Consider the following 108945-nt stretch of genomic DNA (forward strand, 5'->3'; position numbering starts at 1 on the left):
CTGCTATGCTCTGGCTTAGGTAAGCAGCACTCATCCTCCTTGCTGGTTAGTGTGCTGAAAGCTCCTCCTTGTGTTTCAATCTATTTTAACTGTTGCTACAGGCTGAGACACCCCCTTCCCCCACACATACCACCTGGGAAGTGCAGTGCTGTGCTCTCAGTGAATGCAAGTCTGACCTGTAGGATAGGTTTCAACCAAGCCATTTCTAACAAATGAATAGAAAGAAGAGGGAATGAAACGTTTTATTTTGTGATTGCTTTTCAACAACAGTAAACACAGAACTTTTGAAAACCAGCTATCAACCGTTTCTGTCATTGCTCCTTTCTAAGCCACTCTCTGGGGAAAAAGGCAGGAATGGTCTTTTTCCTCTGTCCATTTCTTATTTTTCTGCTTCATGTGCTCCCTCCTCTTGTTTCAGTCTGCAATGTGCGAGAGAGACACAGCGACTCCTCCCAGGCATCTGACGTTGGTGGCATGAATGGAAAACCAAAGATAAGGACAAACCAGGAAAACCCAACTCGCCGTTGTAATTGACTGTTTGTTGCTTTTTACAGATCCAGACTAACACAGCTACCCCTCTGATACTGTTTGGGCTGTGCTCAACACATGTTGCTGAGAAGCTACTACGCGTGTCCTCTCCCTAAAACTGGGTTCTGGCTGTGGGGAGGGGAACGGCTTTCCAGACAACGTTAAACTTAAAAGCTTGACTTTCAACTAGAGGATTCTCGCTTTTCCATACAGTGACCCTCACATGCAGTCATTCATCACCATTCCTATTCAGATGGAGCCAGAATCCTTTGTAAAAAACAGTGCAAGGATTTATGGGCCTCCCTCGCATCGCAAGACCAGTTGCAACAGCCCAGAGGCAAGGAATAAGGGAGATGACTCAGGGCGCTACCCCCTCTACCTGTAAAAAAGACATTTGCAGGGAACCTCATGGGGAATGGGATCAATACGTGCAGGTTGAGAACTTTTATTCTGGAGCAAACCTCAGCTCCCAACATGGGATGATAGTGGAACCACTCTGGCAGGAATCCTGAGGGTGGCGCCAGCCACCCAGTGGGGGTTTTACTTAAAAGATGGCTCCTTAAGGGGCGACTCCCATGTGATTGTCAAAGGCAACAGAGATGCCTCACAGTCACTGCACTGCAGGTGGCTCACAACAGCATTAGCTTCAGCAGCACTTTGGACTGAGTCCCCTGCACAGGCACAAGAACAGAGACAGTGTCTGGGGCATTAGCTGGCTGAGACAATGCAGTGTGAAAAAGTCAGGCAGGCTAAAGCAGCTAATTTTAGAGACAAGTAGCCGCTTAATTAGGCATATACTCTATTTCCCAACCCCCAACAATAGCAACTTTGGGCTAAATGACCCTTCTGGTTGAGAAGAGCTAGTTGTAATTGCAAGCAGTGCCCAACAACTCTGCTTCTAGCCCATGGTGGGTAGGGGAGATGCTTGACAATGCCACAAGACATACCTGCCCTTTTAATAAGGACTAACAATAATACCTAGTCCTTGCATAATGGTGGTCGTTTTCAAAATGCTTTCTAAGCATCCAGTTATCTTCATGTCACCCCTGTGAGGAAAGAAAAATGAGTAGCAGCACCAGTTAACAGATGGAAAAACTGAGGCAGACAGAGAAGTTAAGTGAATCACTCGGCGTAGGGAGGAGTCAAAAATGGGGCCATGACCAAATGTTCCTAGTACCCAGTCCTATACTCACTCCTCAAGCTGTCTCTGATGGACAAATATCATCCCACCAGGACACCATTCCAAGCACAGGTAGCAAGGGGCTAGGTATCATTAATCCCTTTTCTGCACAATTAGGATTTTTTTCATCACATGATGCCCATGGCCAATTCTCGGCATGAGGCTCTTGGCATTTGCAACAAGTGGAGATGTACTGAATACATTCTTACTCTCATTCAGTCTTAGCTGGAAGGGAAGATGGCATGAGCAACAGATTAAATATCACCCCTAGCCCAACTGCTGCGCCTTGCTTAGCAATGTGATTTACCAAGGATGTGTGTCTTGCAAAAGGATACACCATGTCCTGTGGGCTTAGACAGGTCCTGGTCCTGGCTGGGAGACTCTCCAGCAAGGTCTGAATGGTCCCTTCCTGGGCTGGCTCCATCTCACAACTCCCACTCTGAAGCTGAATACCAAAGGAAAGGGATGATTTCCAGACCAAAGGGCAACTAACTGGTTTGTTCCTTCACATCTCCATCCCTTACTTCCCCCACTCCCCCCTCCATAGCAATGAACCCCACGCTCTTCTTATTATAAAGGGTGAAATTCAATAGGCAGAGGGGCTCATAAACAATACAATCTGGGCACTGCTTGAAACGTTTTGCTTTCCTGTTCCACAGTACCTCCCTGACTGCACCAGACACAAACAGCCAAGCTGATCATCTGTGGGATCCTCCCTAACCCATTATCTTCTACCTCACAGAACCCGAAGCGTTTCCCAAGTCTCATAGCAAAAACAGAAGAGATTGTTTGCAGGTTCCCCTTCTTCTAACCTCTTCTCACATGTCCCCAACTCCCTTTTCCTCCTGGGCCTTGTCAGCACTCTTACCTGAAGTAGAAAGAGGCGCAGGGCGTGGGATGTGGCACCAGGAAGCTCTGCTAACTTGGCTTTTGCTGCCTCTTGGAGTATCTGGCTAATTTCACTTTGAGAAATAATATCGCTGCTCCGATATCTCACAAACTTGACCAACAGGAAAAAGGGGCATTTAATAACAGAAGTCACACTAATTCCAGCAGTGACTCATCTACAGCTACACAAGGAAGCTTCACTTCACCAAAGGTGAGATTTTAAACCAGTTTAGTCAAACAAATGCAAAAAACTGTGCAAACACTCTACTTAAGGTTTAAATCAGGCTTATTTCAGTTTAGCTTTAGTCAATTAAGAATCAGTTGAAGCCTAACCAAAATAAACCATCCTTAAACTGAAATAAGAGTATCCACACAGGGGTTTTCACTGGTTTGACTAAATCCGTTGAAACTGAAGTTAAACCAGTGCAACTTTCTTGTGCAGGCAAGACCTCAGGTAGGGAAGGGCAGAGTCTTAGATCAGCTGCCATCGTCTTTCTTTCAACAATATCTTCACACATATTTGACATGTGAGACCAGTGCTTCAACAATGCAGTAAAGCAAAGAAAACCACATATTCTCTTTTCTCTCCCCGCCCCCACGTATGATGGGAATGTTACACAGAGGAAGAACAGGGTGTATCCACCTAAAGGGCAAAATGTGTAGGGGACTTCCCTTCTGCACTTCAAGATTCTTAGTTTGTTGTCCAATTATGGGCCAAGAATACAGTTACAGAATGAAAGCAATGGAAGTGTGCATGTTGGGAGGTAAACTTATGATGTATCGTCCAATAATGTACACACTTGCATTGTACTAATACACAATAGATTTGCAGAACTGTCTCACCAAAGTCATCAGCCTGAGAATTTCTGGACGAAGGAAGGAGTTCTCGCCACCATCCAGTAGCGTGAAGAGCAAGAATCGATTCCAGGGCTGTGAGACGACATGGAGTGCTGGAGAAGCAAGAAGAGAAATCCATCACAGGTGATTTTAAAAACTGCAGTGGCAGGGTGCTCTTAGATAAGAGTGTTCCTTCATGTCAAATCCTTCTGTTCTTCCTGCGAGACATCAAGCCACAGGAGACAAACGTGGTATTTGTTTTATATCCTTTCATCAGGAGAGGGTTTATTGGCTAGGAGACCAAAGGGTTAGCCTCTTCTTTAACCACTGCTTTCTGGTTTGGGGCCTCACACCAGCACTTTAGCTCATTTTTAATTCAGACACGACAGTGAAGTACTGGGTGTGGAGGCTGCAGCATCCGATGAGCCAATCATCTGACACAGTAAGCCCAGTTGCCTTCTCCCCATCTCTGGCATTTGTGCAAGTGATGGTTAAACAGATCTCCAGGGGCAGTTTTCAGAAAGAGTAGGGGGCTATTCCTAGCCAAGAACTACAAGGGATATCCAGGTTCTCCTCTCACTGTGACAGATACTATCATCACCTACATATGACCGTGTGTTAATAGTGTACACCCATAAAGAATTACACCCCACTATATTTTCATGGAGAAATCCTTACCCCTTCCCCTCTGCTCTGTGACTTATACTAGCCTTGTCTGCCCACTTCACCCACAGCCATCTTCATGCCTTCTTCCACACTGCCTCTACTTCTGGAAGTCTCTCCCCAGCCTCATCCAAAAGGCCACTACCTTCTCCTCTTCAAATTCTTCTGCAAGGCCTATTTCTTTTGTGATACTCAAAGTGATTAGGCCAACTAATTAAGGATAGGATATGGGGCAGTCAGCTAGATTTGAAGGGGATTTAGTAATGAAAACAAGAGCTCAGTGTGTACATTTAGGCCTTTACTCCTGGGGGAAATCTGCACATCTGTGGATGCATAGAATTCATCTGTCTTGCATAATTTTGTATTTTCCCGCATAAAAAACATTTTGCCTGCAGTGCTACAATTCCACCTTTTGCCCATCAGAGGTCGCTGTGGCACCAGACTAGCCAGCTGCGTTCACGCCAGCTGTACTAGCGCCACAGTGGCCTCGGGTGGGCAAAGAGCAGAACTGGAGCACTTCTTAGGCAAAATATATTTTATGTGGGAAAATATAAAATTCTATGTCCAGTTCTGCATAATTCCCCCACGAGTAAAAGTTCATCACAGCACCCTGCCTGCAGAGCCAGGTTAGGACAGAGTGGGGCACACAGGGCTGCTGGGGGGCGGTCACAGACTGGGGTTCAGAATGGCTAGTGGGCAGGACAAACTGGAGCATGGGCTCAGGAGCTAGTGGGGTGACAGCGTGGAGCCTGGGGACGAGGTTGTGGGGCTGCTGAGACCCATGGGGATGAGGGGTGCGGGGACAGGGGCAGAAGCGCCTGACTGAGTAGGAGAGCTCTGGGGTCAGCCAGGGTCTGAATGGAGGAGGCTTCCCGACACCGTAACAATCCCCACCCCCAAAGAAAAACCTCCCACCCACACCCAACACCCTCCTGGTTCATTCCTAGGCTCCTTCTCTCTCCCTCAGCTCCTCTATTACCCCGACTCCCCCAAGCCTTTGCACTGCTTATGACAGGTGCAGGAAATACAGTTCTGTATTGCAGTTTAAATGAATGGCACAAAGTTCTGTCTTAATATGCCTTGTAAGGAATCTATCTGTCAAAAAAAAAATTGCCAGAATGTTTTTCTTTTTGGTCTATATTGTTACAGACACACTTGCTGAGAGATATTTTAAAATAAATTACCAAAATAATTGTAACTGGCATGATTATGCTGTGTTATTTTGACAAACAAAATATGCAGATTTTTGCAGAACTTTCAAATATTGTGTGCAGAATTTGTATTTTTTTGGCACAGAATTCCCCCAGGAAAGTTTGCAAAGGTTTAATAAAACTAGTTTAGTTAAATTGACTAAAAGCCCTGTGGACACTCCCATTTCAGTTTAAGTGGCTTATTTTAGTTTTGCTTAAGCACCTTCCTAATCTATTTAAGCTAAATAAGCCTGGTTCAGATCAAAAGGAGTATCCACATAGCCTTCTGTACCAGTTTTAGCTAAATCAGTTTAAAATCAAACTGCTGCAACTGGGTGCGTAAACAAGCTCAGAGTGTACAGAAAAACTGAATCTATTTGGTTGTCTCCCCACCTTTTGTAGGTCATTCACCTTCTTAGGTTGTAAGCTCTTACCCAGGTAGGGAGCATATCTTCCAGTGTATTTCTATAGCAGCCAGCACAATGGGACCCCAATCCTGACCTGGGGTTCTGGGAACTACGGCCATAAAAACAGATCCATACTGTTTTCCCCTTTCTTAGAATTCCAAACTAGGATACTCCAAACTCCACAGTTAGTGATATTAGACTGTTGCTGAAATGCTGAAACAGCATGTGACCTGTTTAATATTGAATCAGTGGGAATCTCCTCCTAATCTGCTCTCTCTTTTATTCGATGGGGACTTTATCAAAGACACACTTGGGCTACTGAGTGGCATTCATCTGTAACATCACATTTTCATTTACTAATTTCCTCCCTGCCAACAATGTCCCTTTTGTTTGGTGCCCATTCATTTTTTGGTGTTCTCTCTCTGGGTATGTTTACACAGCCCACAGAAGCAGAACTAAATCACAGAACTATAAATTAATGGTAGCTTAGGTATAAGTGATCATGAATTAATCACATTTATAATGGGAAAGCAGAATTAAGTCCAGACCAGTAATATATATACTTGGTGCTTTAATAGGGCCAATTTCACAAAGCACTTGCGAGCCAAACCAGCTGGGAGGAAGAATTTAATAAGAAAAATTTGAATGATAATTGGGAATCATTTAAGAACACCTTACTAGAGATGCCTACAAAGCCACAATCGAGGAAGAAGCCAGTGCTGGTTAAAAATGAACCTGAAAATGAAGTGAAAGCAGCTATAAAATATATCCAGTGTTATATATATATATATATATATATATATATATATATATATAACAAATGGAAAAAAGGGGAACTTGATAGCAATGAATATAAGTCAGAAGTTAGGAACTGTAGAAAACTGATACGGGAAACAAAGGGACGCAAGGAGAAATCTGTAGCCACCAGAGAGAAGGTCAATAAGAAAGAGTTTTTTAACTATATTAGCAACAAAAAGAATCCTGACAATGGTATTGGTCTATTACTAGATATAACTGGTGGAATTATCACTAATAATGAAGAAAAGGCAGATGTCTTCAATAAATATATCTGTTCTGTATTTGGGGCAAAAAACAGATGAAATAGTCTCATCATTAGATAATAACAATCCATTCCACTAGTATCTCTGGAGGATGTCAAACAGAAACTACTAAAGTTGGACATTTTTAAATCGTCAGCTCTAGATAACCAGCATATAAAAGTTTTAAAAGAGCTGGCTGAGAAGTTCATTGGACCATTAATACTGATTTTTCAGTAAGTCTTGGAGTATGGGGAAGTTCCAGAAGACTAGAAGGGTAAACAGAATAACAGGATAATCATATGCCTGTAAGCCACATTGATCTCAGGCAAGATAAGGGAACAGCTGATATGGGACTTGATTAATAAAGAATTAAGGGAGGGTAATGTAATTAATGCAAAGCAACTTTTTTTTTTTTGATGAGGTTATAAGTTTGGTTGATAAAGACAATAGTGTCGACATATTATCCTTAGACTTCTTTAAGACATTTGACTTGGTACCACACAGCATTTTGATTAAAAAACTAGAACAATATAAAATTAACATGACCCAACTAAACAGATTATAAATGGGCTGACAAGTCTCAAAATGTAACTGTAAATGGGGAATCGTCATCAAGTAGATGTGTTTCCAGCAGAGTTCTGCAGGGATGTTTTCTTGGCCCTAGCCTATTTAGTATTTTTATCAATGACCTGGAAGAAAACATAAACTCATCCCTGATAAAGTTTGCAGATGACACAAAAATTGAGGGAGTGATAAATAATGAAGAGGACAGGTCACTGATCCAGAGTGATCTGGATTGCTTTGTAAACTGAGTGCAAGCAAACAATTTTAATATGGCTAAATGTAAACTAGGTACAAAAAATTTAGGTTATATCAACATGATGGGGGACTCTATCTGGAGAAGCAGTGACTCTGAAAAAGATTTAGGGGTTGTGGTGGTTAATCACCTAAATGTCAGTTCCCAGTGATTCTGTGGCCAAAAGGGCCAATGTGATTCTTGGACACACTAACAGGTGAATCTTGAGTTGGAGTAGAGAGGGTATTTTACCTCTATTTGGCACTGGTGTGACTGCTGCTAGAATACTATGTCCAGTTCTGGTGCCCACCATTCAAGAAGGATGTTGATAAATTGGAGAGAGTTCAGAGAAAAGACAAGAGAATGATTAAAGGATTAGAAGACATACCTTATAGCAATAGACTCAAGGAGGTCAATCTATTTCGCTTAACAAAGAGAAGGTTAAGGGGTGAAGTGATCATAGTCTGCAACTATCTACGTGGGGGAACAAATAATTAATAATGGGCTCTTCAATCTAGCAGAGAAATGTGTAACATGATCCAATGGCTAGAAGTTGAAGCTAGACAAATTCAGACTGGAAATTAGGTGTAGATTTTTAACAGGGAAGGTAATTAACCATTGGAACAATTTAACAAGGGTCATGGTCGATTCTCCATCATTGATCATTTGTAAATCAAGATTGGTATTTTTCAAAAATATCTGCTCTAAGAATGTCCCCAAAATAATTCCATGGCTTGGGTTATACAGGAGGTCAGACTAGATGATCACAAAGGTCCCTTTTGCCTTTGAAATCTATGAATGGATCTAAGCAAGCCTCCCAGCCAAGAGTTAGTGCTCTAAAAATAGCTGTGTAGCCCGCTTTGAAGTTTCAGCTCAAAGTGGAGCTTGGGCTCTGACACCTAGGGATGGCAGTGGGCTTCAGATCCTGAGCTCCAGCCTGAAGCCTAGTGTCTACAAAATTATTTTAGTGCTGTAGTGAGAGCCCCGCAAGCCGGAGTCTGTAGATCTAGCAGTGACCCTAAGAGCCCTTAATGCCCACTGACACAGGGTACATTGTCTCTCATCACCCCAGCCAACTCGCTGTATCCAACACTGTCATCATGATATTGTGTAAGGCATCACATGAAAGCTAATAACATGCTGGTTATTAATATCACTGTAAAATGCATGTTTTAATGTTATATGTGAAGTTATGAATTCTCTCTAACATGATTACGACCAGACAGTCAACCCTAGGGAAAGGTAATAAACAGGTGTGTCCTAGACAAAGGAATGTGGGTTTACCTCAATTTAGATATTAACAATAAACAAAGCTATGAAGTTAAACCAATGGGGGTTATCCTGATTGTGAACTCTAGAGACAGAGAATTAAGATGGCTCCTGCATCCCACAGAAAAACAGGAGACTGAATCACCAAGAGGCCTTCCTGACTTGTAAGAGAAACACAGTCCCCTTGGGGCTATAGCAAACAGAGAGAGATTCCATATCCTTCTCCTCAGGAGACAAAGGAACCAAGCAATTTGATCACTGTAATGGATCCTGCCAGAAAAAGCTGGAAAGACAACTCGGGGGGGGGGGGGGGGGGGGGGGGGGGGGGGGGGGGGGGGGGGGGGGGGGGGGGGGGGGGGGGGGGGAGACTATCTTGAACAAAGACTGTATCTTGCTAGATTAAGTTTTAGTCTTTTAGAGGCCTGTTTTCACTTTTATTTGCTTGTAACCATTTGTATCTTTATCCTTTTTACTTGGTATCACTTAACCATCACTTTTGTTTAATAAACTTGTTTTACCTTTACCATAAACCCATTCAGTGCTGTGGTTGAAGAGAGGCTGTGTTTACCCCAGTTAAATTAAAATGTAATGTACTGACTATTTAACAGAGCAGCAAATGTAATATCCTCGGTGAATGTACGGTGATAGGTGCTGTGCATTGCAGAGAAATGCCACTTTGAGGAGCTGGGTGGCTGGAGTTCACTGATAGTTACCTGCAAGCAGGGCCAGCTCCAGGCACCAGCTCAGCAACAGGGCTGCCCAGAGGGGGGGGTAAGTGGGGCAATTTGCCCCAGGCCTCCACAAGAATATAGTATTCTATAGTATTGCAACTTTTTTTTTATGTAAGGGGCCCCCGAAATTGCTTTGCCCCAGGCCCCCTGAATCCTCTGGGCGGCCCTGCTCAGCAACCAGGTGCTTGGGGCGGCCAAGGGGAAGGGGTGGCACATTGGGCTCTTCCATGGCAATTCGGCAGCAGGTCCCTCAGTCCCTCTCGGAGGGAAGGACCGGCCACCGAAGACGAAAGTGGTGCAGTGAAGCAGGCGCCAATCGCAATTGCGGCTTTTTTTTTTTTCCCCGCCGCTTGGGGCGGCAAAAATCCTGGAGCCGGCCTGGCCTGTGAGGCATGGTTTGGGCTGGGAGAGCCTTGAGGAGTTTGCTGGTCAGGAAGACAGACTGGTGGGGCAGGGAGCTGACATAATCTAACCTCCAGCAAAGCTCACTTTTGTTGAGGTAGAGAGGTAACGCAGTGACTCACAGCTCTGGGTATCCCTAGCAATGTGTTACACCAAGGCCTGAGATTTGCTGCCATGGGCTCCTCCTTGCTGGGTAGACGTACCCTCTGTGACTGATTCATTGACTGATTCAAATGGGTCATAGAGCAGGGAACTCTTCTGTGTCAAGACTGAAGACAGAGCCCACTGCCCTGTATCAAGAGGCTGAAACTAAGGGAAACCGTCTATTCCACTGGCTCAGCTGTAAGAAATCTACACGTCAGCAGAGCACACTGTGACGTGGGCTTCTTGAGTTCAAATTCTGCATTGAACTCTTGGTCTCTGGGAATCCCACCATTTCCATATCCCATTTCCCTGTGCCCTAACCTGGGACCAAAGTCCAACTGGCAACCTACAGGTAAAAGGTTCCATATCCATTCTCGGGCCCCTCGGTCACCTAGTTGTTCTGGTCTCAAAGAGTGGAACAAATGACCAGCAGGTGAAAGGTTCTGAATCCCATTCCCACGATATCTAGTCTTTTCAATCATAGCAGACATGAAGATGGGGAACATGATTTTTGTTCTTCTGAAAACCAACCATGGGATGGGTTCGTGACCACAGCAAGGGCTCAGTTCTGCAGGGGCCTAGGTGTTCTGGCCTCAGTCCAACAGAGCACTGAAGCACATGATTAACTTTAGGCACACAAATAGTTCCTTTGATTTTAATGGGACTGTAGCCACAGGCTTGACGTCAGATGTGCTTGTTGGATCAGGGCCAGAAGACTCAGTAGGATTGAGACCCAAATGAGCAAGGACTGGGCAGGTTTACCGATGCCCTGGTTCCTCCTATGCAGGTACTCCACCAAGACTTCCAGGCAGGTAACAACAGTCTGAGACAGCAATAGGTCTTTCTGAAAACACAGAGAAAAGAATGAGGGCGATGGTTGTTGAGAGAGGAAAGTTCAAGAGACAGGAGGTGCAAAAGGTGCAGCTTAGGCAAATCACACTTTTCATCGTCCCCAGGGCATGCAATATACAATGCACTTACAAAGCCAGCTCTGCACTCAGTTCACCATAAAGACGTATGAGGCCAGAACTTAGTTCAGAAATTATAAGACTGAGCAGCAGTGTCCCAAGGGAAATGGTGAAAGCATGCTGGATTGGGCAAAGTCCTGGAGGATGAACTGTATATAACAGCCCTGCACTGGCTGTGGTGGGAGAATATAGTCTAATGCTTCCTGACAGATCAAATTTCTGTCATTCTGTAAGGGGTGAAGAAGGGGAAAAATTCCCTTGGGCCATGTTATTTGAGGCGTTTTTCCTCAGACTAATCCGTGTTTATTTAGGTCTGTAAATATACCTGGACCAGAAGGTTCTGCAGACTGACAACAAGCGAGAGCACCTGCCACGTGGCCAGTGGATACAGGGAGGCATCGTCCTCTGACAATGATGGCTCCATCCTGCTTTGGGCTGTGGGCTGGACTACGAGCACCAGCAGGGAGGAAGAGAAGTTCTGTCTGAGGATGGCTCGCAGGAACTGAAGGATACTGACTGCACACACAACTGCTTGTTATTACAACACAGCATTTCCCTCCCCCATCCCAACCCCATGAAACCAAAACCATTCAACACCAAGGAACCCAACCCTGCATATGAATGCCCAGAGCAAAGCCTGACAGAAGGAAAAGTTGGGTAGATTTATTTTCAGGACCTACTAAAGAGAGACTGCACTGGCTAGTGTCTGCAGGCATGAATGCCACTAAACTAAGTCCCCACACACCCGGCCCTGCAGCACCACCTGACGTGTTATTCCAACTCTTGCTCAGTTTCAAGCCCTGTTACGTAACTCTATGGTAGTTTTAAGAAATTAAAAAATATCCACCAGGGATGAATGCCACCAAATTCATTTTACCTTTGCCCCAAGTACCCCAAATCTGTAGTGGACAAACATGGGTGGCACGTGAACCGTCGGCTGGAGGAGGCTAGCCCCCAGCACTGCCCCTTTGACCTGATGCCCTGCTCCTTCTGCACCCCCTCCCCCATGAGAGCCCAGCTCCCCCCCAACTGCAGCCACCAGCTCCTGCCCCAAGTTAGTGCCCTCAGGACCAGAGTGCCTGGACGGTGGGCAGTGCGGCCCCAGTTCCCCCAGAGCACCAGGAGGGCAGGCAGCACAGCTACTGCACAGAGGGAGCCACAGAGCAGGACGCAGGAGGAAGGGACCTGGGGTGGAGCGTGGGCAGGGCCACGCCTGGCTGTTTGGGGAGGCACAGCCTCCCCCAGCCTAAGATACCTGCCACCCATGTGGACAAAAATAAATGCACCAAAGGTGCCAAGCTCCCACCTGCACGTTCACCTCCAGCACATCGGTCACTCTTATTTGTGTTCTTTTTGCCTCCCAATAGTCTCAGCTTCTCTCCTGATATTCTTCCTATCTACTTTAAACAGTCTTGGAACTAGGCAAGTGCTATTTATTGTTCCCAGGCAGCAGGAGCATGACCCTAGACAGCCTCTGCATACCTAAGAGCAGTGCAGGCTTCTTCCTTCTGAAGATAACTGCATTCAGGACCTTTTCTACATCCAGGGAGATCATCTGGTGAACCTAGGAGAATAAAACACCGGGGGAAAGAAGAATGAATAAATGTCTGTCTCTGGTGTTGAATTAACAGGTTATCAGGTGGAAGACTGTCCCCTTAAATGCTCTTAATTCTCAAAGATTCCAAGGCCAGAAGGGACCATTTTGTTCATCTAGCCCGACCTCCTGTATAACACAGGCCATAGAACTTCCCCAAAATAATTCCTACAGCAGATCTTTTAGAAAAACACCCAGTCTTGATTTAAAAATCACCAGTGATGGAGAATCCACCACAGCCCTTGGTAAGAGGTTCCAATGGTTAATTACAATCACTGTTAAAAATGTATGCCTCTTTTCCAGTCTTAATTTGTCTGTCTTCAACTTCCAGTCACTGGATCATATAAGACCATTCCCTGATAGACTGAAGAATCCATTATCACTCTGTAGTGCAGACCAGGCCTTAGTGAACCAACTGATGGGATTCCTAGGCCTCTGCCAGGCTGGGAGAGCAGGAGACCAGAACTAGGAATCCCCTGCACAGAACAGTGCAGTAACTGCGAAGGCCAGCAGAGTCCAGGCCCATATGAATCGTTTCTGCCTGTGAACAGGGATTTTATTTTAGCAAGATGACTGTTCCCTCACAGCTCGGGTTCTGGCTTGACAGCAGTTCTAACCTCAGAGTTGTAACGATGCTGATGAGCTAAGAGGGAAGCAGTCAGCAGCCAAGCAGAGCAGAGAAGTGCCTCTTCGGATGGAGATAAAGCAGGTCCAGAGCGACAGGGCCACATCCAAGTGAGCTCCAAAACCTTCTGGAGCAACTCCAACAAAGGCACACTAGAGAGCAGTACAGCCACCACTGCGCAGGGGAAAAGGGTACAACAGGCTTCAAGAGTCTGCTGGAATGGCATAGAAGGGATTAGCATGTATGTGACAAAAGTGATTTAAGCAAGCCACTACAATCAAGAGGCAACCAAAGCACCCCACAGGGCACAGCACCTCAGACCAGTGGTCAGTCTAGACTGGCATTCCACCTTCTGCCACACAGATGTGATCTCTGATACAGCTAATAGAATAAACAGCATTAACATAATCTAGTATGGTGGCCATCTTGAGCTTCCTCTCTCTGCTATTATTGTTTAATTGGCGGTAGAGCCTGGAAGCCCCAGTCAGGCATCAGGGTCCCATTGTGCTAGCTAGCTGTTGTATGAACAAGTAAAACAAGCTAGTCTCCTGCTCCACAGTAGCCAATACCTGAACCCTGAGGCAAAAAACAAAAACCACACCCCAATCCCATAACGCACCTGGCCATCCGCATAATACTGTAAATGGAAGGAAAAAACTCCTTCTTGACTTCCCCTTGGAGGTGATAAGTTGTCACTGATTGCCCTTATTACCTTAGTTAGCCCAGCTACAACCACAATGAGACTAATTCAGTGAAATCATCCAACCCCACATCGTTTGACACAACTCCACTTCACCTCTCTGCTGACTACATGTTGTTGTCTGGTGGAGGCTCCAATATAGGAAGTTCAAGGACGGCTGCAGCAGCTCAACATCTCCTGGTCTGCATTTCCCACAGAGGTTACTGACTAGAAGACAGAACAATATAGATCAGTCCACAGCACCCTCAGAAATATCTGATATAAAGACAATTCTGAGCAGCTTACTACAAGAAAGATGCCATTTAACTGGAGAGAATTCATAGAAGAGCAACAAAATGATGGATGGGCTGGAGGGATTGAGGAAAATTAACAAAACTAACAGAATAATTTGGCTAAACAGAGTACAAATTAATGCAGCACCCCAGGTGTGCAGGGTATGTAACACATACAGACTGACTGGCCCCTGCAACAAAGAGACTGTGCTCTATACTAGACAGAGTGCAGCAAGGGATGACAACAGCAAAACAAAGGGTTGGGGCAGAGATCATGGGAGGATGAGGGGCCCAATAGAGATGGATTGGGAAATAAACTGATTGTTACACGTGTATATTGTTTGTCCATAATATCAAACATTTGGGGATGGTGTCTATCAAGAAGGCCTAGGAGGAGGTCAAGGATTGAAAAGCTAAGCACAGAGCTGCCATATCAGATCAGCACCATGGTCCATCCAGTCCTTTGTTATGTTTCAGAGAAAGACCAGTTCCAGATACTTCAGAGAAAAGTGCAAGAAACACCATGATGAATTGCCTGCCCACTTATTATTTGTGTTGCAGTACAGTCTGGAGGCTCCAACCCCAGTATGCTAGGTTAGTACAAACATAACAAAAAGACAGTCCCCTACTCAGAAAAGCTGACAGTCTAAAAGGAGATGCTTCTTCCTAACCCTGACCTCTTTAGTTAGCTGCTACCTGAGAATCTGTGGATTGGTCACAAGGAAAATAGTGGAAGCACCAAAATGTGGATCTTTCAATGGAATAGTGCCCCCGGCCCCCATGGGCAACGGGCGGCACTATTCCATTGGATAGCACCTGAAGAACGCTGTAAAGAATATCCCTGCATTGGCCATGGTGGGAAATAGGAGAGGAGGGAGCAGATGATCTAGTAACCTCTTTTCCATCTCTAATGTCTGTGATCACTGAGCAGCTTGCATGACACGTCCGTCTGCTGTCCCCACATGCACAGACAGGTGAAAGGGTATGTTCCAGCAGCCCAAAGCACATCTTTGAGGCCTGCCATGAAAAGGCCCATCTGATTTCATTTTCCTACACGTAGCTTCCCCTTCTCTGCCTTGTCTGCAGAGGGAGAACTGGAATAAACTGAGAGAGGAGGAGGGAGATTTTCTGCTCCTTAGGAGTGGAGACAGATACAGAAGTACACAGATGGGTTTCAGAAGGGAAAGAGAGATGTGACATAACTACATAGGCAAAAAGGAGCATCAGAGGTTCAAAATCTTGTCTGAAGGAGTCTGGAGTAATTTTCAGCTGCCTAAAACCTTGGCTATTGCATTTCCCTCCAGCTACATGTGAGAGCTAAGCACAATACCCAGCCTCATTCTCTGGTTCCCTGTGGCTGCTGGAAGCTAGAAGTATCCTCCACTTCAAACCTCATTCCCAGGACTATGAGTAAGGCAGAGACCATCTGCTCAGCCACTGGTGCGGCACACAGGCAGGCAATGCATTGCACATCAGTAACCCACTCCCGCCACCTAAGGGGCACCAATGATGGACTCCATTCTCATCCAGTCCAGTCCCACCCAAAGGGAAAAAACTTTGGCCTTGATGTGAGGTCTCAGGCAACAAAGGTGCTTTTAAGGCAGGAAGCAGAGGAAACACTCTCACAGCTTGATCCTCATGTATAGTACAGACTCTTTACACCACACTCTGGCAATGGATAGGGATCTTTAAGTGACTGTAAATGTGATGTAATTTAATGCCAGGGAAGTGTAATGGGACCTGAGCTCCACTAAGAACCAGGCCCTTAGTCTCAGTACAGAACTGCTGGGTTAGAACAGAATCACATCCCAACAGGAAAAAAATGGATGCAGAGGCTCACCATGGTGAAGTAGCTTGAAGTCTGTGCTGTCCAGCTCTCTCTCAGCCTCATTCCTCAGCTGCACCAAGAAGAGAAGTCTCAGCAACAGAGGCAGGTTCTTGCTACCTAAGAAAGGATATGAAAAGTTGGTCAATGCACTCCATCCTCTGATAGGTACTGCACATTTTGGAGCTGGGGGGTGGAGGAGTTGTAAACTGACTGCCTCCATCTCTGCCATCCAAACCCCCTTGTTCACTCTAAATCAGGGCTGAGCTTCCTTCCCTTCAGCAGCTGGGTCCCACCAACACTGTTCTAAAGAGATGGGATGGGAGTAATACTTCCTCTCCCAGGAGGCCAGAGACCCTTCAGCACAGAACTTGGGTTTCACTTTCATAGTGAGCCATTTAAGGGACTCTCTCACCTACATTTTTACAAAAGGGCCCAAAACCCTCTGAGAAGCTGGAAAGCATTTCTTTCCATTCTGATGCTTTTTATCCCAAGCTGTTACCCATCTTAGGTAATGATGCGGCACCTCACACTCTAATGTATTAATCCTCACAACACCCCTGGGATGTAAGGGAGCGTTAGTATCCCCACTTTGCAGATGGGAACCTGAGGCACGTGGTGACTGAACAACTGGCACAGGGTCACAAAGGATGGCTGGGGCAGAGCAGGGAATTGAAGCTATGTTTCCAGAGCCTCAGGCCTCAGTCTTAACCACAAAGCCATCCTTCCTCCCCTGCCTCCACCTGAGCTTCTCTCTGCCGAGCAGCACACAGGTGAATAGTTACATGTGTGTATGTGTTTGTACGTGTGTCTGAGTGATATATGCAGGATAAATTACCATAGTCTTAGAAAAACTTTTCCCAGTGCTGCTTAGGGGGTTTTCCTTTTGGGAGGGGAGGTTTAACTGCTTTTTTAAAATCCACTTGGAGTTCAGAGAACTTGAGCCCAAAGCCCTCTGGTTGTTTATACAAGTTTTCCAGATACACAGCCCCTTCCTTGATCTGCCACAGACCTTGTCAAAGGAGCCACCTCCAGTGGGAGGAAAGAATTCAAGTCTCCAAGGCTCATTCGGTCATTGGCTTCTCAGATGAGACTATGAATAACTGGGCCACAGCTAGCATAAACCGCAACACAAGCAGGTGCCTGTGATGTTATGAATACAGGAACTGCAATGGTAGATCAGAGCTCCGGTCTATCTCGCCCAGGAGTGGCGCCAGGGTTTTTGGCGCCCTAGGCGCAGGGCCGGCTCTAGCCATTTCACCGCCCCAAGCACGGTGGCACGCCGTGGGGGCCGCTCTGCCGCTCGCTGGTCCTGCGGCTCCGGTGGACCTGCCGCAGGAATGCCTGCGGATGCTCCACCAGAGCCGCGGGACCAGTGGACCTTCCACAGGCACGCCTGCGGGAGGTCCACCAAAGCTGCCTGCCGCCCTCCCGCGCTCCCGGTCGGAGCTGGCCCTGCCTAGGCGGGGGTCCTTCCCGCACCCCCGGTCAGCGGCAATTCTGCGGCGGGGAGGTCCTTCAGCGCTCCCGGTCTTCGGGGCACTTCAGCGGTGGGTCCCGGAGCGAGTGAAGGACCTGCCGCAGAATTGCTGCCAAAGACCCGGAGCACGGAAGGACCCCCCCGCCGCCGAATTGCCGCCAAGGGTGGCAAAATGCCACCCGCCCCAAATCCTGGTGCCCCAGGCGACTGCCTAGGTCACCTAAATGGAAGCGCCGGCCCTGATCTCGCCTCGTACTTTGTCTCTGACAGTGGCCAGCACCAGATGCTTCAGAGGAAGGTGTAAGAACCCCCACAATAGGCAGAGGTGGGGTAATCTGCACCCATGTTGTTGCCTATGCACCAGGAACTATATTGAGCCCCACCAACTCATGCTGCTTAGAGAGCTGAACAGAAAAGAGACAGGAATGACTTTCAGTCACTAGCTACCTGAGGATGTGTCTACATGGGAACATTTACTGGCAGAACTCTACAGCTCTAGTTATACTGACGTAACTTCCCAGGGGCACATTCTTTTACCCCAGAATCAGAATGCCCTTTTTAAGTTTAATTTATACTGTTTTCAAAGTGACATAAGCAAACCAGAAAAGGCACTTGGATTCTGGAATAAAAGTGTGTCCACATAGGAAGTTATATCAGTGTAACTGTAGTGGTAAGGTACTACCAGTAGATTTCTGCATGTAGACAAGCCCTGGTCTACATTTAAATCTTATACCAGCAAAGCTATGTCAGTTAGGGGTGTGAATTTTTTTTTTTTACTAGCATGAGCCCTAATGTTAAGGCTGTGTATTTCAGGGAACTGGTATAACCCATATCTCCAGTAGGAGGGTTTTCTATGTAGGCAAGGCCTAGGTTAGAACCAGTGACTCTGCAATCAAAGGCTTTTTATTCTAGATTTAGCCCCTTGAGCTATCCAGTCCTTTCACAAATTTCAGGGTGTGGGTCTCTAATTACAAGTCGGATTCACCTCGTAAAGTAGTGGACCTGCTCTCCACTAGAAGCTGCTTCAGGATTTGTAGAAACTGACTCCGAAGAAGGTCACAGACAACAACATCCTCGTTTCTTTTCAGGAACGTACTCAAGGTCATCAAAACTTTGTGAGCCACTTCTGTGGTGCTCAAGCAGACCAGGTCCTGAGAGGGAAGAAGTGCAGACATTACCCTTCTCTCCTCATTAAGCAGAAGTCATTGCTGTTCACTATTATTATGCTACACTGGTTCCTTGAGTGACACCCTAGTGATGTGGATGTCCAAACTAAGTTTGGCCATTAAGCAGAGTGTATTGTATTACATAGGTAGGCTCTCCTCTTTGATAGCCAAACACCTTCTTTAAGTGGGCTGTTAGAATTAAAATATTGATATGTGTCTGTCAAGTGCATGGGCATAGGAAGTAATGCAAGCTGAAGGCCAAGAATTTTAAAAACAAGTGCCTGAAGTTAGGAACCCAGATCAGTGGCCTGAGTTTCACAAGGGCTGAGCAGCCCACCACTTTCATGGGGAACTGCTGCTTTGAAAAATCAGGCCACTTATGGTGGGTGCCTAAATACGGATTAATGAACCTAACTTTAGGCACATGTTTTTAAAGTTCTTCACCTAGAACCCTAGCACGTATAGAAGCAACATAATGGATAAAAGTGATCAATTGTATGATACATAAACCAAATATTCCTAGAATCACAGAAATTAGAAATGGAAAAGACATTACATATCATCTAGTCCATCACCCCACCCCCAAGAACAGCCCTTCCTGGAGTCTCATAACTAAATACCCACTAACTCTGGCAAAGATTCAGCACAGCACTTAAGCACGTGCTTTACTTTAAGCATGTGCTTCAGAGTTTGCTGAACAGGAAAGGACTTAAATATGTGCTTAAAGTTAAGCTTATGTTTAAGTGCTTTGGTGAATTGAGACCTATAAAGAAACAGATTCAGAGAGAGGCCACATGAAGGATAGAGAGACTTCCATATGAAGAGAGACTGAAAATATGGGGAGTGTTCAGAGAGGAGTATGAGGAGACACAATGGAAGTATAAAAGCAATGAATGCCGCAGAGAAGGGAAATTGAGCACTCCTATTTACCATAGTTCGTAATACAAGAACAAGGGGACATTCAGTAAAACAGAAAGACAACATATTTAAGAGTGATAAAAGGAAATCCTTCACGCAATTATGCATAATTGCCCTGTAGAATTCACTGCAACAAGATACACTTCTACTCCAATATAACGCTGCCCTCGGGAGCCAAAAAATCTTACTGCGTTATAGGTGAAACCGCATTATATCAAACTTGCTTTGATCCGCTGCAGTATGCAGCCCCTCCCCCCTGGATTGCTGCTTCACTGCATCATATCCAAATTCATGTTATATCAGGTTGCGTTATATTGGGGTAGAGATATAAAGATTTGAATTCTATTAAGCAAGGATTAGATATTTATATGGATAATGAGAACATCCACTGTTACATTACAGGATAAAATATTTCCAAGAGATAGAAACCCTTAGGCTTACATGCATGAGCTGACCACTTATTTCTCAGGGTTAGGAAAAAACTTCCTTTATGAGCAAGTTTTTCCATAATCATCCATTATGGGGTTTCTTGCATCTTCCTGTGAGGTACAAGATACTGATCACCACAAGAAATAGACCAGTGGTCTGACCCAAAAAGTCCTTTGTTCTTAATGCAATACAACACCTTTCTTACAAGTGACTGCTTATATTTGGTCTTGAATTCACTCCAAGGTGGCCTTCATCTGTGCAGGACAGGAATATAATCTAAAGTTGGCAGAATGTCTTCACTGTATGTGTTAAAATTTTTCTTTTTTTACTCAGGAGCTAACGGTCCCAAATCAAGCCACGCACCATCTGTCTTATTTAATCCAGAGTGTTAATAAGAACACCTAAGCAAATAAAACATTTTGGGAAGGATATTCATTTTTGTCTTCCTGTGACAAGTCTTTCCATTTTACAAGAGTTTTAACTTGCCCTAACAGGCGGTGGTTATTTTTCATAAGCTTGCTTTATATCTGATGGAATATTTATGCCAAGACACTGGACTGTTTTACTAGTCCATCTAAATTCAAATTGATCATGCTGTACCCCTGCAGAGAGGTGAATTGCCAATATCTATGATTTACTGTAGTTTACGCTAAAGCCTGAAACAAAGCTAAATTAATTTCTTTCTGTAGGAGTGCCTGGCAAAGGGAAAATGGGAATATAATATCATTCACAAATGATGCAATTTGTTTCTCTTTTACCTGTTTATACCTGTAATATTTAACCTGATTTTAATTTGCTGGATGAAGGGTTTCAAAATTATTGTGAAAGATAATGGGGTAGATAAGTCATCCTGGGGCATCTCTCCTTTTAATTCACAATGATTTGTCAGCTCATCATTCACTTTCAGTGATGCTCTGGAAGTATCAAGTGCCTGAATGCAGTTTAGTATTCTGGAACCTAGTCCCAACTGGTGAAGGATTTCTCTAAGAAATAGACATTCTGTCTGTTGGCCCTTTCAGTAACTGGAGAGAAACAATATTTTGCAACTTCCTAGACTAGGCCAGATGTACCAGCACTCCAGGCCCTGTGTATCCTGCCTTGTGTGTGCCTACTCATAATAAAACCTACCTCATTTCTTAATTATTTTGGGAGGTTGTTTATCCAAGAGTGTGTTATTACTTGATCTAAAAGCTTAGTAGTTTTAGTAACGAAATAGGTCTCTATTCTGAAAAATATGTAGTATCCTTATCAGGTTTGGGAAGAAATAACAACAAGTCACTGACTTCAATGGAGCTACACTGATTTACATCAGCTGAGGATCTGGCTCATTATTCCAACTGCTGGGAGGACCTTGCCTCATTGATCCCAAAGGCTTCTGATTTCAGTTTCGTCAGAGCAGCACAGGGTGCTATTTACAGTCCTGGGAATCCTGGGAGTAGCACAAAGAAACACCTCCCAGTTAATAAATACGCTCCCTCAGTTCTAGTCTTTAGATGCCATTTTTAAAGCTCTTTATTCCTCCCTTTCTTTCCTATCCATCAAGAGCCTATCACAGTCCCCACATTAACAGAGCAGCTTCTTGCAAAGCTACCACAGAAGAGATTAATCAGTTGTGTGCGAGGAGCTCACAGTACATGTGCATTTTTTTGTACCATGTATAAACAAGTGCAGTTATGCAGCACCTTTGTGATGGGGTTCACTACCTATCTGAGTTGCCGAAGGCCCTCCAGGCAGGTTGGGCAGGTTGCCCAGGTACAAAGGCCCACAATCCCATTTCCCATGTCAGGTATGCATGTCTGGTTTGTGACCAGAGCTTAATTTGTGCTGGGGCACAATCCTGGCCCCTCTCCTGTCAGTGGCGTTCTGTGACATTTATAGCTAAGCATGTAATTCTACACTAGCACACAAGGCATGGCCTCGTTCGTATGGTGTGTGCAGAGGGTACTTGACGCAGAGGACACCATGTTGTTCTGCAAAATGGCCTCTTCCACGCAGCATGACCTTGCCAAAGGGTGCCATTTTGTCCTAGGAACAGTATTATCATTATTGCATGAGCCCCAGCTTTCTTTACAAATCAGACACGATCTGTGACTGCATATGCATATGTGAGACTGTTCGCTTAGGCCCTGATTCAAGAAAGCACTTATCCATGTGCTTAAGTGCTCTCCAGAGTCGGGGCCACAGATGGCAAACTGTCCTTGTGAAAGTCACATACCAGCAAAATGAGTACAACACTGGAATTGCCCTTCAGGATGTGAAGCAAGGTGGTAAAGCTGTTTGGATAATCAGGCAAGCCAGAGGAGAGCCCAGAGACAGTATCTTCAGTCTCAATCTGACTGTAGTCTTCCCAGGAAAACCAGAGCTGGAGGATCCGGTGACCAAATCTGCCCATAAGCTCAGAGTAACGCAGGAAGAATTTAAGCAGAAGCGGATGATGAATGTAGACCAAGCTCAGATCTGATGTATTCTCCAAGACTCTCCTTATGGCACACAGTGGACTCTGACAAGAGTGGAGAGAGACGGAGACAGACATATATAACCATTAGATGAAGCTGATGTGATGAAACCTCATTGTGAGAAGTGCAATTTATGCAGCCTATCAATACCAACCAACTACAGTCCTTGTGAAAGCCGCTGAATTACGAAGTCTAAAAAGCCCTTGTAAGCTCTGTTCAGTGCTCTGACCCAGCAAAAAGCCGTACGGAAACGTGAGAAAGCCTGCTGCAGACTGCAGAGGCTGCTGATGCTCTCAGGAGACTGAAGCTATGGAATTTATAACAGCATTCTCGTGCACTCCCAGGACTACCCATCATGCAAACACCTTTCCACATGGACATAACTTTATTCAATACTATCTGTATCCCAAAGCGTTTGTCACTGTTAAATAACCTGAGAGTACACCTGGTGTGAGCTCCCCCAGTCTATTCACTGACCATCACACACAGTCACTTTTCTGGGATGGAGGGGAGAAGGTAAAAAACTTAAAGAAGCTCTGATTGGTGGTGATGAAATCAGCTTTTACCGAGTCTAAGGCTTCGCCTTTGTCTTGACAGACTGCCAGAAGGTAAAGAACAGCTCTGAAGACGTAAGGAGGGGGACAGTCTCCCTGGTCCTGCATTGACAGAAGGAAATTTCTTATGGCTGAGAATAATTCTGCCTCTGGAACAAACCTGCAAATGAGGATGGGAGGGGGGACAGTAATGATGACAGGCTGCACCCTCTGGTATCTGTGTACAGTGCTGCCCTCTCCTCAACCACACCGCTTGGCTCACCTGTCTTCCAGGGCGTAGGCACAGTACAAAAGGAGCAGGAGGCAATATTGGTGGCTACGTAGAGCTTCATCTAAACAGAAGAGATCTGGGGTTTCTGACAGGAGGGTGAGGCTTTCAGGCACACTGTAGTTTAACTGGGGCAGACTCCTCTGCAGGAGCTCAGACATCTCTCGCTCTAGAAACAAAACCAGCATGAGAAGGGCAGGAAGGACTCACGAATACCTGAGCAAAGGCAGAGAGGTCTGGAGCGAGGGGGGCATGGTTCCCCATCCCAAAGTCAGGAGCATAAAATCAGGGAGGGACCTGGCTGATAAATACTGAAGTCCTTCATTTATCCCCAGAGCAGATATAGTACAAGCAACAGCAAAGCATGATTCTCTGGTGTCGATCTGCTATACATGCCTCAACCCAATCTAGTGAGACCATATCTAAAGATGAGAAGGAAGTTCTGCTTTCATGGCCCATGCAGTCCTTGGATCTCTGCTGAGGCCATCAATAGAGATACTAATTAGTGCCAACTGTGAGAGTGGTTTTCGTGGTGTAGAAACCTGCACCCACCCAGAACCTGAGTGAGAGATCGACACACTCATTTCACTTAGGGCTTGAAATTATCAGTGCAACTAAATTGTGGGAAAGCACTTTTATTCCAGGGTCCCCACTGAGAGTTATATCAGTATAACTATCACAGTATCTCTAATATCCTGGCGCTGACATGGCTACAACTATATGCGTATCATGGTATAATTATACCAGCAATGTTATGCCAGTAAATTTCCCATGCAGTCAAGCCACAGAGACTGCTGAAAAAGGGATGGATTTTTACATGGCTCAAAGCTTGGTTTTGAGTATGGAGTAAATATGTTTAGAAAAGCCCAATTTGCCTCCCTAGCAGACAAGCTAAACCAGCTGAAAAACCTTTAAATCAGGGGCAGACTGGGTCCACCCAATCTGAGCCAGATTAAATTGCCTCCTTCATCAAACTTGCCCTGCTGGGAAGAGTCCTCCATCTTCTCTGCAGCTGAATGAAGGCTGAGGCACATGCTGTAGAGGAAGCTGGAACAGGCTTGATTCAAAGCAGGGTTACTTGAAGGGAGAACAAAAAGATATGAGAATGGAGATCTAGGCTGATGCATCCTCTCCAGGCTCAGGATTCTTTGTGTTTATTTGACAAGAGAGCATCAGCCTAAGGGGGAAACAACTAGCTGCACACAGCTTCCCCTGTCAAGACATGACACCCAGAGCTGAGGCTCCAGGAGACTCAGGAGCACCTCAGACATTTTGGGATGAATAGCAAATTTCAGTGAAGAGCTATCAGAGCTGTGGTGTTCCAGGGGTTAACACTGAAGAGTGGCAAAAAATTACCTAAAAGGGTGAGCATAACACAATCCCAGGCATTCCCCTCCCTGGCTGTGAGGACTCCTCATAGAGACCCCTATAGAACAGGACCATCACATTATAGCCCAGTGTCTCATGGGCCGCCTACCCATCTATTCCCAGTCGCAGACCACCTTCCTGCCTAATCACAATCATGAAACATCCCCGTTTTAACTATCACACCTGCTCATGCGGACAAGCGATACTAGGATCACAGCAAATGTATTTTTAACTGATCTTGTAATGAGATGCAGCAGCTGGATGCAAGGAGAGTCAATACCATGCAACTAGCCTGCTTGCTGCAGACCATTAGCAAGTACTCCATAAGTAGAACCCTGCAAATCTGGAGGGGGGATGACACAATCTAAAGGGGAGGACATATGACCGCCCCATATGTCTCCTCTGTCAGTGACTGCTGGCGCCCAGCCCAGGGCCGCTACACTCTCCCAGCCCCATTAGAGTTACCTGGCGGGGGCTCTGTCCTTCTTCCACTCTACTTCCCCACAATGTTTGGCCACTCTCCCTGGCAGCTGGGCCGGGACGGGGAGCAGGAGGGAGCCACTTCTCATGCTGGCTGAGCGAGCCAGAGTCTCTCCTCCTCCCCAGCATGTTTCCAGCTCACTCGACCCCTGTCCCTGACAGCCGGGCCCAGACAGGGAGCACAGGGAGTGGGGAGAGCTGTCACCTAAGCCAGACTCTCTCTCAGGCAGCCGCCACACTGCCAGAGCAGCGACCTAGAGCAGCTGGTGTGAGAAGCAGTTGGTCCCACCTGTTCCGCTCCCCACCTGGGCCTGGCTGCCAGGGACAGGGGCTAAGCGTGCAGGGGGCAACTACAGTGGGAGTAGGGAGCTCCTCTCCTTCCCCACCCCAAGGCGAGCCAAACAGAAATATTGGGGAAGGGAAGCACTGGACCACACACATCCACTTATGTGTCGCCTATGCACGTGGGGCTCTATCCATAAGCTTCCAAGCTCTGCTAGAAATGACCCAGCATAATGTATTTTGTTAGTGTTCTTACCCTCCCCATCCCTTCTAATCACTGCACCAATATTTATACAGATGGTAAGTTCTGTTCCTGAAACGCCACAGCTCCAGTGAGATGGAACCTGCTGTAACATCTCCTCTCCATGGCATCCAGTGTCATCACTCCATAACAGCAGCACCATTCTACTGAATCTGCATAGCATGTTCCTTACTGGGGATCTTTTAAAACAGTTCTGGCAAAATTTGGAGTTCACTTTTCCATTACACCATCAGTTTCTCATCCCACCTCCATCCATCTAATTTTTCCTTTTCAATTACTTTTTAGGTCTTTCAACAAATGAAGGCAAATGGTGTTGGCCCAACTGAGCAGAGCGTATTTCAGATCCATTCGCATTTATTTCTGCTGCAAGAATAGGATATTTCCTCTTTTCTCAAATGGAAACTCTTGGTTTAGTTTCAATATAGAGGACAGTACCTTTGCCCAGTGCAGAATTTGGCCTTCAGCTCCAGTGCCAGTCGGATGAAAGAAGAGGATGCTAGAGAGAAGGCAGAGCAGGAGGGAAGATAAACACATCATGAGATCACAGAATGCAGGATCCCCTGTAACAAACAATCATCCCTGGCTTTTCAAAGCAACAGCTGGCAAACAAGACAGGTCGCCCTAGACAGAATGCATCTGCCAGGCTCATTCTCTTTTAGGTTCCATGGGCAAATTATTTTTCCAGATTTTGGAGAGAAGAAGCATATCTGTGATTCACTACGTCTCCAGGCTCTGAGGGAGAGAAGAGTAAGCACTGCCAGGTGCCCTAGCTCAGGGGGAGAGTGACTTCCTCTTCATCTCTGACCCAGAAGGCGGTAAAGAAGACAGACAATATAGAGGAAATAAAACACTTTGTCTGATCTCCTGTCTCCAACAGTAGCTGATTCTGGAGGCTTTAGAGGAAAAGTACAAAGCTCCCATAACGGAGCTAGCTGAAGTACTATGCTATGGGGTACACTTCTTCCAGCACCCAGCACTTGTTTTTAACCCCGGGTTTTATCCTAGTTAACATAAGCGCAGATGCTAGTCTTACTCAAATAAATGGCTCTGTGTGAAATGTTGCTAAGCTCTTTGCTTCAATCAGACCCAGCAGCAGCAAGTTCCCCAGGTTAATCAGGTTATTCACTGTGTAAAGAAGCACAGTGAATTACAATGTCAGAGTTCAGCATACCCAGCTTCCTAGAGAATTTCTCTTGCATGCTCGGCACAACAGAGAACAGGGTGCTGAGGGTGGATATGAAAACCTCCATCAGAGCTGGGCTGGAAATCCTTTCTGAGTGCTTCTGAGGGGAGAGGAAATGGTGAGCAAGCAAATGCCGTATCTCTTTGTGCACGAGCACTGACTTTCATTTTTCCGGGTGGGTGCTTCACTCCTGCTCCACCCTGAGGCACTGCCCTCCCTCCACACCCCCTCCAGTGCCCTGCCCTTGCTCTACCCCTTCCCCTAAGGCCCCAGCCTCACTCTGCCTCTTCCCACCCCCACTCCACCACCACCTCGAGCACCTCCTGCCAGCCGCCAAACAGCTAATCAGCAGGCTGACCAAACAGCTGTGGTTGGTGGGTGCTGAGCACCCACTAATTTTTTTCCGTGGATGCTCCAGCCCCAGAGCACCCATGGAGTCAGCACGTATGCCTTTGTGGTGAGAAATATGCAAGCGCACACTGAAGGAATCAGTGATCTTTCAGAGAGTCTCACACGGTTACAAAGCCAGGCAAATGTGACTGAAGTCAAACAGCCCTTGTTCCAACAAAACTGCTGACAGCAAGTATCCTGCCTCAGATGGTGGCCTATGCCAGGTGTTTCAGAGGCAGATTTAACAACTTCCCTCTCTGAACAATTGTTCCTAACTGTGGTCTCTACACCAAGGAGAAAAATTCTTCCTGGTTGCAGTTGTTAATAGGCTGATGCCCTGAAGCATAAGACTGATACTGTCATTTTTACTCTACACAGAATAACAGTAAATGGTATTCATGTTCGGCTACTGAGGCCCCAGTTCATCAAAGCAATGGGACTTAAGCACGTGCTTAAGTGCTTTGCTGAATAGAGACGGACATAAGAACTTAAGTGCTTTGCTCATTATGGACCAGTCTGCAAGGAGTGTAGTAATTGATTTGTAAGAAACACAGGACAAAGCTATGTGTGTTTGCTCCTTCTTTTACATTTATGCTTTGCCTTATGGAGCTATGTGCTTCAACAATATCCTGCGGCTGCAAGTTCCACAGGTTAATCAATATACTGCATAAGCCTAGATGACAAAGAACTTGCAAGTTCTGTTGTTTGCCAGGCCAGTGGCAGGCCTTGAGAGAGGAGAATAGGGAGAGTGGTTCATACGTACATCACCTCCAGCAGTGGCAAAATCTGTCATTTATTATATCATTTAGGTAGGGTGCTATTTCAGAGACTTCCTGGTATGGAGACCTCTCTATGAAATGCAGGCAGGGCTCTGAGTTCATACACCCTCCTCTCACACACACTAGACTTCTCTCTTCCGTCTCCCATAAGCCAAATAAACTGAGGATTGCTCAACATGAGACAGAATATGCCACAGCTACACTTGTATGAGGCTGACGCACTGGTTTATCCCTAATTCTCCTCTCCCACACAAATTCTTCTCAACAATCTCCCATAAGCATCCCTACTGCTTGGGTGCCCCTGATGCCTGAGGACAGTGTGAGTTCTAAACTAACCCTACCAGGACTATGGGGATGCAGAGGCTGTCGCAAATCCTCAGCAGAAACTCAGAGAAGCTGCTCAGAGTATTCTCGCTCTCCGAGCCGGGAGCGGTGAAAGCATTCTCCTGAGCCAAGGGGTCGCTTTGACATTCCACAGCTAACCTAGAAACATACACATGGACATCAGAGAATGCACTCTCCTGCTCTCTGCAGAACCTACAGTGTGTTACACTTCTAGAATCTGATGGACCCCAGAGCATGTCACATGCTGTATGTGCACAGATCAGTCAATGAAATGAGCTGTCTCAAATGAAATCTGACAGCCATTTTGAGCCAGTGACACTACACAATAGTATCACAGGAGGAGAAAGAATTAAATGGAATTCCTGCTGCAGGGCAAGGAGATAATATCATCATTTGGTTAAATGTACTTAGTCAGTTTGAAATTTGGCCTGAACACCAGGGCTAATGCCTCAAATCTTATAAAAATGCCATAGGGTATTTAATGATCATGAGGGCCATGAACCCAGTTTTGCACTGCAATACAAGACAGTATTATAGAAGCACAGCACCTCCTAATACCGCACCAAGAGATTGTTTCAGCATAGACTAAAACAAATCTTCCACTAGTTCAAGTTTAGCCACCAAATTTGGGTAGTGACCAGAGGTTGTTATTTTACAACAGCTGTTCAGGGGTCTATATGGAATGAGCTAGTGGGTCTCAGGCAAGTTTCTAATGGGACAGGTGTGCATCACAAAACCATCAGAACTGGTACTGGGTCCCCCTTCTTTTGGCATCTCAGTGAAGCCACCAAGGATTAAATAGGCAGCTGGAGAGTCTTCTCTCTCTTGGGCCTGGTCTACACTATGGGTTTAAACTGATTTTAGTAGCGTTAAACCGATTTAACGCTGCACCCGTCCACACAATGAGGCCCTTTATATCGATATAAAGGGCTCTTAAAACCAGTTTCTGTACTCCTCCCCGACGAGAGGAGTAGCGCTGAAATCGGTATTACCATATCGGATTAGGGTTAGTGTGGCCGCAAATCAACGGTATTGGCCTCCACTGTGACCACTCTGGAAAGCAATCTGAACTCGGATGCACTGGCCAGGTAGACAGGAAAAGCCCCGCGAACTTCTGAATTGCATTTCCTGTTTGCCCAGTATGGAGCTGTGATCAGCACGGCTGGCGATGCAGTCCCAAATTCAAAAAGAGCTCCAGCATGGACTGTACGGGAGATACTGGATCTGATCGCTGTATGCGGAGACAAATCCGTTCTATCAGAGCTCCGTTACAGAAGATGAAATGCCAAAGCATTTGAAAAAAATCTCCAGGCTATGATACAGAGTCCACAGCACAATGCTGTGTGACAAGTGTAACGGAAAGCCAAAGAATCAAGTGGACGCTCATGGAGGGAGGGAGGGGGGACTGAGGACTCCAGCTATCCCACAGTCCCCCGCAGTCTCCGAAAAGTATTTGCATTCTTGGCTGAGCTCCCAATGCCTGTAGGGTCAAACACATTCTTCGGGGTGGTTCAGGGTATAGCTCGTTAATTTAATCCCCGCCCCCATGAAAGAAAAGGGAAAAAAATCGTTTCTTGGCCTTTTTCAATGTCACTGTATGTCTACTGCATGCTGCTGGTAGACGCGGTGCCGCGGCACTGAATAGCAGCATCCTCTCCCTCCCTTCCCCAGTGGCAGACAGTACAATGCAGAAGGACTGGTAGCCATCCTTGTCATCATCCCGTGAGTGCTCCTGACTGGCCTCAGGTGAGGTCGGCCGGGGGCGCCTGGATAAAAATAGGAATGTCTCCCGGTTATTCCAGGCAGATGGTACAGAACGGCTGGTAACCGTCCTCATCATAGCAACTGGGGGCTGAGCTCCATTAGCCCCCCCCTTTCATGTCTAAAGAAACAATTCTGTACTGCCTGGACTATCATAGCAGCGGGATGCTGGACTCCTTTCCCTCCCACTGTTTAATGTCCTGCCTGGACTATCATAGCAGCTGGAGGCTGCCTCCTCCTCATTTTATCTCACTAAAAAGTCAGTGTTTCTGATTCCTGTATTCTTTATTACTTCATCATACAAATGGGGGGACCCTGCAACGGTAGCCCAGGAGGGCTGAGGGAGGAAGGAAGCAACGGGTGGGGTTGTTGCAGGGGCACCCCCTAGAGTGGCATGCAGCTCACCATTTCTGCGGGATCTGACACGGAGCAGCTGTGCTCTCTAGTACACTGGTTCTCCAGTACACTTGCCCCATATTCTAGGCAAGACTGACTCTATTTTTAGATACAACAAAAAGGAGGGAATGACCCGTGGGGTCATTCCCATTTTTGTCTTTGCGCCCCTGGCTGACCTCAGCAAAGGTCAGCCAGGAGCACCCATGACAGCGGCAGACAGTACACAACAACTGATAACCATCATCTCATCGCCAATTTACAATGGCACAGCAGACAGTACAGAACGACTGGTAACTGTCTCTGCTACCTTGCAAAGGCAAACGAATGCTGCTGTGTAGTGCTGCAGTACCGCCTCTGTCAGCGGCATCCAGTACACATACAGTGACAGTGACAAAAGGCAAAACGGGCTCCATGGTTGCCATGCTATGGCGTCTGCCAGGGCAATCCAGGGAAAAGGGCGCGAAATGATTGTCTGCCATTGCTTTCACGGAGGAAGGAATGACTGACGACATTTACCCAGAATCACCCGCGACACTGTTTTTTGCACCATCATGCATTGGGGTCTCAACCCAGAATTCCAATGGGCAGGGGAGACTGTGGGAACTATGGGATAGCTACGGGATAGCTACCCACAGTGCAACGCTCCAGAAATCGACGCTAGCCTCGGTACATGGACGCACACCACCGAATTATTGTGCTTTGTGTGGCCGCGTGCACTTGACTTTATACAATCTGTTTTACAAAACCAGTTTATGTAAAATTGGAACAATCCTGTAGTGTAGACGTACCCTTAGAAGTGAGTTTCTCCAGATCTGGGTAAAGTCACCATGAGAGGGACTCTACTTTGCAACTTCCTCCAGTTTACATGTTATTTGGCTAAACAGGCAACTTGAGTCTCCAGTTTCGAGAGCATTACATTGACCAGTACATTTAATTTTAAAAGATCATCTCTAGCCTCTGGCCGGCAGGTCCAGCAGCTGAATCACAGAGGAATGGAGATCTCCACTGACTGGATACATTCACTCTAGTGGCTTAAAGGATCCCTCTAAGTAGTTCTGTCTGCTCTAGCATCTGGCTAACAGCTGGCAGACTCACCACAGAGCAGCCCTTCCACAAGTTGAGCTGACAGAGCATATACTGTACTTTCACATCACGCTGAAGAGAGACTGTAAGGAATGTTAGCTGGGCACAGGGTGTGTGGGTGGGAGGGGGGAATTCACTCACCAATTGATTAGACAGAGCCAGAACCAACAGAAATCCCCTTATCTCCTCACCTACAAGCATTTCTGAAGCCTTCCACAGTACTGAGCAGGAACTGCCCCTGTCGCAAAACTGCTTTGTTCTGAGTGCTGTGCCCCAGGTGACTCTGAGAGATTGAGGAGAGAAGATCACCCCATTAAAGGACAGAAGCAGGGACATGTCCTCAAGAGCTTGTGTTTATACGTGAAACAAATTAACGCTCGCCCCTAAAAATATCTAACCAACCAGGGGTGGGGTGTGAGACAATACCTATTGTGAAACTCATTTCATCCACAGATGGGTTCCTTTTTGTTCAGTGTTATTACCCATCTGCACTTCCCTCATCGAAATCAGAAACAGAAAAGATCTGTTAGATAATACCTTGCCCACTGGACAATGCAATATATTGCCATGGGTCTGTCTGGTCCCGTTTTAAATGGCTCAGGTAACGAAGATTCTATCACTGCTCTGGGAAGACTATTCAGCTTTAATTTTCTCTTAACTTACCTCTCGGACAACCCTGAACAATTCCTCTTCCTCTTCAGTGTTTACATCATTCAAGTTGCTTGTAGATTGTTATATCCCTCCTTAGACCCCAATCCTGCAGCTGACTGAATTGGCAGACCCCAGTTCCCAGAGTCCCATGACTTCAATGTGGCTTCACGGAAGCACAGGAGTCTGCCTGCATCTCCTCAGTTGTAGGACCAGGGTGCTAGTCATTTGGGTGAGGAAGGATATACATGGCTCTTTTAATCTTTCTTCATAAGTCAAACCCACTAGCCCCTTAATCTTCTGAGTTGTTCTTCTCTGAATTCTCTCCGAAAGGACAACATTTAAGAACCGTTACAGATTGGTGCCTGAGCAATCTGAAAACTGCGTGTCCATGAGCCACTTTCCGATTTGATGCTGAAACAAATTCCACCTTATAATAACCATTTTCTGCTTTCCCTGAGTCCCTGGTTTCTTTTCCACAGCCCAGTTCCCCTCTATTAGTGATTCACTAGTGCATCTGGAGCTAATAGCTCAGGAAAAGCAAATAGACTGACATCTAAGGTCTAACCAAACAGCATGAAACAACTTCATAGTCCCCCATCAGATAAGACAAAAAAAACAGATGCTACATGATTCAGACCATGCAAAATTCTTTTAGAGAAAATTCAGCAGCTACCTGCACAACCCTACATTTCAACCAGGTGCTTCTTCTATTATAGACACGTCTGTGACATAAACCCATGTGCACATAGATCTAAAACAGGGTTCTTAACCTTTGTGCTTGTGTTCAGCCACCTGTTATCGCTTCTCCTCCTCAGATACACCTCTGGATCTTTGCCCAATTCCCCTTCATGAGAAGAGAACCGGATATGCAATCCAAATGATTGCGGGTAGCTCTCTTGGTGAGGGGGGTCACAGCGCATGGAATGTGACCCTCTAAGTTTAAGGCAGAATGAGGAACATCACTGGTAATAAACACGAAAGAGGAAGCATTCTGTGAAGGAGCCTGAACATGGGGAGCTTGAACTCTTTTGGAGCTGAAGGCACATAGAGGGAGGAAACTCAGCCCTGCACCACTTCTTAGTAAACCTCCCCACATTTCCATTGATCTGGCAGAAGCAAGAATGGCCTCCAGAGGGACCAATACCCAGCCTTCCTCAATCAGAGAGGAACTGAGGCCTTTCCAGAGGAGGAAGAATAAAGGGAAACTGCAGGAATCCCTGAGGGCTACCCATCACTCATGGAAAAAGGGGAAAGTGTAAGTGTATGCGGCATCCATATGCCAGTTATATACAAAGGCCATTATCTGCAAGACCTGCTGAGAAGCAGCAGTGGTCCTCCTTGACTTACAGCGGGCCTCCTGTTAATGGGTGGCAGTGATAGGTCAGCACACCGCTTCAGCATAGTCTCAATCAGTTTCTGCAACTCTACATATTGCACTGGGGGGCAGCTCAAGTGGTCCTTCCTGTGGAGACAGGGAGAAAGAACGACAGCAGCTGGGAGTTGGAAGAAACCTCTGAACTTTCCCCACTAAAGACAAAACTCCCAAGAAGGTCACATGTCGTAGCACGGTCAGCATGAAGAAAGACTTGATTGACAGTAGCACACCTTCACCAACTCACTCCTGCCTTCAGTCTGTAACTGGACTGAAAGCAACTGTGATGGATTTGGACAGACAGGAGTAGATCTGAAGAGGCCAATATGGATAAGACAGATGTGTCACATCCAAAATAAATCTCTTCTGAAAGAAACCTATCAGACCCCTTCCTGCTTACCTCAGAATAGCAGCCACAGCTTTCACAGCCTCTACTGCTACCTCCAGCACCGGACATTTTACTGCCTCCACAAGAACACCAATGGCATCTTTACACATGGTCAGATTTGTGAATAACTTGATTTCCACTGGTTGCCTGAGAAGGGGAAACAAAGAGCAAATGAGTAAAGCTTTGTGACTACCCCTGCTTGAAAAGAGAGTATGAAAAATAAGACCATCTCAGTGTTCTGTCCTTATTCCCCAAAAGACGCTAAGTCTTGCAGCTTCAGGCCATGCTACCAGATGTCACGCAGCAAAGTCCTAGCTTTGTACTTAGATAGTGACTCTCCAATGATTTCATGCAGTCTCCAAGCAAAACATTCATGCTGTCTGTGAGTCTGTTATGGCTGGATCCCAGCACCATTCACGACAGGCAAATGTCAAAAGGTTTGGAGAAAAACCTAAGTGTGTGGATGGTTAACTGATTGGATCAGCAAACATTGGTCTGAAAACTTCAGGACAAACAGCCTCTCTACAAGAGAAAGAACTCACCTACCTAGGATTTCACACCATGCTCAACACTCTGGTACCTAGTATCAGAGGGGTAGCTGTGTTGGTCTGGATCTGTAAAAGCAGCAAAGAGTCCTGTGGCACCTTATAGACTAACAGATGTTTTGGAGCATGAGCTTTCGTGGGAGAATATAGATGCACCTGACAAAGTGGGTATTCACTCACAAAAGCTCATGCTCCAAAATGTCTGTTAGTCTATAAGGTGCCACAGGACTCTTTGCTACTCTGGTATCTGAATGCCTACCTGAACAGAGACATTTTTAAATAAAGAAACAAATACCCTGCTTCCAGAGAGGCTGGAAACGCCATGAAAAGAGCTTCTCCTGCAGTATTGTGGCACTTCCTTGTTTGAAACACTAACCCTTGAGAAATGCTTCCCTATTGACTGGGGGCACAAACATCACTGCAGTAGGGCACTTTATGATGTAACTTTGCCTTGGAGGAAAGGTCTAAATGGCAGCATCTCTGTTTGGGTCCCAAACGCTGCCCACTGCTCCTCCTGCGCTGACACTCCTGCAGGTGGAGTGCGCTGAGTACTCCAGACCACCTGACCCTTTCAAAAAGTGACTGGATTCCTAAGGGTGGATTCCTGTGTTCAGCCACCCCTTTGGCCAGTGACTGTGGTGGTGTGGGGGAGAGGAGGTGTTACTGCAATGCAGCAACCCTCAGTTAGACAGCAAGCAGAAGGGGAAAAAACTAGAGGATCATTGATGGGATCCCTTTCCTCAGAACAAAATAGATGAACTGAAAGAAACACTGTACTTCAAAGCATAGCAAACAAGAACACATACTGTACCAAAAATGCCATTAGCTTGGCAAGATATTAGCCTCTCTTCCATTTGCAATGACTAATGCAGAGAAGTGTACTTTGAGAAAGAGCTTTTCTCTTCCCATGTCCCGGTTTCTCTCCTTCTGATGGATCCTGCACTGCCAGCACCATCTTGTGCCAATAGCATCACATTTTTTGTTATTTTTACAGGAATGACTGTAATATTATGTCACAGAAATTCAACTTGGGGAACTGAGCAAAAAAAAAAAAATGGATGAGATACTGGAGTGATGGAGAGGCAAAGAAATAAGGGGGGGAATTAAAGCCAGACACTACGTGACTTCTCCTATTTTGCACAAAAGAAGAGTGAGGGGAAACAAATTCATAATTCAGCCCAGTGTTTCTATGTAAAATTCAATCCAGGTGATGGGTGTTGGACTGAAAGCCCTGGAGGTTGTGCTCTCGGTTTAGGTATAGAGCAGCACAGGCAGTGCCGAGCTGCTCACATACACTGACCCAGTCCCCTGGTTCCCCCGTCCTCTTCCCCACCAATGTGCCTCTGTCCTATCCTGGAGGTGTCCTTCCCAAGGCAGAGAGGACAGTTCACTCAGTCCCTCAGTTCTCTGCTGACAGTGCCAAGGGAGCTACTATGGGGCAGTTGTTTTGGGAAGTGGTGCATGAAATGTGGATGAGTAAGTTTTATCTGAAACTTGCCCTCAGGCCCTTCTTAAGTGAACAGGTGCTCTCCCTTGCCTTCGCAATGTCCTCCAACTCAGTGACGCGTGAGCGAGCAGGAGGTCCCTTACCGTTTCAGTATTTCAGTGAACAGCAAGAGTCCCTGCTTGTGCAGCTCCACATTATTCAGTTGCAGGATCCCTTTCAGGCTCCTCACCACAGATTCGATGCCTGCAGAGGGGCATGCATTCATGAGATGTCATCAGGGAGATTTTAACACACACACCAAAAACCCAAGAAGAGTTATGATGGGGGTGGGAGATGAATTTTCAAAGGGGAGTGGGGGTTGGAGGATCTGCTGACATTGGCAGGGCATAGGCAGTGGCAGCAAAACGTTCCCCATACACTCTGCTCCCTGCCAACGTGCCTCAGCTTCCCTTGTAAAGGTACATCTACATTTGAGCTGGAAGGTATGATTCCAAGCTCACGCAGATGTACCTGCACTAGCTCTGCTTGAGCTAGCACCTAAAAACAGGAGTGTGGCTCTGGTGGCCCAGACGGCTGCTTAGGGTATCTACCCCAAGTACAATCCCACCCACTCTTCTGGGTACACACTCAGGTGGCTACCCCAAGCCACCGCCTGCGCCGGTGCAGACACGCTGCTGTTTTTAGGTGCTGACTTGAGCAGAGCTAGGGTGGGTATGTCTACACAAGTCAGGAATCATGTTCCCAGTTCAAATATAGACATACCCTAATGGTGAATTCAGCTTCTGTCTTCCTATGTCCTTGGCATCTTTGTAGAGACTGCCAGCAAGATGCCAGTTAATGTCAACAGTGCTGGTGGCTTCTGTAATGTGGACAAGTGGCCACCAGGAACTGGACTCAGGCACCATAAACCTATGTCATGGAAGTCTCCAGACAAGCATCGTATTGGAATAATTTTCAGTTACTACTAATCTGGGACCAGTGACCTTGCAGTAAAAGGTTCTGAAACCCCAGCTACATCCTCAGTGTCCATGTGATATTACTCAAGCAATTTTGACAGGTTAGGAAGGACTGGGACCTACCATAGACTGTGTGACACTTGGAAAAGAAAAGCCGCTCCTCAGTTAGGAGCAGCAGGCAGCAATAAACCGACCAGAGGAGAATTTCATTGGTGCAGAAGAGACACTCAAACAGGAATTCTGCAAGCAAAGAAATAAAACCACCCTAGTAAAACAGCATCTCCACCATGCCTGGCACAACTGCCCCTAGGGGGCCAGGGAAAACAACAGAGGCTTTAACTGGGAGCAGTGTTTCTTTCAGATCTTCTTGTTTCCACCCTACTGCCATACTAATTTAACAGTAACACTCAGTAATAGTCCCTAGGGAAGAGGAGACAACCACCCACTCACTACCTCTGGATGGTGTCCAGCAGCACTGATGAGCCCTGAAGGAAAAAGGGATTCCAGCTTTGCTCAGCCAAAGCGAGGATTACTGTGAAATAGGACTCTTAAAGAAAGAGAAGGAGAATGCAGAGGAAAATGGTGGATATATCATCCTCAAATAAAGTGACTAAAGAGCAGCAGGGTCCTGAAGGCAAGTGGGCTGATATCCCTCTGGTACATAGCTAGCAAGCAGCTGAAATACGGCTACAGACTTTAACATGATTTAAGGGATAAAGCCAGCTTTGTCACAGCAGCTGTGACCCTGCCTCTCACACTCTTACACATCCAAAGTAGGGGATGCACAAAACCAAAGTGGTTAATTCCTCTGCGGAGGGGAAATGAAAATTTAACATCTTCCTGGGCTGGCATCCTGGGCCAAAGTCTGAGCTGCATTACATCCTGTGCAACCCCACTGAAGTCAAGGGGATGATATAGGGTTAATTCAGGATAGAAGTTGGCTTGTTTGGGTTCTGCAGTTACGCATGCCATGAGAATGTATAATCTAAGCAGGGTTAGGCCAGGTTAATTCTTGGATGGGAGACTTCAAAGGAAAATACAAATGCTGCAGGAAGTAATTAGTAATTTGGTAAAGGATGGTCTATGCTCTGAATCACTACTGGAGCAATGCCTCCTAGCAGTGCTATGCATTTAGAAATGCTGTCTTTACACCAATTACAGATAATAAGTATCCTCATTGGCACTTTTTGCAAGAGGAGTCTTAAACCTGATGACCTGCCCAAATTCCAATTTAGGACATTACATTCTGTCTATGTAAAACTCCCCCTTAAATTTCAACTAGGAGCTCATTTTTCAATTCTCTTCCTATAATAACGTTGGTGGTTTTTGTTGATGCAGAATGGCTGTTGTGACTACCCCAGAGGTGGATGCATTACATGGATTGATATCAATTACCTATGTTCACAAACTGTACACTGTTAAGATACCCCTGTCATAAACAGATAGCTAAGGGTTAATGTGTCTTTCACCTGAAAAAAAAGTAACCTGAAGCACCTGACCAGAGGACCAATCAGGAAACCAGACTTTTTCAAATCTGGGTGGAGGGAAGTTTGTGTGTGAGTCCTTTGTTCTTGGTCTTCTGCCTGTCCCTCTCAGCTATGAGAAGGATTTTTTCTATTTCCTGCTTTCTAATCTTCTGTTTCCAAGTTGTGAGTACAAAGTTGGTTTGTTGTTTTGTATTTACATGTCTATAGTTGCTGGAGTGCTTTGAATTGTATTCTTTTTGAATAAGGCTGTTTATTCAACATTTCGTTTAAGCAAATGACCCTGTATTTGTCACCTTGATACAGAGAGACCATTTTTATGTATTTTTCTTTCTTTTTATATAAAGCTTTCTTTTTAAGACCTGTTGGAGTTTTTCTTTAGTGGGGAACTCCAGAGAATTGAGTCTGCAACTCACCAGGGAATTGGTGGGAGGAAGAAGTCAGGGAAATCTGTGTGTGTTAGATTTACTAGCCTGACTTTGCATTCCCCCTGGGTGAAGAGGGAAGTGCTTGTGTTTCCAGGCTGGAAACGGGGGAGGGTGGAATCCCTCTGCTTAGATTGACGGAGGTTGCTTCTGTGTATCTCTCCAGGAACACCTGGAGGGGGAAGGGAAAAGGTTTATTTCCCTTTGTTGTGAGACTCAAGGGATTTGGGTCTTGGGGTCCCCAGGGAAGGTTTTTGCGGGGACCAGAGTGCCCCAAAACACTCTAATTTTTTGGGTGGTGGCAGTTTTACCAGGTCCAAGCTGGTAACTAAGTTTGGAGGTTTTCATGCTAACCCCCATATTTTGGACGCTAAGGTCCAAATCTGGGACTAGGTTATGATAACCCCCAGAGGGAAAGACACTGTAAAGCTACAAGGTATTATTGTATTTCTTCACCTGGGATGTCTGCATGAATAAAGGCAGGAGCATATTTGATAGGAGAATGCACAAGCACAGCAGTCATACATTGAACACTTGCCACCTGTAGCATTTCATCTCTGGACAGCAACAGCTGTGTGGAAACAAAAATGAAGAAAAAAATCAAAACCACAGACTTGATTAGGAAAGAATTTCCAGAGCGAGCTTGAAAAAGACCAATTTAAAACAGGCAAAAAGAAATCTCTTTAAGCAACATATAATTCCCTAGTGTAACTTGCTATGGCAAGATAATACCAAGGCAAGTAACTTAGCAAGATTAAGAAAAACATTAAAGACACCTATGACTAAGAATAGCTTTGTAATCACACTAGCCAGGCTAATGCTTACAAGAGCTATGCTGATCCTCATGCTTCAGCATATCAGCTAAACAGAGCTGGGATCAGGAAGAAATTCCACTCACTACTGGTGCACTATTGAACAACTGGTGCATTATGGGGGATTTCCACCTTCCTAGGCTGTATCTGACATTGATCAGTATGGGGGAGGCTACTTGAACCAGTGCAGCAAATAACTGTTCCTATTGATAACTCACCTCACAGTAAGGGATAATTTGACTGGCCACTTGTACGAGGCATGTTGAGAGATGTGGTAACCCCTTCAGCAATTACCTTTTTGAGCACTAGTGGCAGTGGGTTCTCTCCCTCCAACAACTCAGTATTCTCGGAATCTGTCCCTCTTCTTGAATTGCTCATAACAACTGATACAAAATGGTCAGAATTCAGCAGCTCCTTTAGCAAACCTGCAAAGGGAGAGAAAGAACAAGCAGCAAACTGGGAGTGGGAACAATTGGGAGCTTCACAACATCCTGTCCTGAAACATGTCACTGACTCCTTACCCACTGCTGTATTCTTGACAAAACCCTTCTGCTTACATTCAGGGCTTTCTCTGGCCATGCCCCCATGTATCTCCACCGTCCATCAATGCTTTACACACACACCCTCATCCCCAATTCTCCTCTTTGCCATTTCTGATTCTCTCCATTCCCCGTTCCCTCTTCCATCACTGGATCCTTTAATTGCCATTGCACCAGCTTTCTAGCACAACCTGATCCACTCCTTCTGCCTTTCCAATTCCTCACCTCCAAACTCTTTTTAAAGCGCAGCTCAAAACCAGCCACTTCTCTGCCGCTTGCAGCCAGGGACCCAATCACCAGTTTCTCCCCCAGGTACTTACTACTGCCAACCATTCACACCTCTTGCTATCCATTCTCCCAACCTGCTCTCACACCTACCCATTTAATAATCCCATTTCTGTAACTGCTACAAGTTTAAAGAACCTACCACAAGCAGCACATTATAAACATACAGTGCACATTGTTACATGCACTGATGAAAATCATCAACAAGAGATTTTGTAGACAACACTCTAATGTAAGTCCATAAGTGATGTAGCAGGGCTGTTGGAGTGAACTTTTGAAAAGAGACATCTGTTACAAATGGCTGACTGTTGGATGTGAAAAGCAAGCAGACTACTGTTCCCCTTGTACGGTAAAGGGAGAGATCGCTGTTTGGTGTGCATTTGAGCTGTGTGAGTGTAGCCGAAACCATCCTGTGTGCTGCATGACATTACTGCTCTATGCAAAACGATGGTTCTGACTGCATCATCCAGAAGCTTAGAGAAAGCATAGGCACCGACTCCGTGGGTGCTCTGGGGCTGGAACACCCACGGGGAAAAAAATGGTGTGTGTTGAGCACCCACTGGCAGCCCCATCAGGCCCCACCTCCTTCCCCCAGCACCTCCCGCCCATCGGTGGGCCCCGCCAATCAGCTCCTCCCCCCTCCAACCCAGTGCCTCCCGCCCACCGCGATCAGCTGTTTCACAGCATGCAGGAGGCTCTCAGCGGGAAGCGGGAGGAGTGAGGATGCAGCACGCTTGGGGAGGGGGCGGAAAGAGACAGGACAGGGTGTGGGGTGAGGGTGGGCATATTGGAAAGTCAGCGCCTGTGAGAGAAAGCCAATCTCCATTTTTGTTTTTCAGCCTAAGCTACAAGACACTTCATATCTCCAAGTTGCATTTCTCAGAATCAAACCAACTACTTTACAATACCAATCTATCTGATTGTATGTAGAGGTTGGAATCAGTCACTTTAACCTTAGGGGATTACTTGATTTCCAGGCAGATGACACAGTCAAATTGGGACAGGTCAAGCCATGGTGCAAGCTGGAGGCCTTCAGAGACAGTTTCAGCAAGTACCACTGGGGTTCCAGCAACAAGGTGTGACAGAGTGTGTTGCTTCCCTGGTTATACTAGGAGGGTTTGGCAATGGGGCTAGGATGAACAATTGTGCAGTAACAGAAGGGATCAGTAGCTGTGGACAAGTACACTCACTACCTACGGAATAGTCCAACCAGCTGAGAGTTTGCAAGTTCAGAGTTCTGAGGAACAATCCAGAGTCCAGGACACATTAGAATCCCAAACTATCAAAGACAACCCCACATCTTTTGTTTCTCTGAGATGTCTTACCCAAGCAGTTAACCTGCAGTTCCTTTGTCTGTGCATTCCCTAGGGTAGCCAAGAAGAGGTCACACAGCCTCTCTGTGAAGTGCACTGACAGCCTTTCTGAACTAGTGGGGGAAGAGTACAGCTTGCCATAAAGATAGCAGACAGCAGCCTTTACACCCTCGTTGGGGTACATCAAGCCTGCCAGCAGGTGTTCCATTAAGTTACCTAGAGTGGTGAAGAACAATGACAGCTGTTGAGAGAAAACACTGGTAACGACATTTCTAAGTCATCTGGCAGAGGCACATTCCCTGCAAAAGCCTCCAGAAACACTTTACAGACCTGTGCATGCAGGCTAGGAAAAGAGGTTGAGGTTAGGTTGAGATTAGTTAATGCATGTTAATTGACCTTTCCCTCTTTCCCTAATCAAGCCTTATATTAAGAAATGTGGGGCCACCTGCTGTGATTCTCTGAGGAGTGAGTGATGCTGTAAGAATTGTCCAAGGGGGGCTCACAGTTAAACTACATAACAATATACATGCCCACATCCACTCCCCAACCCCTCTACTCAGGGGCTGAGCATTCTCGCACCAGCACTCCTACCTTGGGGAAGGGAGACATGGGGAAGTGCAACCACATGCATGTCTCCCAAGAGGCAAACAGAGCTTCAAATTCCAGTCCACTAAGGCTGGTCTTCAACAGGCCGAACTAGCCAGGAGAGGTAGAGCAGCCTCACGGCTAAGTACTGGACAGGGACTCAAGCGATTTGGGCCCAATGCCTAGTTCTACCACAGATTTGCTTTGTGACCTTGGGAAAGTGACTTAGTGTCTGTATCAGAGTGGTAGCCATGTTAGTCTGTATCCACAAAAACAATGAGGAGTCGGGTGGCACCTTAAAGACTAACAGATTTATTTGGAGCATAAGCTTTCATGGGTGAACACCCACTTTGTCAGACGCATGCCGTGGTATTCACCCACAAAAGCTTATGCTTCAATATGTCTATTAGTCTATAAGGTGTCACAGGACTCTTTGTGGCTTTTAACAGATCCAGACTAACAAGGCTACCCCTTGACACAGATTTATTTGGAAAGATAAGCTTTCGTGGGTAAAAAAACCTGATTTCTTCAGATGCATGGAGTGAAAATTACAGATACAGGCATAAATATTTACCGGCACATGAAGAGAAGGGAGTTGCCTTACAAGTGAAGAACCAGTGTTGACAAGGCCAATTCAGACAGGGTGGATGTGGTCCACTCCCAATAATTGATGAGGAGGTGTCAATACCAAAAGAGGGGAAATTGCTTTTGTAGTGAGCCAGCCACTCCCAGTCCCTATTCAAGCCCAAATTAATGGTGTTAAGTTTGCAAATGAATTGTAGCTCTGCAGTTTCTCTTTGAAGTCTGTTTTTGAAGGGTTTTTTTTGTTGAAGGATGGCTACTTTAAATCTGTTATTGAATGTCCTGAGAGATTGAAGTGTTCTCCTACTGGCTTTTGTATGTTACCATTCCTGATGTCTGCTTTGTGTACATTTATTCTTTTACATAGAGACTGACCAGTTTGGCCAATGTACATGGCAGAGGGGCATTGCTGGCACATGATGGCATATATCACATTAGTAGATGTGCAGGTGAACGAGCCCGATGGTCTGACTGATGTGGTTGGGGTCCTCTGATGGTGTCACTAGAGAAGATATGGGGACAGAGTAGGCAATGGGATTTGTTACAGGGATTAGTTCCTGGCTTAGTGTTTCTGTGGTGTGTAGTTGCTGGTGAGTATTTGCTTCAGGTTGGGGGGGCTGTCTGTAAGCAAGGACTGGCCTGCCTCCCAATGTCTGTGAGAGTGACGGATCGTTTTCCAGAATAGATTGTAGATCGTTGATGATGTGCTAGAGAGGTTCTAGCTGGGGACTGTACGTGATGGCCAATGGTGTTCTGTTATTTTCCTTGTTGGGCCTCTCCTGTAGTAAGTGACTTCTGGGTACCCATCTCGTTCTGTCAGTCTGTTTCCTCACTTCCCCAGGAGGGTATTGTTTTTAAGAATGCTTGATAAAGATATTGTAGGTGTTTGTTTCTGTCTGAGAGATTGGAGCAAATGCAGCTGTATCTTAGGGCTTGACTGTAGACAATGGATCGTGTGATGTGTCCTGGATGGAAGCTGGAGGCATGTAGGTACATATAGCAGTCAGTAGGTTTCCAATATAGGGTGGTGTTTATGTGACCATCACTTATTAGCGCTGTAGCATCTAAGAAGTGGATCTCTTGTGTGGATTGGTCCAGGCTGAGGTTGATGGTAGGGTGGAAATTGTTGAAATCCAGGTGGAATTCTTCAAGGGCCTCCTTCTTGTGGGTCCTTATGATGATGTCATCAATGTAGCACAAGTAGAGGAGAGGTACTAGGGGACGAGAGCTGAGGAAGCGTCACTCTAAGTCAGCCATAAAAAGGTTGACATGCTGTGGGGCCATGCAGGTACCCACACCAGTGTCACTGACTTGAAGGTATAAGTTGTTCCCAAATCTGAAATGGTTGTGGGGGAGAACAAAATCACAAAGCTCAACCACCAAGTGTGCCATGGCCTCATCAGGGATACTGTTCCTGACAGCTTATAGCCCATCCTCATGTGGAATACTGGTGTAAAGCGCTTCTACATCCATGGTGGCCAGAATGGTGTTTTCAGGAAGATCACTGAGAGTGTCTGGCTCACTACAAAAGCAATTTCCCCTCTCTTGGTATTGACACCTCCTCTTCAATTATTGGGAGCGGACCACATCCACCCTGACTGAATTGGCCTTGTCAACACTGGTTCTTCAACTGTAGGGCAACCCCCTTCTCTTCATGTGCCAGTGTATATATGCCTGTATCTGTAATTTTCACTCCATGCATCTGAAGAAGCGGGGTTTTTAGCCACGAAAGCGTATGCCCAAATAAATCTGTTAGTCTTTAAGATGCCACCAGACTGCTCGTTGTTTTAGTGTCTGTCTCATTCTCTCAGGGCCTCTAGATGTTACCATGATATAATGAAGTATGACTCACCGTGTTCAATCACCAATATATCAGCTAAACCCGGGACGGCATCTGCCAGTTTGCCCAGGAGATTAAACATAGACAGGCTCCCTCTCATGGTGGCTGCCTTAGATAACTGGGAAGGGAAGAAAACAAACCACCAATAAGAATGTGGCCCAAAATGGGAAACACACACAAAATGGTGAACTCCCCTCATGGTGCAATGAACCCCTTGAAATGGGAGCTTCTAAGCCAGTGGAACCCCCTTAACTGTTCAGGATAAATCAGCGGAAGATATTTGTTTGTCCAGACAATTGTCCCTAAACACATCCACCAAATCTCCCAGCAATAATCTCCTCCTGGTTTCTGCCCTGCTGCTGCACTCCCCACGGTGATGTGTTGTAGGTGGATGAGGGAGCTGGCTAACCCTCTGCCCATCTCTGCTGTCTGCCAAGCTTCTGTGCTCTGGGGAAGTCTGACATTTTGTGATGAATCTGGCAATGAAGAGAGCACAAGCGAAGGGAGCAGACCTGCCAAGCAGCTCCAGGTCTGAAAAGCTGCCCATATTATTGCCGCAGTAATGGAGGGAAAAGAGAAACCACAGAGGATGCCATGTTGCCATGGTGGAGGGCATATCATGGTAAAAATTCCAGGGCAGATGTCAACATTGCCAAAGTCACAAAGGCAGCAGCAGCATTTAGGACATTCCTCAAGAGCCCATTCACAATAGTGTGTAACTTTCCATATTTTCAAACTTGGGGGACCAAAGAGAGCACGGAAATAATCTTTACTGACCTCTTTCTGGCTTTCATCCAACACACAGTGTACATACTGCTCCAACTTCAGCTCCGCCACAAGTCGCACCAGAACTGAGCAGAAGAAACAGGATCAGTAACAATAACACACACCAGAGTTTACTCAGAACACATCTTCCACAGAGCTTTACCGAGCAGGTAGAGTACCTGTTTAACGCATATGGAGGTTAAACAGCATGGGGCATGGGTCACTTGCTGGAGGATTCTCTGCAGCTTGAGGTCTTCAAACTGCAATTTGGGGACTTCAATAACTCAGACATAGGTTAGGGGTTTGTTATAGAAGTGGATGGGATTGTTACAGAAGTGGATTCTGTGGCCTGCATTGTGCAGGAGGTCAGACTAGATGATCATAATGGTCCCTTCTGACCTTAAAGTCTATGAGGTGCTTATAAAGCAGAGTAACATCTGCATTCCCTTTGCTGTTATTTGATATTCCTCCTGCCCCAGCTTGAACTTTCTGCAGTGAAGTCATCATAAACCCTGCATTAGTGACTGCCATCTGTTTACAAGGAAATTAACTTCCAGTCACCAATTCAGTGTCAGGCTATCAAGTAACAAAGAGATATCAGGCTGAAAAAGAATTAGTTCCTTGTTCAAAGCAAAAATACACTCAATAAGTAGTGCATAGGACAAGTTTCCCACACTTCCTTTCTGAGATTAGATCAGGACACATCTGATGAGCAGATATAATCTGAGGGGCCCTTATCTAGCATTAGGCTCTCTGGGAGCCTGTTACAGACCAGGTTGTAATAGCCCAGTGGACAAGGGGCTCACTTAGGAGACCTGTGTTTGAGCCCTAGCTCTGCTGCTGGATGAGTGCTACCAACCCACTTTTCTCCCTCATTTTCCCCAAATGTAGGATGATGAAACTGACCTCTTTTGTAAAGTGCTTTGAGATCTACCGATGATAAGAGCTAGGTGTTATTTACACTTGTTGTGATTATTCTGCGTATCAAGTCCTATTTCTACAGCTTGGTGTTCCAATTCTACTTTTCCACCTCCTCGGCACCAATTAAGACCTATTATTTTTGGCTCACAGTAACTGCAAGAAAACCTTATTCCATGTGCCCTAGTGACGAGGAGGAGGTGGAATAATGGAAATCAACAGGAAACTAGGTTCACTAGAAGCCATTTGCACATCATTTTTGGCTTTACTAAACAATCAGTGAGTTGCATGAAGACAACTGCTTTCCCAGTAAAAAAAATCTGTATAACCTCAAAACTATTTCTGACATGTTTAGATCACAGGCTTTCCATGGGTATAAGGAACATTCAGACTGACTTAAGAGGTAAAAGTTTTCCAGTAGACAACCAAACAGATAAGAAAGCTATTGTGGGGGTAATACAAGAGGATGGAGTCAGGGTATACTGTTTGATATTATATGAATGGTTGTCGTGGGTTTACCTTGCTCCCATTGTGTATTTTGTTTAGGGCATATGCTTTTATGGCACATACTTTTTTCTGTTTATATTGTTAGGGTATTCAGTGATACATTAACAGTGAAGGGTGGTTAACCCTTTGAACAAATTATCAAAGAACATGGTATATTCTCCATCTCTTCATGATTTCAGATCAAGACTCTGGGCCTTTCTGGAAGATGTGCTTTAGTCAAACACAAGTTATGGCTCAATGCAGAGGTAACAGGATAAAATTGTAAGGCCTTCGTTATGTAGGAGCTAAGAATAGATGATCTAACAGTCCCTTCTGGCTTAAAATCTATGAAAACCTTCAGGTATGAGGCACCAATAAGTTAAACTGTTTTACGGTTTGGGAGTGTGCACATCTCAGAGGATTAGTAATGTGACAAAGACACTTTACCTCTGTGTCACCATGTGAAATCCAGCCCACATTCCTACTGACTGAAAACTGATACCCTCTCTGAAGAGAGCTGGTTACTTTTCAGTTCAGCTCTTAAGATTTTTGTGAGAAAGACACCAGTGTCAGCAGAAATGCCAAAGATTAAATGAGCTGTGGGTATGCTTCCCCCAAAAACAACTCTTAGGAGATTATACCCCTTTCACTGTGCATGCAAAGCACCCTGGCAAGGAGAGGGAACAGCTCTTCTCTTCAATTTGTGAAGTTGCTGAGACTATCAGCATCCAACCAGATACAGTAGATTCCTCTTCCCAACCTGCCAGTGAGACCCAGAACCTCCCTCTCACCTTCAGTGGGTAGATCCAGTGCACTACTGTCTTCTGCTGTATGCAACATCCCTGAAAGATCAACTCACATATAAACCACAATTACATAATATATCCCCCATTTGAGATCATCAGTGTTGGGGCTTGATTTTGAAAGGAATCCTGGGGACTTTTCAGGACTCTTGCATTTTCCCTGTTTATTAGCCCTGCTTCATGTTAGACCAACCTGTCTTTCTGGTCAAGACTGGGAGGACATTGCTCTTTGGGAGCAGGACACAAGGTGCTCCCTGTATCCAATTCACAAGAGGCTGAAGCATACAGCCTAACTTGTAATCTTTTAACTTGCTTGCTGTGTTTTTTGTTTTTAGGGGGTATAGTGAGAGATTTTTTTTTTCTCCTAAAATAATTGTTTTCACCTATCTAAGTACATACACAACCCACATCACCAGCGCATTTGAGTGTCTCTGACTGGTATTATTAAATCCACCTCACAAAAGTCTGTTTCTAGAATACACATAGCACACTATCCAGAATCCCAGGAGTTACAGACTGTCAGATCAGTCTCTTTATGTTCCACCCGCTCCTGCCATGAACAGTTTTGTTCCTGTTCCCTTACAGCAGTGAACACTGCCAAACAGATTATTTAGCCTAAAATTAAACACTACCAGTATTAGAAATTCACATTCCCATTGAGACTATTCCAGAGGTAAACTTAATCTATTGTTACAGAACTGTTTAACATAATCTTTTATTTTCACAACCAGAACATAAGATTTGACCATCATCCCACCTTTTGCTGCACCAGATCAGACTACTAATCCAGTACCCCACCTCCTTCCACATTAGATCAGAGCATTGGTCCACCACAATCCCTTCTTCCTCCCGACCGGGTCTGTTCTACCAACATTTCTAGTTCAGTATTTTGCTTCTGATGGTTCAAAAGGACAAAAACCCTCCACATAAAACAGCTGACCAATTGACCAATACTGAGACACTGGGTCTGGAGAAAGCAGTTTTATTTCCTGCCTCATCCCATCCCCTCTACATCATAGGATCAATTACCTTTATTACAGAATATTGTAGAGTTAGCTTCCTTTCACTTTACAAGTTAAATTCAGACTATTCATGCTCACCATCATGGCCCTTCACAATACCCCAGCCTGCATCTCTTCCCTCGTTTCACTTTTAACCTCCCTTTCTTCTGCCTATGTTCCTCTCAAAACTCCCTCCTTTTTTATCTTTTTCCGATGTTGTATTGATTTAGATGAAATAAACTGGCTAAAGGTGTTAACATAACCCAATCACTGTCCAACACTAAACAGTATTAAACCAGGTGTGGGGTTTGGTATACAGAGACCTCAGCCTGCTTAGTACCTTGGAAACATACCATTATATTTTTTTAAAAAAATTTAAATTAAAGAAAGGAAAACAGTTAAAGAATTTGAAAGGTAAAGTATTAAACAAGGTTTTTATTTTCAACAACTTTTTTGTTGTTTGGGGAATTAGCTGGAGAGAGTTTTTAGAAGGAAAAAAAACCCTTTGGCAGTTTTTAAATGGTTAAGAACTGTCATTTTAGGGACAAGAGAAGAAATTGGTTGAGGGAGGCTTGAGCTGTTGATGTTGCTGTTGTTAACATTTGATTTTGTTTTATTTTAGGTGGTGTTTGGGATATAATTGGAACCAGCAGAGACAGCAATGTCATTTGGGGCTCTTTTTTGGCCTGGTTTGGTCAGGACATTTTTTAGGATATGGATGATAAAAGCCCGGTGCCCCAGTAGATCATCAGGGTGGCAGCCATGATAGTGAAGCTTCATTCAGTAGCCAATTTTTCTTCCAAAGTGTTTTAATTTAAGGAACACATAAGGAGTGTGGGACGTTCTGTACCTCGTGGGAAGACCGTACACCCCCATGTTCATCATTAAAATATGATTGTGTGGCATCCAATGCAAAGGTTGTCATGTTGGGTGTCTTTGGAAGGCTCATGATGCACTGAGTATTGTTGTTATAGTGATGTTATAGTACTGTTATACAGTGGGATAGCTCACTGGTTTGAGCATTAGCCTGCTAAACCCAGGGTTGTGAGTTCAGTCCTTGAGGGGGCCATTTAGGGACCTGGAGCAAAAATCTGTCTGGGGATTAGCCCTGCTTTGAGTAGGGGGTTGGATTAGATGAGGTCCCTTCCAACCCTGATATTCTATGACAGGTATATAGTTATGTGGCTGAAAATGTTTCCTCATTGCTTAAAATAAGCCCTCCAGAAGCAGAGGGGCAGTTCACACCTCATCGGGCATGTATGCAACCAGCCCAGACTCACAGGAACAAAAGACCTGTTGGACTCTTGAGTGAGTCACTCCCACCTTCCTTTGGTCAGTTTGGGACTGTGATGAGGTAACACTCACCTGACTCTGAAGCAAGGGGCAAAGCCAAGAGGGAAGAAAGAACATGATAAAAGGGAGATGTTTGCCATGCTCTTCCTCTCTCTTCCACGTACATCTACAGTCACCACACCAAGTGACTGAAGCCCTGATCAAAGCAGAGAGCCTGGCTTATGAGCAACCAGTCAGCCTGTGATGAGAAGCAGCTACATTTGTAAGGGTACTGAAAGTGTTAAAATCAGTTTAGAATGTGTTTTGCTTTTATTTCATTTGACCAAATCTGATTTGTTGTGCTTTGACTTATAATCACTTAACATTTATCTTTGTAGTTGATAAATCTGTTTGTTTATTCTATCTGAAGCAGTGCATTTGGTCAGAAGCCTGTCAGAAACTCTCCTTGAGACAACAAGCCTGATACGTATCACTTTATTAAACTGACAAACTCGTATAAGCTTGCAGCGTCCAGCGGGCATAACTGGACACTGCAAGACAGAGGTTCCTAGGGTTGTGTCTGGGACCAGAGATATTGGCTAGTATCATTCGGTTGCACAATCCAAGGAGCAGCTTACATGCCAGAGGCTGTGTGTGAACAGCTCAGGAGTGACGGTTGTCATAGCAGAGCAGGGTAACGCCGACTCCCAGAGTCAAGGATTGAAGTGACCTAGTAAATCACCGCCCTGGATAACACTAGGGGAACGTCATGTGCGGTAGGCAGAATAGCCTCTCTCATCATTATTTTGTCCACCAATTAGGCCTAGATTTTGATACATCAATTCTGGCTTACAGTTTCTACACTTTTAAAACACCGTCCTTGAGTTACATCAGTAACCTTTCTGCTTAGACTAATTTAGTTTTTCTGTCTCCCTTTCATACCTTTTCCCATTAACATTTGTTCTTGATAGGTTACTGTGACATTTTAGGAATTTTCACATACTTTTTACAATTGAGTTTTTCATTATGTACATTTGTAGGGCCAATTATTACAACACCACATTGGTCGTTTTGCCTTCCCCATGCTGCTGCCTTACCCCTGGACCTCCCTCCCAAAGCTAGTGTACCAAAAAAACCAAAATCAGCTCATTCCAATCTCTCTTTAATACTTATTGTAATTGATTATATGTAGTACAGTGACACCCGGAAGCCACAGTTAGGACCCTACTATATGTACAAACATACAGTAAAAGACAGTTCCTGTCCCCAAACCCTCTCTACAGTAAGCCTTCCAAAATATAGAGAAGGGGTATTTTTGATGTTATTGCCTGTTTTTAAAGCACGCATTGTCCCCCTAAGTTATTGGATTCATGTATGTTTACTGCTAGAACTATATTATCTAGGTCTGAATTGTCTGTGAACTCCTCAGGGCCAGGGCTGCTCCCTTCGCATTTGTACTGGGCCAACGGCACAGACTGGGCTCAGTATAACCTCTGTGAATAAAATTATTAAAATCTACAAAGCTGTGTTCCTAACAATGCACAGCATCATATGTACAAACAAAATGGGAAAACACCACTGAAATTATTCAATGTGTCAGAATAGAAGAATGAGAGGGAGGGATCTTGAGATGTATTTTCCCCTAAAGAGCAAGAAAAATCTCAAGTGTAAATGAGATCTGGGGAGCAACCAGGCAGAAACAGAGAATCCAATATATTCATTCACTGAAACAACCAGCTTTTGGGACTTCTATGCACCCCACCACTTTCCCCCTCCCTTACTATTCCTTGTTCGATGGGCCAACATTCCATACCAACTCTTCCTGCAAGGGCTGTGATGCAAACAAAAACCGATCGTGCATATGCTCTGGCCAGCAAAGATCACTGTTGGAAAGACACCGCTTCTAATCCCTTAGGCCTGGTCTGCACTGCAGCAGGGATCGATTTAAGATATGCAACTTCAGCAAAGAGAATAGAGTAGCTGAAGTCGACGTATCTTAGATCGAATTAAAATTACGTACTTTGCATTCTTGCAGCACTGGATCGATGGCCGCAGCTCCCTCGTCGACTTTGCTTCCGCCTCTCGCACTGCTGGAGTTCAGCAGTTGACGGGAGAGTGATCGGGGATCAATTTATCGCATCTACACTACATGCGATAAATCGATCCCCAATAGATCAATCGCTACCCACCAGTTCGGTGGGTAGTGTAGACGTACTCTTAGAATATGCTGCTCTACTGTGATACTGGCTGGAAAGGAGCAGGTGAATGGCCCTCAAGCTTCAATGAGAATTTCTACAAATTCAGAGACATGAGCTGAAAAGGTATCATGCAGATTAGCATTTTGGATATTGTACTATTAAACCATGCAATGTGTTCCTTCTACGCAGCCCCCCTTTCGTTTTGTACCACTTCATCCCAAAGCTGCAGTCCCATCTATCATAGGCACCGATTCCATGGGTGCTCCCGGACTGGAGCACCCACGGGGAAAAATTAGTGGGTGCTCTGCACTCCCTGGCATGCCCCACCTCCTCCTCCTGAGCGTGGCACGTCCCCGCTCCTCCGCTTACCTCCCAGCGCTTGCTGCCAGCAAACAGCTGTAGCAAGCTCCAGGAGGGAGGTGGGAGGAGCGGGAACATGGCACGCTCAGGGGAGGTGGCAGGGCCGGGGCAGGGATTTGGGGAAGGAGTAGCAATAGTGGCAGGGAAGGGGTGGGGTTGGGATGAGGACTTTGGGGAAGGGGTTGGAATGAGGGCAAGGCAGGGGTGGAGCCGGGGACAGAGGGGGGTCGAGCACCCACAAGCGCCAGTAGAACTCGGTGTCTATGCCACCCCTTCTATACCTCTTACAGTGCTGTGGCAGAATAGCAGTGCACTCTGGAAAGAGACAAACCCCCAAAAGCTCTCGGTTTGTAGCAAGACTTTAAAAAAGGAGACAAAATAGAAGAGAAACATGATCCACGCTGATATGCTGGTTCTGCGTCCAGTATTCATGGCACAGAGCTTTGAAAGTCAAGATAGGGCAGATAGAAACACGGAACACTGAGGCATAGGGATCCCAGAAAAGTAAAGATCAGCATTGCCTTCCCCCATTAGCTGTATTAGTTAACGTAAAGGGGGTGCTCTTACCAAAGAGGGTTCCTATGAAATGAACACACACCCTTTCGTCCTGTGCCAGCAGCTGGATGACTGGCACGGCATGCCAGGCCAGGACATCACGGAAGCAAGACAGCACATGCTTCTTGCGCACCAGCTGAAGGTTAAAGATGGAATGGAAAGTATCACTGGTGATTTCCTTCACGACATGCAAAGGGGGGCTGAAGAAGACACTAGGCCAAGGGGACAACAGCCTAGGTGCCTGAGCAACCCGTGCTGGAGCCCAGAAACGCAGCAGGGCAGGGCACTAGCCCTATTCCCACGCTAGAGACCAGGACTCAAGTCACAGAGACCATCCCATATTAAAGTGACCTGGGAGGGATGATCCGGCAGGGGGCGGGCCGGGACCAGGCAAGGCCTCGGGTGAGAACGGCAGGGAGCGAGACTAGACCAGGTTGAGGCGTAGAGCCAAGCCGGGCGAGGAGCCGGGCCAGGCAACGGGCGGGGCTGGACCGGCCGAGGGCGGGGCGGGGCGGGGAGCCGGGCCAGGCAACAGGCGGAGCTGGACCGGCTAGGGGCGGGGCGGGGAGCCGGGCCAGGCAACGGGCGGAGCTGGACCGGCCGAGGGCGGGGCGGGGCGGGGAGCCGGGCCAGGCAACAGGCGGAGCTGGACCGGCTAGGGGCGGGGCGAGGAGCCGGGCCAGGCAACGGGCGGGGCTGGACCGGCTAGGGGCGGGGCGGGGAGCCGGGCCAGGCAACGGGCGGAGCTGGACCGGCTAGGGGCGGGGCGGGGAGCCGGGCCAGGCAACGGGCGGAGCTGGACCGGCCGGGGGCGGGGCGGGGAGCCGGGCTAGGCAGGGGGCGGGGCTGGACCGGCCGGGGGCGGGGCGGGGAGCCGGGCCAGGCAACGGGCGGAGCTGGACCGGCTAGGGGCGGGGCGGGGAGCCGGGCCAGGCAACGGGCGGAGCTGGACCGGCCGGGGGCGGGGCGGGGAGCCGGGCCAGGCAACGGGCGGAGCTGGACCGGCCGGGGGCGGGGCGGGGAGCCGGGCCAGGCAGGGGGCGGGGCTGGACCGGCCGGGGGCGGGGCGGGGAGCCGGGCCAGGCAACGGGCGGAGCTGGACCAGCCGGGGGCGGGGCGGGGAGCCGGGCCAGGCAGGGGGCGGGGCTGGACCGGCTGCGGGACCCGTGTGGGGACGCGCAGAGGGCGGATGTGGAACCTGAGCCCCCTCCGCCCACAGCGGGCGGTCCCGACAGGCGGGGGCGGGGCGCGCTGGCGCGGGGAGGACCCGGCGGGCTCCGTACCGAGGCGCCGCCGTCCCCCAGGGTCTCGATGACGCAGGCCAGGCAAAGCGGCGGGGGCAGCCGCAGGAGCCAGCGCGGGTCGTGACGTGGGTGGAGCCGCTCGCAGACCAGCAGCCCCGCCCCCGCTGCCGCTTCCATCGCGCGCCGCCCGGCCTGGCTGCGTTTACGTGTCACGTGGTGGCGGGGAAAGAAAAGCACAGAATTGGCGGGGAAAGTCCTGCGCATGCGTAACTGGGGCGGGGTTTATTTTCGGCGCCTGGGGAGAAGCCGAGCACGTGCATCTCGGTGGTGAGGGCGGGGCCCAGGGGAGGGAGGCAGTTGATTCCTGGCTGACGCTCTCTGTCCTTAAAGGGCCACGCACATCACCCTCCGCACCTTTCTTCCCATCCCGAGCCCGCTCCCTAGGGGAGCCACGGCCGGCAGGACTGGGGCACTCGGGCCAGGACATCACCCCATGCAATGCGCTTGGTGCCTCCCTGGCATCATGGGCAGCTGGGGGGCTGAGGGGAGGAGGAGGAGCAGGGATCTGCTGGGAAACCTAGAAGGGGAGAAGAAGAGAGTTCCTGGAGCAGTGCCGCATGGGGGGGGGCAGCCTTAGAACGGAACCCCCGCCCTTGTGGGGGAGTGAGACAGGTGAGGGAGGGAAAGCTGTGTGGGTCCAGGCGGGGTAACAAGTGGGGAAATGAGAACCCTAGGCAGAGATCCAGGTGGAAGGATCAGAAACAGTGAGGGAGAGATTATGAAAGAGGGACAGAAGAAGAGAGAGCAGGGAAATGGGTAGAGAAAGACAGGGGATTCCAAATAGCAAATGGGGAAGGGGAAATAATGTGCAGAAAGGAAAGAGAAAACTGAGAGATGACAAAATAAATGAGGCCGAAAGAGAAACCCAAGAACCTTACATTTCATTGGTTGCAGCCTATGTTTTGGGGTGACATAAAAGCCATGCCAGCCTTTTCCTTCTTGTACTTGGAACGTGGGGGAGTGATCAGTTCTTGACTGAGGATACCACTGCTCTTAAAACAAGCCCTATAATTCATGGTTATTTGGTGACCTATGTGAAATCATTTTGGGCTCAGTCCAGTTCCTATTGTTAGGCCTGAATAAAGATATAGCAGACAAAACCAGGTATGCCAACCTGACCAAAGTCAGGCTAACAGAGGGTTTGGGTAATCCCTGAGTGAAAAATGCTGAAAAAAGCAGCATGTCTCACAAAGCGCTGGGAAAAAGTGAGATAAGAGAGAAGCTGCATTCCTGGTATAGTACCAGATGTGCTGTGTTAGGGCAGCTCCTTCGAAGGACTAATAAGAGCCCTAGCTTCCTAGCCTCCTTGTTTTTGCTCCCTGGTTTTGTTCTTTGATTGTTTTTAACTCCCCTACATTTCTAACTTTAGGCATGCATGTATACTAAAGGTGTCTAGTTTCTAGTTGTTAGAAGAAGGGGTTGGGTTGCTCCAGTAAATAATTTATGATGCGTCAAAATTGTTTATATAGGCTTATACTAAGATGTAAAGAGGAGGCTGGTTCTCGCTGGAGATGAGCTGCTCTCTATTGATGCGTGCACTTGTCAATAAAGAGCTTTTGATTGGACCTTGCTGGTGTTGCCTGTCTCTCTCGCGGTCAGACAACGAACTTTGCCGTCTGGGTTAGAGTCCCTGACACTACTGAGGTCTGCAACACAAAAGCCACAATTACAGCTGGTACTGATGTTCTTCCCAATACCAGCCCCTTGTTGGCAGCCTCAGAGAAGTCAAAGACTGAATTAACTATGGGGACTAAATTTCTTTTCTTACCCCTAGAGATGGTCCCTTCAAGTCAGAGTTGAAACTCATCAGCTGTGTGTGTTTGAGATGCCTGAACTGCTGCTGTAGTGCAGTAACTGCATTGTAGAATACCTAAGAACTATAATTACAGCAGTTTTTCCCAGCATAGATTCACTTAGAATGTTGAACGTTTAGCACTGCCGCCGAGTAGCATACACTTGTAACTTACCCTTACAGCAACATTCAGGGGGCATAGAGATGCCTTTCATCCATTCTCTGGTCTGCACAGAACTGCAGAACAGATCCTGTGTTCATAGTCCTGTGTTTTGCATCAGTAAGGATGTCTTGGGAATTCATAATCCAATGCTAAATGTGTATGTGTTTTGTTTGGAGTAGGGAAGCGAACAAGGATGAATGACATTAGCAGGCACAATATTTGCTTATGTTTCTCCAAGTCCAGAAAATTATCATGATGGTTTTATTGCATTTGGAACTAGGAAAGTTTTAAAAATGAGTTAAACATTTGCATCCCTTTCTGACTAGCAAAGATGGAACAAAGACTAAAAAAGAATGAAATATGGAAAGACAAAAGAGAACAAAGGTGGAGTTACAGCAAAAGGAATATACACCTCTACCCCAATATAACATGACCCAATATAACACAAATTTGGATATAACATGGTAAAGCAGCACTCCGGGTGGCGGGGCTGTGCGCTCCGGTGGATCAAAGCAAGTTCAATATAACATGGTTTCACCTATAACGCGGTAAGATTTTTTGGATCCCGAGGACAGCATTATATCGGGGTAGAGGTATAATTGTATGCCCCTGTATATCCTGCAAATGTAACACGTTATCTCTGTTTCTCAATTTTTTACATGTGGAAATCCAGGGCAATATAGATGAAGGTCAGTAACTAAGGATCAAGATAGGCAATCAGCTGATACAGAATTTAGAGCCTGGTTTTCCAAAGTGCCAGAGCTCTTAGAGCCTTCAGCTAGAACTGTGAATTATTAGCTGTTCTGAAAAGCAGATACTTAGAGTCTAAAGCAACAGAAATTAAAATTGTAATGATGTACTTTTCAGACACTTGTTCATTCTCCATACCCAGGCTAGCAGGGGACTGTATCCTTCAGTATACTGTCAAAAAAGCATCCACCTCTTTCTCTGGGAGAGGATTCAATCGTCTGAAAGATTGCACTGTTAGCAAAATATGTTGATGTCCAGCTAAAATCTCACCCTGTTACTCCAAACTGTACCCTGAATAATTTATGCGCCTTGTATAGCGTGAGTAGGTTTGTCTTTCTATTCAGAATGCATTTGAAATCAGAATTCAGCTCTGCCTCTAACCTCCAGCATAACAATCTCTATATGGAAACCCCAGGCTGAGCAGGATATTGAAGACTGTTTCCGCCAAAATCCCTTTTTGCTGCAAGCAAAGCTGGTCTCTGGTTCCTGAATTGTTGCTTCTGTAATGGGACCTGATCACGCGCAGGGGGCGCAATGCACAACACAACCCACGTATATCCAGATTAGACCCGGCCGGTTTTTAAAAAGAGCAGCGCTGGCCCTTTAAGATGAGAGTCTCGCCTGGCTCCCAGCTCCGGCCGAGCCCAGCTAAACCTCATTTCCGGGCGCGACGCACTTAGAGCGTTTTAGCCTTTTTTCCTCCGTGAAGCTTTCGGGCCGAGAGGATAGCTCCGCTCCGCGCAGGGAAGAGCTTGGTTCGCCTACAGCGCAGTCATGGTGAGCGGTGTCCCGGCTGGGGTGGCCCATGTGGGCTGATGGCCGAGCACGTGGGGGCGGCCGGAACGCTGGGACACTGCGCGTTCTGCGAGCAGCGTGCGCGAGGAAGCGGAGCGCCGGGCTGGCTACCGGGAGCCCGGCCTGGGCCGGGGCACGTGGAGCACAGGCGCTGCCACGTGGGAGGGGGAAGAAGTCGCTGGGGCGCCCGTGTATCTGAACACTCGCCCAGGATTCCTACTGCCGCGCACAGGGCAGCTGGCCGGTCACAGCAACTGCGGTCGTGGCCTGTGGCTTTTGTGTGGGCAACTGCTCGCCCTCCTCTGAGCGCTGTGTGCTGATTCTGTCCCGTTCACTCACCGTGCTCCTCCGCCGGGTGGGGTGGGAGCTTGCGGAGACTAGCAGGGTGATAACTACCTTCCCACTCTCGACGTGGGGGGAGTACAGGGCTGGGTGGGAGCACGTGGAGGTGATGCTTTCCCCTTGTGATAGGGTATGAGAACAGTACAGAATGTTGCTGCTTATTTCACAGCATGAGTTTCCGTTTATTGAATGTTAATTGACCATAATACAAAGGGGTTATTTAAAGGGATAATGTACAGCAAAAATTCTTGTAGCAATAACAATATTTAGTTCTTCAACTAGAGATCATTACTCCTTGTTCTAGTACCTCTGAGAACAGTCTAGATCTATCCTCTTTGGAACCCCCTTTCAGGTAGTTGAAAGGAGCTATCAAATCCCCCCTCATTCTTCTCTTCTGCAGACTAAACAATCCCAGATACCTCAGCCTCTCATAAGTCATGTGTTCCAGCCCCCTAATCTTTTTTGTTGCCCTTCACTGGACTCTTTCCAATTTTTCCACATCCTTCTTGTAGTGTGGGGCCCAAAACTGGACACAGTACTCCAGATGAGGCCTCACCAATGTCAAATAGAGGGGAATGATCACGTTCCTCCATCTGCTGCCAGTGCCCCTATTTATACAGCCCAAAATGCCATTAGCTTTCTTGGCAACAAGGAGACACTGTTGACTCATAGCCAGGTTCTCATCCACTGTAACCCCCTGGGTCCTTTTCTGCAGAACTGCTTCCTAGCCATTTGGTCCTTAGTTTGTAGCAGTGCATGGGATTCTTCCATTCTAAGTGCAGGACTCTGCACTTGTCCTTGTTGAAGCCCATCAGGTTTATTTTAGCCCAATCCTCTAATTTGTCTAGGTCCCTCTGTATCCTATCACTACCCTCCAGTGTATCTACCACTCCTCCCAGTTTAGTGTCATCTGCAAAGTTGCTGAGAGTGCAGTCCACGCCATCCTCCAGATCATTAACAAAGATACTGAACAAAACTGGCCCCAGGACCTACCCTTGGGGCACTCTGCTTGATACCGGCTGCTAACTAGACACGGAGCCATTGATCACTACCCGCTGAGCCCGACAATCTAGCCAGCTTTCTATCCACCTTATAGTCCAATCATCCAGCCCATACTTCTTTAACTTGCTGGCAAGAATACTGTGGGAGACTGTATCAAAAGTTTTGCTAAAGTCAAGGAATAACTCATCCACAGAGCCTGTTATCTCCTCATAGAAGGCAATTAGGTTATTCAGGCATGACTTGCCCTTAGTGAATCCATGCTGACTGTTCCTGATCCTGTTTCCTTTCCTCTAAGTACTTCAGAATTGATTTCTTGAGGACCTACTCCATGATTTTTCCAGGGACTGAGGTGTGGCTGACTGGTCTGTAGTTCCTTAGATCATCCTTTTTCCCTTTTTTAAAGATGGGCACTCCATTAGCCTTTTTCCAGTCATCCGGGACCTCCCCTGATCTCCATGAGTTTTCAAAGATAATGGCCAATGGCTCTGCAGTCACATCCGCCAACTCTTTTAGCACCCTCAGATGCAGTGCATCCAGCCCCATGGATTTGTGCTCATCCAGCTTTTCTAAATAGTCCTGAACCACTTCTTTCTCCACAGAGGGCTGGTCACCTCCTCCCCATGCTGTGCTGCCCAGTGCAGCAGTCTGGGAGCTGACCTTGTTTGTGAAGACAGAGGCAAAAAAAGCATTGAGTACATTAGCTTTTTCCACATTCTCTGTCACTAGGTTGCCTCCCTCGTTCAGTAAGGGGCCCACACTTTCCTTGACTTTCTTGTTGCTCACATACCTGAAGAAACTCTTCTTGTTACTCTTAACATCTCTTGCTAGCTGCAACTCCAAGTGTGATTTGGCCTTCCTAATTTCACTCCTGCATGCCTGAGCAATATTTTTATACTCCTCCCTGGTCATTTGTCCAGTCTTCCACTTCTTGTAAGCTTCTTTTTTTGTGTTTCAGATCAGCAGGGATTTCACTGTTAAGCCAAGCTGGTCGCCTGCCATATTTACTATTCTTTCTACACATCTGTATGGTTTGTTCCTGCAACGTCAATAAAGATTCTTTAAAATACAGTCAGCTCTCCTGGACTCCTTTCCCCCTCATGTTATATTCTTCCAGGGGATCCTGCCCATCAGTTCCGTGAGGGCCTCAAAGTCTGCTTTTCTGAAGTTCAGGATTTGTATACTGCTGCTCTCCTTTCTTCCTTGTGTCAGGATCCTGAATGCGACCATCTCATGGTCACTGCTTCCCAAGTTCCCATCCACTTTTGCTTCCCCAACTAATTTCTCCTGGTTTGTGAGCAGCAGGTCAAGAAGAGCTCTGCCCCTAGCTGGTTCCTCCAGCACTTGCACCAGGAAATTGTCCTCTACACTTTCTAAAAACTTCCTGGATTGTCTGTGCACTGCTATATTGCTCTCCCAGCAGGATCACACTGTCTCCTTTAGGAGGTATCCTGTTGTGCCCTTCTAAGGCATAAGAACATCTCAAAATGGAGAAGCAGAGCTGTCTCTGTCTAGACAAACCTGTGTCCTCTCCTTTCAGTTCCACAATCACCTGTCTGAATATTTACTATGTGTCTGGCTACCTATATAGTAGAGCTGACTCTGAGCAAAAGCATGTCGTTGTTACAGAAGGACCTCAAATTGTCTGTGCAGCTCTAGAACAGTTTAATTGTTAACATAAGGTTTTAGAAAAGCCTTCATTAAAACAGAAAAGAATTCTAACTCTTTCCCTATTGATGCTGTGTGTGTTTCACTTATCATGGACACAAACTAGCCTGGTTGATTTTATTTTCTGCTTGTTATGCACTAGTACAAAATTGTTCCAACACTGGGCAGTGGGGGGAGAAGTGTTAAGTAGAAGATTTCCTTTTGAATTATTCTCAGAACAATCCATTTCTTAATTTTTAAAACGTGCCTTTGCAAAAATAAACCTGGTGCCGACTATCTTTACAGGATTATTCTTAAGTTCAGATCTAAAAATGTGCAATTGCTCTCTCTGTTGGCAGATTAACATTTCATGTTAACATAGCACCTGAAATTGCAAAGGGATCACTGCTGAACTACATCTGGGCTGGAATTGGCATGGTATATGTGAAACAGCATGTGGAGGGGAACTTTGGTTTAGAACTGAGAACAAACCTCTGTGTGTGTAACTTTGGGATGCCATGCAATCTTTAGTGTTCATGCAGAGCAGACGGGATCTCAGCGTTTCCTCTCTCATCTGCGGATACATTTTGGGTAGGTGTTTTAGAAGAGTCAGGGGCTGCGTTGATCCTGGCAGGATGTAAACCTGTGGCTCTAGGGAGTTTGGATGTGTTAGACTGAGTACCAGCCTGTGAATGTTACAAGGGAAGCTTTTCTCTGCTGCTTATAATTCTTGCTGTTTCTAGACTGAGGCCGAAGTGAACCCCAAAGCTTACCCATTGGCTGATGCACAACTCACCAAAACCCTGCTGGACCTTGTACAGCAGTCCTGCAACTACAAACAGCTACGCAAGGGTGCCAATGAAGGTGAGGCTTGTCCGTTATAAGACGTGCTGTGTTTGCCAGCAGTAAAGAAAGGGTTTAGTAGATTCTGAGGCCAGAAGGGATCACTGTGATGACCCAAGCCTGACTTCTGAGGCCAGAGAACTTCCCCCAGATAATTCCTAGAGCATCTAGTTTCTAACACTCGATGTTACAGATGATGATTGTCTCCAGCTGTGGAATTAGAATGTTTGGTAATTCACCCTTCCAAATCCGCATTGTTTTTGTTTTTTTTCATAGGGTTTCTGGCTTGTGCAAATGTTTGGGGTTTCTTTCCTTTTTCTCTTACAGAATATTCTAGCAGGAACAAACCTAACCTCTTCAGCAAAACTGTGCAGCTCTCACTTGCCTCTCCGTTAACTGCACAAAATAGGGTTGTTGGTGTAACAGTTCCTGTGTGGTATTGTGTGTGTTGGGGAGGGATAGCAGGGGTGTGTGTTCATAGAAGATGGGTGGCTGGCTGGTGAGACTAATTTGTCAGGATTACATCCTTAATATTTGTTTGTCTGTGCCCATTGCAGTGCTGCATAAGAACTGATAGTGTTTAGGACCGTGGTCCCCAAACTGGGGGGGCGGAGGGGGGGTTGTGAGGAATGTCTGGGGGGAGGAGTGGCAGGGCCCAGTCCAGCCCTGGCTCCCCTCCCGGGCATTGGCTGCAGCCCTGCTCCTTGCCACAGCTCAGCCACCTGCCCCCACTCTGTCCTTGGCCCAGCTGTGACTTCACTCCTAGCCCAGGGGGCTGTGGACATATTCCGTTACTGGTAACGCAGTGTATGAGGGGGAAAGTTTGGGCACTCCTGCCTTTGGGCAAGGATACAGACAGACCGGACTCCTATGTCCTAATTATAAAAAATTTGGATCAGTTTTATCAATACAATCGCATATATCGCCTTCCTTCGCTCCCTCTCTGTCAAACAATACAAGTTTGATCCATAGAATATGTTCCCCACAGCCTTGCCCAATCTGTATGGTTTTTTTGATACCAAATCCACCACTTTCCTCAGGAGATTTTCACAAGCTCTTTGGGGCAGGACTAACTCTGTCTGGTTGTACAACACCCAGCTCAGTGGGGTCCTGGTCCTTAACTAGGGCTCCTAGTAGCATTACCATGGCATCTACCTATAATAGATTCACTGTTTACTAAATAGATTTGTGTTTCCTAATGTTCTCGTGTGTTAATATGCTCCACACCAAGACCTCCATCTAATCCTCTTCCTTCTCTCTCTACAGCCACTAAAACACTGAACAGAGGAATAGCAGAATTCATTGTGATGGCTGCAGATGCTGAGCCCCTAGAGATCATCCTGCACCTCCCTCTCTTGTGTGAGGACAAGAATGTGCCCTATGTCTTTGTGCGCTCCAAGCAGGCCCTGGGCCGGGCATGTGGTGTCTCCCGGCCTGTCATTGCCTGCTCAATTACCATCAAGGAAGGGTCACAACTGAAGCCTCAGATTCAATCGGTCCAGCAAGCTATAGAGAGACTGTTGGTCTAAATCTGCCTAAAACCCAATAGCTGAAATCCATAATTTAAAAAAAAAAAAAAAAAAAAAAATTCCGAGTTGGGGAGGGAATTTAATGATAGTTAGACAATACAATGGTTTGATACCAAACCCTTGTTTCAAAATGCCAGGTGTTTGTTTTACAGTGTCTTGCTCCTATTATATATTTCAACTCTCCACTGTGGGTCAGTCTAGATTTTTCTCCTCCCTCTCTCCCTTGCCGGCCTTTCAGAAGACACTCTTGCAATACTGGTTCTCAAAACTCTGTTGCTCAACAGAATGAGAGTATCTCCTCCTGTGTGATATATGCAAAATAACATATTGCCCCGCTTGAGGGCATGATTAAGCTATACTCTCTTTTTCTCCCCCAATAATGGATTAGGTTCCTTCATTTTGCAGCAAATTCTTCTGTGATCAGTTTGACCTGTAACAGACATGAATCATTTAATGTGTGTGTTCTAGGCGGTTTGGTCCAATGAGGAAAATTAAGGTGGATCTGCAGTGTAATGGTGTATATTCAGCAATTGCTGCTCTAAGGGAGAGGCAAATAAAGACAGTGGCAGCTATGTAGTGTAAGATACAGGCCAAGAACACGTCAGCAGATATCGTGAAACTGGACAAGAGGCCACTGTATGAGAGGTGTAGAAGGAGGAGAAATCCTGCTATAGTGATATGGGTGATAGTTCTAACCTTACTTGTCTTTTTTTAAACTGGTATTTTTTTTAAATAAATCCATATATTCCCAGATTTGTCAGCTTGTGTACATGACTTTTCTCTCAGCTTGTCTTGGATAGGAATGTGCTGCTAACTGCCTTTAACTAGTTAACATGAATTGGGGACCACCCCAGGGCTAATGCTGTGCATTATAATGCAGCATATTAGAGCTGCCTCCTATCATTTTGTTTAGTATTGATGCATCTGCCTGCAGCATTGCTGTGATCTACTAAAAGCTGGTTCTCAAGGGTGTTTAAACCCCTTCCCCCCCTCAAAAAAAACCCACCAAAACAAAACCCCACACACCAGGGAAGAAAATAAATTTGCTTCTACTTGGTAGGAAGTAGCTTATCAAGGCCTGGATGTGGTGAAGGAGAAATAAGGATAGCAAGGAACAGTGTAAGTATTCAGACTCTTCCCAAAGGTGTATTGTGACTGTCAGTAAAGGCCTAGCTTTAGAACTGAACAGGAAAACAGAAAAAGTCTATTTTCACTTTAAAGGTGAAATGAGGCTTGTGTAATAGACACCCTTGAACTTCTCCATAGCCTTGCCTCATTGGAATGTGGTTTTTTAGGTCCAAGAGCTAGTGGCCAATTTTGCCTACCACCCACACCAGCTTTTTTTATTATATTATTATTTTTAAATTGTTAATCTTGCTTCTGTTGTGTCCAAGAATTAAGATAGGTGCCACCCCTACAACACGGTATTAACTGCAGTCCTGGAACTGGCATTACCACTGGCAGGGGAGTGGGGGAAGGTGCCAGAAGTGCACGTGAACAGATTTTCCATTGGCTGGGCTGGGTTCTGCAAGCTTGAATTCTAATGCTAATCTAGATGCACTCTGGTTGTGTTAACTGTTAGGTGTAGCTGTACCGAATGGTAGGATCAGTTGGAGCAGGTAGGAAGGGCTCTTGCTATGATACAGAGATGCACATGTATGTTGAGGGTTAGTATACCCTGTTTCAGCATTGAGTTCTGGAGGCTGTCTGAGGTATACCAGGCTGTCTTCTAGTCTGTATAGGTTTTTATACCACACTCAGTAGTATCTCTTGGCACCTTCTAATAGTGTATTAAATAACATAACTGCATTATGTTCTCCCATCCTCTTCCCCACAAGGGGAAGCATAGGCATTGGAGTGTCTTTGGTAAGGTGGGTGTTGGTTTGTGTATAGTGGAGAAAGCAAGGTCAAAGAAATGCCTTACACTTGGAACAGAAAGTGGGGGCTTGTGATTGTTCCTGGGGAGTGTTTGGTTCCATAGTCTCTGACCACCTCTGAAACAAGTTCTGTCTCAACAATAAAAGTAAAGCTTATCTGTGGTGTAAAGTTCCACTGTGTGAGAGAAGCAAAGCAGCCAATCACATTTTGTCCTGGAAATTTAGATAGTCTTTATCTTCAAAGTACTCAAGGGCCCGGACCCAGGAGACTAAGACCTTGATTCAGTAGGAAGCTAGTGTAGAGAGCAGAGGACAGGTGTGTGCTCACAGTTGCATGTATTGCTGAGATGTGCTGCAGTGTTTTGTGCTAGTTGGCGTTTCCTAAGTGCTGCCTCTGTATATCTCATTGCTGTAGTTCAGCTGAGAGGTGACAAAGGCATGAATACCTAAGTTCAGGTCTCTGATGGTAGAAAGCATCAGTCATGGCCATTATGATGGGTGAGCCCAGGATCAGTAAGGAATCCAAGAGTAGTCCTGTAGAGTAAGCTATGCTGACCAGGTGTTTTTCTCGCAGTGTAGGAACACTACCTCGCAGCATCAAGCTTTCTCCCATCAACATTGCTGCATTTACACTGTTGTGATTTTCACATCCTTACCACCTTAGCTATGTTGACCAGGCCTCAGAGAGCAATTGTCTTTTTTTTTTTTTTTTTTTTTTTTTTTATGACAACCTCATTGTAAATGTGGCAGTATAGATACCTACAGTTAATCAGGGAGGTGTTACTGTACTACTGGAAAAAAACCTTCCGTGGCTGTAGGAAATGTCTATGCTACAGTGGCATAGCTATTATGCCACAGCTGTGCCACTGTAGCTCCAATAGCAAGGGTGGGCAAACTACAGCCTGGGGTCCTCATCTAGCCCTCAAGCTCCCTCCGAGGAGTAGGGTCTGGGGCTTGCCCTGCTACACACAGCTCCTGGAAGCAGTGGCATGTCCGTGTCTCCCCCCGCCCCCCCGGCTGTGGCTGCTATGCATAAGGGCAGTCAGGGGCCTCTACATGCTGCTCCAGCCTCAAGCCCACCCCCACAACTCCTGTTGGTTGGGAACTACAGCCAATGGGAGCTGCAGGGATGGTGCCTGCAGATAAGGCAGTGCACAGAGCTGCCTGGCTGTTCCACCATGTAGGAGCTGGAGGGAGGACATGCTGCTGCTTCTGGGAGCTGCTTGAGGTAAGCCCTGCCCAGAGCCTGCACCTCTGTGCCCCAACCCATGCCCTAACCCTGATTTCCTACCCCCGCCCCCTGGCTCTCCAAACCCTTGGTCCCAGCCTGGAGCACCCTCCTGCACTCTGAACCCCTCATCCTCAGCCCCACCCCAGAGCCCATACCTCCATCTGGAGCTCACACCCCCAATTTTGTGAGCATTCATGGCCTGCCCTATAATTTCCATACTCAGACCCTGAGGCCAAAAAGTTTACCCACCCCCATCCTATAGTATAGACATAACTTGATGTAAGAGATTGTAGGAAAGATTTATTTTTTTTTTGACAACCCAGACCCTCAAATGAGATTTTCAGAAACAGTTTGAATGATCCCTTACACCACTAAAGGTCAGCAGGTGGGGAGTACTGCCCCCACAACAGCCTAAAGGGGCAGAGTCCCTTCCCTGTTCCATAATTATAAAAATCAAATTTATAAGCAGTTCATGGGAGGGGCTGTGTATCAGAACACCTTGACACTGATGTGCTTCCACAGTTCTATTTACTTACTGAAAACTTTCATGTTCCTTCTATTTGATTAATGCTTATTTTTGTAATATTTCTAAAGTAAAATGGGAGTCTGCATGTGGATTTTAGAGTACCTCAATCTCTCTCAAACCAGATATTTTGGGCTCTGGACAAAATTATCCAAAAGAGCCATATAAGGAACACCAGTCTCTGAAAACTGCCACGAGTAGGGCTCAAATTTACACTGAGGGTGGTCAGATTCACTGACCATGCATGTCACCTTGAGTCATCCAGTTACCATGGCAAGAGATTGCACACAAGCCCTCTGGCTGTTAGCAAAGGCCTACTCTAGCTGCATGTGCGTTTCATTTGCTTTGGTTCAAGCTGATGATGCACTTGGAATTGTAAGCTTGCCAGAGGTGAGACTGATCTCAGCTGTTTGGGATTTGCCTGAGCCCCAGCTGTACATAAGAACACATTAAGAGCCATTGGCTGATTTTTAGGGAGACTGGATCTGAGGCTCAAATAATCCCAAATTTGGACCACTAACCCTATCCCACACCACTATAAGGCAATCTGCATTAGCAGGGGGATTTTAGAGCCCTTTGAATAGTTTCTTTTAAACAGTAAACCTTTCAACCTTAACTACAGTAGAGCTGTCATTTCCTTATAAGGGAGTTTATCTCAACTACGATGGCTTAATCTATTCAAAGCCACCACTCTGTAAAGGGCCTGGACACTTCACAGCATGCCAAGACAGTTGTCTCCTTTAACACACTGCACAAGAGCACCAGGAATAAAGGATTCTTGAATGAAGGGAGAGTTTGCTTGTTAAAGTGAGCAGAGGCAATTAAACTAACCCAATTTTCACTAAATTTTTATATAATGAAAGGATCTGTTAAAAACAGAACTGAGGAAAGGCTAAAAGCAGAGTAGACCATAAAGTCCACTTAAGTGCTGTGAAGATGTAACTTACCTAATCAGCACCTCCATACTAGAGCAGGGGTAGGTGAACTTTTTGGCCTGAGGGCCACATCTGGGTATGGAAATTGTATGGCAGGCCATGAATGCTCACAAAATTGGGGGTTGGAGTGTAGGAAGGGGTGAGGGCTCCAGCTAGGGGTGAGGCAATAAATGAGTTCGAGGAGGGGAGCAGCTCTGGGCTGGATCAGGGTTGGGATGCAGTGGGGGCTCCAGGGTGGGGCTAGGAATGAGTTTGGGGTGCAGGAGGGTGCTCTGGGCTTGGACTGAGGAGGGCAAGAAAGGGATCAGAGCTAGGGCAGGGGGTTGAGGTGCAGGAGGGGGGTCAGGGGTGCAGGCTCTGGGTGGCACTTCCCTCAAGCAGCTCCCAGAAGCAGTGGCATATCCTCCCTCCGGCTCCTATACAGAGGGATGGCCAGGCAACTCTGCATGCTGCCCTGTCTGCAGGCATCACCCCTGCAGTTCCTATTGGTCACATTTCCCAGCCAATGGGAGCTGTGGGGATGGTACTTGGGCCCAGGGCAGTGTGTAGCCCCCTGGCTGCCCCTATGCATAGGAGCCAGAGGGGGGGCAAGCCCCAGACCCCACTCCCCAACAGGAGTTCAAGGGCCAGATGCAGCTCCTGGACCAGAGTTTGCCCACTCCTGTACTAGAAAGTACACCAGAAAACCCTTTGAGATATGTACATATTAATTACAAAGTAAGGATGTGATAGCATCAGAATCTCTTTCCAGAATTGTAGACTGCTAACCTTCAAGTCAGAGCTCACTAGGAAAAGGGTCCAGAGCAATTTTTCCCCCTGACATCACTATTATGTGGTGCGGAGGCCCATACTACACCATAAAACATCACCCCCTTTTGCCTACAGCAGCTTAGTCCTGCTTCTGGGCCAAGCTCATGCACCTGTTATACATGGAGAAAGGGATAGACCACAGGATGGGAACAGGGTTGGAAATGTAGTTACACTTCAGTTAGCAACACTGTCTTCTAGAAAAGACCTGGTTCTTAACTATATATAAAGGGTGTAGTCACTAGTCTGACACTTTCTAGTGCTGGTAGTTTAAACACATTTACATGTCATAGGTCCCACTTTGATACAAAAATCAATGGAAGTAATGAAGAGGAAACACCCCAACATGCCCTTTTTCAAGGTATAGCTCACACCTCATCTGACTCACCCTCCTTTGAGAGTGGAAAAGCAGTGTCTGGGTTACTGAAAAATGCTGCATTAGGCTATCTGTGGGTCATGACCCAGCATGTAAGGCGCTGGGTTGCCTTGCTCTGGTCAGCACCGCTAACCAGAACATTAAAAGTCCTGTCAGCACTGCTGCCCAGCTAAGGCAGACTAGTGCCTACCTTTTCCGACACTGCGCTGTGCCCCAGAAATGGCCAGCTGCTTGCATGCCTCTTCTTAGGAACAAGACCTGCTGCTGGCTGCTTCCAGGACACAGCATGGTCCGCAGTGCACCCTGGCTGTGCCGCTTGCGGTAAATCTGTGCTTGCACCCCAATCCCCTGCCCCAGGCTTGAGCCCCCCAACCCAGAGCCCCTCCTGCACCCCAAACCCCTCAGTCACTCCAAACACGGCCCCTCCTGCACCCCTCATCCCCAGCCCACAGCCCTGACCCCCTCCTGTACCCCAACCTCCTGCTTCAGCCCAGAGCCCACCCCCATACTCCAAACCTCTGCCCCAGCCCTCATCCCCAGCTCCACTGGGTTATGGGCACCACCAATTTTCTTCAACTAGGTCCCCAGGAAAAAAAAAAGTTTGAAAACACTGGCCTAATGGGATGTCATTATCCCTCTTCCCTCCTCAAAGGGAATACATGACCTGATATTTAATGTTTAGGAGGAAACTAATTATCCTGAGCCTTTTTTCCCTTTGGCAAATTTAGCTTTCAAAAGGGAAAAGCTCCAATTTTTTTTTTTCTTAACTGCTATTACCGAGCACTAAATCGTTTTCTGCCTATGCTATTATCAGTACATGCTAACAACTTTGATTATGCTTAAGGCAGAACAGAATCCAACTTGTTCTTGCATAATGATTTTCGTTCTGGTAAGTTTAGTGTGTTAATCAGTACAGTAAGATGCCACTTTTATAGTTCTTGTGAGCACACACACTTGCGAAGTAAGTCTTATAGCAATGTAGCACTATTTCATCCACCACCATACATTCTTCCACTTATTTAAAATGAGCAAGTTTTGTTGTACATGACAGCATCTCTTCTATGCCATTCCCGCTGTTCCAAAGAAGTAAGGGTTCCAAAACAAACTTGCATTTATTCAGACACCAACAAGGCACAACAGTGTTCATCTGAATTGTAGGACCAGAGTTGGGATGAGGTTTATTTTGCCATCTGCTACCACCAGCAGAAGACACAATTGCTAAGAGGATCTATTGTCACCAAAAGGAAGAAATAAGTTTCTTTCCACTAGAGTCTGCATTGTTTGATGTAGTGAAGGGATTCTGTCCACCCCACCTCCGCCCTTCCACCAGCATCAAAACTAAACTCAGACCCAACACCCAGATGAGCAGACTGAAAGTTTTAAGCAGAAGGGAGTCACCCGTTTGTCATCAAAGTCCTCAGTTCCTGGTTAGAACTTGCTGAAATATTCAGTCAGTGCATCTAGAAGTTCTTGCTTCTTCCCACCGCCTTTCAGCCCATAAACCCTGCATGCTTCTTTCAGAACAGGCACGGTGAATTTGCCCAGAGTGCCCTTCTGTACATGGCTCCTAAGCTCATCCTTGGAGACTTCCATCTTGGGCTTCTTCTCTGTTTGGCCAGCACCTTCTCCTATTAGAAAAAGAAATTCAGATCACAACATTAAAAGAACTGTATGTATAGGGAAAACACTGCAAAACTTAATATGCCAGTCTAGTAACCGATAAGTAAGCAGTGACTTAATAGCTATGTTATAGATATGTGGCAAATGTCTAGATTCTGCATTTCATCTTTGAAGCAGCTGTATTGGTTAGTGATCCGAGGAGATCAAATAACCAGTGTCAGTTCGGTTTATTGAGATGGTACAAGAAAAAAGGTTCTATACAATACCAGTCTCTGAAGAGCAGTCCCATGCAGGGATATTATATTCACCTCACGCAGAAGGTGTGCTCCTCAAGTTACATATTTCAGCTGGTTTTATTTATATGATTTTACAAGCTACATATTTCTTTATATGTCACTAAAATCCAACCCATCAGTTTGTTTCAGGTCCCTAGCTTGTTTTTCTGTTCCTCCCTTATCTTTGTTTTGAATACTAGCATTCCAGGTACTGATCTGGGAAGGTACTTCTCTAGTTTGTACTAAGAGAGAACTAATTTCCTATCTGATTGTGCCAAATGCTTACTTCAGAAAATTCAAGGAGATATAGGCTACTTAGCATAAGTGAACAGGATTAGGGCATCGGCCAGTTTAGGCTATATCACTTGTGATACAGCATGGCCAGAGGGCAGCAGGAGAGTGTTAGCAGGGAGCCTTATCCCCTGCAAGGGGAGGAAGATTTGCTATAGATTAACTAGAGCACCTGAAGCCAATTGGAGCACCAGCAGTCAGTCATGTGATAAAAACCCCTGCTTCAGTCAGACAGTGTGGGAGTTGGAACAGAACAGTTTTGAAGAGAGACCAAAAGGAAAGTTTGGAGCAGTGCTAAAGAGAGCTGAGAAATCCAAAAAAACCCTAGGTAAGGGGCAACTGGCTTATGTAGAAGGAGGGCTAGAAGCCCCTTCACAAGCTGAAGGGCAGGAGAGGGAAGCAGCCCAGGGGAAGGAACCGCTAGTTCAAGTGGTTCACCACAAACCTCAGGGCCCCTGGGTTGGGACCTGGAGAAGAGAGCGGGCCCAGGTCCCTCCTTCTCCACTCCCCTCCTCAAGGACACTAGTGGGCTAATTAAAATACCGATTCAGAGGCAAGCAATGGCGCCCTGAACCTTCCCCAAAGAAGAGACAGCGTGAGACCCAGCATAACAGTACCGGCAATTTGCCACACACTGTTACAATATTTGTGCTTAACATTACTGGTGCTTAATGCATATTTACTATACACATTTATATGCTGTTGACTAATGTATCCTGGCTGGAACAGTTTGTGGCTTAATGGGAAAGACTCCATAACCAAATGACACTATGAGGGATTTTCACAGGGACAGCACAGCAGAATGTAAAGTCCCAACATGGAATCTGGCTAGGACACCCTTGTTAACATCCCACTCTTATGAAAAGTCCCATGGAATCTTAATTACAATTGTGGTGTATAGCTAAGTTCATAGTGGAACACTGCACCGTTACTTTGAGGGAAGAAATCGCCTACTACAGCCTTACAAAAAGAATTTAGCAGCCTAGGCAGTCTTATTCATGGTATGGGTAAATGAAAATAAATAAATAAATAATGATTTTGCTGGCCTGTCTCAAAAAAACAAATCACCTCAAGCCAAAATGAGCAAAAAACATTTAAAGGTTGCTCTATTTATTGACCCATGTTACTTCCTGCTGCAAGCTGAGTTTTCCTTAAGAGATCTCCCATTCATCCAATATGACCAAACACTATTTCAGCTTGAGAGTTCTAATGAGGCCACAATCCCAGGTGGTATGACTCCATTTTGGCTTGAAGCCAACCGACAGTCTATCAGCGAGAGTGGTTTCATAACAGGTTTCTTTAAACCATGAGATAAACTGAGAAATGCAGACTTCTCAGCACACAGCTAATATGGACAGAATGCTGCAGGCTCCTCACTGCCACTCACCTTGTTTCCGCTTCACAGCTTTCCCTTCAGGATTGTAGTCAGGAGGGTAAACCAGCTGCTTAAACTGCTCCACCAGATCACCTAGTCTGTGGTTCATTGCCTCAACCTTGGGCTCTGATAGAAGAGAAATTCATACTCACAAAAACATAATCAAGCACAGGGAAACCTGTATGACTGAAAATGTCACCACCATATGTGTACCGCAAGAGAGGATTGTCTTCAGAATAACTACCATTCCAAAAGGCTTTGCAAAGATGAGAAATTAAATGCAAAAAGGTATGTTAATGCAATGGTAGTTACAAATTTTGAATGCACAAGACTCAGGAAGTGAGGTTCTCGATGATACCATTAACTTATATTGCCCATGTGTATTGTCTTACTACTAATTAGACTTGTACATATACCTAAATAGGAAGGACAGACATGCTTATGCACAGACCAAACGGAAGAAAAAATATAACAGCATGCTAGAGAAATAGGTATGCTGCAGCTTTTAATTCATCTCACTGTTATGTTGGACTATCCCTATCTGTTTTTTATATTCACCTGTTGTCTTTCGTGTTAGACTATAAGCACTTCAGCGCAGAAATCATTTTTGCCGTGTGTATCCACTGTCTAACACAATGGGGTCCTGACTGTTGAATGGGATCCTTAGGCACTACCGCAATACAGATAATTTTAACACTTTTCCAGACATACAGAAAAACAGTGAAAAAAGTTACAGCTTTTCCTGTGAAAATTCTCACATATATGCTCTTACTGACCACAGGGTGGCATCATTCTGCCACTATAAATCCACTGGACAAGTCATTCATTCCATTAATTTATCAGAGTTAAATACCAGCTAGACCTTTAAAGAAGGGAGTTTCAAGGAAAACAGCATTTTCATTTAAAAAAGGTAAGTTATTCAGTCTCCCCTTTACTTTCTTTGGCCATGACTTTAAGACCTAATGAGGGATTTTTGGAGAGGAGTTGCTCCTGACATCTAGATTCAAAATCTAGGTTTAGGGCCAGTTTCTGCCTTCAGTAAACACTTACAGCTTTCATTCACTTAAGTGAGAACTGCAGGTCTGTTCACGGGCAGTATTTAGCTCTAAGTCACAAGTGATATGAGTTTCGTCTTAATTTAGTGCAAGTGGCCATTTGTACGCTGCACAAAGTTAGCAGTTTTTCAACAAAACTGGAAGGGACATTTTATCAAGTACTTAGTGGGGAGGAAGGGGTGTGCGGGAGGAAGAGAACAGAACCAGAATTACAAAATTAAAGAGACTGAATACGTTACTACCACCACACACTCTGAATTAAGTCCTAGCATTGCACAATGCTAACTGGTTTAAAAGCACCAGAAGTCCATTTCTGTTTTCCAGAAACACACCATCATCTAGAGTGAAAAATCAAGTGGCCTCTACCCCCACCCTCTTTGCATCCACTCATTGTTCTCACGTGTCAGATCCTCAGCTTGTTCAGGCTCGATCAAGTCCAGTGCCAAGGCCTCCAAGTTCCTAAAATGCTGCTGCAGAACCGGATTCTCAAAGCTGTCGTTCCTGCCATCAAAACCCAGAAACATTCACCACATGTCAGGAGTAAGCTGAGCCCATAAATAGGACTACTGAGCCCCCAGTTCAGAAGTCAATTCCCCCATCCTCCCGTGCACAATTAAGCATCTCCATCACCTGTGGTGCTTCACTGAGGACTGGTTTTCTCTCAGGTTTACTGCCTGCAGAAGTAGTCACCATATCACCAGCTTAATAAGCTGCCAGCTTATTAATAAGCATGATGTGTATATGTGAAAGAAATGAACATGGCATCAGCCCACACTTCAAAACCAGTTTTGCCCCTTTCCACGCAGCCAATATCTGAATACACATTCCCCTCAATGTGAGCACTATGAAGTTGTTCCTCTTCAAGAGGGAGAGGCATAACTCCCTTTAACAATTATTCAGTAGGACTTCTCATTTAAACATCCTAAAATGCTTGACTTACAGATAGATCAGACATGGGTTCTCTCATGGTCACTGAAACATACTGCCTCTGGAACATGGTGTAATGGCCTGCTCTATAGGACATGTGTTAAAGGAGTCCCAGAATGTGCTGGTACAACTGTTTAAGGCATGCTGTGTGGGGGTGGGGTCAAAATAGCTCTGCTACACATGTTAATTTTTGGTTTATTAATATAGTGTCTTAGGCATAGCCCACTGCATGTGAATGTATGCCTTAAACTGTCAAGGACAAATGATGTAACAAACTAGTTCAGGCAATCAATCTCCCTGCGACAATCTCCTGGCTTAGTGCAAACACACCTAAGCAGAGTGCATTGGAGACCTATACCACAGCTAATTTTCAATTAGCAGCTCAATTTTGGCCCCTTGAAATAGCAGCTTGTTGGTAATTTCCAAATGTGAGATATTGCACCCTGGGATGGAATTAGGACTAATTCATTTTATCTAGACTTACACTGTACCCATCATTATGGTATCTGAATCAGTGCAGCTATACATGTATTGGAGGTTTGACCAATGGGGCAGGCATCACACTGGAATGCACCAGATGAGAGCAGATCTTTAGGTCAAGTCTGGTTTAAGTTTTGTGGCCAACCATTATAATCAATACCCGGAAGCTGTCTGGCTTAGCTGTTGTATGCGGACACCATATTGTAAAAGTGTTGCATGATCAAAGCATTTCAAACAATGGTTTTATATAATGTTTAGAGTAGACATGTCCTTGGAACACCAGACAGCCAAACAAATTAATCAGAGTTAAGAAAAAGCACTCAAGTTGCATTATAAATTGCACAGTTTCAACCACCTAGTGCTTTGAAGTCTATGATTCTGTGTGCATACCACAGCTGCCGCTGAACACTGTATAACACAGCAGGTGATAGCTTTGTGTTTTCATGCCCCGTGCCTCTGGCCTCCATTCACCTGTACTTGAACCGGAGTTTCTGGATTATTTCCTTCATTTTGTCCACCTGTTCATCATTGGCTGGGACCTTTTCTGTAAAGTCAATTTTCCGTTTGTCATCTGCATAAGGCAGGAAAATGAGGTGGAAACCTAGACCAGAGAGAGACCAGAGATCAGTTATCTGAAAGCCTGACCTCAGAACAGCATGTCGAGGGCAAGCCCAAAATGCTTTGCAGTTGGGCGGGCAGGAAAATTTATCTATGCTAGCCAGAGACTTATTGTATACAATCTGTCAATAATGCACAATTAACTAGCATCTCTTCCCTTTTCAGACATTTCTTAGGCAGTCTCTTTTCTGAAGAGCCAACATTATCTTCAGGGGTATTCAAACAGCACAGTGAAGCCCAATCCTGACTGGAGTCTCTGGCCACCATAATATAAATCAGGATCAATAATAATTAATGCTGCTGAGTTTTGAGAGATATGATCTAAGTGTGTGAGCAGAAACTAGGGATTATTGAGTTGTAATTCCATCGGACACTGATTCTCAGTGGAGTTGGGCAAGTCATCTGTCTTTTCTGCATCACTCCATCAGGAGAACACTGATACATCTCACAGTGGTGGTGTTGAGACAATGGAATTAATGCTTATGAAGAGATTGGATAGAACTACACACTACATGCATGGAGCATCATTTTTCTCCCCAAACTTCTCAACCCAGGGCTCTCCAATTATAAAAGTGAGGAAAAGCAGAAGGAGAATAATTTACCACTGCTCTTTCATAACACCCCAGCTCAATTGGTACACAGTGACAATCAATAAATGAAAATCATCATCACTCAATCTTCAGAAGAGCCCAGGGACAGAACTAAATTCAAGGAGGCATAAGAGCTCCAGGTAACCAATAGAAAGAGATTTTTCCATTCTGATGTTGGCTACCTGAAGCAGTTAGCAAAGATGTGGGAGGGGAGGGAAACTGTTGCAGCCACATTGGACTTGCATGTTATTTTATCCAGGGCAAAACGGACACAAATGGAGGCTTTTAAAATGTGCAGCAGGGCACAGTACACAGGTGCAACATGGCACAGCTAAACAAGGCCAATACCAGCCTTGCACCAGAAATCCATAGCATCAGGCATTCATTTTAAATTGCCTCAACTGAAAAATTGTGGCAGACCTGTGCAAAGCAAATATTTCAAGTGAGCAACTGTGGCTAGAGACCAACAAGCAACTTGTTCTGTGTCAGATTCCTGACATGACCATCTCCTCTTTTGCGAGTCACTTTCTCCCCAATCTTTATACTAGGCAGCAGGCAGTATCTGGCAGGGATAGTGCATGTTCTCTAGCTGACAGCTTTTTTCATGCTGCAAGATGGAAAAAATGCAGTCTCTTCACATACCTGGAGGGGCTGTCTGCACTTTCTGTTCATCCAGCTCCTCTTCCTGTGGGACCAGGGCCACAAAACGGGGGGGAGTATTCCGGCTGGGGGTGTACCTGCACAATGCCATCACCTCTTTGTCTAGGCACTTGGTCAGTAAGGCATTAAACAGAGTTGTACTCCCTGTGCAACAAAAGCCATACATCTGTCAGACTAAGAACCCTGCTCCCTCCTGGGACACAGACACTTGACCCAAAGCATTACAGACCTTAGCATCTGCCACTTTTTGAATATACCTGCAATACTGCAGATGGCGGCCAGAAGAAGAGACAGAAAAATAACGTTAACAGGGTAAAACTCTGAGATGACAACATGGTCTCACCTGAACAGAAGAGCAAGAGAATGCTGGAGATTGCTGGACTCGCCAACATTTGCAACAGGAGAAGGGGGAAGAGAATGGAAGGAGATATCTGGCAAAGCCCCCCTTCAATTTGGATATGTACAGGTACACTCTCTTGGAGGCCTAGCAATGGTAGACTCAAGGCCCTCACTGCAGAGGCAGGGTACTAAGAATCTAGGTTGTAAAAACTCCATCCTCTTTCCAGACCAAAACATTAGCTTTTATTTTCACCAGACACCTAACTCAGACTATGTAGTCAAGAGCAATGCAGGGGCTGTTCTGCTGGACCTAAATGGACCGTAAGGCAGTAAAGGAGTTAGCTAAATATCCACCCCAACAGCCCAACACTCAAGGGAGTATGCCTTACATCCCATACCAGGAGCATTGTCTCAGATGCTGAGGGAGAAGGGCACCCGGTCCTACCAGAGCCCTTTTTAGTTGATGGCCTACTCTGTATGCGACAGAACTATTAACTACTTCATCTTAAGCACTGTTCACTTACAAGTTACAGTATTACCTCCCTACTCCAAGAACACACATAACATGGCGATGGAAGAGAAAAAAGGCCCAGGTTCCAGCCCCTACAGTTACATCTGCTTATAAAATAATCCAGAACCCCCAAATGCTAACACATACATCCGTCCTTGGCATTGCCTTTGTCCTGCTTAGCTGATATAATTGCCACCTTTGAATCTAGATTTCCTACCCATGACCTTAGAGCTCTCTATTCTGGTCCCTGCCTTCCAATATACCTCAGGTTTCAAATACAGACACTACTGTGAATGACAAAAGCAAACCTTTTGGGGGCACATTTGATCAGCTGCTTGTAAGACAGAACAGGTTCAGAAGCATAGTGGGGAAAGAAGAGAACATTAGCTGTGACTGAGGGAGTAGAGAGTTAAACCCACATTATTGCTCTTTTAAGATGTGGTAAAGTAACTCCTCACTTAATGTCATCCAGTTTGATGTTAAGTTGTTGATCAATTAGAGAACACGCTCGTTTAAAGTTGCGCAATGCTCCCTTATAATGTTTGGCAGCCGCCTGCTTTGTCCACTGCTTGTAGAAAGAGCAGCCCATTGGAGCTAGCTGGTGGGGGCTTAGAACCAGGGTGGGCCAGCAGCCCCCCTATCAGCTCCCCTAAGTTCTCTGTGCAGCAGCCATCCGGCAGGCTATTGATTGCCGGGCGCTTCAGCTGTCCCTCCCCCCACTGCTGTGTGCTGCTTCTGCCCTCTGCCTTGGAGCTGCTCTTGGGAGCCTCCTGCTTGTTGTAGAATGGGGGGAGGGAGGAGGAAGAGGGGTGCTAATGTCCGGGTGTCCCCCTACCCCCACTCCTGTACCTCATCTTCACAGATAGGGCAGCAGACATGACAGGGCTCAGGATGGAGGGAGCTTGCTGGCAGCAGCTGCTGTCTCCACTTGCTGATCTACTTAAAAAGGCAGTGTACTTAGAGTGGGGTCAGTGTACTTAAAGAGGCAACGAGCTCATCTCTCTCACACACTCTGTCTCTGTCTCTGTCTCTCCCTCTCTCACACACACACACACACACACACACACACACACACACACGGTGTGTGTCTCCTCCCTCCATTTGTGCTGTCTTGTAGAGTGAGGGGCTACATTAACAACGTGTTAACCCTTGAGGGCTCAGCTGAGAGCTAGTTCATTATTTAGCAGTAAAGCATTCCCTGGGAAATATCCCACTGTCTTCCTCCACCACGTCAACCAAGCTTCACAATCATCATTGCTGTGTACAGTATTACATTTTCGTTTAAAAGTTAGAGAGAGAGTGAGTGTCTTTTGTCCGGCAAAAAAAATTTCCCTGGAACTTAGCCCCTCCATTTACATTAATTCTTATGGCGAAACTGGATTGGCTTAGCATCATTTTGCTTAAAGTGGCATTCTTCAGGAACATAACTACAACATTAAGCAAGGAGTTGCTGTACTGGGCAAGGGAGCAAACTAAACTCTATATGTCCTATGTCCCTCTTAAATGATAGCTCTGTTTCACTTTTCTGTCAATTAGTTTGCTGTTGCACTGCCAGGTGGTCAATCTCTCCCAGTTTTGCTTACCACTAATGAAGGACTCTTCAGGATAGATGAACTGGGAGGGCTTGATGTAATGGTGCTGTTTCAGCAATACCAGTGGTTTAAAGCCAATCAGGACCAAACCTGGGGAATCAAATCTCTTCGCTTCTTCTACCTCCTCTTTCTCCAGTACAATCTGACGGTTCCCATAGGTCTAACAAATAGAAGAAAAAAGACAATTATGAGAATGGAGAGGTCACCCATTCAGCAAAGAGGACATAAGCAGAACGGATTCCATTGTCCCTGTGATGAAACATATGGGGGAGTGGCAAAAAGAGGACTGTGGGAATGGGAAAGATGACTAGATTACCCACCGAAGATATTTTCCAGCTCAAAGGAAAGATCTGTGAGATGTATTTCCATGCTGGCATGAGGAGAAACCAGTTCACTGCTGGTCAAAGCAAAATCCAAATTGGTTTCACACACAGGATTGAACAAATCAAATACATTCAAGGTTGACAAAGCCAGCAGTTTAAAAGGACTGATAGCCAGTCTACGTAAAGAGCAGTCCTGCTACTGCCCATAATGGAACATTTCTCATGCGCCTTTCAATTTCTCTAATCCCAGGTTTTTAATCAGCCATTCACACAATAATTTAATTTTTATCTATTCATCACCAGTCCCCTTCAGACACACTTTGGATCCCTTTGCACTAGTTTCCATGGTACTCCATGGCATTCAGTGTAGGACCTGGCAGGATGCTTTATGGAGGAAGTTTGGGCGTGAATGACTAAGAAAATCTGCTTCAGCAAATTCCCAGTAATGGGAGTGTGCTCACAACCCTCGCTTCTAAGCGGACATCTGCAAGCAACCTGGGGGTTGAAAGTACTGCTTTGTTTCACAAATCTCATCAGAACAGTATTTAATCTCTGTACCTTCATCCAGTCTACAAAAGGTCAGACAGGAGAGAAATGTTTGGATTTCAGCCTTGCGCTTCTCCCAAACACCTTCTGCTCTGAGAAATTGGTGTCTAATGACAATAAAACCCAACATCTTCAGCTAAAAGAAGGATTGACACAAAATAACTTTATAGTCCTATAACTCCTTCCATCCCGGAGCCTCAAAGTATTTTGCAGACCGTATACAGGAATCACTTATCCAGCCCTGAAATACAGCTACACCTGAGCATGGTGTACCATGCAATACTACATGGCGGCAGGAGGAGTGAAGAATAAAGAGGGATGCAGAGTGCAATTACTCAGGTTGGAAGTTAACTTAGACATTGAGATTCATACCCCTGACCTTATGGTAAGTAATGATTCAATGATATTCTTTATAAGTGGTCAAAACCTCTGTGTTTAGATCATCAAGAAATGGCACCAGCAACAAAACAAGAGCTGCTAGTGTCATGTTTTCAGGATGATACAGTTCTGATTCCGAAAGGACAGCACACCCTATAAAGCCCCAGCCTCACTTCCACTAATAGCTTTTTTCTCCCTTGAAAGCCTCACCCAAGCAATGACCCACTCAAATTCTGCTTAACTTATGAATGGGACAAAGACCCCTAAGAGGACAGAGATGCAAACAGTACGAACAAGTGGCACCGTGCCTTTCTGCACATCATCTTAAAAGGCCAACAGAAAAATAAGCAGCAGGTTTATTCAGATGCTCAATGTCCTTGCAGGTCCCCCAGCACCAGGAAGAACAAGTGCGTAGGGAGTGCGTTACCTGAGCCTTCTTGGTATCACTAGGTAGAAGCAAGCTGCCTGTCTCTCGATTAAATGTCCGTGTCTTTGTTTTCACAGGCTCATTGGTTTCCCGATAAAGTTTCACTGGAGATGGTTTGAAAGCTTTCTGGACCAGGTTGTAAACACCTACAGCGAGGGATAGGTCTTTGCTCAGATGGAAGTTTAACCTGTGTGGAAATAACAGACAGACTTCAAATTTCTAAAGAGACTTTTCATAAAGAAAGTCTCTCACATTACAGTCTATTCCCCTAGGTTCGCCTTTATTCACTTTCCAGCACCACCTTCATCTCTGAAATGGAAATATTACTTACCTTGCAATTCTGCTTCTCTAAAGATATTGTGCAGGATTCTCAGTCCTGGGTCATAGGTCTTTAACACAAACCACTTAGCAGAACTCACAGGTTCTCCATTCTTTTTACCCTTGAAGGCAGCTACAGTGAGATAGTGCACAAGGCAGACCCACTACTGACAACTGTGCACCGCTCTCATGCTCAATGTAAATGCTGCTCTTTGACCTCTTAGCTAGCTCCTTTGAGCGAACAGGAGGCAAAGCTCCCACAAAAAGCCAATTCAAGACAATGCAATAGCAAAAACATGCCTTTGGGGGGAAAAGAAACAAGGCTTGAGAGAGATGGTAATCTACAAATTGAGTAGAACAGTGAGAGGGTGAAACAAAGCATTTCCCTTCCTCTAAAGAGAATGTCAGTATAGGATTCTCACTCCACAGGAGCTAAAGAGCTTGAGGGATGTCCCCAAAAGAGGGCAATAAAGTGTTGCTGCAACTAGCAGCAACAAAGTCAATGCCAACAGTGTGAATAAGGAAGGAGGTGTTATATAAAAAAAAATATATAAATTATATCCTTCCTTATTCACACTGTCAGCATTGACCTTATTGCTGTTAGCATTAACGACACAAAAGAGTAACATACCTTGTCCAAGTACTATGTCAGAGGTTCCAGTCTGCAAAAAGGAATAGCAATCAGTGAGAAAAGCCCACGCAAAAACTGGCCACTTGAAAATCTGAGATGACATCCTAAGAAGGGACTCTCTCCTGTTCCTGAACCCAAGCAACAATGCTTTAAAAATGCATAGAGAGATGACCATTCGTTTGCTTTGCAGACATCTGTGACTGAACCTTGAGATTGGTTATGGCTGGAACCTTCCCTCAAATTGAGCAAGAGCCTTGAAAAAGACTTCTAGTTTCAACCCAGCCAAGTTATGAAATGCATACATCCAGTTAGACATGGTGTTTTCAGGTACAACACTGTTGATCAAACTGGTGCTAAACAAAAAACAAAACAAAAAAACAAAAAACCACACACACCAGAAAAAGATGGGTAAAATTTCTAACGGTTTCAGTCTGCTCCATACAGAGCCTCCAGGGACGTTTTGACATCTAGCATATGGTGAAAGGCCTCCCAAGACAGGCACACAGTCTGGGGGAAAATGTTGGCAGAAGGATAGGTAGAAGTCTACCACCACCTTGAAACGGAAGCTCGGATGAGTCTGCAGCATTAACTTATCCTTCTAAAACATGGCATAAGAAGAATCAATTACTAGGCCCCTGAACTCACTCTGAGCTGAAATCATTGCCACTATGAAAATAAACTTCCTGGAAGAAATAAACTCTCACAAACTGGATGGTTCCGAAGGAATTTTCAGCAGCTTTGTCAAGAGCACATTAATATCCCATAACACTTTTTAAATGTGAGTTTTCAGATGTGTTAATCCCCATAAGAACCAGAAAACAAGAGCCTGCAAAGACTAATACAGGAGCGACAAACTATAATAGCTACCAAACATGCTGGAATGCAGTAAACTAAACTCAGACAGGTGAAGGCAGTCAAACAGTTGTTGTGCAAAGGCCCTCTTTAGCCTGACTTTACCACAAACATTAACATTTTCTGGTTTGAGTTGTAGATTTTTTTCCAGTAGATGATTTCTGAGATGCCTGAAGGACATGAGCCCCATACTCAGACTACCATGTCAAGAAAAGGGCTCTGGGGTCATGATGAAGCAAGGATGATTTCAGGCCACTCTCAGAATAGGAGAAGGCATGTGGTGGCTAGAAGGGGCCTAGTTCACATTCTATTTTCCACTACTGCGATCCTCAAGGGTCTACGAGCTAGGAGAGTTCCATTAGTCTTGTGCTAGAGAGTTATGGCCCAAGAGTGAAAATACTGCTCAAATGGTGTCTCTATAGAACAATCCTTCCACTTGAAGAAGGCTGGACACAACCCCTTCCAGAGGCTGCTGATGCTATTTCAAAATGTTGACATGTGGTACACACCTGGCCAAAGCACGCTTCCTTGTCTCCTTTGCTCGCACTTTCTTCATGAGATCTTCCAGCCTGCTTGAGGCATCAGTATGGACCCCCAGGTCTTCGTCCTCTGCTGTGTTTATGATGTCCCTGTAGAACAAGGAGATATCGAACCCCCCAGGCTTCTTCAGGTGCATCAAGTCAAGGAAGATACCTGGGGACAAGGTAGAAATGTGGCGAGGATCATACAAATTGATTTCTACTTATATTGGCATGTTCATACAATACTCAGATATTCCTTTAAATGGGAAAGGAAGTTGAAATGGACAGTCGTCCAAGAACAAAGAGCTGTCTTTTTGTTAAGAATTTTTCTTTTTTGGTAAGTGTTGGTTCTTGCAAGAAAGTAATTAATGAAAACTAGCCTGGTAGTTCTTTGCATCTAGTCAAGCAATGCTGCAGAGGGACCATGCTCAGCTCCTACCTGGGAGGGAAGTGACCCACTGTGGCCAATGCTCAAAGCAGCACTGACAGGCTCCCGAAGAAACTGCATCCACCCCATTCTTGTCCATAGCGAGAGGAGAGGAAGAGAAGAAGGAAGATTATAGAGAATCCCCCACAAAATTCTCTTTCGCCAGGTATAAAGGATAATGTCTTAAGGATGCTTGACTACCCTTAGGCTCTAGCACGCCAACTGAATTCTAAAGGAATTGGCTGTCTCAACCACTTGCTGTGACTACTGCAACATCCTCCTTTCTGGCCTCCAAACATATTGCTTTCCTTCAGTTAATGTAAAATACAGCTGTAACTGAAGGCAATTTCTGCAATACCCTTGAAAAACATTACTGAATTAAGTTAAAGTATCTCTCGAGTCCATTGTATTAAATACAAAGATGACATGTTATTTTTGGCTTAGATTGTATGTAACCTGTCTGGAGGGGGAGAGGGAAGGGAAGAGATGTGATGTGAACCCTGGAAAGTGTTGTGAATGTCAAAGGACTATATTCAACAATGTGCCAGGCAAGGATGGACTTTGGAGACTCAGTGTCAAGTGATTTGCCGGGGGAAGGTGAATGCAAATTCCCACTTCCGATTACGCAAAAATACAGCTTTTTCAAGCTATGGCTTGAGGAGGGAACCATTGTCTACTGATTCTCTCTTCCCAGAATCTCAGGATCAAAGGCCCAAGCTGTATAAAGGAAAGACTGCACTATTCATGGGTGCGCTAGTTCTGAGCTAGGTCTGCTGTGAACTTGTAGCCACAGAAAAACCCCTTTGCAGAGATTTTAAGATGGATTCCTATCAGCGTCCTAGCTAGAGCTGAGGGGTGATCTCTTGTAAACTTATTAGAATGTATGTAGATTTTATTGTTTTTAATACATTTTCTCAGTAATGCTTTCCACCTTAAGAATAAATATGTTTGCTTAGAAAAAGCTGTGTGCTAACTTGTGACTGCTGGCAACCAGAGCTGTTCATAGCCTCCGGTGAGAAAGCAAAGCACAGATACTGGCCTGTTTATGCACTCTAGCTTGCTGGGGATATTTCAGTATAAGCAGGGAACTGTGCAGGCTGAAAAAAACCCAGTCAGAAGGAGAGAGATGTGGGTCTTCACCAAAGAGAGGTGATGGCTCAGGAGCCTAGAATGTGTGCCGTTGTAGAACCACAGAGAGGGAAACAGATGCAGTTGCTAAATTTCTCTTTGCCTGTCAATTTGATCATGTCACTCCATTCCTGGAAGAGGGGGGTAACAAGAAAGTACGAAGGGGGTTTAATTTCTATGGCCCCTTCAATCCCTGACTACAAGCCAAGACAAACAAAAGGGGGTTAATTAGTGCCTATTAACCTCAAAAAACTGGACTGAGAGCCTCTAATTTAGAAAGTATTTTTATGTTTTGATTCAAATATTTTGGAGAATTGTCTCCAGAAATGTAGCAGCCCAAAGCCCAGTTTACTCCTAGGCAATTCCCCAAATCCGATCACATCATTCACTTTCCTCCAAGGTTGTACAAAGCAGTTACTTGGTGTCTGCTGCAAGGAAGCATCACTTATTCTTCATTAGCTCAATTTCTAAATTAAAGGTGAAAATGCTCACCTGTCTCTCGAAGGTCAGCAGCTTTGGTCCTTGCCAGTTTAGCTTTAGTGCTGTCATGTCCATGAGGGTTGTCTTCATTGGTGAACAGCATGATTCTCTTGTGGCTCATCTTGAACTGGACATCACTGAAGAGATTACAGCAGGCCCAGAGTGCCTCGCCCAGTGAGTAGTCAGGATTATGGCCAAACGACTCACGAAAGAGTGCTTTTCCCTGATCTCCCTTGTACTTATCCAACTCTAGCACTCTTTTGGCACCTAGATGGAAAGACAGCAAGGGTATTACTGGTTCTAGTTCACACACAAAAGCCAAAACCTGCTGACCATTTTTCCAGCCAGAGAAAATACATTGCTCCCTACAGCTGATGTTTGTCTAACATTTCACAACATCTCCACACCATGGCCCTTCCAGCAGTTGGGTAGGAAAAGTGTTCAGTGTCTTATGTCTACACTATGGGATTATTCTGATTTTACAGAAACCGTTTTTTTAAAACAGATTGTATAAAGTCGAGTGCACGCGGCCACACTAAGCACAGTAAGTCGGCGGTGTGCGTCCATGTACCGAGGCTAGCTTCGATTTCTGGAGCATTGCACTGTGGGTAGCTATCCCATAGTTATTCCATAGTTCCCACAGTCTCCCCCACCCATTAGAATTCTGAGTTGAGATCCCAGTGCCTGATGGGGCAAAAAACATTGTCGCTGGTGCTTCTGGGTACAGCCTCACCCCTCTCTCCGTGAAAGCAGCGGCAGACAACCGTTTTGCGCCTTTTTTCCTGGGTGAACTGTGCAGACGCCATACCATGGCAAGCATGGACCCTGCTGAGCTCAAGACAGCAATCACAGACGTTTCAAAGACCTCGCGCATTCTCGTGCAGTCTATGCTGAACTGGGACCTGCAAAGCCAGGTGAGGAGGCGGCGGCTACGGCAGAGCGGTGACAGGAGTGATGAGGACATGGACACAGAATTCTCTCAAACTGCGGGCCCTGGTGTGTTGGAGATCCTGCTGGTAATGGGGCAGGTTCTAGCCATGGAACACCGATTTTGAGCCCGGGGAAATAAGCATAGACTGGTAGGACCGCATAATGTGGCAGGTGTGGAACGATTCCCAGTGGCTGCGAAACTTTCGCATGTGTAAGGGCACTTTCATGGAACTTTGTGACTTGCTTTCACTTGCCTTGAAACGCCAGAATACCAAGATGAGAGCAGCCCTCATAGTTGAGAAGCGAGAGGCAATAGCCCTGTGGAAGCCTGCAACGCCAGACAACTACCGGTCAGTCGGGAATCAATTTGTAGTGGGCAAATCTACTGTGGGGGCTGACATGATGCAAGTAGCCAAAGCAATCATTAAGCTACTGCTACAAAAGGTTGTAACTCTGGGAAATGTGCAGGTCATAGTGGATGGCTTTGCTGCAATGGGATTCCCTAACTGTGGTGGGGCGATAGATGGAACCCATATCCCTATCTTCACACCGGAGCACCAGGGCACCCACTACATAAACCGCAGGGGGTACTTTTCAATGGTGCTGCAAGCACTGGTGGATCACAAGGGACGTTTCACTAACATCCACGTGGGATGGCTGGGAAGGGTTCATGACGCTCGTGTTTTCAGGAACACTACTCTGTTTAAACGGCTGCAGCAAGGGAATTACTTCCCAGACCAGATAACAGTTGGGGATGTTGAAATGCCTGCAGTTATCCTGGGGGACACAGCCTACCCCTTGATGCCATGGCTCATGAAGCCACACACAGGAAGCCTGCACAGTAGTCAGGAGCTGTTCAACTACAAGTTGAGCAAGTGCAGAATGGTGGTAAAATGTGCATTTGGCCGTTTAAAGGTGCGCTGGCGCACATTACTGACTCGCTCAGACCTCAGCCAAACCAATGTCCCCATTGTTATTTCTGCTTGCTGTGTGCTCCACAATCTCTGTGAGAGTAAGGGGGAGATCTTTATGGCGGGGTGGGCCGCTGATTAAATGCAGCCAGACACCAGGGCGATCAGAAGAGCACACCAGGAAGCGGTGCGCATTAGAGAAGCTTTGAAAACCAGTTTCGTCACTGGCCAGGGTACAGTGTGACTGTTGTGTTTGTCTCTCCTTCGTGAAACCCACCACTCCTTGATTGATTCATTCCCTGTAAGCCACACACACCCCCTTCGAACACAGCTTTCTTTCTAAGGAAATAAAATCACTCTCATTTAAAAATCATGTAGTCTTTATTAATTAATTATAAAAAGAGGGAGAGAACTGACAAGGTAGCCCAGGTGGGGTTTGGGAGGAGGATAAGAGGGAAGGAAAAGGCCACTAAAAAATTTCATAATAATGACAGCCTTTTGGTTGGGCTGTCCACTGGGGTGGAGTGGGCGGGTGCACGGAGCCTCCCCCCACGCGTTTTTACTCGTCTGGTGGGTGAGGAGGCTAAGGAACATGATGAGGGGGCAGGGTGGTTATACAGGGGCTGCAGCGGCACTCTGTGATCCTGCTGCTGTTCCTGAAGCTCCACCATACGCCGGAGCATGTCAGTTTGATCACGCAGCAGCCCCAGCATTGCATCCCGTCACTGCTGATCTTCCTGCCGCCACCTCTCCTCACGTTCGTCCCTCCTGTCCTCACGTTCGTCCCTCCTGTCCTCTCAGTCACTGGCATCTTTCCAGTACTTTGCTACCATGTCCTTCCACTCATTCAGATGAGCTCTTTCATTGCGGGTCACTCCTATGATTTCCGAGAACATTTCGTCTCGCGTCTTTTTTTTCCGCTGCCTTATCTGAGATAGACTTCGGGACGGAGTAGGGAGGCTTGAAAAATTTGCAGCTGCATGAGGGAGGGAAAAAAGGGAGAGAAGTATTTCAAAAGATACATTTTACAGAACAATGGTTATACTCTTTCACGGTGAACAACACTATTCACCTTACATAGCACATGTGATTTCACTACAAGGTCGCATTTTGCATCTTAATGCTGAGTGCCTGCAGCTCTGGTGTTAGAGATCTCACAGACGCAGGTTCGGGCAGCAGAATTCGGCTTGCATGCGGCCATGATAAGCCATTGTCTTTCATCTTCTGCAGCCTTCATATATCCAGTGCCCTCCTTTCCCAAATAGCAAGCAAAGCCCATTGAGTGCTGCTTCTTTCCTGTTAACGTGCAGCAGCAGAAATCACCTCCCCATTCAATTCTCTGGGATGATCGCTTTACCTCTCCCCGCACCGCGTGGCAGGTATCATGGAAGATCACAGCTAAACACTCTCTTTCCCCCTGACCGGTAGCAGGGAAGATCCCTGCTAGCCAAACACGAAAAAGCTCAGCGCCAATCACCCCTTCCTCTTCCCCCTGCTTGGCTACCTGCAGGAAAGGATTTCTTTTAAGCCACAGGCAAACAGCCCAGTATTAATGGCCATCTCTGTCCCCTTAATTAAATTTCTGAATTTCAACCAGGTTACCATGAACGACATCGCTCTCCTGAGGATAACACAGCGAGATAAAGAACAGATGTTGCTTGAATGCCAGCAAACACTGGGACCATACGCAGCTAGACTTTGTCACGCAATGACACTAAATTACTTGCTACATGCATGGCGTGGTCAAGTGTCCTACCATGGAGGACGGAATAAAGCTGCCCTGCCCAAAAACCTTCTGCAAAGGCTTTTGGAGTACTTCCAGGAGAGCTTCATGGAGATGTCCCTGGAGGATTTCCACTCCATCCCCAGACACGTTAACAGACTTTTCCAGTAACTGTACTGGCCGTGAATGCATCCCAAGTCCTCAGAGCAAATTAATAATTAAAAAAAGCTTGCTTTTAAACCATGTTTTATATTTACAAAAAGTACACTCACCAGAGGTCCCTTGCATGGCTTCGTTGTCTGGGATAGTGGCTTGGGAGGGTTGGGAAGGTAATTCCGTCAGGGTGAGAAAAAGCTCCTGGCTGTTGGGGAGAACGGAGTGCTGTGTGCTCTCTGCAAACTCATCCTTCTCTTCCTCCTCCTCATCTTCCTCGTCTGCAGAATCCTCAGGCATGGCTAAGATTACCCCGACCTCGGAATCCACGGACAGGAGTGGGGTAGTGGTGGCGGACCCCCCTAGAATTGCATGCAGCTCAGCGCAGAAGCAGTATGTTTTCGGCCCTGCCCCGGATCTTCTGTTTGTTTCTTTGGTTTTCTGGTAGGCTTGTCTGAGCTCCTTAACTTTCACACGGCACTGTACTGAGTCCGTGGTGTGGCCTCTCTGCATCATGGCCTTGGAAATTTTTTCAAATGTTTTTTCGTTTCGTCTCTTGGAACGGAGTTCTGTTAGCACAGAATCCTCTCCCCATACAGCGATCAGATCCAGTACCTTCCGTGCAGTCCATGCTGGAGCCCTTTTTCCATTCTCCGGAGACTGCATTGTTACCTGTGCTGGTGAGCTCTCCACGCTGGCCAAACAGGAAATGAAATTCAAAAGTTCGCGGGGCTTTTCCTGTCTACCTGGCCAATGCATCTGAGTTCAGATGGCTTTCCAGAGCAGTCACAATGGTGCACTGTGGGATACTGCCCGGAGGCCAATATCGTCAAATTGCAGCCACACTAACTCTAATCCGACATGGCAATACCGATTTGAGCGCTACTCCCCTCGTCGGGGAGGAGTACAGAAATCAGTTTTAAGAGCCCTTTATATCGATATAAAGGGCTTCGTTGTGTGGACAGGTGCAGGGTTAAATCGGTTTAACGCTGCTAAATTCAGTATAAACGCGTAGTGTAGACCAGACCTTAGGGTATGCCTACACAGCAACTGAAAGACATGCTTCCAAACATGAGTAGACATATACATATTAGCTCTGCTGAAGTTAGTGCCTAAAAATAGCAGTGTGGCCACAGCAGCACAGGCAGTGGCTTGGGATAGCCACCCATGTACATATGAGGGGATCGGGCGGGACTGTAAATGGGAAGTTAGCCATGTAGCTAGCCCAAGCTGCTGCAGACATACTGCTATTTTTAGGCATTAAGTCAAGCACAACTGGCACATATACGTCTATCTGTGCTGGGAATTACACCTCTGACCTGTTGTGTGTACACATCCTTAGGTGTATGGACCCATCGATAACCATCCTCGCTTTTCAAACTATGGACTTGCTCAAGTTGACCAATGGCTCCCCTTCTGCTTGTCTAGTGCCAGCTTCTCTCTCTCTCTCTCTCTCTTCAAAATCTTGCCAGTGATAGTGGAAGAACCTTTTACTCTGCAGCCACTGCTATTTGATCAGCTTTTTCGTATCTTGCTCCCCCACTGGATTCTCCATCTCTTAAGATCTCACCTGAAAAGGGATCCTATTCACTAATTTCCTACCCCATCTGTTATTTAACTAACTGCATACAGTTTTAGAATTAGTGTTCTGAGAGAAGATGCTATACAAGAAGAACTAGATTACATAAACCCTTCCCCCTCCAAGGTACACTGTATCCTCCAGCAGGCAGAAGTCTTTCCCCAATTCTTTTCCCCCACTAACAGCCCATACCTCTCATCTGCACCTTTGGGCCAAGAGAACAATAGCCCCTTCCGGCTCTGGAGGTGTGATGTATTAGAGGTTGGTAGGCAGAACTTCCACCATGATGCACTTTGCTTATAAGATGTGCTGCCAAGAAGCAGTTTGGGGAATCAGACTTCAGACACACTCCTACCCTGCCAGTACAGTAGCTAAAACAGAGCTGGCCTTCTTTCTCCATACAACATCCCATTCTCCTAAAAGTACTTCAGCATGAAGGCTAAGAAGTCTCAATGAGAAAGAAAAGTTAACAGTCCAAGTCCTTTGGAGAAACATCTGCTTGCTGTCCCACTCCTATTTATTGAATATTCCCACTAGATACAAAGCAATAGCCTTTAGATAAAATGCCACTTTGCCATGAAGATATGAGCGCTTGGTTCCATTAATGTCACTCTGGCTGGAAGCTCACCTTCTATTTCCTGCCCTTTCCTCAAACAAGGAAATTACAATATTATCTTATCTGTCTCTCTCTCCAGAGCCTCCCACATCTCACTCTGCTTCCTACACTTTATCACAGTAACCTTGCTCCTGCTGTTGGTTCTCAAACAGAGTTACTGTGCTGCGAACATTATTATTATGGATGTCTGAGACAGAATACCGCTAGCAGGTCATCCTGTCCATCTCCTATTGCAAATCAGTGTTTTATTTCCTTTATGTGTAGGGTTCCATATCTTTCTGTACTTTAACACAAGGCCCCATTTTATGGCCACTGCCCCCCCTTTGATTAAAGAGGACTTCTAGCACATACATGGTAAATTCAACAGTATAGCAGGTGCCTAACAAGCTTTCAAGAGTCTGAATGAGACTCTCTTGAAAGCCTGTCAGACACCTGCTGTACTGCTAAATGTACCATGTATGTGCTAGAAGTCCTCTTTAACCAAAGGGGGGGCAGTGGCCATAAAATGGGGCCTTGTGTTAAAGTACAGAAAGATACGGAACCCTACACATAAAGGAAATAAAACACTGATAGTGTGCGTTCTTTACCTGATTCAGTAAGGAAACTCTAAGCAGGGAAGTTGCTACACCTATCAAAAATCCCAGCACAGAAAAACAAATTAAAATGCTACAGTAACAGGCTTCTCTCTCCAAAGGGGACAAAAGGTGATAAAAGCATTGTACAAACTTCCCCATTTCCTCTTAAGCCTTATATGCCTATTATTTCTTACCTGGATTGTCCAGCTCCTGAAGAACATACACATGTTTGAAATCCACAGAATTCTTGTGTTTCTCAGTGCCATAAAACACAACACTCAAGAGGTCCCTGTCACTACTAATGATCTTGTTGGTGTACACATTCCGGATGCACTGGAAAAAGAAAACAGCAGAATCAGGGAAAAAGGAGGGAGAAAGTTAGCTGAAAAAAATGGTGCTAGAGTTCTACCTTTGGCAATCAGCCCTTCATAATGGCAATCAATGCCAAGGGCTGCCACAATGTTGTGAGCCACATTTCATAATAAGTTAGGTACAAGATGTTTATGATTACATTTAAATATTAAGCACTTTTCATTATAACACATTTTCTACAGAAAAAGACAAGAGAAACACTTCCCAGAGATACTACTCTATAATACAAATGTATTCCTCATTTTGTAAACACCATTGTAGTAAGATGAGGCCCTGAAACAAACTCTTGTGTCAGAGGTCCAGTCTGAGGCCTGAAGCCTGAACCAAAGTACTTCCAGGCATTGCTAAGCAAGAGCTGGGCTGTGAGCCAGAGGCAGGCCCCACTCATAGAAGTTGGCGAGAAGAGGGTTGCTAGAAGCAGGTGCATCCACACATAAGTGCTAATAAGAGGAACTTGTGCCATCTTGGCACCAGAACACTGCACAGAGATAACGAGGAACAGGCTGGTGCCTCTTAAAGACAGGGTCAAAAGGACAGCATGATGGATAGATCTGTTTGAAACAACATGATCAAAGGAGGAGACAGCACCCTAATGAGCCAAGGGGCTGTACTTCAATACATCAGTGGGGACAAGTAGTCTGTCCTATAATTGTATAAAAGTAGGTCTCGGAGTGCACATCTTCGTCTGACCTATGGGGCAGTGGAAAGTCCCATCACTGACTGAGCCGGTTCATTGACAGGGGGCACAAATTTGTAGTATGTATTGTAAAGTCTATGGGAAATTATTACTGTGCTTCGTTTGATAATAAACCTGGCTCGAGTTCCTTCATATCTTACTAGAGTCTGTGGTCTTCGGGGGTTCTCTTGGGGTTTGCTGTGTCAGCTATCTGTGCAGAACTGGGGCAGCACACAGAGGGAACACGCAGGCGGCCAACTGTTATCATCATTGAACAAGAGCAGGGCACCACACTGCTAGCTACTGACAACAATAATCACCACCAAAATTTGTGGGTTTGACTACAGATTAGGGATGCAAATATCGTTTAAAAAGTTAACCGTTTAAACTAAATATTTTTTAATTTTTTAAATGGTTAAGTGATTAAAGGGCTGCCCCAGTTGGGGCTAAGACTAATGATTACCAGTTAACCGGTTAACATTTTACTTCGCTACTACAGATCAGACCTCTCCAGTCCACAACCGCTGCTGCAGAATGATTTCTGATTTCCACACCAGAAATATAGTGCTCTGATATCATGGCAAGGAGAAATACATAATTAGATAAGGCAGTCAACTACCTACATTAGCTATAATATAGTGGATAAGAAATCTGTATATAGGCAACTTGTGAAGCATGTTGAGATCTTTTAGTGTACAAGATAGGTTATTATTAATCTCTAACACATGATCTTACCTGAATTGTCATATCAAAAGGAGTCCACTCATCATCATCATAATATTCAAACATGGCCTTGGAAGAATCAACTAAAAAAATCAGGCTGTCTCGACCTGCATATTTATATTCCCCTGGGGAAAAAAAAATAAAAGTAGTATAGTTTTATAATTGGCTGTATCTTTTTTTTCCCCCACTTAATGCACCCACCCCTGTTATTTGTGCTTTGTAATATAAGCAAATGTAGGGAGTGGCTTGAGTACCCAAAATGCATTCACAGGAGATTATCTACAATACAGAGGCTTGAAAGAACAAAAATAAAAGAACCTGAGGAGATCCTCAGAAATATGTCTGGAGCAGAGGATCCCATGCTAAGGGGAAGAAAGCAGGCACTCTGGATCACATTCACAGAACACTTTTTGGTTAAAAGTCAACTTCTTACCACCAGTTTCAACTTCTTCAGGATATTCTTCCTCTTCCTCATCCTCCTCATTTTTGTAGTAAGACATCCACTCTGACATGGCTGCCACTGTTTACTAAAAAGAGCAGATGAGGCAGGTGTTTGAACTGACCTTCAGTCTGAAGACCCTCCAAATAACTGGTCACATGGTTTGGGCACTTTTTTTTCAGTTGCTAACGTCTGGTCCAACTTACAAATTAGATCAACCTAGCTACATTGCTGGGGGAAATGTAATGCCCCAAGCACGATAGTTAGGGAGGCCTAACCCCCAGTGCAGATATAGCTAAGGTTTCAGCTACACTACAGACTTAGGCAGCTTACGTCAACCTAACTGTCTACACAACAACACTGCTCCCATCAATGTAACTCACCCATTATACCAACCTAATAACTTCGCGACAAGCATAGTGCTGTCGATATAGTTACGGTGACAGCGTAGACATGGGTGTCAGACCCGTGTGGGGCTCACAGCACCCCACACGGTGAAGTCAGTGGAAGCGCACCGCCAACAGAGATGGCGTAGCACAGACTCGAACCCCCCGAGTAATTACTGCAGTGGCTATACCGTGACTTAACTTGTGTCGACTTAATTTTGGAGTGTGGAACAGGGTGACCAGATGTCCCGCTATTTGGGGCTTTGTCTTGTATAGGCACCTATTGCCCCCGACCCCCAGCCCAATATTTCACACTTGCTGTCTGGTCACCTTATGTGGGAAGCGCCTACGCCCCAGCAGCGCAGCCACAGCCCAACCCACCAGAGAGAGACGCCCCCGAACGTTACGGCCACGCAAGCGATGGCCGAAGCCAACACCGGGTTGAGCGGGACGCGGCCTGCAGGCTGCGCGCGGGGTCCCAGAGCCGCTGTCCACGTCAGGAGCGGTTGGAGAATCCCGGGCCGCGAGGGGGAGGGGAGCTGGGCCACGCGCCCCACGTCCCAGCAGCCACCAGGGGAGGGCGCGCGAAGCAGCGCTGGCGGGATAACGGCCTGGCTGGAATTGCTGCTACCCGCCCCCCTTGGCCTCGTGCCAGTGCAAGCGAACGGGACAGGCCCCCTTGCGCTGGTTTCCAGCCCGCCGCGAGCGTCTCGCGCCCTCACATGCGGCGCCGCAACGGAGCAAGTCGCGAGCCCTGAGCTGCCCATCAGCCGCGACCCGCCCTCTGATCTCGGGCCAGGGCACGGCGGGTCCCTGCAGCGGCAGCAGGAGGCCGGACAGGACACCCGCCCCGGGGATGTGGGGCGAGAGGCGGCGGGAACATCTGCGGCCAGCCACAGCTCAGCGCCGCCCTGCCAATGGGAGGCCGGGGGAGGGGGAGAGAGAGGGAGAATTCATGGGCACTGGGTGGAGGACCGGCAGCCCCCTAACGGGGGGATGGGTAGAGAACGAGGCGGGGCCCCAACAGCCCCTAAGGCAGCTCGGCTCCGCACGAAGAAGCGACTCCCGCCATTACCTGAGCCCGCAGCAACTCACCGAAACCGGAAACCCCACCCCGGAACCAATCCCACCCAATCCTGCGAAAGTGGGTGTGGCCCGGGGAAACCACGCCCCCCACGCAATTGCTTGTGAGGAAGCCACGCCCCTTACATTCTACCGCCTCTCTCGAGCCGGCAGCTCAGCTCCAGGTTACAGCCCCGCCCACTTATTGCCCAGAAAGAGCCACAGGGCATCACCGCGTTCCAGCCAATAGCGGGGCCCATCCTTAACCCCGCCCACAAGATGGAGTCCTCGCTTACCTCATGTACCCCCTCCTCATGAAATAACTCCTCCCAGCAGCAAAAGCCACGCATCCTAACGGCATAGCCCTACCTCCGCTTCAGCAGCGGCGCCGGGTTCCAGAGCGGCGCAGTGACAAGCCGCCCGGCCGGGCTATGGCTGTGGCGCATGCGCAGAGGGAGCATTCCCCATTCCGCCCCCTCTGTCACCTCACAGTTGGTGCCGCCGCTGCTGCTGTGGACCCAGAAGTAGCGGGGCCGGCCCGGGCTCTCCCTCCACTCGCCCGCCAGCCCGCCGTCCCCCGGGCAAAGAGCCTCCTGGTCCCTCTCAGGGCCTTTCGCCCCGGGACCCCGTCCCCCCATGGAGCCGCCGCCCACCCTGCACGCGGTGAAGCTCTACGTCTACGACCTGTCCAAGGGCATGGCCCGGCGCCTCAGCCCCCTCATGCTGGGTAAGGCCGGGGGCTGGCCCGGGGCAGGGTCGGTGGGGTGAGGAGGGTTGGGACGGGGCGGGGCCTGCGAGGCCGTGGGATGGGGGGAGCGCTAGGCCGGGCCGTTGTGCGGAGCATTGTGCCGGGTCCTGCCCCCGGCGGTCTCCCCCCTTTGCTGCCCTGGAGGCAAGTCACTCCTGGGAGTCGGACGCTGGGGCGGCTTCCCAAGGTGCAAAGTAACCTGTGTCCCGCCAGCGTGCTGGCAACTGCAGAGCCCCCCAGCAAACACACCCTGCGTCCCGAGGGCACAAAGGCTCCTTCGCAGTGACTGTACCGTGGTGAAGTGGAGCTGTGGCCCTTTATCTAAGAGAAAAGAGATTTTTCAAGGCAGCATGGATACACTTTTCCGTTTTACACGGTACAGTACGGCTCACAGATGAGTGCAACACTGGTGATAAAATCACATTAGGGTGGGACTGATCCTGTTTTGGAATATGCTAAAATAGATACCTGTTTCAAGCAGTTTATAAAGATCTGTGGTAGTACTGAATGCTACCATGGGCAGCGATCCAGTGTCAAATGCTACACTGTGTGACACTTGTGCGTCTAAAGAGCAATTCCTGGAAGTGTATGAATTTATTACCACTCACTCACAAGAGATATTAGATCTTTCTCTCTAGGATCTTAATGGGTGAACTTTATGAGTAAGGGAGGTGCAGGCCCTTTGCTAATTGGTTGAAATGCTCTATTACCAACTTTAATGTGGCAGATTTAATCATAACTTGGCTGATGAGTGAGGTCAAACTTTTGGAAGGATTTTGTCTTGGATCAGATAGCTTGTAACCACCTTGCTGACACCCAAGATGTACCATCACTATTTTCTTCTGGGTATGGTGGATTGAGGGGCATTAGTAAAAGTAATTATTTCTTACATTTTGGTATTTCCACACATATTTTATCTTCAGTTTTAAGATTGACTGTTATGCGGATTACTTCGTCCTTGTGGAATATGCCAAATGGTAGATCTGTTACATGAGCTCTCCACTAAGAAATTTCTCTGTTTTAGGCACTGGTAATTAGACAAATTTTTTTGAGGGCCAGAAAGCATTTCCTGGAAGGGTTTGAAAAGATGTACAGGGTGGGTATCTGGTACCAGGAAGGAACTGAACATTGGCTGGGATTATGGAACTGATCCTGTCTTTTGTAGTTTCCTTTCTGAAATGTCCATGTACTTTGAGGTTGCAAAAATACTTGTTGACCATGAGACAGAACTTTGAAGTATATTGACTTTCTATCCTGGTAGCAATCTATTTTAGGACCCTATACAATACAGCTGGATAAGATCTGTCAGATGTCATAGCTCTGTATGAAGGGGGATTGTGTTTTATTCCTTTGTCTGAAACTGTTTTTTTTTTTTTAAATGGGGCTATGGGAGATCATTTCAGTCTTCCCTGGGTATGAGTGGAAAACTGGTTCTTGACCATAATGACTTTCCTTATAAGAGAGACTGAATGAGGACAAAGCTTTTCACTCATTGCAATGTCACTCATCTCTAATAGGTTGATGCTGTACTGTGACTCGTGATAAGGCCATACACCCTCGACTGACTGTGGTGGATACTAGGCCATGTATCCTACCAATCTGGCTACAATAGTTTATGCATATCACTGTCAACTCTCTTTCCAAGAACTTGTCCTTTGTCAACTGACTGATCAAAAGTTTGATGACTTTGAGGAATTGTGTCTCTTGTGTATGGTTTCTGAAGTGTGAAGTGGCCTTGTAGGAAGAGGAAGACCTGTACCTGTCTGCCCCATGTCAGACTAACAGTATATATCAGCCTTCCTAGCCATCTCAGTAGATGGCCCTATGGACTGTGAACTGCTGGCAGTAACTTCATCTGCCTGTCCTGAGAGAAAGATGTTGTGCTTTCCTGTGGCTTTTTAAAAATAAAAATGAAAGCCTGAATTATACTCAGCATAAAGGCCCATATATGCTAACAGTGAGTTTGTGAGTTTGAGAAGAAAACATTCCTGTTGAGACCCAAAGTGATTAATTCCGTGTATGACAGATAGACAGACAGAATTGGCAGCTTTGAGAGGTGTGCATTCCACTATCCCACCCCTGCTGGATAATTTCAAAATAATTACACATACTTATTTCTCCCTTCAGGCTCTTTTCCATTGTACTGGCAAGGGTGTAACTTTCTCTTGTAATAGTTTTAGTGACTAAATTTTATTTTGGGCTGGAGGGGAAATATCAGTATGACTCTAAAGCCTGGTTTACACACAAATTTGCAATTATTTAACTAAATGTGAGAAAGTTTAACTAAATCAGCTTTAGCCATGCTTCTTCTGGAATAAGGGTCCATCCACAGGTTTGTACTGAAAACTAAACTAATGTTCATTCACATCTTTTGTTATTACAATGCAAATTCATATGCAGACCAAACCAAAGCATTCTAGTTCTGGTATGACATAAGATTCCAGTCTTAGTATTTTGCTGCTTTATGAGTTCCTGAATGATACATTTAACACTTATTCTTTATTTACTTTTTTTCTGAATGATAATAAGTATGCTATGATTTTTACAATACCCAATAATTGCAAAATAATGTACTTGAAAAACAGTTTATAGGAGTCTGCAGAAAAAAAGAGAAAATCACAAATTGGATCAGAGTCCACAGTTGTGTGGGAAATACTGATTGCTAGTGATGGTTAATAACCAGCTGAGATTGGGCAACTTGTCATGAGTTCCTGGAATAATGACCACTAGGCTTGCTTTGTCACAGTGACAAGGCAAACTTCAGAATATTTGGGATCATACGAATTGGGTGATTGGATTGTCCCAAAGATAGATCTTGGTTTTTACTCTTTGTGTGACAGTAAATCTCTAGTGTGGGCTCTCCATTGCCATATCTGACCTCAGTGGTTTTCCACAGATCTCCCCAATGTAGGTAGATGGGAAAAGTACCTTCTTTCCCCAAATACATCTCATTCCCTTTTAAGTGGCTACAAAAGCAGTTTGGCACTACTCCATAGATTGGCTTTATATGAGGATCTCATGCAGCCGATAGCTTGTTCCTTTTGGAGCTGAGAGCAGTTCAGATGTGGGACTCTTGAGCTTCATGGAATACAAAAATTAGACAGGGAAATAATGTATTAGATTATTTAGTTCTAAACCCTCATCATCCCTAGCCAGTCTAGAATTACTCCTTACAGTATCATCATCTTTGCTTTACTCAGTTTAGCTCTAACAATGTGACTCTTTCTTTAGTATGATAATTCCTCACAATGCCACCTTCTTAAAATACAAATGCATTTAAAATAAAGATTGGAAAGGAAGGTGACAAATATAGGACCAAAAGAGTCTTAAGGTGTTTTAGAGGAGGGGAGAATGAAATGAGATGTGTATCAAAGGGAAGCAGTTTCCACATCATAGGACCCACCACAGCAAAGGCATAATTGCCTGCCAATTTCAGATAGGCTAGAGGAATCCTGAAGTAGTAATGGATATTGTGTTAAAATGTGCCAGTACGAAGCTCAAGGATCAGTCCTCTCCCTCAAATACTTGTAGAAAGTTCTATAAGGTAACTTCACAATGATCATCACCACAGTAGCTGAATGCTGAACTTGGACAATTCTAGATTTCAATAGCATTGTCGAAACAGATGTTATAGTGACTTGATCATGTCCTTTGGCCACATATAGTTTTCCTTCCATCCCCCTAATCCATTTTCTGGTGTTACTCTTCTGTGAATTTCCTTCCAATCTACCAGACATCTTTCTGATTATTGAGGTAGGCACTACTGAATACTGTAGTCTCTACTGCATCTAGGGATTATCACCTTCCTTATCTGTGATGTCATATGCGTAATCCAAAACTGCAATGGCATTTATCTAACTTGCTCTACCTTTCAGCCTTTGGGATGTGCTTTGACTACTTTAGCATGTCCAGCTAAACTAGCTTTAAAACAGTAAAATAATAAATACACCTCTACCTCAATATAATTCTGTTCTTGGGAGCATTATATGTGAAACTGTGTTATATTGAACTTGCTTTGATCCACCGGAGTGCGCAGCCCTGCCCCCCCAAGCACTGCTTTATATCCAAATTTATGTTATATCGAGTTGTGTTATATCGGAGTAGAGGTGTATTCACCAATGGGAAAGCAGTGGAAGTTCCATTCTTAGGATGTTTGGTCTTATTCTTCCAGGAGGGGGTGGGGGCAAACGAGAACTGGAAGCTGATTGTGGACAAGCTACCCTAATATTAAGAGAGATTCATGGTGAGGATTAATGTACGCACCACTGTGCGAATCAATCAATTAGGAATATATTTGTTAGAACAGTTCTTGATGGAATATTCAATCAGCACTACCATCCTTCCCACCCCACTAGCCCATAAAGACTCTGAGAGCAGGTGATAACTGTTACTTGAATTATCGCCTGCCTTTTTCCTTCTATCCCCCATCCAGCGCCTCATGATTTAAATGAGATCACAGGATGGTTCCAGAGCAAGACTGAATCAGCTTTGCCCCAAAGCATCTGCTAAAGAGGATTGGTTGACAATGAAATACTCTACCCTTCCACCATACACCCTATCTCTGCACACTCCCAGCCACCTCTGGGAATGAGACTCAGATGCAGACTCAGTGAAACTGCAGCACAGTGCCAACAAAGCAAGGCAATATTCTTTCAGAAATGAGGTGGCATCCTAAGCGACTAAAAATGCTAAATTTAATAGCACCTTATTTCCCTGCTACCCAGCTGAGGGAACAGGTGTTGCTCTCACTTTTGTGCCAGTGCAGGCACCAGTTTTGCATCCCAGTCAGAGTATTTGGTATCCTGAGTAATAGCTGTCTCCTTATATAATCTCTTCATGCATCACTAGTACACTGTTCTTGGATTTGATTAATCCCGGTCCATCTACAAACTCCACTTTTATTTGGGATTAAAAACCTGCACATGCATACACTCCATCCCCTAACTCTCTAGATTAATAAATTAACTGTGCCAACAAGATGGATGATTCACAGCCATCTAATCTTCCCACTGTGTGGCCTTCTGGATAAACCCAGGCATGGAAGTAATCTGGTTTGATTGGATTCTAAAATTATACAGGCTCAGTTTCTAGTCTAAAAGTGACCTTGTATCCTAACTATGAACCTGTGTCCTAACTTAGTCACAGAACAAGTAAATAAAGTCTAGTAATTCTTCCTCTGTCCCCCAATTAATTGTGGGAATTTGAATTGTTTCTCATGAGCTTTAACCTATTTTCTTGCTCCTATAAATAGTGTTTAGGTTGGCAAGATAACTATTTGAAACAGAAATCTTTTAAAAAAATTAAAGTAACAAAAAAAACCACCACCCTATGTAGGCTCCCAAATCTCTTATGCTCTGATTCAGCAAAGTATATAAATATGTGATTATTGGGACTACTTGCATGCTTAAAGATAAGCATATGCTTAAGTATCTTGATGAATCAAGGCCTAAAGGCTATCAAATACCTTAGTCCTAAATTTTAGTAAATTTTGTAAAAAGCAACTTAAAATTTCTTGATCTTATGTTGATATTCCCCTACAGTATTGGGAATCCAAGCACAACTTCTCTTTACTAACAAATTATAATCAGTAAGTGGAACTGTCCAGTAGAGCTTCACTGTCTATGATGAATGAAGTACAAAAACTAACAGCAGAAATAGTGAAGAGACCTTGATTTTAAAAACATTTCCAATTTAGGAATCTTAGGCGTTCGCACATGTAAAGGAATGCTTTAAAACACAATTTATCTTGACATCCTCCCTGTTTAATAGAATATATTTTTAGAGAGAATTACCATAGAAAATCAAATTTTAGAAAACTAGTTCCTTCCTCTCCAACCTGTTGCCAGGATTCTGTCTCTATAAACTAGCAGCTGAAGTTTATTTTATCTTTACTGCTTAGACAGAGTCATCACCTGTTGCTGGAGAAAACACTGAATTCTGAACTATATTCTTGACATCATTAATGAAGGAGAAAGCTATTTTCACATTTAGTTTCAAGATGTAAATATTTGAAACTTTTTAATCTACCCTAATCCTGTTTTTAAAAAGCCCTACAGGTTATCTTTTCAAGGGAGACACTATTGGGTTCTCTTTCAAATAAATTATTATTTATATTCTAATACTGCATATAGGGGTCCAGCTTTGTTAGGTGATGTACAAATACATGAGAATAGACACTGTATGTATAATTCTCCATTGTCCATTCTCCAATTCCTCTTACGCAGATTCAAGTCAATTTCCATGTATTGTTTTTTTAGTCACTTTCTAATTAGTTTAGTGTCATGAGGCAGATTTCCATGTTTCTAAATAAGCTGAAACCAAAGTGGCTTTTTTCGTTTCATCTTTTGAATTCAGTGATCTTTGCAACAAGTCTTTAACTGTTGCTGCTGGCTGAAGTCGCAAAATGGATAAGGTGGTAGATTAAAAACAACAGATTTGGTAGGTTATAATTTTAAAGCCTATTTAAATTTCAGTCCCATACTTTATTTTTAAGAAGAGATACTGAGAATGAGCTACAGAGCCGTCACTTCTAGGTCACCAGTTCCACTTCTAGGTCACCAGTTCCAATCTGGCTGTTTATCAGTAGTGACTGAAAAGGAAATTCATTATTATATGATGGCTGTATAATGGACTATGTGAAATTGGTATTAGTAGTATACCTGGTACTGACTGAGCATCTTTGTTGTTAAGCTTAGAGGCCAAGCACTGACTGGGCCACTGAAGTGGTGCTCTCTTCTTCCCCCTAGAAGTGGGTCCATTCAGGGTTAGGATGATGTATGTTGGCAGAGAAGTCTAGCACTACCAATTCCTTATGCAAGTAAACAGAGAAATTAAGTCACCAGTGCAGATAGCGTGGCAACCTTTGGCATGCGGCCTGCCAGGGTAAGCCTCCTGGCGGGCCGGGCTGGTTTGTTTACCTGCCGCGTCTGCAGGTTTGGCTGTTCGCAGTTCCCACTGGCCACGGTTCGCCGTTTCAGGCCAATAGGGACTGCGGGAAGTCTTGCAGGATGAGGCATGTGCTGGTAGCCGCATCCCGCAGCCCCCTTTGGCCTGAAATGGCGAATCGTGGCCAGTGGGAGCTGCAGTCGGCCAAACCTGTGGGTGCGGCAGGTAAACAAACTAGCCCCGGCCCGCCAGGGGATTTACTCTGGTGGGCCGTGTGCCAGAGGTTGCCAATCCCTGCTTTGGAACAATGGCTCTCAACCTTTCCAGACTACTGTACTCCTTTCAGAAGTCTGATTTGTCTTGCGTACCCCTACGTTTCACCTCACTTAAACTACTTGCTTACAAAATCAAACATAAAAGTGTCACAGCCACACTATTACTGAAAAAGTGTTTACTTTACCATTTTTACCACATAATTATAAAATAAATCAATTGGAATATAAATATTGTACTTACATTTCTGTGTATAGTATATAGAGCAGTATAAACAAGTCATTGTCTGTATGAAATTTTACTTTTACTGACTTTGCTAGTGCTTTTTATGTAGCCTGTTATAAAATTAGGCAAACATCTAGATGAGTTGATGTACCCCCTGGAAGACCTGTGTGTATCCGCCGGGGTACATGTAGGCTGTATTGAGAACCACTGCTTTAGAAAGATACACCTTTGGCATTAAGTTTGCAGCTTGGGGCTAAGGCAAGATGTGGTAATAGGTGAGAGATGCATAGGTGAGTGACAGCAAGTAGACTGAACTGTGTAAAGGAAGTTGCCGATGACTCTCTCCTTCTCTCTACATACAGGGAAACAGCTGGATGGGATCTGGTAAGTGACTAGATATAACTGGTATAAATGTGTGTTAGACATTGGGTAGCATTTCCAGTATGACATTATAAATATTTTAGATCTGAAGGAACACATTGGTACTGAACAGAGATTGAGGTACTTTCTGAATGTTCTTAGAGTTACTAGAAGGAAGATTGATAGCATTGAATTAGGCACTGTGCAAATCTCCTTTCAGTTCTTGTCAATGGACCTCAATACCAACAGTAATTTATTATTACATATTTTATTGCAGTAGCACCCAAAATGTACTGGTCATTTTTCAAACACGGGATACTGTCTCTATCCCAAACAACTTAGCTTCTGATTGTAGACATGACTTAACATGAGAGCACCAAGAGCAGGTGAAAATAGGAGAATTGAAGACAAAGGTTACAAAAATAACACCATATGGTTACTTAGTAGCCATATGTACATTTTGTTAGAAAAATATGTTCTCCAATAGATAAAGCACCATCATGCCCAACTCACCAAAGTCTCCATCCAGGATTACGAGCCCTTTGGCCAACGTCTTCCATCCTCCCTCACCAGTCAACCACCCTGTCCTCCCTCATCCAACTATCCCACTCACTGTTCAACTCTTTTCCAGTCCCAATCATCCAGCCATTGTCCATATGGTGAATTCATGCCCCAAACTTTCCCAGGTTTCTAACTGCCCATGAGAGAAGTTTTGTCCTTCAGTGCATATGGCTGGAAAAGGAAAGCTGTTGGGGGTGGTTCTCCCACCTTTTCCGGTGTCTTACATATCATGGTGATCCTGGCTGAGCCATTCGCTCCCACCTGCAGTGTAGCATGAGGCTTGCTAATCAGTATGACCATTTTTCTTCTGGTTAGTGTCCTAGCAGACGACATTCCTACTCATAGAAAGGTCTCAGTCTTTTCTTGACTTTAAGTTATTTGCCTCAATAATATCTTTAGAACTGTAGTACATGTTGCCTGTCTTTCATCCACTCATATGAGTGGTTTATATGCTGGCTTAAACATTTCCTCCTCCTCTTTCATATGGCTTCCCTTTCATGTCTCCTTGCTCTCCCTCAACAGGCACACCTCCATAATTGTCCATAAGGATGAGTTCTTCTATGGCAGTGATGGGATTTCCAGCTGTGCCCCTGTAAGTTCAGCTTTCTTGGGACTTTTTCCTAGTTCTACTCTTTTCTCTTCCCATATTGGTTTCTTGATAATTAATTTCTCTAATCAGGAGTGTCCTGTGTTTGCCCTTTAGGAAAAGTATATAAGTGTATTTAGTCTTAAGAGATTGCAAGATTCAGCCAGGTGAGGTGCTAAGGGTCAGGATGGCTGGTCAGCTGGGGAAAAGGGACCCTGCACAACGGGTTTGGTCCCAACCACAAGTTAAGGTTTACATCAGCCAGAGTTCAAAACAAACTATGGGGCTTCCTGTGCTCAGCATTCTGAAAAGAAAGAAGCTTCCTGCAGCTCAGCCACCCCTCGGCTGCCTTGGTTGGCACTAAATGGATGAATTTTATAGTTAGACCTTGGTGATTCACGGTATTTAAAATGCGCACATATTGACTACCTTGATATCCTCTCCATTTGGCCCAAAGTTCACCCTCTGAAAGCACTTTAAAACACAGGTCTGCCACACAGTTCTGGAACAGCATGGAGAACACAGCAGCAAGTTGCAAAATAAGCCACATGAAGTGTCTTGTTCCTCTCATTCTCTAACTGGGGAGAGCTGAGGACAGAATAGTTTGCTCTGAATCTGATACTGTAAGCCCCTTTCCCTGCTCCTGGGCAAACCATGATAGTTTGTTTATGTCAGCAGCATTCTGGACTGCAGGAATCCCCACCCCTTGGAGTGCTCCATCAGAATCCATTCTGTCCATTTAGCATCTTCTTTTGCTTGTGCATTTCACAGGGAGGGACGTTGCTTGGGCCCCCAGACTCAGTTGTAGACCTGGGAAGCACGGAAGTTACAGAAGAAATTTTCCTGGAATACTTGTCCTCACTGGGAGAATCCATGTTCCGGTGAGTTATAGCTTTTATTTGATTTTTAACATTTCTTTGCCAAAAATAAGAAAATTGGGGTGGGGGCCCCAGGGCCTGTCTCACTAACACAAAGCTTCATCTGCCCCTAGTATGCTGTTTAGTACTAACCAGATAATAAGTAATAATGGGGCTAGAACTGGCACATGATCAACTGCAAGCTATGTAACACTTGGGTGGACTCAGGCCTTGATCAAGGCTGGAAAAGAATTCTGTCAGGATGCCTGCAACACTGGATCTTGAGCCCACATTGAATACTGACAGCAAACAGGGTTTTGCCTGGTGTGTATTGGATGAGAGACCTTTATGTAAGACCTACATGATGGAGGAAATAGTGTTCGTTCAATAGGGACACTTTACCATGAGAGCCAGTATTGAAACACTGTCCCCTCTTTCAGATGATATGTAAAACCAAGATTCTGATTTCCTGTGTTCATTAGAAAACCAAGGGCACTTCTCACAAAAGCAAATTAACAATAATACTTAGTGTCCCAGTGAAATTCCAGCCTCAGTAATTACTTGCATCTACTATTTTTTCTGTAATTTCAAGTGAAGAAGTTGGTACTCATTTCTCCTCCAGAAGGCTCTTGTGTAGTGTCAGTAATGCAGAATGGCTGCCACGTTCCACCCCCAACACAGCTGAGTTTTGGGGAGAGAGCGGATTTGTGTGTGTTGTCTAAATCAGGTTAGGGTCCTTTAGGATGAATGATGCTGATGTAATTGATTATTGGTTTGAGTTCCTTTTCTTATGGTATTTATTGCTGACTCTCTCTTCTCTGCTTGAACTCCTCTTGGGCACAGAGGAGAGTCTTATAACCTCTTTGAACATAACTGCAACACCTTCAGTAACGAAGTGGCGCAGTTCCTCACAGGAAGAAAAATCCCTTCCTACATCACTGACCTTCCGTCCGAAGTCCTTTCCACGTGAGTACAATCTTCTCTGTTTCTATCTGTATTATGTTGCTTCATGCTGATGTCTGGATATTTGCTGCCACATCTGGTAAGCCCTAGGTGGGGACTGGTACCTGCTGTACCTCTTGAGATCAGGAAGAGGTTGCCACTTCGTTTATTTGGGCCTTTATATGCAATGACAGTCTCCACACCATGACTGGCCCTGTCATGATGAGGGAAGGGTGGAAGATTCTTTTCTTCTATCATCAATGAATGTAAAATAACTGCCTCCCTATGGCTTTTTTTTAATCACGTGACAAGATGTATATAAGAGGTCAGAGAGCTGTATAAAGGCCAGTGGCTAAGGATACTAGTACCTCTTTAAAATTAAAATAAGCAATGTCTTCATCTCAGGGCAGGGTGTGGGCATCGCTGAGTCACCTTTCCTGCCCCAGAGGGCCATCCTGCCCCAGAGGGCCATCAACTTGCCATGTTGCCCTATGGAGGTAAAGCTTTGAAGCTGCTTTTGAGATGCTTAAAAGCAGGGGCTGGATGGGAGGAGAGGATGCAGAAGGGAGGAAATAAGTGAAAGTTCTATAACATCCCTTCTCATCACAATTGAGGTTTGTAGATCTCACTGCCTCAGAGGCTAGCTCAGCCTCCTTTGGTACGCACTTTCAGTTGAGTCAGTAAGGAGAGCTGTACCATCCAGTTCTCCTCTTACCACAAAAAGCACGCTACCGGACTATGACACGCAAGGTCAGCTCCTGTACTGGGCTGTAAGATGAAGCTAAGCAAAGTCAGAGCCAGTGTAACTTGAATAGGCGACCTTCAAGGAAAACTCAGATACTGCAGGACTCAGTAGGAATTATTCAGTGAATACTGATCCAGAGCTGCATAGAGGTGCTAGTGGTGGTTCTGCTGCCAGAGGTGCCATCTTTCAGATGAGTTACTGAACTAAGGTTTGGACACTTGTGACCATTAGAGATCCCATGGCCCTTTTTCCAAGATTACTGACGATAGACACTATGTTTCTGGCCAAGTTTGAATTTAGCTCAAATTTGACATTCTGCCTCCCTAACTTTCTCTTAGGAGTTTCAGTTGGATAGCTACTACTCCACTATTTAATGATGTTTGACACTTAATGGAAAACTGCTTTGCAAAATCATATTCTGATCACTTCAGGTAACTAGATACATTACTAAACATTAGTATCAGACAGGGTACAGCTATCTTGACACTACTTTATGTTAGGATTCAAGGAACTGGCTCATGAAAACTAGAGTTTGAACAAACATTTAAAGTTGCTGCTGTAGCAAGTTTTATTTAACTGGTTAAATTAAACCATATAAAGTAACTCACTGAAGAACAGGACTTTATGAAGTGACCTTTATAAAGGCCATCTCATTCTATTTCAGAGGTGGCTGTATTTCAAGGGTGCATGAGAAATCTTTGTATATATGTAGCATGATCACTTTGAGATCTATAAAAGTCCTTTTTTTTTTCTTAAATTTCCTGGCCACCTCAGACCCTTCGGACAAGCTTTGAGGCCTCTCCTGGACTCCATCCAGATCCAGCCACCTGGTGGGAATACCTTCCGCAGACACAATGGACAGAGCTAACACGAATGGATGGATGTGCCCAGCCTCACCAGGCTTTTCCTTTTTAAACACACACATCTACCAGATTTCTATTTTATAATTTCACATCAGCATCGTCTCCAAGGAACTAACAAGTTGTTTTTTCAGATTTCCCAGGGAGATGACTTATCAGGTTGCATGTAGGACAATGCTACCAAAAAGATTGCCATAATTTCTAATAGCATTATTCTAACTTGTTAAGCCTGTGAAAACT

At 45.7% G+C, this 108945-nt stretch overlaps 4 protein-coding genes across 9 annotated transcripts in view; 2 read left to right on the plus strand and 2 right to left on the minus strand.

Moving 5' to 3' along the window:
• Nucleotides 1–279: 279 nt before the first annotated feature.
• MEI1 (meiotic double-stranded break formation protein 1) lies at nt 280–54662 on the minus strand. 2 transcript variants are annotated; one of them, XM_050953889.1, is made up of 31 exons: nt 54525–54662; nt 53254–53377; nt 47844–47894; nt 45661–45734; nt 44896–45001; nt 41889–42092; nt 40034–40164; nt 39384–39498; nt 37142–37258; nt 36206–36305; nt 34083–34217; nt 33658–33772; nt 31851–31942; nt 28416–28557; nt 26894–27005; nt 26158–26218; nt 24310–24407; nt 23325–23499; nt 23075–23222; nt 22268–22552; nt 18525–18690; nt 16075–16179; nt 14059–14169; nt 13255–13436; nt 12526–12607; nt 11369–11559; nt 10838–10919; nt 3440–3546; nt 2577–2708; nt 2044–2153; nt 280–460 (listed from the first exon to the last, which is right to left on the minus strand). In XM_050953889.1, exons 1-31 carry the CDS (start codon nt 54660–54662, stop codon nt 415–417), a joined length of 3837 nt encoding a protein of 1278 aa, XP_050809846.1. In that variant the 3' UTR covers nt 280–414. The 2 variants fall into 2 exon arrangements, with proteins under 2 accessions (XP_050809846.1, XP_050809856.1); XM_050953899.1 differs by lacking the exons at nt 2577–2708; nt 54525–54662 and having other exon boundaries at nt 53254–53327.
• A 3239-nt stretch (nt 54663–57901) lies between these two features.
• Nucleotides 57902–64158, plus strand: SNU13 (small nuclear ribonucleoprotein 13). The gene is made up of 3 exons (XM_050955589.1): nt 57902–58027; nt 61777–61897; nt 63143–64158. The coding sequence occupies exons 1-3, from the start codon at nt 58025–58027 to the stop codon at nt 63403–63405; spliced, it is 387 nt and encodes a 128-aa protein (XP_050811546.1). The 5' UTR covers nt 57902–58024; the 3' UTR covers nt 63406–64158.
• Nucleotides 64159–70029: 5871 nt separating this feature from the next.
• Nucleotides 70030–108945, minus strand: part of XRCC6 (X-ray repair cross complementing 6) — a 48082-nt gene continuing 9166 nt past the window's right edge. Inside the window, exons 1-13 of one of the 5 annotated variants that reach the window (XM_050954007.1) lie at nt 96317–96340; nt 94210–94303; nt 93789–93901; nt 92200–92338; nt 85531–85785; nt 83472–83655; nt 81162–81348; nt 79479–79647; nt 77028–77189; nt 75649–75778; nt 74171–74271; nt 72728–72841; nt 70030–70782 (exon numbers count right to left, since the gene is read on the minus strand). In XM_050954007.1, coding sequence (XP_050809964.1) covers nt 70583–70782; nt 72728–72841; nt 74171–74271; nt 75649–75778; nt 77028–77189; nt 79479–79647; nt 81162–81348; nt 83472–83655; nt 85531–85785; nt 92200–92338; nt 93789–93901; nt 94210–94288 — 1833 coding nt within the window. In that variant the 5' untranslated portion in view covers nt 94289–94303; nt 96317–96340 and the 3' untranslated portion in view covers nt 70030–70582. Of the gene's footprint in view, nt 70783–72727; nt 72842–74170; nt 74272–75648; nt 75779–77027; nt 77190–79478; nt 79648–81161; nt 81349–83471; nt 83656–85530; nt 85786–92199; nt 92339–93788; nt 93902–94209; nt 94304–94931; nt 95130–95676; nt 95732–96316; nt 96341–108945 lie in introns of those variants that run through there. The other 4 variants (XM_050953987.1, XM_050954012.1, XM_050954004.1 and 1 more) reach the window with 4 other exon arrangements.
• DESI1 (desumoylating isopeptidase 1) lies at nt 96036–108939 on the plus strand. The gene is made up of 6 exons (XM_050955209.1): nt 96036–96390; nt 104157–104178; nt 105238–105307; nt 106073–106182; nt 107002–107124; nt 108620–108939. The coding sequence occupies exons 1-6, from the start codon at nt 96300–96302 to the stop codon at nt 108711–108713; spliced, it is 510 nt and encodes a 169-aa protein (XP_050811166.1). The 5' UTR covers nt 96036–96299; the 3' UTR covers nt 108714–108939.

The sequence above is a fragment of the Gopherus flavomarginatus genome, chromosome 1 (assembly GCF_025201925.1).
Source record: "Gopherus flavomarginatus isolate rGopFla2 chromosome 1, rGopFla2.mat.asm, whole genome shotgun sequence".
Classification (NCBI taxonomy): domain Eukaryota; kingdom Metazoa; phylum Chordata; order Testudines; family Testudinidae; genus Gopherus; species Gopherus flavomarginatus.

Excerpts from the sequence above, each read along its gene's own strand:
- MEI1 (XM_050953889.1), bottom strand. The coding sequence starts at position 54,662 with ATGGAAGCGGCAGCGGGGGCGGGGCTGCTGGTCTGCGAGCGGCTCCAC. Across the intron at positions 24,408-26,157 it reads AAATTCTGCACTGGGCAAAG|TAACCCTGCTTTGAATCAAG; the intron begins GTACTGTCCTCT and ends TCTCCCTTCAAG. Across the intron at positions 461-2,043 it reads CTAAGCCCACAGGACATGGT|ATGCCTGGGAGGAGTCGCTG; the intron begins GTATCCTTTTGC and ends CACCAACGTCAG.
- SNU13 (XM_050955589.1), top strand. Across the intron at positions 61,898-63,142 it reads ACGCAAGGGTGCCAATGAAG|CCACTAAAACACTGAACAGA; the intron begins GTGAGGCTTGTC and ends CTCTCTCTACAG.
- DESI1 (XM_050955209.1), top strand. The coding sequence starts at position 96,300 with ATGGAGCCGCCGCCCACCCTGCACGCGGTGAAGCTCTACGTCTACGAC. Across the intron at positions 104,179-105,237 it reads AAACAGCTGGATGGGATCTG|GCACACCTCCATAATTGTCC; the intron begins GTAAGTGACTAG and ends CTCCCTCAACAG. Across the intron at positions 105,308-106,072 it reads GGATTTCCAGCTGTGCCCCT|GGAGGGACGTTGCTTGGGCC; the intron begins GTAAGTTCAGCT and ends TGCATTTCACAG.